Below are 144,179 nucleotides of genomic sequence, written 5' to 3'. Positions count from 1 at the left end.
TCCGGACTGCACAATCGGAACTGACTACCACGTCAGAGGTTTTCTTTAATGTTTCAAAGCACATAGGTAAGAGCGGAACGGCTCTTGTTGAAACAAAGGCAAGAGAGGAACTCAGAGTCCCACAGGCCCAGCATTCCTCCCACAGTGAAGTCTCTCATGGAATAGCAGGGTTTTAGAATCCCTAACCTAGAACTGCTCAAGATTTATCAGCTCTAGAACCCTATGATTGTACCATGCCTAAATAAATCTAAGGTCAAAACTGTTTCTAAAATCATTAACAAAGGTAAATATGATTTTTTGGCGGATGAAAAATTATTAACATTTCCATGTGATATTTTCGTTTCTTAAAAAGGATCCACAGAAAAGGAAATGCTACAATGCTTGTTCCAAAGCTCAATCCGTATGCTTATTAGCATTCCTGCCCCATCTCAAGGTAACATTTTCTTTTCAAATTATATTTATGTTTTTAATCTCCATTTACTAATTAACCATGTTTAGGTGGTAAATTATTTCACAACTTTTTTTGGGGGGGGCTGTTACTCAGTGACCTGTAGACAGGACAGGGGACACTGGTTAGGCAACTGATTCTGCTTCAGATTCTTGTTCTGGTTTCTGGCTGCAGACAAGCTTTTGTGCTGGGGAAGGAATGAGCTGGGGGAAATCTGAAGGGCAGAAGACCCACTGAGCCTGGCACTGTTCGCAGATACCAGATTCTGAGAAGGAAACTGCTGAGTCATGGGACCACATTCTGGATCATTGCCAAGAGGAACTGCAGTCTTAGGTCCCGACATGCAGTTTTCTTTACCATGATGCCTGTGGGCTCCCGCCTCCACCTGAGGCCGCCAAGTCCCCCCCCCCCCGACCCCCCAGAGCTCTCAAAACTTTTTAATAGGAAAGAATACAAAAGGTTCTCTGGAATCACAGTTTTCATCTACTGCTGATCACAGAGATTTTCTGGCGGACTGGTGGTAGCCATTCAATTTTAGGAAGGAAATGCAGTTACTACTTCTTCCACTGGCATCTCACTTGAGCAGCATGAGTGATGGTGCCCATACAGTGGCAGGGTCCAGGAAAAATATAAACACTGGTGATAGAAACAGAAGTTTCCCCCCAGTGATGCATTGCCATATACACTATGTGTTATGGGCTGAATTGTGTCCCCCAAATTTATATGTTGAAGCCCTAACCCCCAGTACCTCAGAATGTGCTGGTATTTGGAGATACAGCCTATAAGATGTGATTAAGTTAAATTTAGACTATTAGGGAGGGCCCTGATCCAATCTGACAGGTGTCTTTTTAAGAAAACTTGGACACAAAAAGAGACACCAGGGATTCGAGCACACATAGGAAATACCAGGTCAGGTCACAGTGAGAAGATGGTCATCTGCTAGCCAAGGAGAAGAAACCAAACATGCTGACACCTTGATCTTAGACTTCCAGCCTCCAGAACTGTGAGAAAATAAGTTTCTGTTATTTAAGGCACCCAGTCTGTGGTATTTTGTTAAGGCAGCCCTGGAAAACTAATGCACTATGTTTACATGTACATATATACACATACACTATAGAAAAGGACATGTCTAGCTATCCATTCACACACACACACACACACACACCCTCAGAGATTATTACCTTCAATTTAAAGCTTCTTAACATATCATTCGCAAACAGCGAGAATGCCACCTCATCAAGTTATTTAGGAATTTAGTGCATTATGATGTATGAATGGATGTTTTCATCTTATAGTAAAATGTGTAAGTTGAACTGGGAAAATATCCTATTTGTTTTTAAAATCACGTCATGAGATACAAGCCCCTTCTTGTCTATCCAGTTTGCTAAGAAAATTCAAATACTGTTTCCTGCTATGTAGGATGATATAAAGATGATGAGATTGCTAACAATTGAACAGAAAAAATCAGGAGATATAAATTTAATTCTATGATTAGATACCTTCTCCTTTGAGATCAGTGTTGCTGGATTGTCTTATGTTCAAGAGAATCACTGAAACAAGATTAAGAACTCTCCCTCTCTCTCTTTTTATTTTTTTGCCAAGGATTTTGGAAGCTCTGCTTTGTATTATGTGATGATAGTAATAAATAAATAATTCCTCTGGTATTAATGATATTAACATTTCATGTAACTCATTCATTAAGTTCTCAAGTGGAGACCCAAAGCTATTATAATTCAGTACATAGTCACTTAGTATGAAACATATGCCTTCTCAAGCACTATATCCATTTTAAAATTGGTAGTACCATCAGGTCTACAAGGTCCCAAGAAGAATTTCATTTGCCCACTCGTCTAAAGTGATTGTTCGATGTTCCCTGACCTTCAAAAGCTTTTCATCATTTTTCTGTCATGTAGCTTAGAGGTTCTTTCCTCCATCCATTTCATTTAAATATGTGCTGTGGGTAAATCCAATAAACTAAGTAGCCATTTAGTTAAAACCCTCATGGGGTCAGAGCTCTAGGGAACATTTCAAGGCACCGATGTCCCTTCTTCAACTCTGATTTCCTAGATCATTGATCATCTTCTACCAGCTCTTTGAAATAGATCCTCTTGCCAAGTGCCCCTTAATCCCCTGTGTTGAAAGCAATGCTTGGTCTGATACCTAGCAGCTGGTGGTCCCCTTGGGGATGGATGAAAGGAGAGGAAAGTCCTCCTCTTCATGATTAATAATCTAAAACTCTCCTAAAGAGAAGTAAGAGACCCTGAAGGTGGGTGGGGAGAGCTCTGTTTATTGCCTCATTCCCTAGGGCACATCCAACAGGGAGGTGTTGCTGATAAACAATTCTCTCCTCTCCCTTTCAATGATAAATCACCTTGTCAAAGGTGCCTGTAGGGTTGTTACAACATTTTTCTTACTATTAGCGCTTCCCTGACTGGAGAGTACATGGATGAGGTTGTAGAGGAAGGTCAAGTGAAACCTAGGACCTTGTAAACAGTAGGTGCTTAATACTGTGGAATAAAAATGAAGCAATGAGGATAAAGCTGTCACTTTTTTTAAAATGTCAACTCAAAGTACAGAATTACACTATATCCATGTTCTCTATTGCAGGTTTTAGGTTCACTAGTTCTACAATAAATGAAATAATTGGTTTTGACATGAAAACAGAATCCCTGAGTGAAATAAATCTGGTAAATGCTGGGTTAAACGAGAAGGGCTTTTTTTTTTTTACATCTTTATTGGAGTATAATTGCTTTACAATGGTGTGTTAGTTTCTGCTTTATAACAAAGGGAATCAGTTATACATATACATATGTTCCCGTATCTCTTCCCTCTTGCGTCTCCCTCCCTCCCACCCTCCCTATCCCACCCCTCTAGGTGGTCACAAAGCACAGAGCTGATCTCCCTGTGCTGTGTGGCTGCTTCCCACTAGCTATCTATTTTACCTTTGGTAGTGTATATATATCCATGCCACTCTCTCGCTTTGTCACATCTTACCCTTCCCCCTCCCCATATCCTCAAGTCCATTCTCTAGTAGGTCTGTGTCTTTATTCCTGTCTTACCCCTAGGTTCTTCACGACATTTTTTCCCCTTAAATTCCATATATATGTGTTAGCATACGGTATTTGTCTTTCTCTTTCTGACTTACTTCACTCTGTATGAGAGACTCTAGGTCTATCCACCTCATTACAAATAGCTCAATTTCGTTTCTTTTTATGGCTGAGTAATATTCCATTGTATATATGTGCCACATCTTCTTTATCCATTCATCTGTTGATGGGCACTTAGGTTGCTTCCATGTCCTGGCTGTTGTAAACAGAGCTGCAATGAACATTGTGGTACATGACTCTTTTTGAATTATGGTTTTCTCAGGGTATATGCCCAGTAGTGGGATTGCTGGGTCGTATGGTAGTTCTATTTGTAGTTTTTTAAGGAACCTCCGTACTGTTCTCCATAGTGGCTGTATCAGTTTACATTCCCACCAGCAGTGCAGGAGGGTTCAAGAAGGGCTTTTTTTTATGTCACTGTAGGGACCGCTCACAACTTGGATCTCTGCGAGATGACGATAGTATTCAGTGATTCCCAAGCTTGTTATTGGCAGAATCTGCTTCTTCTGTAAGATATCTGAGAAGGGTTGCACTAAAAAGCTTCCAACTCACAGAAGGAATTAACTGTCTGTTGCCTTAAACTGATGGACACAGGATTTTAGATCTTCTCATTCATGTTGGTGGGACCAGGCCAGTAGCACTACCCCAGGAAAGAGCGCCCAGCTACCTGGCTGGCGTAGGCTCCACCTTTAATTTTCCACGAGAACAATTCGTGTATGTATGGCAGAAAAATCAATGCCAAGTTTACCTCCAAATTTTTTCACATTAAAAATATATTTTTTGGACTGTAACTATTTAGTATGCTGTTTAATAGTGGAGAAAGATTCTGTAAGGGAAAGGCAAAGAAGATAGGGTACTATAGTGGAGTTTCAAAAAGGGAGGGGAAACAAAAATAAAATGTGAGATAGAAAAAGCCTCCTTCTTTACTCCTCAGCTGGTAACAGAGCCTGACAGATGAAAATGCAATTCATATCAATCCAACATGAGTAGCAGGTGCCGTGGGAACGTGAAGCAAGATGCTTGCTTATGCTAAACTACCTGACGGGGAGAGGGCTGGTTGTGGTATCCTGGCTGCAGGATGTTCATTTTGTTACTTAGTAAATGCAGTACATTTTCCAGTAACAACTGCTTCTCATTTAAATATGCATCTTAAAAGGCCTGGTTATGTCTACCTATACGTTCAACAACAAAGAAATGATGAATGCATTAATCCACTCAGGGTTGCCACTAAAGAAATGGTTATGAATACTAGTTGCAATCCAGAAAAACTTAAGTTATAGTGTTATTGGAAAATATAGAGACAAGCGTATATACTTTGATCACACCTATCAAACACTATAAAAAATAAGAGAAATTAAAGTGTGAATAGTGATTAGAGAGACAGGTAATTTTTTTTCCTCCTTTCAAAAAATTTTAACATCGTTCCACAACTTATATTCTTTAAAAATGTATATGTTTTTAATGATCTAGCTTCGTTCTTATGTGTGATTTTGTTATATAGGGGCCAATATTTTTTCTTCAGCTAAGACAGCAGAAGAGGTGATTTATTGTACATGTTGTACATGCAGCCACAACTCAGTACAGAACTGGCCCAGAAAGTCACAGGTCCAAGGCAAAGGACCAAAGGGACCATTCTGATATGAGCAAGGTGGGTCTCTCAAAGGTGGTGGAGGCAATGGATGTTCTAGATCCACTGAGACAAGTTCTAGACAGTCGGCATGCAGTCCAACACTTGGTGCCAGCATCCCCGGCCTCTGGCTTTCCTTGTTTCTGCTCCTGTGACTTCCAACAGTACACAAGCCGGCAGTCTCCTGGGACCTCTGCCTCATCTTTCTGTTTCTGCACTTTAGCCTGTGCATTCGTTTCTTCCTCCACTCGGCTCTTATTGGCGGGGAGGTTTCTCAGAAGATGGCGCTAAGGCCGTGAGCTAGGGGTGATTTTTTTTAACTTGAGTTAGTCATTTCAAGTTTTATAATGAAGACAAAGAGAAAAAAAAATAGAGATTGATGTATACACTTTTGAAAAATTATATTCAAATTTCCAGGAGATCTCTACTCTGTTGATTACTAGATGACTAAAGACAATAAAGGCTGCTCATGCTGAGTTATGGCAGATGGCTTTGTTATAAACAGGGTATCCATGTTAAATTGACTTCCAGTAGCAGTTTTCCTCTATCTTCAAAAGGATGTAAAACATTCACTTTCTGAAACTGCTAACAGTTCTGCACAAGATTGTTTTCTTTTGTTTTGTTTTCCATGAAGGCTGGCATTCCAATTTTCACCAATCCTGGAAGAAATCTCAAAGAATAATGTTTCTTACATCTATCTCCAATTGTAGATATAACAAGACAACCTGCCACCACACGATAAGGATGTTTTTCCTTTTGTAGTCAGTGATAGGAATCATGTGCAGTATCAGAACGCAAATTTAATATATTATAAAAGCATCTCCTAAAACACAGACCTAGGACTCAACTTACTCGCTACAGTCACAGTCAAGTTTATCAACAGTTTGAAAAATGAGTGATGACACAACTGCTGCAACCCCTCCTCCAAACAAGCTCCAGGTTTTATCATTAAGAACCAACCCAAGAAATCAATGCCCAGTTTTTTAAAGATACCAGATTTGACACTTTGGCTTTTTATACTGTACCTTCAACGTAGAATCTATTTTGTCAAACAATTAAAAAGCAAACATATGTTATGCTGTTAGAAAATGATGACAACATACTAATCAGGTCTCTAAGCTCATAGCTTAGTATGATGACCATTTATTTCCAGGTGATTCTGGGTCATCCTCAGCCTGACCTGCTCACCAGTGCATCCCATGCTTAGTCACCCCAGGTGACTTCATAAATTATTTGTGTGATTATGGTCCCTCAATGTATAAAACAGACATCATTTCTTTCTTTCTTTCTGTTTTTTTCTTTTCAATTTTCAGGAAAGAGACCTGTGGCTAAAAATCTAGAACTGAAATTACAGATTTTCCTATTTATGCCATTATGGAAGTAGAAATTTGCAGCAAATCAGAGTCCAAATTAGAAGAGTCCAGATTCTATTAACCACTTTCTTTGGTTTATACTATCACTGGAATGTGAATTTCACTTCTTGGTATTTGTAATGGTTAATTTCACATGTCAATTTGGCCACAAGATGCCCAGATTAAACATTATTTCTGGATATGCCTGTGAGGGTGTTTCTGGATAAGATGAGCGTTTGAACCAGTAGACTCCATAAAGTTGGTTGCCCTCCCCAATGTGAGTAAACAGCATCCAATGTGTTGAAGGCCTGAGCAGAAAAGAGGAAAGAAGAAGAGGAAAGAAGAATTCGCACCTTTTTTTTTTTTTTTTTTTTTTTTTTTTTTTTTTTTTTTACGAGGGCCTCTCACTGTTGTGGCCTCTCCCGTTGCAGAGCACAGGCTCCGGACGCGCAGGCTCAGCGGCCATGGCTCACAGGCCCAGCCGCTCCACAGCATGTGGGATCTTCCCGGACCGGGGCACGAACCCGTGTCCCCTGCATCGGCAAGCGGACTCTCAACAGCTGCGCCAGCAGGGAAGCCCCGCACCTTTTTTTTTTTCCTGCCTCACTACTACTTGAGCTGGGACGTCTCATTTCCTCTTCTCCTGCTCTTGGACTGGAATTTCACCTTTGGCCACCGCGGTTCTTAGGCCTTCAGTCTGGGACTGAATTACACCACTGGTCTCCAGCTTGCAGAGAGCAGATTGTGGCACTTCCTGGCTTCCATCATCACATGAGCCAATTCCTCATAATAAAGCTCCACGTATATCCTATTGGGTCTGTTTCTCTGGAGAACCCTGACTCATACAGTGTTCATTTCTTCTTTCACAGCCTCTGGACAATCTTGTTGTTGAAGTATTGAAAGATCACTTGCTGAAAGCTTTGTAAACACAATACATTTTCTTTCTTTCCTTTTTTTTTTTTTTTTTTGTTGTGCTGCGCAGCATGTGGGATCTTAGTTCCCCAACCAGGGATCGGAACTATGCCCCCTGCATTGGAAGCATGGAGTCTTAACCACTGGACCACCAGGGAATTCCCCACAACGTATTTTCTTAATTCATTTCAGATCACTAATTCATGTAGTTTCTCTGATATTTTCCTCTTAATAATATACTCTAGTGATCTTTATCCAAAGAAGCAAAGAGTATTAGTGCCAGGTGCTCTGTGCTCACAAGCAAAGCAAAATGCATTTACATTTGTAAATATCCACTCCTGGAATGTCATTGCTCCTTCTTTCTTTCTTTTTTTTTTCACATTTCTATTTACAGAGCCATCAACCATCCCAGAGCAATCTGTCTTGCTTGTCTGTGCTCAACTGTGAAAATGCATCTTGATCTCCTCCTTATTCCCCAAAGTCATGACTCTAGCATAAAAGCAGACCTTTATTGCTAATTGCCCTGGTATTTTCTTGTCCCCAAAGCACATGATGCTCAGACCACAGTTCTCAAGAAAGAAAAACAGTAATTGAATATTTCCGTTAAATGCAAAATTACACTTTCCATTCTTCTCCCAGCTAAGGTAGGACTAGGATTTCTGAAAGGCCAGAATATCCAGAGGTCTTCTAATAACTCAGAGCAGAGGAAACATGGTGCTTTTATTCCTTTGTTCTAACTAAATGATGCAGTCAAATTCATATTTTTTATTTCCATTTCCATATTTTCCAAATATATTCTCCATGGGATACTGCTACTGTATTCCATTTAGAATATTATTTCTTGGAGTTCATAATTTGTAATTGATTAATAATGCCCTTTTTGGTCAGCTTATGAGATGAGCTAGATCTTTTTATGCTTTAAACTTTGTGTACTATGTATAATTGCCCAGTAGTTTAAGATCACTTTCTTTTGCCCCATTAAAATATTAGAAAACAAACAAATCTAACCGAATGGTTTTCCCTAAGCTATTTATACTAAGTTAATAATCTATTAATAATATGCAATAGGAGTTAACACTGAAATAGAAAAACACACATTATTTTGACAAATTACCCTCAGGGTCTGATAAGGCTTAACTAATTATTTATGTACAGGGAAGAGCAATCTCGTAAACAAGTACACTCAGCCTTGCTAAACATGCTCAAATTTGGTTCCAATTCATCTCACACCTTCTAGGAATGACCAGCAAAACAACACACTGGCTTACACAAAATTCCACCGGGTGCTGATTTCTCTGAGGTTGGGAGAAGGTGCTGACATTTGATTAAACAATCAGTAGGACAAAAAAAAAAAAAAAAAAAAAGATACAACATTAAAATGTCATAAGATTGTTGCATGATTTTCTTCTACTTTAGATCATTTACTTTGAGATCAAGGCCAGTTTTTCTGAAATATTTCAACTCTTAAAAAAAGATCACGGGGCCTCTGTTTAGGACCTGCCTGAAAGTGGATAGGTAACATGTCCAAGGAGGGCCTCTAGAGTGTGGAGTTCTGTAGTTTGGAGGCCTTCCCTGCAGCTTCCTTTGGCTGAGCTTGAAGAGAACCAGGACCTCCCTCAAAAAAGACCATGCGGCTGACACGGTCTTGGTGCTCCAGGCGGGTGTCAGGCCTGTGCCTCTGAGGTGGGAGAGCTGAATTCAGGACATTTGTCCACCAGAGACCTCCTGGCTCCATGTAATATCAAATGGTGAAAGCTCTCCTGGAGATCTCCATCTCAATGCTAAGACCCAGCTCTACTCAATGACCAGCAAGCTACAGTGCTGGACACCCTATGCCAAACAACTAGCAAGACAGGTACACAAACCCACCCACTAGCAGAGAGGCTGCCTAAAATCATAATAAGGTCACAAACACCCCAAAACACACCACTGGACGTGGTCCTGCCCACCAGAAAGAAAAGATCCAGCCTCATCCACCAGAACACAGGCAACAGTCCCCTCCACCAGGAAGCCTACACAACCCACTGAACCAACATTAGCCACTGGGGGCAAACACCAGAAACAACAGGAACTACGAACCTGCAGCCTGCGAAAAGGAGGCCAAAAACAGAGTAGGTTAAGGAAAATGAAAAGACAGAGAAACACACAGCAGATGAAGGAGCAAGGTAAAACCCCACCAGACCAAACAAATTAAGAGGAAATAGGTACTCTACCTGAAAAAGAATTCAGAATAATGATAGTAAACATGATCCAAAATCTTGGAAATAGAATGGAGACAATACAAGAAATGTTTAACAAGGACCTAGAAGAACTAAAGAGCAAACAAACAATAATGAACAACACAATAAGTGAAATTAAAAATTCTCTAGAAGGAATCAATAGCAGAATAACTGAGGCAGAAGAACAGATAAGTGACCTGGAAGATAAAATAGTGGAAAAAACTACTGCCGAGCAGAATAAAGAAAAAAGAATGAAAAGAATTGAGGACAATTTCAGAGACCTCTGGGACAACATTAAACACACCAACATTCGAATTATAGGGGTCCCAGAAGAAGAAGAGAAAAAGAAAGGGACTGAGAAAATATTTGAAGAGATTATAGTTGAAAACTTCCCTAATATGGGAAAGGAAATAGTCAGTCAAGTCCAGGAAGCACAGAGAGTCCCATACAGAATAAATCCAAGGAGAAACATGTCAAGATACACATCACACTATTAAAAATTAAATACAAAGAAAAAATATTAAAAGCAGCAAGGGAAAAACAACAAATAACATACAAGGGAATCCCCATAAGGTTAACAGCTTAACTTCCAGCAGGAACTCTGCAAGCCAGAAGGGAGTGGCAGGACATACTGAAAGTGATGAAAGGGAAAAACCTACAACCAAGATTACTCTAGCCAGCAAGGATCTCATTCAGATTCGACAGAGAAATTAAAACTTTTACAGAGAAGCAAAGGATAAGAGAATTCAACACCACAAAACCAGCTTTACAACAAATGCTAAAGGAACATCTCTAGGCAGGAAACACAAGAGAAGGAAAAGATCTACAATAACAAATCCAAAACAATTAAGAAAATGGTAATAGGAACATACATATCGATAACTACCTTAAAGGTAATGGATTAAATGCTCCAACCAAAAGACATACACTGGCTGAATGGATACAAAAAAAAGACCCATATATACGCTGTCTTCAAGAGGCCCACTTCAGACCTAGGGACACATACAGACTGAAAGTGAGAGGATGGAAAAAGATATTCCATGAAAATGGAAATCAAAAGAAAGCTGGAGTAGCAATTCTCATATCAGACAAAATAAACTTTAAAATAAAGACTATTATAAGAGACAAAGAAGGACACTACATAAAGATCAAGGGATCAACCCAAGAAGAAGATATAACAATTGTAAATATTTATTCACCCAACACAGGAGCACCTCAATACATAAGGCAAATGCTAACAGCCATAAAAGGAGAAATTGACAGTAATGCAATCATAGTAGGGGACTTTGACACCCCACTTTCACCAATGGACGGATCATCCAAAATGAAAATAAATAAGGAAACACAAGCTTTAAATGATACATTAAACTAGATGGGCTTAACTGAAATTTATAGAACATTCCATCCAAAAACAACAGAATACACTTTCTTCTCAAGGACTCATGGAACATTCTCCAGGACAGATCATATCTTGGGTCACAAAGCAAGCCTTGGTAAACTTAAGAAAACTGAAATCGTATCAAGTATCTTTTCCAACCACAACACTATGAGACTAGATATCAGTTACAGGAAAAAATCTGTAAAAGATACAAACACATGGAGGCTAAACAATACACTGCTAAATAACCAGGAGATCACTGAAGAAATAAAAGAGGAAATAAAAAAATACCTAGAAACAAATGACAATGAAAGCACAATGACTGAAACCTATGAGATGCAGCAAAAGCAGTTCTAAGAGGGAAGTTTATAGCAATACAATCCTACCTCAAGAAACAAGAAACATCTCAAATAAACAACCTAACCTTACACCTAAAGTAATTAGAGAAAGAAGAACAAAAAACCCCCAAAGGTAGCATAAGGAAAGAAATCATAAAGATCAGATCAGAAATAAATGAAAAAGAAATGAAGGAAACAATAGCAAAGATCAATAATACTAAAAGCTGGTTCTTTCAGAAGATAAAAAAAACTGATAAACTGTTAGCCAGACTCATCAAGAAACAAAGGGAGAAGACTCAAATCAATAGAATTGGAAATGAAAAAGGAGAAGTAACAACAGACACTGCAGAAAGACAAAGGATCATGAGAGATTACTACAAGCAACTATATGCCAATAAATTGGACAACCTGGAAGAAGTGGACAAATTCTTAGAAAACCACAATTTTCCGAGACTGAACCAGGAAGAAATAGAAAATATAAACAGACCAATCAGAAGCACAGAAATTGAGACTGTGATTAAAAACCTTCCAACAACAAAAGCCCAGGATCAGATGGCTTCACAGGCAAATTCTATCAAACAATTAGAGAAGAGCTAACACCTATCATTCTCAAACTCTTCCAAAATATAGTAGAGGGAGGAACACCCTCAGACTCATTCTATGAGGCCACCATCACCATGATATCAAAACCAGACAAAGATGTCACAAAGAAAGAAAACTACAGGCCAATATCACTGATGAACATAGATGCAAAAATCCTCAACAAAATACTACCAAACAGAATCCAACAACACATTAAAAGGATCATAAACCATGATCAAGTGGGGTGTATCCCAGGAATGCAAGCATTCTTCAATATATACAAATCAACCAATGTGATACACCATATTAACAAATTGAAGGAGAAAAACCAGGTGATCATCTCAATAGATGCAGAAAAGCTCTTGACAAAATTCAATGCCAATTTATGATAAAAGTCCTCCAGAAAGTAGGCATAGAGGGAATTTACCTCAACATAATAAAGGTCATATATGACAAACCCACAGCCAACATCATTCTCAATGGTGAAAAACTGAAACCATTTCCTCTAAGATCAGGAACAAGACAAGGTTGTCCACTGTCACCACTATTATTCAACATAGTTTTGGACGTTTTAGCCACAGCAATGAGAGAAGAAAAAGAAATAGAAGGAATCCAAATTGGAAAAGCAGAAGTAAAGCTTACCTCTTTTGGTTTGGTTAGATGACATGATACTATAGATAGAGAATCCTAAAGATGTTACCAGAAAAATACTAGAGCTAATCAATGAATTTGGTAAAGTATCAGGATACAAAATTAATGGACAGAAATCTCTTGCATTTCTATACGCTAATGATGAAAAATCTGAAAGAAAAATTAAGGAAACACTCCCATTTACCATTGCAACAAAAAGAATAAAATAACTAGGAATAAACCTACCTAAGGAGACAAAAGGCCTGTAGGCCGAAAACTATGACACTGATGAAAGAAAATAAAGATGATACAAACAGATGGAGAGATATACCATGTTCTTGGATTGGAAGAATCAACACTGTGAAAATGACTATACTACCCAAAGCAATCTACATATTCAATGCAATCCCTATCAAACCACCAATGCCATTTTTCACAGAACTAGAACAAAAAATTTCACAATTTGTATGGAAACACAAAAGACCCCGAATAGCCAAACCAATCTTGAGGGAAAAAACGGAGCTGGGGGAATCAGGCTCCCAGACTTCAGACTATACTACCAAGCTACAGTAATCAAGACAGTATGGTACTGGCACATAAAGAGAAATATTGATCAATGGAACAGGATAGAAAGCCCAGAGATAAACCCACGCACATATGGTCACCTTATCTTTGATAAAGGAGGCAAGAATATACAATGGAGGATAGACAGCCTCTTCAATAAGTGGTGCTGGGAAAACTGGACAGCTACATGTAAAAGAATGAAATTAGGACACTCCCTAACACCATACACAAAAACAAACTCAAAATGGATTAAAGACCTAAATATAAGGCCAGAGACTCTAAAACTCCTAGAGGAAAACATAGGCAGAACACTCTATGACATAAATCACAGCAAGATCCTTTTTGACGCACCTCCTAGAGAAGTGAAAATAAAAACAAAAATAAACAAATGGGACCTAATGAAACTTAAAAGCTTTTTCACAGCAAAGGAAACTATAAACAAGACGAAAAGACAACCCTCAGAATGGGAGAAAATATTTTCAAATGAAGCAACTGACAAAGGATTAATCTCAAAAATTTACAAGAAGCTCATGCAGCTCAACATCAAGAAAACAAACAACCCAATCCAAAAATGGGAAGAAGACCTAAATAGACATTTTTCCAAAGAAGATATACAGATTGTCAACAAACACTTGAAAGGATGCTCCACATCACTAATCATTAGAGAAATGCAAATCAAAACTACAATGAGGTATCACCTCACACCAGTCAGAATGGCCATCACCAAAAAATCTACAATCAATGCTGCAGAGGGTGTGGAGAAAAGGGAACCCTCTTGCACTGCTGGTGGGAACGTAAACTGATACAGCCACTATGGAGAACAGTATGGAGGTTCCTTAAAAAACTAAAAATAGAATTACCATACGACCCAGTGATCCCACTACTGGGCATATACCCTGAGACAACCATAATTCAAAAAGAGTCATGTACCACAATGTTCATTGAAGCTCTGTTTACAACAGCCAGGACATGGAAGCAACCTAAGTGCCCATCAACAGATGAATGGATAAAGAAGATGTGGCACATATATACAATGGAATATTACTCAACCTTAAAAAGAAATGAAACTGAGTTATTTGTAGTGAGGTGGATGGACCTAGAGTCTGTCATAGAGTGAAGTAAGTCAGAAAGAGGAAAACAAATACTATATGCTAACACATATATATGGAATCTAAAAAATTTAAAAAATGGTTCTGAAGAACCTAGGGGCAGGACAGGAATAAAGACACAGATGTAGAGAATGGACTTGAGGACACGGGGAGGGGGAAGCGTAAGCTGGGCAAAGTAAGAGAGTGGCATGGACATATATCCACTACCAAATGTAAAATAGACAGCTAGTGGGAAGCAGCTGCATAGCACAGGGAGATCAGCTCAGTGCTTTGTGACCACCTAGAGGGGTGGGATAGGGTGGGTGGGAGGGAGACGCAGGAGGGAGGAGATATGGGGATATATATATTTGTATAGCTGATTCACTCTATTATAAAGCAGAAACTAACACATCATTATAAAGCAATTATACTCCAATAAAGCTGTTAAAAAGAAAATTAAAACCTCCATACTGTTCTCCATAGTGGCTGTATCAATTTACATTCCCACCAACAATGCAAGAGGGTTCCCTTTACTCCACACCCTCTGCAGCATTGATTGTTTGTAGATTTTTTGATGATGGCCATTCTGACTGGTGTGAGGTGATACCTCATTGTAGTTTTGATTTGCATTTATCTAATGATTAGTGATGTGGAGCATCCTTTCATGTGTTTGTTGGCAATCTGTATGTCTTCTTTGGAGAAATGTTTATTTAGGTCTTCTGCCCATTTTTGGATTGGGTTGTTTGTTTTTCTGATATTGAGTGGCAATCAAGGACATTGATTTAGGTAATTTAGGATAATCCCATCTGAACCCTTTATTTTACCTATGAGAAAACTGGTGACCTAAAAGGTTGATTACCTGTGCAAGGTCACCTTGATGTCAGGTTACCAGGCCAAGGCTCTTTCTACCCAAGTATGCTGCCAATGGCACTGAATTAAGGAAGAGGCCACCAGTTCTAATGGGGCAGCAATGCCCCAACCATACTGCAGATTACTCTTGATGACTCAAAAGATCTTCAGACTTTAGAAAAATCTTTTTCTGATTTCTAATGTCCTAGCCTACTTCAAATTGGGTTTGGGGATCTATAAACACTTGATTGATAATCTATATTGATATCCTTGGACAGAATTTATCTAAGTGTGTCTATAAAACATGTCTTTTTGATTCATCCTCCAAAAAAAGCCATCTTCAGTCAAAAAACTTGGGGAATCATTTTATGCAACGTACCTCTTTTAGAAATGAAAGTTTCTCTTTGAGAAAAAGACTTTTTAATGTATTTGTCCACAGAAACTTATTAGCCAGTAGTGGTTATTTTAATAGCCACTACTCACGTGTTCCAGAGCACCTAGTATGCTGTCTTGCATTCAGCTGGTGCTCAATAATTGCCTGGGAATTTGAATTGGTAAACATTAGCTCTGTCTGAATTCCTCTAATATACTCCTTATGTATATACCTTACCAGGTTTCTCTGTGGTCTCACAATGATTTGCTCCCAAAGACTATTCCTAAAAGGATTAATTTTCAGTAAATCTTTGAATTTTTGCCATTCAGGGAAGAATACATGGTTTTATTTTTTCTCAGTGCTGCCCCATTTAGATACTATCTCTAGCTCAGCAAGGACTTGTAGTGGGAGCATGGTTTAAAAGGGGGGAATTAAGTCATCATTCCTTTGAAGCTTCTAGAAAGTATTTCTAATGAAAACCACTTTGGGGGACTGAGGAGGTGCACATAGGCGGGGTTGGCATGAATCTAGTTCTTGAACGGGTAGCAGTCACACAGGTATTTGCTTTCAAGTTTTCCTTAACATTTGACAAATATATTTTATACATTCTTCTAAATGTGCATTTTATGATTTAAAAAGAGAAAAGGAAACACCATCTAACTCTATGCCTGATTACATCCCTCCCTACCTACCCAAAGGTGAGAGTGAGACCACTGGCCATGGTTACACTGTTGAAAGTCAGCTCAACCATCTTGGTCTTCTCTACCAGACACAGGAGCAAAGGGGCAGGGGCTGGAAGCTGTGTACTTTTTCCAGCTTCTAAGTTAATTCCTTTTTTCTTTAAACTGAAGTATAGTTGATTTACAATATTGTGTTAGTTTCAGGTGTACAGTAAACTGATTTGGTTACACATATATACGTATATATCTATATTTTTCTTAAAAATTCTTTTCCATTATAGCTTATTATAAGATACTGAATATAGTTCCCTTTGCTATACAGTAAATCCTTGTTGTTTATCTATTTTATATATGGTAGTGTGCATCTGTTAATCCCATACTCCCAGTTTATCCCCTACGCCTTCCTCTTTGGTAACCATAAGTTTGTTTTCTATGTCTGTGAGTCTGTTTCTGTTTTGTAAATAAGTTCATTTGTACTATTTTTTATATTCCACATATAAGTGATAATCATATGATATTTGTCTTTCTCTGCCTGACTTACTTCACTTAGTATGATAATCTCTAGGTCCACCCATGTTGCTGCAAATGGCATTATTTCATTCTTCTTTATGGCTGAGTAATATTCCATCATATATATATATCTTCTTTATCTACTTTTTTTACCCATTCATCTGTTGGTGGACACTTTGGTTGCTTCCATGTCTTGGCTGTTGTAAATAGTGCTGCTATGAACATTGGGGTGTGTGTATCTTTTTGAATTCGAGTTTTCATCTTTTCTGGATATATACCCAGAAGTGGGACTGTTGGATCATACGGCAGTTCTATTTTTAGTTTTTTGAGGAACATCCATACTGTCTTCCATAGTGGCTGCAGCAATTTACATTCCCACCAACAGTGTAGGAAGGTACCTTTTCTCCACACCCTCTCCAGCATTTATTATTTGTAGACTTTTTGATGATGATCATTCTGACCGGTGTGAGGTGATACCTCATTGTATTTTTGATCTGCATTTCTCTAATAATTAGCAATGTTGAGCATCTTATCATGTGCCTGTTGGCCACCTGTATGTCTGGGAAGATGTTTGCCAACAGTGTGACTGACAAGAGCTTAATTTCCAAAATATACAAACAGCTCATACAACCCAACAGAAAAACGGGCAGAAGACCTAAGTAGACATTTCTCGAAGTTAATTCTTCATAGTATGGCATCATTACTTTATATTGTTATTTTACTTGAAGTGGTAGTGAATTTCAGTCACATTCTGGCAGTCGCATTCTGGCTTAAATCTAAGCATTAGATTTCTCTAAGCAGAGAAATTTGGAAATTCAGTTGCATTAACCAAACTTCTGTTTCCTGCTCTGGAAATGGCCAACAACATAGAGTATTCTCACATTTACTCCCTATGGGCTACTATATTTTAGCTTCTATTTATGAGTGACCATACAGTATCAGCCTCTCTGTTTGTCAGATAAGTTTTTATTAGTGTTATTGTTCAGGTACTTCATGGTCCACTATTGTCAAAACCTGATCTATAACACTTTTTAGAAATAAAAGACACTATGGCTTTTTGTTTTCGCATTTTAGCCTTCTTGAAAAGAGTTCTCCTTGTTCTTGTCAAAGAGGTAGTTAAAGCAGTAATCCTCTGAAATATTTTAACAAACCAAAGTAGAAAATGACTGAATATTTCCAAGTTCCTATCTCAGCCCACAGGCTCAGGAATATGAATTAGGTGCACTGATGTAAATGTTGAATCTTTAATATTTCACACCAAAAGAAATGCCTCCAGGTAGCTTTTAGCATACTGCTGTAATCTTGGGTAATGAATTAATCATACTCGTCCTTAACATGGAATGTTAAGGTGGAATTCATACCGAAGAGGACAGATCAGATAAGCAAGCACTTTTGCTCCGGAAAACTATTTCACCAGTACATTAGCGTTCAGAGCATTGACTAATCTCTACAGACTAGGATCTAAAATTAATATAGATCCCAAAGCCCCAGTCTCAGAACAGCGCCAGATAAAAATCCCAAATCAGACTGCTAGAAGTGCTTCCAAGGAGCACCCAGGGAACCAGTAATATTAATTCAATAAATAGGAATTTATCCCACTTCCCTTTGTTCTGAGGCCTTTTCTAATTAGCAACGTCTACAAGTCGCTTGTGGAGGGCTGGTTCCCTTAACTAAAGAGGGTGTGTCTGCATGTACACTAATACTCCTTAGACCAAATTTCTGCCTAGCTGGGTGACACAGAGTTAATATCGAGGTTGACTGGAAATTTACAGGCCCATGGCAGTCAAAATGAGGCACAGGCCGACTCACAGGCCATTCTGACACACAGTGGGGGAGGTTTTGGCTCACATAATTTTGATTATATAGAATTATTTCGCCCTTTATAGGTGAAAGCTGTCTTATGTTTTGTTATCCACACCTCCAGTGAGCTCCCTGTCATTTTATGGCTCTAGTCATTTCTTACAAGTAATATTTTGGAGCCTAGGAAAAGCAGCATGAGGTTCACCCTAAATTTAGTTACATGCATGGAGCTGGACTTGGGAAGAAGGGGGACTAGGCTGACAGTCTCCTTGCTCATAACCTTGACCTGCTGAAGGGCAGGCCAGGGGTGAGCACACCACCTCACTGAAAATCAGCAGGAAGGCATCTTCTGAGAGAGGAGAACACATACAAATGTGTATTTCATGGTCCTGTGTCAGTAAATTTCGTATTCGTTTTAGAGGACCATTGCTTTCATCCATCCATCCATTCAATCGTTCAGTAATTCTTTTAACGAATTTGTGTTCCGGATCTGTAACATTTAAGGTACTCTCCTGGAACTGCAGATTAGACAAAATATGATGTGGCTTCTGTCCTTCAGTTTGTGCATGAAAAAGGGAAGAGAGGGTGGGGAGGGAGCGGTGGAGAGAGTGCATGTCATGGTCGAAAGGCTGATCATAAACTTAACCTAAATTATTTCTAGTTTTATGAATTCCGTAAGATGAATTAATCCAATCCTCATTATGCACGTTTCCTAATTTTAAATATAAACTTTATTCAGAAAGTATCACTCCTTTTTTTATATCATTATTTGGTAGCATAGAAATCCTACACCTCAGCCCCTTAAAATATAAAGGAAATTGACCTACGTGAATATCTATAATACAAGGTCAAGTGAGATGAGTACTATCAAAAAAGTACTATGTGCTGTGAGAATTTACTTAAATCAGAGATTGCTCTGATCTGGAGGGAGCACAGAGTGAAGGTTCCAGAAAAGGACTATCTTTCAAACAAGCTCCAAAGAGCCTGCAAGATTTCAAGGGACCAAAGAATCTAACAGTTCAAATGCCACATAGGAAGGACCTTGAGTGCTTGAAAACTGACTGGAGGGTGGCAGGGAGGGGCGCAGGATGGCTGGGAAGTGTCGGTGTGAGTGGGAGTTCTGGTATCTGGGGAGTGGGGCTGGTGACCCATTGACAGACACGAGGAAGGTGGGTGGGGGAGGGGCAGGGGCAGGTTGGGGTTTGGGAGCATAAGGGTAGGATGCACTAAGTTCAAAGGCTGGGGCGAGAAAAAGTCCAATAGAGAGTTTGAAACACAGCCTGCAGCCTTTTGAACATCTTTTAGTGCCTACATATTGGAGAGAGCTGATGTTGAAAGTATATATGTGATTTCGTGGGAATGACGGTTGAGAAGAAAAGGGAAAAGGATAGAGACTTAGAGAATGTCCACGTTCAGGGGCAGAGAGGAAGAAGAACAACTGAAATAGAAAACTGCAGCTTGTGAAATCAAGGAAGAGAATATACCAAGGGTTGTGAGAACACTTAAAAAATACAACTACTTGGAGTTTAAAAATTCACAGTATTTACTCAAATACATCTTATATGGACTAAAGACTTTTTAAAAAAGGAAACGAACCTTTAAAAACTAAAAGAAGAAACTACAGATGAATATTTACCTGGTATTTTAATGAAACAGAACTTTCCAAGAGTAAAAGCAATGTGAGACACGGCAACATAAAAATTGAAAATTTATGTAACCAGGACAATATTTTGCCAAGATCAAACAGAAGCATTCTAATTTCCCCCTTACTCTGTGTCCCATCTGCAGCCTGGCCCTTCCAGGGTAGAGCCACCAGACTGGCCTGCCCAGAGCAGGGGAGGAAGAGATTGTGCTCTCTCAAGCCAGGCTGGAAAGTCTAGAGGGTGAGGGATTGCTAAATGCCCCCATCTGTTTAGCCATAATTTTACATATCAGCGGGTGGGCATGGCTGATCAGATCTTACAGTTCTCCCAGAGTAAGGAAAAGACACCACTTCTGCCCCTGAATCTGAGGCCAGGAGGCTTGCTGCTCTGTGCTGGAAAAATGTTTGGCACAAGGGAAGTTAGAAATCAAAAGCCAGAGGGATTGTGCAAGGAAGAGGGAAGTGAGAAGGTAGAAAAAAAGAACCGGTCCGGAGTGTGTGTCCTGGCTGAGACCCTATGATCTGGGGGACTTGGAAGCAGGAAGGATCTCTGTTTCCGACTCCATTTAGTCCTTTAGAAAGAGAGAGCCTCTCAGGCTACACTTTACCAACCCAGGGGCAGCCACACTGGGGGAAACGGCTGGTGCGCTTGGTTAGGCCCAGGGAGGACTGGAAGTGGAGCTTTTCTGGTTACTTCTTGGTCCCCATGTGGTGTGTCTGGGATCTGCCCCGTCCAAGGTCTTGGACCTGAATTGAGAGCCTGCAAGCCTGGCACCGGGGTGAAGGTGAGAGACCTCTCAGCAGAGGCTAGGGGTGGATTCCCTGTGCCCAGAAGAATGTGGCAGAGTGCGTTACGACAACCAGCCTAGGGAAGCCCAGCCAGCCAGGCAGCAACGCAGAGAGACAGAGAGTAGGTGGTACCATGTGGATCCGAATTGCTCTTCAGTCCCCCACAAACAGGTGACCAGTACACTCAACTCCATCTTGGATCAGAGCTGGGGAATTGGGTTCAGCAATAAGAGAGCTTACCCAGTTATCTCAACAAACCAAAAACTGCCTAAAAGGGCTAAACAATTAGCTCAGACACAATTCAAAAAATTTTAAAAGCCCTAAAAGTGGCTTCCCTGGTGGCGCAGTGGTTGAGAGTCCGCCTGCCGATGCAGGGGACACGGGTTCGTGCCCCGGTCTGGGAAGATCCCACATGCCGCGGAGTGGCTGGGCCCGTGAGCCACAACTACTGAGCCTGCGCATCTGGAGCCTGTGCTCCGCAACAAGAAAGGCCGTGACAGTGAGAGGCCCATGCACCGGGATGAAGAGTGGCTCCCGCTCGCCACACCTAGAGAAAGCCCTCGCACAGAAACGAAGACCCAACACAGCCAAATAAATAAACTAAATTTAATTTAATTTAAAAAAAAGCCCTAAAAGTTAATTTCTACCTACCTATCCAATGGCTGAGAGTTTGTAGGGAAGACAAGCCAAGTCACAGATAAACACATTGTAATTATCTACATACTGAAGCACTGTATTGAGTGAATTTGTAATTGGGGCACATTCTCATATGTCAAAACAACATTAATACGACTAAATGTCAAATATCAAATAAGGGGAAAATGCCAGAGATGAAAAAAGAAAGGGTTAATATGTTTTACCGACACAGAACTCGTTCGAATAAATAAGAAAAATGCTAAGATCTCAGGAGAGGAATGGGCAAGAACAAAGACCAAAAAAATCCCCAAATAACCAGTCAATTTATAAACCAAGAAATACAAATAGCTGATAAACATAAATATCTGAGAAGCTAACCAAGAAATAAAAAGTAAAATGACATTCGTACCATTCTCACTTTTCAGAAAAGGGAATATTGATACGAGTTTTCTGAAAATTGGTTTAGCAATACACATTAAGGACATTCAAAATGCTTATATCTTTTAATCTATTAATTCCACTTTTAGAAAATTATCCTTAAGAAATCGTCAGAAGTATGCATACATTTAACAATGAAATTCAACACTGTTCAAGAGGTATGGAAAGATCAGAGAATGTAAATTAAATCTTCCCCAAGCTCATGGCTCACAAACAGGTAACTTGCACCGGTTCTCATTTTAAAGATAGCCTAGAAGAGACTCCAGCTCCATAACTTTTCTATTTCAGTCTTGCATCAACTTTGCAGTAAAGCCACCCTTCCTTATGTCCAACTGAAACACATCCTGCTTTACTTTAAGCCTATGTTTGGTCTCGTGTGGGCACAATGAATAAAATTTTAAAAATTAAATTCATTAAATTAAAAAAATCCTTCCTGGCCCAAATTTTTCTTTCTTCTTTCAATGAGCACTCACTTCTGGGACTAATGCTGCTTCTGACTCTCTCCTGGCTCTCGGCACCCACCTGGCCCAGGTCCTTGAGGTCTCTTCGCTCCCTTAGCCCCTGGATGAGAAATGGCCATGCAGAGAGACAAGCACACAGCTGCAATATGGTGTGAAAAGAGCTCAGATTGATGGCTGTACAGGGGGCATGGGTGCATAGAGAAATCTGGGTCAGACCAGGGGAGTCACATGTCAAAGAGAAGGAAACCTGGATGCTGACGGCTGAACAGAATTCCCTAAGTGGAAAAGGGCAGTGGTGAGGTGGGGGGCAAGGGGGTGGCCCGGGGGGTGTGAGTGTGGAGACATGGCCAAAGGTACACCAGGAGAGAGTGTGGCTTCACAGAACGAAAGCTGTTCTGTGTGGCTATGAGTGGAGCGTGTCAAGCGGGATATATGGGCATGAATGAGAGTTTGGGGGCTCGCCTTTGCAAGCCACGTTAAAGACTTTGAATTTCAGTCTATAAACATTATGGAGTCAGTGAATAATTTAAGTTGGTGAAACACAATCAGATTTTGGTGTTGACCAAGGACACACAGACACTGTGGATGGTAGGTTGGAGACACAAGTACCACATGTATTGAATTAGGGCACCCAAAGAGCAAAAGAGGGGATGGAACAGAGGAGAAGGGTACAGGAGAGAGCATACAGAATCAACACTACTCAGGAACCTGCTGGATGTGGGGCAGGGTGAGGGAAAATGAGGAGACATCTCCTCAGTTTCTGGTTCCCTAAAAACCTTACCTTATAAAAAAATTTCACCTACAAGTAGTTCTCATACTCAAATGTGCAGGGAATCACTGGGATCCTTGTTAAAAATATAGATCGCTGGGCCTCCCCTCCAGATTGGCAAAGTGGGGGAGGACCAAAAATGCATTTTTAAGGAGCCCACCGCAATTTGCATAGAGGTCCACTTTGAAAAATACCTCAAAGTGTTTTTCTTTTAATTTTTGCTTTTAAATAATTTGCAAACTGCGACTCCTAATTAATAACTAGTAGATAATCATGCACAGTGAAGAGAATAAAAACGTGGCAGAGTATAAATGGTACACTATAGTGACACTATGTATCTGCAAATGTGGAATATGGGGGAGTTGGGGCAGAGAGAAGATGGGCATGATGCCTATGAAAGCATAACAGCATTTAAAGGGCTGTGAACTAATAAAATATATATACATATATATGTATATATATAATATATATATATACATATATGTCTATATATACATAATATATACATATTATGTTCCTGCTAATATTTGCCCTTTGACCCTGGTTGTGACACAGAGAACTTAAGTCCCTTGGAATTTCCTGGGTGATGGGAAAAGATAGCATCTTTTGTTCTAAGAGGTGACTCTTGGCAGGCTCCTGGATTGGGGCTGGTCACCAGGAAGACCAAGCACGATTAGAAGCTTGGAACTTTCAGCCCTACCTCCATCCTCTGGGGAGGGGAGAGGGGCTGGAGATTGAGTTAATGATTGATCATGTCTACATGATGAGGCTTCCCTAAACACCCCTGAATTACTAGTTTGGAGGGCTTCCTCATTGGTGAACACATCCAGACACCAGGAGGGTGATGCACCCCAATGCTATCAGGATGGAAGTTCCTGTGCTTGTTCATTTCCATCGTTTAAAGTATGCTTTGTAATGAATCAGCAATGGTAAGTAAACTGTTTTCCTGGGTTCTGTGAACCACTCAAGCAAATTATCAGCCCTGAGGAGGGAGGGTCATGGGAACCTCGTCTTTGTAGCCAAGTCATATAGAAGTTGTGGGTAACCTTGAGACACACTACTTGAGATTAGCATCTGAAGTCTTGAGGGACTGAGCCCTTAACCAGTGAGGTCTGTGTTAACTCTGACTAGTGTCAGAATTGAGTTGAATTGTAGGTCACCCAGCTGGTGTCATAGAATTGTTAGTGTGGAAAAACACCCACACATCTGGGAAGTATTGTGAGTGTGAAAATAAAGGGAAACACAGTGAATATTTCCTAGACAAGTCAACATGGGAAGAGAAATTAGTGACGATGGAAAGGAGTGACCCGAGCTGAGGAGAATGGCGGCCAGATGGGTGCGTCCGAAGGAGAGTGATCCAGAGGTGCAAGTGAAACAGTTGAGGACAAGAAAGAAAAGTGGAAACAGGTGACCCTGGATTTGGTCATTAGGGGGTCTCTGGAAAGCTGAGAACTAGAAGAATGGAAGGTAGCTGTGGAGGGAAGGAAAGGTGAGGAAGCAGAGACTATAACAGTAGGAAGTAACTCGGGAAGTTCTGCTAGTGAGACAGGAGGGACGGGGGCAGGGCACAACCATTAAAAGAATGACACAGCTGTTGAGGATACGACAAAAACTGGTCAGAACCAACTAGGCCCAAGATGGCAGAAGATTCGATTTCTAGTCACCTTTAGCCTCATTATGCACTCATTGTAATACATTAGCATATGCTAAATGACACACCCACGGGTGCCATGACAGTTCTGAGGGTGACCATACAGGGCCAAAATTTGGGCAGTGGCCCCATTCCTGGAAATCTCTGCCCCTTCTCCAAGATAGTTAGAATATTCCTCCCACTTGTTGGTGTATGAAATTACCCAGGCCATAAAAACTAACCACCCCTGCCCCAATGGATTGCATTCTGTCTACGGAATGTGTATCTCTCTAAATAAACCTGCTTCCACTTACTATGACTCACTCTTGAATTCCTTCCTGCACGAAGCAGGAAGGAATCCCAGTAGGGTAAGGTAAGTCAAAATTTGGAACCTGGCATGGGGTTAGTGATGTTTGGGCCTGGCTCGAAGGTCCCTGAGTTTGACCCACCTGAAGTCTTTTCCCAGACCCTCACTTAGCAGTCCATCCTAGGGACTTGCTCGAGACCTGGGACATGACCATCCTCTCGTGCCCCATTCTGCAACACTAGGAAGGGCATGAGAGAGCTATCATAGCAAGAGTGATAAGTAACAGGGTCTGCCCTTTCAGAGCATAACATTCTCTTCATGTATTTACCTATTTAAAAATATAAAATACATCATTCCTGAATGACACAAGGAAACAAAATCCGAATTTCCCAATACCGTGACATCTTCACAGGTTTAACCACTAAGTCTAATTTGTACAAACATAAAGGTGTGCAGTGTGGGGCTGCTACTGATAAGTGTATTTAAACATTATTTGTATTGTTAGTTTAAGCCATCAATGTATTGAAAAGGTCTCTGATATACTTTTATGAAAAGTACAGGCTTCTATATTTATAAATGAACATTAAAAAAAAAAAGATTAAAACCCTTCTCCAAGCTGCATCAATAAATCTGTCACAGTTACACAAATCTTAGAAGGCAGGCAGTTTGGAAACAGCTCACTAATTTCCTTCTTGAGCAAGTTCTCATTAGCAAGAGTCTGAAGACAGCTAGTGTATGAGTCTGCAAACGCATCTGGGAGTTTGTGTTCCTATTTGTTGATATCAGATGCATTATCCCAGAGGCAACTTTGTGAGAAAACCAATGAGACTGAAGTGGGCTGAGGAAACCTTTGAGAGATCAAAGCTTCTTTAAAGGTTTCTGGAAAATTTAGGTACCATCTATCTCATGTGAAACAAAACTAGAGTTAAAAATAATTCCACCCCCATTCCACCCCTAATCCCCATTGGGTACTCATTAAAATTTACTTCCAAGTTCTATTCAATGAGTTCTCAAATGAATGTGGGTGGATTCAGAGACTGACATCTCTTTGTGGGTCACATGGAGGCAAAAACCAATTCTTGGGTTTCAGAACTTTAGTAAAGTGTAGTCTGAATTAGAACAGTCCACCACCCTTGTTTCCTAGGGATGCTGGTTTCACTTTCCCTGTGGTTGGAGAGTAGGTTTGAGATTAACTGTAAATAGGTCGCCTCCAATACCAGCCCCTGGTTTAAAAATCCCAGTAGGGGAACGTAAGTCAAAATTTGGAACCTGGCATGTGGTTAGTGATGTTTGGGCCTGGCCGGAAGGTCCCTGAGTTTGACCCACCTGCAGTCTTTTCCCAGACCTGGTATCTTGGTTTTTCTCTCTTCCTTCCTTCTCCTTCTCCTACTCTTTCTCTGCCTCCACCTTTTCTTCTTCCTCCTCCACAGATCCCATCTTGGATTGTAATCTGACCCTGCCGTCTGCCCTCCAGACAGGGGCCAAACTTTAGGACCTTGACTCTGAGTTATTATTTCTGAGTCTGATGTACCCGCTACTACTGACAGATAGGAGTTTGAATAGAGTTTCATATATATTTGCAATTACATATCATAACTACATATATTTAATAATACACTTGTTTTATATATAAAGAAAACATCAATAAAACCTATTATATAATATATATTACATATATATGATTAAAAATCATGTTACCGTATAAAAGCATTTGGCCTGTCAGTGGCTCTTATACTTGAATGTGCATGACGATCACTTATTAAAAATATAGATTCGTGGGCCCCATCCTCAGATTTGTGAAGTTGGGGAGGGGAATGAAGAAAAGATTTGCTCCTGGCAATTCTTATTTAGGTCCACTTTGAAAAACAGAGTTAAGAGCTTTCCTTTTCCTTTTAAATAATATATAAATCAGTGCCCCCAATGAAACATTAGTAGATACCATGAACAAGTGAAGAGAACGACAACAAAAAAAAACTACACGGTATAAATGGTTGCAGATATTTTTTCTCTGTGCCTCCTTCAGCTACTATATTAGCACAGGCAATGGACAAAGCCTTTTAGGGCATCTGAGAAAAATCAGAAGTTTTCCAATGGGAATGATTAATGCAATGAAAAGAGAAAACAATTTTTTTTTTTTTTTTGCCCTGGTACCTATGTTTGACTAGGTATTGCTAAAATAAGCAGAGATTTGGTATTTTGTACGAAATATAGTTTTCTGATTACCTAGAATTTGTTCTCTTAGAGATAGAGCACCACGGAGGCAAGGTCTTATCTGCGGTGAAGAATGTATTCTGACTACAAACAGCAAATGAAATTCAAAGTTGTCTCCTAGCTACTGATCTTAGCTGGCATCTGAGAAATTCTGTAAACGACACTGACCCCCATGAGCTGACCCTGACACCCTAGCTTGCAGAACAGCAAATGGATGCATGCACACAGGAAATGGGAAAAAATTTTTTAAAAAAAACCCTATCCCCACACCCTGCTCCAAAACCCCACCAAACCCTAAGGGAATTTCTGTTTTTGAAAAAACAACTATGACAAAAAGCCTATAAGGTTATGTAAAACTAGGGTCATAGAAAAAATGGGGGAAAACAATCCCAGATTTTCCTAATTTCAAAGAACGACTTTATTCATGCTAAACATATAGCCTATGGGTTCTGGCTTCTGTCACCTTCCAAATAAAGTGAGAAACAGATTTTCTTACATTTCTTTTTGTTCTTGGCTGCTAAAGCTCAGCTTGTTAAGTAGATTTCTGAGCGCAGGAGAAAGATAAAAGCCTTTTTCATGTGGGGTGCAGGGGAAAGTGGTAGGGAAGCACTGAGAACTGTTATCACTAATAAACTGCCAGATTAGGTAAGCATGGGGGGTGAACCAAAAGATCTGATAATTATTGTTTTCTAAGTAAAAATTTAATGGTGGAAAAGAGAAGGGGCAATGAATTGAATGGGCTGTGAGTCTAGCTCCTAACTCTAAGCACTTAAGAAATGTTTCATAATGACGGTGTTTGCCCATGTGCTTGTCCGCCCATTGCTAGAATGAAAGTGAACGAAATCCCTTAGAAGACCTCTGATCAGGAACTATCCCCTGACAGGAGTCAGCCTGTACCAAAAAGGCAGTACTCCATCCTGTCATGGGTGGGAGATCACTACTACCACTCAATTAGACAAAAGGTGACACCCTGGGGTTTATAATTCTTGAGGAGCCCCAATTAATCTATGCACCTGCTAGTGTGTGCCAAGCTGAGTTTAAGATTTTTTTTTTACATTTTTATATACTTTCTCTCAAAAATATTCATATTTATTAATGTTGGCTTACTAATGTTATTCCCCTGCAGAGAAAAGGAAACGTGTTCATCTCAGCATTCTTGCCTACTTCCTCTCCCTTTCCTCCTTGTTTTAATTAACAATTGCTCAGTGCCCTGAGGGCTGTCATTAATTAAAAGATTAAAAAAAAATCCTTCAGGAATAAGTAGAAATGATATTTTCCTCTTTTTAAACCTGAATGTGGTTTTAAGATTTATTTTGCAGTGTTTTTTTTTTTTTTATGGTCCTCTCCTTATGATTAAATTTATTTCTGAAAGATTCGGTTGTTGATTTTATGCAAATGTAAGATTTTTCAAAATAGGAAATAAAACTCTTGATGTTTTATTAATTCATGCTCTCCTTAGAGTTTGGTAAAAGAGCTTTCGCAACATGGGAATTATGCTTTAATAGACAAAAAGTACAAACATTAGTGACTCTTGTAATTCGGAAAATGTACATTTTGGTAATTCCTTTTTTCCATTGTTTAAGAAGAAGGTAAAGATGTGTTTGGGAGTTAAAAGAATTCACTGATTAAGGCAGATGGGGGAGATAACTAGTAAGTACATGTGCCTTCAAGCCATTAGGCTGTGACTTATACTATCTAATTACTATTTTGACCACTGATAGAATTTTTTCTCCCTCTAGTCCATGAAAAAACAGATTAAATAAGAGACTATAAAGGGACCAAAATGATTCCAAAGGTGGCTTAATGAAAAAAAATGTTCTGCAGTTTTATGGAAGGTTATAAACCTTATGAAGTGAACCATTTTCTGATGATAAAATGCTCTGAAAAGGCAGCCCAGAACCTTCTCTGACACAGGACAGCAACGTCTTCTCCAAAGTCATTGGGAGAGGCTCACAAGTATTTTATCATGGCTCAAGTTCCTTTTGTTGCAGTTTCTAAACTTCATTTCCCATGTTAAAATATCACAATGCAAACCATAAGAATTAACTTAAAAAAATCGCATGTGTTTGTGTGGAGTTATAAAAGCCAGTTTGTCTTTACTGAAGGCTGCTTGGTGGGAAATGTTCAGTGAGCAAAGAGCCAGGTCTGCATTCAGCCTCTTTTCTCCTTGGCCTCTTTCAGGGGGTGATACTCTGAAGCTCCACTGTCTCTCAGCCCCACCAGCACAAACACACTTTTCAGTGCATTCTTCTCTACTAAATCCTCTATCAACTCTACAACCACCTCCCTCTCCTCCAAATGCAGGAACACTCTATGGCTCCCTCTTGGCCCACTCTGATCTCCCTTCTCTATACTCTCTTTCTCAAAGACTTTGGCCACTGGGGTTAAAACTCTGGCAAATAATCCTTAAAATAAATCATCATTCCTGAGTCTGTGTGCTTCTAACTACTTCTTGACCTTCTGATGTAAAGTATCTTTAAAATCATAAAAGCAATACAAACGCATTATGAGAAATTGAGCAATTAGAAAGGGAAGAATCACCAAAAATTCCATCATTTTGAAAGCTCCATATTATTTTGGTGTACTTCATATCTACATTTTAAAATAATAATCATAGTTAATATCTCAGATTACATTCTACTTTTTCATTTAATATTAACTCAAAGACGTTTGCACATTGCTGTCTAGTCATATATCAAATTAGAATACAGCTGAGGCGCATTTATCAAGCGGACAGGCCAGCGTTTATTTTATCATTTCTTTGGATGTTTGATAGTTTCTAGTATTGTAATTAAGAATAACGCTGTCTCAAATAATGCATAGTATTATTCCTTCAGGAGAGAGACTCAGAGTGGAATTATTGGGTTCCAGTCTGCGAATACTTACATGTATCTTAAGATACGTACATCTTATATATCTTACATATATCTTAGGACATATTGACAGTGTCCAATTTTGGTCCCCCAAAATGAGGTTACATATTTGTTTATTTTCTGCTTTTTAGTTTAAAACAATTTTGAATTTACAGAAAATTACAAGAGTAGTCCAAAGAATTCTTTTATACCCTTTGTCCAAAGACCCCAATCAAATTTTGCCAATTGTCCCAATCATGTCCTTTATAGCAAAAGCACCATTCCAGTATCCTGTGTTGCACCTGACTGCCATGTCTCTCTAATCTCCTTCAATCTGGAGCAGTTCTGCAATCTCTCCTTCACCTTCATTCTGAAGATCACATAAAAGATGTCAATTTTAACGTCTCATCATCATCTGAAACGCAACAAAGCTAAAACTGATCTCAACACCTTCCTCTCAAAATCCGCTCTATCACTGAATTCCTACTTTCTGTCATCTTTCTTCCAGTAACCTAGGCTTAAAACACTTCCTCTCCCTTAGTCCACATGTGATTACCAAATTGTTAAATACTATTCTCCAATTGTCACTCAATACCTTTATGTGCATTTTCCATTAGCACCTCAAACGCAACATGTCCATCCCTCAACTCATCAGCTTCTTTTCAAAACCTCCTCCTCGGCCTCCTATCGCTCTAAACGGCACCAACGTTGGCCAAATGGGCCAAGTTAGCACGAGGTAAGAAAGGCAACAGGAGAGCATAAGTGTTTCCATCCAGTGACAACATGGTCTTGTGTGCTAAAAGAGTGAGCAGGAATGGGAGGGCAGAGTAGCGTGAGAATAAGCCTTAAAGGCTGTGCTGAATAATTCAGTTTCATTCAGTCCTTCTTTCTGGACTAAGATATAAGCATTTAATGGCTCTAGCTTTTTTTTTTTTAATTAATTTATTTATTTTTGGCTGCATTGGGTCTTCATTGTTGGGTCTTCGTTGCTGCGCATGGGCTTTCTCTAGTTGTGGCGAGCGGGGGCCACTCTTCCTTGTGGTGCGTGGGCTTCTCATTGCGGTGGCTTCTCTCGTTGTGGAGCATGGGCTCTAGGTAGGCAGGTTTCAGTAGTTGTGGCACGCGGGGTCAGTAGTTGTGGCTCATGGGCTTAGTTGCTCCACTGCATGTGGGATCTCCCTGGATCAGGGCTCGAACCCGTGTCCCCTGCATTGGCAGGTGGATTCTCAACCACTGCGCCATCAGAGAAGCCCTCTTGCTATTTTTTCAAACTGACTTATAATCTTAGCACTAGCTAGCTCTTTCTATACAGAGAGAGCTAAATAAAAGTTTGTTCATAAACTTGATAAACTACACTGGAACTTAGAGGCTTTGGGAGTGTACCCTCCACTACAAATTACTTTCCTCTCTAAATGTGGCAAGATTATTTCTAACTATAATCATCTGATTTGAAAAACATGGGCTCTCATCTTAACTTTCTTCTAAATAGCAGTGGCAGAACTGGGTACACTAATTTAGCAAATACTAATTGCAAAAAAAAGTATTTAGCAAATACTTATTGAGGGCCTACTTTATTTATGTGAACTTAAATTGGTGCCTTACTTAACTTGAGAAGTAAAAGTATGAAAACTTAGAACTTTAAGTGGTCTATCTTAACAAAAAAATAAGCATATTGATTTCATTTTCAAAGAAGCTTTTTTTAAATTAGACTTGCAGTTTTTGTAAGTAAATGAGGTCTGTGCTTACAGGAGAAGAGAGAGAGACAATAAAAAGCACATGTCATGCTGTGTATTTAAGAGACAAGGTTATAGCAAATAAATGCACACATCAAAAAAGGAACATCTCAAGGAACTAGAAAAAGAAAAACAAACTAGGCCAAAGTTAGCAGAATGAAAGAAATAATAAATATTACAGCGGAAATAAATAAAATAGAGAATAGAAAACAAATAGAAAAAAAATAAACAGGGCTTCCCTGGTGGCGCAGTGGTTGAGAGTCCACCTGCCAAGGCAGGGGACGCGGGTTCGTGCCCCAGTTCGGGAAGATCCCACATGCCACGGAGCGGCTGGGCCCATGAGCCATGGCCGCTGGACCTGCGCGTCCAGAACCTGTGCTCCGCAACGGGAGAGGCCACGGCAGTGAGAGGCCCGCATATCGCAAAAAAAAAAACCAAAAAAAACTAAGAGTTCACAAACCCTTAGCTATAGAATGAAGGAAAAAAGAGAGAAGACCCAAATAAATAAAATCAGAAATGAAAAGGAGATATTACAACTGATGCCTCAGGGGAAAAAGACTCTTATGAACTATTATGAACAATTATATAGCACCAAATTGGATAGCCTAGAAGAACTCGAAAAGTTCCTAGAAACATACAAACTTCCAAGGCTGAATCAAGAAGAAATAGAAAATTTAAACAGACCAATAACTAATAAGGAGATAGAATCAGTAATCAAAAACCTTCCAACAGAGAAAAGCCCAGGACCTTCATGGGTGAACTCTATCAAACATTCAAAGAAGATATCAATCCTCCTTAAACTCTTCCAAGAAAGATAAGAAGAAACATTTCCAAATTCATTTTATGAGGCCAGCATCACTCTGATACCAAAGCCAGACAAAGACACCACAAGAAAAGAAAACTACAGGCCAACGTTCTTAATGAACATAGATGCAAAAATCCTCCATAAAATGTGAGCAAACCAAATTCAACAGCACATTAAAAGGATTACACACCGTGAACACGTGGGATTTATTTCTGGGATGCAAGGATTGTTAAACATACAAAATCAATCAATGGTAAGTTTACATCACATTAACAGAATGAAAGATAAAATTTTGGCAAAATTCACCATCCGTTCATGATAAAAACTCTCAAATAGATACGTGTAGAAAAACTTACCTCAACACAATTAAGGCTATATATAAAAAGCCCACAGCTAATATGAGAATCCATGAGGAAAAACTGAAAGATTTTTCTCTAAAACTAAATATAAAGCCAGGATGTCCACTCTCACTATTTCTATCCGACATAGTATTACAAGTTCTAGCCAGAACAATTAGACAAGGAAAATAAATAAAAAGCATCCCAATTGGAAAGAAAGAAGTAAAATTATCTCTGCAGATGACATGATCATATATGTAGAAAAACCTAAAGACTTGACAAAAGAACTGTTAGAACTAATAAACAAATTCAGTAAAATTGTAGGATACAAAATCAGTAAACATAGTCTGTGGTGTTTCTATACACTAACAACAAAGTATCTGAAAAGGAAATTAAGAAAACTATCTCACAATAACATCAAAAAGAATAAAATACTTTTGAATAAACTTAACCAAAGAGGTGAAAGACTTGTGCACTGGAAATTATAAAATACTGATGAAGGAAATTAAAGAAGACAGAGATAAATGGAAAGACATCCCATATTCATGGACTGGAAGAATTAATATTGTTAAAATGTCCATACTACCGAAAGTGATCAACAGATTCAGTGTAATTGCTTTCAAAATTCCAATGGCATTCTTAATGAAATTTTAAAAAAATCCTAAAATTCATATGCAACTGCAAAAGGCTCCAACTAACCAAAGCAATCTTGAGCAGGAAGAGCAAAGCTGGAGGCATGCCACTTACTAATTTCAAAAAATTTACAAAGCTACAATAATGAAAATAATATGGTTACTAGCATAAAAACAGACACATAGACCAATGGAATAGAATGGAGAGTACAGAAATAAATCCACACATTTATGGTCAACTGATCTTCGACAAGGGTGCCAAGAATATACATGGGGAAAGGACAGTCTCTTCAATAAACAGTAATGGGAAAATTGGATATATATACACAGAAGAATGAAATTGAACCTTACCTCAAACCATATTAAAAAGTCAACTCAAAATTGATTAAAGACTTATATATAAGATCTGAAATTGTAAAACTACTAGGAAAAAAACATAGGTAAAAAGCTTCTTGGCAATGATTTTTTTGGAAATCAAAAATGATGAAAAAAGTACAGGCAATAAAAGCAAAAACAGAGATGTGTAATTGTGTCAAACTAAAAAGCTTTTGCGCAGCAAAGGCAACAATTACCAGAATAAAAAGGCAACTTATGGAATGGGAGAAAATACTTGTAAACCATATGTCTAATAAGGGATTAATATCCAAAATATATAAGAAACTCCTAAAACTCAGTAGCAAAAAACCCCAAATAACCTGATTTTAAAAATGGGCAAAGAACCTAAATAGATATTTCTCAAAAGAAGACATACAAATGACCCACAGATACGTAAAAAGGTGCTCAACATCATTAATCATAAGGAAATGCAAATCAAAACCACAATGATGTATCACCTCACACCTGTTAGGATGACTATTATCCAAAAGACAAAAGATAACAAGTATTGGCAAGGTTGTAGAGAAAAGAGAACCCTTGCACATTGTTGGTGGGAATGTTAATTGGTGCAGCCATTATGGGAAGCAATATAGGTTCCTCAAGAAATTAAAAGTAGAACTACCATATGATCCAGCAATTCAAATTCTGAGTATATATCCAAAGGAAATGAAATTAGTATCTTGAACAGATATTTGTACTTCCATGTTCATTGCACCATTATTCACAATGGCTAAGCTATGGAAACAACCTAAATGTCCACTGATGGATGAATGGATAGAGAAGTTTATATATATACACACACACATATATATCTGTGTGTATATGTATATATATATACACTTAGGCCTTGAAAAAGAAAGAAATCTTATCATTTGTGACAACGTGGATAAACCTGGAGGACCTTATGCTACATGAAATACATGGAAAGACAAATATTTCATGATCTCATGCATGAAATCTAACGTAGTCAAACTCATAGAAGCAGAAAGTAGTATGAGGCTGTTAGGGCAAGGGGGAAAGGGAAATAGGAAGATGTTGATAAAGGGTACAAACTTTCAGTTATGCAAGATAAGTTCTGGAGAGCTAATGTGCAGCATGGTTACTAGAAAGCTGCTAAATCAGAATCAATCTAAAAAGAATTTTTTTTTTCTGGGAGTGATTGAAAGGGGGCATAAAGGGATGTCAGGCTGACAGATGGATTACTGCTATTTGCAACCAGAAAACAAGGCCAGGCTGTGGATCTTGGTGTGAAATTGCAAGTCTTCTATCTATTTCAGGAGATCACACTGGAATAGCTTATTTTATTTCCCAGTCCTCCCCCTCTTTTCCTACATACACAGCAGCTGTTATACCTGATGAGATCTTCAAGGACAGTGCCAGAGATATATTCCTTGAAACTTTCCTTTTCTAAGACATTTTTTTTTTTTATTTTTGGTGTGGAACAATTTATAAAAGCTGAAAAGCTTATAGATATATGTTGCTCTACGGTAAAGAGGCAATCCCTAATATCAGATTATATACTGAAAGGTAAAACACTGACTGTCTTTAGCACAGTCCAACATCTCCTTCTAAGGTCATTTCCTCTGGGTGATCTCACTTCTCATATGACCTACACACTGCTGTTCATCATTGCTGCTTGACTCAGACTGCCTGCCTCAAGCATTTATTTTTTCATTTTTCTGACCATTTCCATGAGCCTCCTCCTATCAAAGTTTATCTTCTTTATTTTCTGACACCAATAAAAAGAGACATGCCAAGTCTAGGCTCACACTGGGTTTAATATTTGAGAGTCTACTCTATGTATGTCTACTCCAGTTATTTTCATTTAAACAAATGGCTACTGAAATGCATTGTCTTAATCTAATTTAATGCATATGGAAGAGTAGAAATTTGGACAGTGAGGCAAGATGGTACTGTCCCATCTCAAATTGCACTACAAAGGTGACTATTACCCCTCTATATAAATAGGGCTTTATGCTTGGATCTTCAAAAATAACAATCAACTTCTACTGTAGTTGAATCATTTACTATTCAAATGCCACAGTCTGACATTATTTTTTCCTGGATATTATATTTTCTTACCTTGACACTTAGATAATTTAAAATATTTTGAATATCCTTCGTATTAATAGTCTGGTTTTTGGATATGAAACATTCTGAGTGTTCCATCATGAAACAATGAATTTAACAGCAAATTCCCATAATCTACTAACAAAATGGTTCTAGACTTTCAACAGCAGTACTGTCTTCCTTCATTTTCTGAAATCAACTAACTTAAAGGCCATCAATTATGATGTGGCATCTTGTATTCCCTTATCATCAAAGGGAAGTCAAGAGAGCATGGCTCTAGTTCCTATTTTTTCACCAGTTAGTGGTATGTCATTGAGAAAATGACGTCATTGCTCTGGGCCTCTACACGTTGAGACTGGATTCAGTGATCTTGAAATTTTTCAGACTGCAGATTCCTTAAGAATTGGATGAAAACTGGTCCATCTCTCTATCACATACACAGATATATACCATTTTTTTGCATACATTATTATTCTATTTGTTATAATATCATGGTTAACGGAGCCAGTTCTGGCCCAAGTTTGAATTCCACTTTCACCACTTACTAGGTTCTGCAACCTCGGGAAGGTCACTAAATCTCCCTAACTTCAGTTCCTTACCCATTAAATAGGGAAAATAACTCCTACTTCCTAGGACTATTGCCAATTTAAATATATATAAAAGTACTTAACTCATGTCTGGCCCATAGCAGGCCCTCAGTAAACGACAGGTAAAAAAAGAAATTGATGGGGGACTTCCCTGGTGGCGCAGTGGTTGGGAGTCCGCCTGCCAGTGCAGGGGGCACGGGGTCGATCCCTGGTCCGGGAAGATCCCACGTGCTGTGGAGCAACTGAGCCTGTGCGCCACAGCTACTGAGCCTGAGCTCTAAAGCTCACGAGCCACAACTACTGAGCCCATGTGCCACAACTACTGAGCCCATGTGCCACAACTACTGAAGCCCGCGCGCCGCGAGTCCGTGCTCCACAAGAGAAGCCACCACAACGAGAAGCCTGCGCACCATGACACAGAGTAGCCCCCGCTTGCCGCAACTAGAGAAAGCCCGCGTGCAGCGATGAAGACCCAACGCAGCCAAAACAATAAATAAATAAATAAATAAATAAATTTATTTTAAAAAATTGATGAAGCCAAAAACAAAACAAAACAAAAAAACAAACCCAAACCAAATAACTCACTGGATTAGATTATTTCTAAAATTTTACTCTATGTATTTTTTAAAAATAATTTTATTTTTTAGAGCAGTTTTAGGTTCACAGCAAAACTGAGTGAAGGCACGGAGATTTCCCATATGCCCCCGTCCCCACGCATGTCTTGCTTCCCTGCTATCAACATCCCCCACCAGAGTGGTACATTTGTTACAACTAATCAACATACACTGCCACATCATTATCAAAGTCCATAGTTTACATTAGGGTTCACTTGGCGTTGTACGTTATATGAATTTGGACAAATGTATAATGACATGCATCCCATTACAGTATACAGAGTAGTTTCACTGCCCTAAAAATCCTCTGTGCTCTACCTATTCATCACTTCCTCCCTCCAAGCCCTGGTAACCACTGCCTTTTATTTTTTTTTGCGGTATGCGGACCTCTCACTGCTGTGGTCTCTCCCGTTGCGGAGCACAGGCTCCGGACGTGCAGGCTCAGCGGCCATGGCTCATGGGCCCAGCCGCTCCGCAGCATGTGGGATCTTCCTGGACCAGGGCACGAACCTGTGTCCCCTGCATTGGCAGGCGGACTCTCAACCACTGCGCCACCAGAGAAGCCCACCACTGCCTTTTTTTACTGTCTCAATAGTTGTGCCTTTTCCAGAGTATCTTATAGTTGAAATCATATACTGTAGTGTGTAGTCTTTTCAGATTGGCTTCTACCACTTAGTAACGGGCATTTTCTCTCCATGGCTTGACATGGCTTGATGGCTCATTTCTTTTTAGTGCTGGATAATATTCCATTGTATGAATGTACCACAGTTTATTTATCCATTCACCTACTGAAGGACATCTCAGTTGCTTCTAAGTTTTGGCAGTTATGAATAAAGCTGCTATAAACATCCATGTGTAGGGTTTTGGTGTGGACATGTTTTGAACTCTTTTTGGGTAAACGTCAAGGAGCGCAATTACTGTATTGTATGGTAAGGGTATGTTTAGTTTTGTAAGAAACTGCCGAACTGTCTTTCGAAGCAGCTATGCTATTTTTTGTTCTTACCAGCAATGAATGAGAGTTCTTCTTGTTCCACAAAAGCTCCAGAATTTGGTGTTTTCAGTGTTCTGGATTTTGGCCATTCTAATAGGTGTGTAGCGATATTTAATTGTTGTTTTAAGTTGCATTCTCCAGTGACATAGGATGTGGAGCCTCTTTTCATATGCTTATTTGCTGTGTATCTTCTTTGGTGAGGTATCTGTTAAGATCTTTGGCCCATTTTTAAAATTGAGTTCTCTGTTTTCTAATCACCGAGTTTTAAGGTTTCTTTTTATATTTTGGATAACAGCCCTCTATCAGATATGTCTTTTGCTAATATTTTCTCCTAATCTGTGGCTTGTATTTTCATTCACTTTACATCATCTTTCACAGGGCAGAAAATTTCTATCTTAGTGGAGTCCAGCTTGTCACTTCTTCCTTTCATGGATCATGTACTTCGGTGTTTTACCTCAAACATCACTGCCAAGCCCAAGATCATCTAGATTTTCTCCTCAGTCACCTTTTGGGAGTTTTATAGTTTTGCATTTTACCTTTACGTTTTTGATCCATTTTGAGTTAATTTTTGTGGAGCGCAATCTCTGTCTGGATTAATTTTTTTTCATGTGGGTGTTCCAGTTGGTGTTTAACTTTATAAAGAAGTAGTATTTATTGATTACTACAGCACAGTGTTTAAGTCTGCATTTACCAAGCAAGCATCACAGAGTGTTGTTTTTCAAAATATTCTCTGGGGGCAAGTTAGACGGTTGGATGCAGGGGAGGTGTTCCGTCTAACAAGTAGGGGGAGGCCCTGCATCCAGCTCTCCCTTTTTAAGATTTACAGCATTCGTAGCATAGTAAAAGCTCTGATGAGTCCTAAAATAAAGACAATCTGCTCACAGCTTATCTCTGTGTTTCCCAAACTGGTTCGCTCACTTTTTGCCCCCAATCCTATTAATTTCTCCAAGAATTAATGTTCCTGAACACACTTCCAGAAATGCTTTTTTGGTCTGGTATTCTTTTTCCTCCTTTAAATCTCATCCTCATCAAGGAATTGCGTTCTTACTTATTTAGAGGACATTATGTACAGTGGACATCAGTATTGCTGGAATATTAAGTACATATAAAAATAGCTATACAGGATGGATGAACTCAGTGATATATTTTGTCTATGTCCACAACACCTAAAACATGCCCAACCAATCAATGAAAATTCTTCGCACACTAAACACCAACAGCTAATTATACTTGCAGTCAAATGCAGCGAGAGACTCCCTGTTAAAACTACAGTCGCAACACTCACACCCTACAAATATTGAATACGATAGTACTTCACGTAGTTCTTCATCCACAGAGACACATGGCTGACATCTGTTTAGTTATTTCATCAAAGTATTCAACTGAGAGCTGTGGAAAATAATTTGGAAGCTATAAATAGTCACTGAATTGATATATGTGAGAGCATCATGCTGGCATTGGCTCCTCTAAATGTTTGATGTCGAAATTTGGGTTATCACATCAGACTTGGGATACCGATTTGATACCAAATATCCATTAACTAGACTAAAATCTATCAAACACTCAGAAAATATCAATCCCTTCTCTTTTAGTCCAACCAGATCTTCCAAAAATCTTGCTAGTTTCCTCTTTGCCTCTTTATCTGGACATAGATGGTATATCTGCACTAGTGATCTTAACTGTTACCAGAAACTTGGATTACAGAGGCAGGAAATGAAATATTGAAAAAAAAGTGAGAAAGAAACCTCATGAAGAAAACCAACAAAAAGATTAAAAAGAAGATTAAAAAAAAATGAGGGGAAAGAAGTTTAGCTTCTGGGGTTGAAAACATTGAGTGGAAAACACAGTAATGTGTTTTTAACATTCATAGGAATTATTATACATATTTTATGGGGGAAAAACTTAAAACAGAGAAGAGACTCCAAAATTCTGTCATATGCAAACAACATACACTGGAAATAAATAACTCCATCTTGCATCTGAGCAAAATAACTGGATGAAAGTTCTTGTTTTCCAAGAATTCTGAATAACCCACAGGGTTTCTATTTTTTTTTAGCACATGCTTATGTTTTACAGGCAGTTTCAGGACTGGATTTCCAATAAGTGCTTTCTATGGATAAAACTTTTATATTAAAAAAATGTACAATAAGGCAGAGGCTTATTTCTAGCCCCTTATAAGCCTCAGAATTCTGCAGACACCAGTTTAAACTGGTATTGCATTTTTACCAGTTGCTTAACAGGACTTCGCTCCATCAAGCAGGCAAAGAAATTTAAAAAAATATTTGAAGTGACACACTACATCATAGCTGGAAACAACGAGACATTTAAAAGGTCTTTTGTATAACATGTTGCGAGTTGCCAGCTGTTTTTCTAATCCATAGAGCAAATCCTGCACTGAAAGACTGCTACCCAGAAGGCATGCACCGACATTGATTTCAATCCACCAGCTCTCCCGGTGGATCAGATGGCATCTCAGCACTGGAATCAGCATTGCTATCACATACTCATCTGTCGCCTCGTGGGACAAGAGCTGCAAGAAATATGAAGGGAAATTGCTCCCGTTAGGGGACAGCTACATTTTTCTGTAAAAAAAAAAAAAAAAAAAAAAAAAAAGCCACCACCTATAGTGTGCATGTTAAAATGATGCTTAACTAAAAAAGAATCCACCCTTTTCTGCCCAAATATTAACACACTCAGCAGAATAATACATTATTTCTGCTTCCCAGCCCTATTCTTAGCCTTCCTTGGAGGTGAGCTAACCAAGTTCTTTTCAAGGCCGTTGTGGAAGTGATTTGTCTCAGAAACTCACACCCGAAGTCACTTCAGAAAAACGTCTGAAGTGGCTGCCGTTTTGCCTTCGTGTCCATTTCCATCCTTGTGCGCATACCCACCAAAGGAAGGACTCTTTCACTCGGTGAAGCGGATTCAGGGATGTTTCTGCATTTTTATTTATTCTCCAATTTCAGGGTGGCCCGTTAGATTGAAGGACTGCAACCATTTGGGGGAAAGCAATTTCAAATTTTAACTTATTTTCTAAGCCAAAAATAAAGTGGCTTCACTTGATGGAAAGAAGGGTCATCCTCCTAAGAGTTCACTAGCTCTCGAAGCTTTCACTTTCTCACATGGACAGCAGGACACTGACTCCCAGTAAATGTTTGTGAAGCTCAGTAATTCCAAAGAGTCTGACTTAAGGCTAGGCTCACAGAAAAAATAGCCCCTAGCCCCAAACCACATACTTATATCCATCCATCCATCCATCCACCCACCCATCCATCTATCCATCTACTCATCCAACACATATTTACTAAATACCCACCCATTATGTACCTGAAAATACAGCCATGGATAAACAGACAAGTCTTCTGCTGTCATAGGACTCACCATGTAGGAGGGAGGTGCAATTGTTCATAGGATGTGTTACCCTTAAAACACTGTGATGCAATCATGGTTGTTATTTTCAAAAGCTTTACCTTAATTCTATGCTTTTCTCAGTGCATTCTGTGCAGGAAAATGTTCAGGACAACATCTTCAGTTTAAGAATATAAAATATATTTAGAAGAGCAAAGATGACACTTAGCCTCTAAGATACAGCCCGTCAAATATTCTAAGACAGATAAGAATCTTAACAGAAGAACTCATAAATACATTTATTATATAATACTAAACATAGTGATGGAAGCATAAATGGTGTCTGCATGATGAATTGCTGACCAAGTATTTCATTCAGAAAAAGGTAAAAGAAATTCTTGTGAGTTTCAGACCATAAAGAAAGCTATCATTAAATACAAAGCTTGTTTAGCAAAAATAAATTCAATAGTCACAGTAGCAAGAGCCTCTTGGGAATAACAAGGTCATTAGAAGCTTTTAAGATTCTCATAACAGATGACATTCCCTTAGGTCCTTTTCAATCCCAACTTGGCCCTAGTCATTCTCTTTCTTGGGCTGTTTTTTAAGTCAGTAGGCTGCAGTATAATATATCTTGACATCATAATCTAAAATATAAGATCCGCTCAATTGTTATGTAAGTAATACTGCTTTTGCAAATGACTGCTGGGAGACGGGATGCTATTGAGTGAAGGGGAAAATGTGTGTCATGTCCACTCCCTGCTGCCTGTGGCTTAATCTGAAATAACATCTGTGAAGGAACATGTGACATTTCGATCCAGCAATGCATTTGATGGGCAAAAAAGTTTATCTGTAATAAAATTTCTAGTACAAGGGAATCAGGACATTGCAGCTTTTGCCTCTGCCTGCCTCTACTCTTACCACCCCACTCTGCCCAACTCCCTCAGGAAAGGGGGCTGGCGGGAATCAGCTCGCTATGGAAAGCAGCATCGTATAGCGTTCTCCCAGATCAGGATTCCAAGAGCAGCCATGGTTTCCTCCTTTGGCGGCAAAAGTTGAAACCCTCTTAGAATCTCAAGAAGGCTACCAACAAAATGTTCTCTGTGCAACCCTAATTCAAAAAAGGATTCAATTCAAAAAGTTATATTTTGTAATTAGTATCTATGAGTATTGATACTCATGAGGTGTAATCGTTTTTTCTTTCTTTTTTATAAATTCTTTTTGGGCATCAAGTAGTGTATTTAATGAGACTTGCAGATAATCACAGGAGTTATTGGGCAACTTATTCATGCTGAGAGATAAAATGCAGATGAAAGAATGGCAGAGGGACAGATTCTGGGAAATATCTCCTGGATGTACATACACAGAGCATGCCTGTGTCTGCTTTTAAGGATCTTCTTAGGATAAAAACACTGGAAAAAACCTATATGCATATATGGATGCAAAAATATCAGGAGAATTCCTTGGAAGTTTCTCATATTTCCCCCATTCCTCCGCATGCACTGCCATGCCTTTGGGCTTCATAATGTGTCTGTTATCAGTAACCACTCCTTGTATATTAATAAGAAGATCCAGGCTGCCTAAATGCTGAATGAGGCTTAAATTAGTTACAGCCTCAACTTAGTTATAAGCTTACATTTTTCTACTTATCACAGCATAAGGTTTCAGAAGCACCCGGTGCAGGGTGGGCACCCAATAAAAATGATCATCATTTTTGAAAGGAAAAGGATAGAAAGTGGGGCCTAATGCACAGTGCTTTACGCACAGCCATTGCAGGAGGTATTACTGAAGCACCAGAAGAATCATGTCTAACTCTGTAGTGTCTTTCCAGGTGTGGCAGTGGTCTACCGCGTCCCCAGTCATAATCAGTTTAATATAAGGGCCTGTGGGCGAGCTTCTTGAGAGGCTGTATCCCCAAGTCCTGTCTCAGGGAATGAATGAAAGGAATGCATGAATGATCGATATCATTGTGGCAGGCACCGCTCGTAATTACAGCTAGCAAAATGTGGAGGATAGTGAGAGGGGTCTTAGGGGTTAGTACATCCCTTCTGCTCACGTTCCTTTGGCCAGATCTCAGGCACATGGGATCGTAGTCTTTGTGCCCAGCAGGAAGTGAAAAAGGGTTCAGTGAATAGTCAGTCTTTGTCACAAGGGGTAAGGACTCAAACATCTAGCCACTCTTTCTCCTATGGCCACAGCTCTCCGTAGGCTTGCCACCTCTTGAGCATCTGCTGCCTTCCTTGTACCTCCAACCCTTCAGAGCATCTGTGCAGGGTCTTGTCCCCTGGAAGACCAGAGATCCCATCCAGCAGAGTCCTGTCCAGTTAGTCTCAGGGCAGAGTTCTTCCCAGTCTACTGCATTCTTGTCTCTCACTCTACTAGGGCACGCTCAGCTCATCTTCCTGGCTCTAGATCCTCGTTCTAATTTCATTCCCAGTGGCAGGGTCCCTGTCCTGCTCATGTGCCTAAATCCAGACATTAGTTCCCACCTGGTCAGGTCTGACCAGTCAGGGGCCCATCAGGAAACAAAAAGCACATTTAAACCAGGCAATGTGAAGAGTTCAAGACAGGACCATTTACAAAGGTACAGGAAAGGCACAGAGAAAATGTTAAGAAATAGTGAAGCTTCTCGGACTAGGTCAGAAGGGAGAATAGGAAGGAGTGGTGACAGGAACCAGTAGGCAAGGCTACGTTATGGGAGACTGAGAGCTGCAGGGAGTTCAGGGAAAGCTCACAGGGAGGGAGGTGGGGGAGTAAACACTCCCAGCTTCATCCTCTGACTTCCTGCTCGTGGTTCCCATTGGCAAAAGGCAACAGCAAAAAAGAGAAAGGGGGTCTTCTGATCCTGTCCATGCAGGTCAGCTTCCAGGAGCCCAGAGCAGATTGAGGAATGGTGGAGAGCAGATCTGGAGGAACAAATGGAAGCCGTACAACATAGCAACCCTGGGTTGCTATGAAGCAACCAGGTCCTCCTGGTTGCATTGAGGTCCTCCTCCTGCAGCCCAGTCTCCATGGCTGAGTTCCCACTACCTGGGACCAGACCTTGGACACAGCACTGCCGACCTGCTGGGACTCCCAACAGTTGCTTCCAGACATCCCTCCCAAAGACCACCTGCCTATTTAATTGGGACTCCTCCTGTGCCCCGGTTAGAAGAACACAGTTCATGCAAGACAAGTCCATTTAATTTCTAAGGAAGCATGATGCAGTGCAAAAATCATGGACTCTGAGGCCACAGAGACCTGGGTTCTACCCACCTGTCATCTTTAGCCATATGAAATTGACAAAGTTAGACTCTCAGAATCTCAACTGTAAAGTAGGGCTAATAAAACCAAATTGTCAGAATAAGTGAGAAGTCTGATGACAGCAGAAGTCTGGGCGACAGCATTTTATAAACGTTGCAATGTTACACAAAATCAGAGGGGGTGTATCATGTAGACACTGAGGATGTGGCAGCAGCCATGGAGATCAAATCATGCATAGATGCAACATACTTTTAAAGAGCATATTGATTTTATAGAGGAAATTTACTAGTTTCTTTTCATTATTATACTAACATCCATAATCTTATAAACCATGACTGACTGCACTGTGTATTTTCCAGGGTTTTGTTAGTTTGTCATTCCTAAATTTCCTATCTAAACAGTTACACTAACTGTTGTTCCAAACAGCATAATCAGAGTGTTATGAAAACAGGTCTTTCAAGGAAATATCCTGAACCATCAACGGTAACATATATCACAATTATTAATTGGTACCCCAAGCTTAAACCATTGTGTGGCTTTTCCTAGGACTACAGCTCTGTGGGACAGCCTTAGGGTCAGAAGCTACTGAGAGAGAATCCAGGGTTCTATTACACAATACTGTTTGTCTCCAGCAAGGAGAGCTTTCTTCCCTTAATTGCCTGAGACCCATCTCACATATCAGCCACAAGGGATGAGAAATGGTATGATGGCCTCTCCCCCTCAAGTTAGAAGGACACTCAAATGTGAAAGCTGAGTTGGGAGACTTGAATGACAACAAAGAAAGAGGGAGATCAGAAATTCCTATGGAGGGTGTTTTCATTGCATTCAGTGTGTGTTCAGACATGACGAGAGCATTAAGTTTTCAATTTAAATTCTTTCTGAAACGGAAGAACGTTATTATGAAGAGACAGTTTTTAGAAAGCCAAGTGCCTTCAAACTATCACCTTGTTTTTCAAAGCATTCCCGCTCAGCATTTCTGCATCCCAGGAACTGAGCAGAAGAAGGTCTGGACGATTATTCTGCTCATCACCTGCCAATCCAGGCCTAGAATATTCTTAAATTCTCACCCAATCTTGTTTTACTGAGATGACTGATATTTTTTTTAGCAGTTCTTTTGAGAATGTATGACTATACTAGGGACACCTCCACCTGCTCCACCAGTCTGTCAACTGTCTTAGTTTCTTTATCTTGTGTTCTTTTCAACTTTACAACACCATTGCCTGATCTTTTAGTAAAATTCTCTCCTCATAAGCCTCCTTGGGAAACTCGAACACTGCATCCTGGTCATATTTGACCACTCTGCTTTGGTCTGTAACACAAATAACTTGCCTCTCTTCTCCCCTTGGGCGTCACTGTCATTCTCTTTCCTGCTCTTTCTTTTCTGACTGTTCTCAGAATGCTCTTACCTTCCGCCTCCCACATGGAATGAATCTCAGGAGCCTCAATTCTTGTCCCTCTGCATTTTCCTCCCATGTTTCCTACCACAGAATGTCAAGCACCACAGTCACCACCTTCATTTGCCATCTCCTATTTCTCTATCTCCACTGCTCGCTGATCACCTGCACTGCAGGGGCACTGGCCGCCCCAACTGGGGGTCCTGCGTATGCAGTGTTCTCCAAATTGGAGAAGGTCAGTACCATCCTCTGGGACGCCTGTATTGATATTTCTTTATCTAGAATTGGAAAAAATGAAAACTTATTATACTTAATGTATGATTTGATAGTACTACTTTTCTATAATGGTTTATAAGTATATAAAACTCATCTATTGAACAAGGTGGTCTTGATATAGATGAAACTAAACAAGAACTGGATGGTTTTTTACACCACTGTATTCCAGCAAGCTCTTTGAATGACTCTTCTTGGCACCCAGTTGAAATCTTAACTGGGTATGATGCTTAATTTTATGTTTCAATTGGCCTGGGCAAAGGGATGCCCAGATAGCTGGGAAAACACTATTTCTGGGTGTGCCTGTGCGGTGTTTCCGGAAGAGGTTAGCATTTGATTCAGGAGACTGAGTAAGGAAGATCTGCCTTTATCCATGTGGGCAGGCATCATCACTGTGGTGGCCCAAGTGGAACAAAAACGTGGAGGAAGGGCAAATCATCTTTGTCGTCTTCAGCTGGGGCATCCATCTCTTCCTTCCCGTGGACATTGGATATCCTGGTTCTCGGGCCTTTGGACTCTAGGACTTGCACTAGTGGCTCCTTGGGTTCTCGGGATTTTGACTTTGGACTGGGAGTTAGTCCAGCAGCCCCTCTGGTTCTCAAGCCTTCAGACTTGGACTGAATTATGCCACCTGCTTCTCCAGCTTGCAGATGGCAGAGCCTCCATTACTGTGTGAGCCAATTCCTACAGGAAATCTCCTCCTATACATCTCTGTCTCTGTCTCTATCTATATCCATATCCATAACCATATCTATCCTATTGGTTCCATTTCTCTGGAAAACCCTGACTAATACACCAGGTCCCTTACCTTTCCTGGGCACCTTTCTGGCATTAATTAAAGGCTCCATCTAACCATCTAGCCACCTAACCTCCCTCCCAGCTCAGGCTGACTGCGGCTTAGCAGACCACAGCGGGGAGGAGGCGTGGTGAGGGTGTTCACTGTTTCTCCCCTGTGCTCTCCCGCTCCCTTCCTAGAGCTCCCTCTGCCTCTTCACGCTTGGATGGGGAGAGAGGAGGGAAAGGGGCCCGAGAGGTTCCTCCTTGACACAGCAGGAGGGTGGCCCCGGTGAAGGTTAAGTTGGATCACGTCAAGCTCTCTGCTGTCCAGATCCGCAGTGGTTTCCCATCACACTCAAGGGAAACAGCACCGTCTTCACAGTGGCCGACCAGGCCTTCTGTGATCTGTCCCCACTCACCCTCTGACCTCATCTTCCAGCACCCTTCCTCCCCCAGCTCGCTCTTATCCAGCCATGTAGGTTTCCTAGCTGTTCCTCAAACACACCAGGAACCCTCCCGCTTTAGGGACTTCGCGTGCCTCGTCCGCCTGCCTGGAATACCCTTCCCACAGGCATCCACACGACCTTCACGAGCTCAAGCGCCATGTCGCCTCCTCAGAGGGGCCTTTCCTGAAGACTTTATTTAAAATTGCACCTTCTCGTCATTCTCAACCCAGCACTTTCTATTTTGCTCCACAGTCCCTTTCACCTTCTAACGCACCATATCATTAACATTAATTTTGCTTATCTTTCATTCCTACATATTGAAGAGGACAGTGTGGTTTGATGCATAAGTTCCAACATCTTATTGCCTAGAAGTGAACTAAGATAATACATTTAAACAAAATTTGCAATGATATAAGCAAAGTTGGGCCATTTATAAACATGGTATAAATAAGCCAGACCATTTATCTTTTTTAAAAAGACTTTTTATTTTACATTGGGATATAGCTGATTAACAAATGTTGTGATAGTTTCAGGTGGACAGCAAAGTGACTCAGCCATATATATACATGTACCCATTCTCCCCCAGACTCTCCTTCCAACCAGGCTGCCACATAACACTGAGCATTTATCTTTGCCCTAAAACCCACTTTTGGCCAAAGACACAGACCTACTGGAGAATGGACTTGAGGATATGGGGAGGGGGAAGGGTAAGCTGTGACAAAGCGAGAGAGAGGCATGGACATATATACACTACCAAACGTAAAATAGATAGCTAGTGGGAAGCAGCGTCATAGCATAGGGAGATCAGCTCGGTGCTTTGTGACCACCTAGAGGGGTGGGATAGGGAGGGTGGGAGGGAGGGAGACGCAAGAGGGAAGAGATATGGGAACATATGTATATGTATAACTGATTCACTTTGTTATAAAGCAGAAACTAACACACCACTGTAAAGCAATTATACTCCAATAAAGATGTAAAAAAAAAAAAAAATTCTTTCCCCTCTACCTACCACATCCATTCTCCTCTCCAGTGCCATGCACTGACTCAAGCACATTATAAGTAACCCTCTTCTTTAGTCCTTTTCTCATACTGTTTTTCTCTCCTAAAATGTCTTTACTCTTTCTCTCTGCCTATCCAAATACTACTTCACTTTTTTTGTAGGCCTTCTCAAGGCTCCCCTTTCCATGAAACAACGAAAGTGAACAAATATTCATGAAGCACATACTATATACCAACAAAAATAATGGCACATTGTTTTAATTCTCTCAACACTCCTGTGATCTAAGTATTACTAGCTCATTAAGTGCTCACTGCCCTCAAGCAACTTGCCCAGGGAGGGTCCTATGACTATCAGAGCTAGGATCCAAATGCAATCTGAAAACTCCAAATGCCACATGTATTCTGTACGGCCATGATGCTTCCAGAACTACTCCAATCGATACTCTTCACTTATTCTTCCTCTGAACCATGTTTCGTATCACATATCTCTACTTCACTATGGTTCAATTTATGATTTTTCGACTTTATGATGGTGTGAAAGTGATACGCGTTCAGCAGAAACAGTACTTCAAATTTGGAATTTTGATCTTTTCACAGGCAGCAAGCCACAGCTCCCAGCCAGCCACACCATCAGGTGTGTAAACCACTGATACACTTACAACCATTCTGGACCCAGACAACCACTCTGTTTTTCACTTTCAGTACAGTGTTCAATACATCACATGAGATATTCAACACTTTATTATAAAAGTGGCTTTGTGTTAGATGATTTTGACCAATTGTAGGCTAATGTAAGTGTTCTGAGAACGTTTAAGGTAGGCTAGGCTAAGCTATGATGTTTGGTAGGTTAAGTGTATTAAATGCATTCCTTGTGAATTGAGGAAGATCTGTATTCTCTTGAGCTTGTCCCTCTCCTCGTTGTTTAACTTTGTATGTGCACATGTCTTGCAGAGCTCACGACTGTGATGCTTCCTGTTTCCATGGAACTAATGCCGTGCTCCTTTTTAACACTTATAGGATGGCCAGAGCCCATGAAGAAAGCAGAGGAGGAGTGGCTAGTGAGCTGTAAGGAGAACTTGAAGCATTGAACTTTGAAAAAATAGAGAGGTTTACAATGGAGGAAATTATCCCTAAGTCTAAACGAGGCAGAGGAGAGCCATAAGATAAGAAATCAGAACCATCAACTGGATTTCCTCATTTGGAGTAATAGTATTTGTACTTTTAGTGAGAGAGACTTCAGTAGGCTGCTGGAGGTAGAAACCAGATTCCTGCGAACTCAGGAGTGAATAAGAGGTGAGGAAATGGAAACAGCAAGAATAGAATACTCTTTCCAGAGTACTTATCTTTGAGAAGTGGAAAGAACTGCATAGCATCTGAAGGGAGAAGGCTTTAAGGATAGGGGACATAAGAAGAAAGAGGGAAGGGAAGGAAGGAAGGAAAGAAGGAAGGAAATAAGGAAGGAAGGAAGGAAGGAAGGGAGATGAATAGCCTGCAGTAGTATTTATGATAATGGGATTTTTTTGCTTATGTTACTAGAATTCCATGAGATGTTTGCCTTGAGGCTAACATGATTTAGAGTAGTGTTGAATATGTGACCTTTCGGTAGTTAATGGGCTCCCAAATCCCTCTGCCCAACCTCTACAAGTAAAAAGACCTGAATTATTTAAATTTTCCTAAAAACATTGTATATAATAGAGTTTTCTTTTGTATGTTTGGTTTTTTGCTTTTGCCTTTCATACACCTGGAAAAGAGGAATTCTGACACGGTGAAGCAGCTGACTTTGGTAACCAAGTGCTTCCCCAGGACTCAGGAAAAAGGTCACCAGTCCACAGGCCCTCGGAGAGAGCAAGTTCAATATCTTGGACCATTCCGAGTAGTGCCAAGGAGTAGGCAGTCTTTCCTTTGAATGCCAAACACTGTTAGAGGAACCTGAAGAGGTGAGGTGTAGCAGCGGATCATCCATGATGGGTGATTTACCAGTTGCCTTGTTTTTAAAGTAATAGAGGCAAGAAACCAGCAGTGCATATTGTAAGCCTGTGGTCTATAACCTGGCATCCACACAGTGTATTTATGGGTCCTTGAGGGATGGAAGCCAAATTCTGACATCATTACTTCTTCAATACGGCAAAGGTTAAAGTACTACACCTAATGTAGCTTTACAGTTTTATATGACAAAGATGTTCGGGGCATGTTAGTTAACGATCACGCTTTGATTTAAAGATACTAGCAGTATGCTTAGGACCCTGCCTTGGTCTCCAGCAGCGGGAGCTGCAGCAGTAAAACACGGGCAGTGACAGATGGTTATTAGCTCAAGGAAACTTCCTAAAAGGCTCGAACAATCTCAGAAGGTCCACAAATTGAACCAGAATCAGTGAATTCCCCAAGTTTAGAGGGAACACCAGAGGGCGAGGGGATTAATGGGAGACAATCAGGGAACAAAGGTCAAAAAACTGCAGGCAACACAGTCCCAATTTATTAAACAGCCTCTAATTAGGATTGGTCTGGCGCAAGTGTACACAGGCATAACTCAGTCAATAGCTCACACTGGAATTCTGTTTTTTAAAAAAAGTGGAAGCAAAATAACAAAAAGAAAAGATGAAAAAAAGGCCCCAGCCTAGAAACCCTCAAACGTCTGGAAACCGCACCACCCCCCGGCCCCGGCAAAAAAAAACCCTACCAGTGGTGGTAGGGCGTAATTTTTTTGGCCAGTTCAATTCAGCTGTTTTTATGAAATCACAATTTTTCTCAGACTTCCAGCTTCTTGGACATTTCTGATGTAAATAATGCTGACAAATTTTTTAATTTTAATAATTTAGTTATTTAAATTTAATAATTTAAATAATGCTGACAAATTTTTTAATTTTAAAAAATTAAGAGAGAAAAACAGGCCATGGGCGTGTCCCCAACATTCCCCTACTGGTCGTTATTCTAAAGTAAGACAGAACAGAGCAACAGGGACCAGAACATAGTTCTATTCCAAGTGATCCTAAATGCAGTCTGTTTAACATGTATGCATTCATGGTATTTATATATAAACACACACAGATACACAGACACAGACACACACACACACACACATACACACACACAGAGTTTCCTCTGATTGCAACTTAAGAACACTAGGTCCCAAGAAGAAAACTACAGTAGAAATTAGGGATATAAATTATTCTTGAATCAAAATGCTCACACAGGAATCAAACAAGTACCAAGAAAAGCAAGCCTTTCACCATTAATCTACTTTCTTACCACAGGAAGGCAGGGAGTATCTTTTAATACTAGGACAGGTGCCAGGTGATTAATTAGAAAAGGCCTTGGAGAAATTGTAGAATAATGTCTAATAAAAAATACTTTTTATCTGCAAAGAAATAAAAGTGAGAGTGCCTCATGCTTTGAACACCAGAGCTGGGCAGCTGGTGGAGAGAAACTTCAGATGTTACCTAGAGTCAGGCGGAAACAGTTAAGAAGACACAGGGGAAGTTTATTATTGTTACTTCCTTTATATTTAAGGGGATGGGAAGGAGGCTGGGGTTGAGTCACAAAGGAAAACACTGTAGCACAAAACAGTGTCTTCAGACTTTAAACAGGTATAGTACAAATAGCAATGGAACAGGAAAAAAAAAAAAGGAACAAAAATTGCTGTTAAACAATTAAGGCCAAACAGTAAACAGAATACATAAATACAATGTCAATTATTTTCCGTAAGAGTAGTATAAGCTCAATACTGTAAGAAGGAATGTGTCTTTCTTTTAAATATAATTTGTAGGAGGCAAAGTTTTAAGAGGAAATCCCACAACTTAAAATGTTTTCTTAATGGCCTGAATTCCAGTTACCAAAATTTGCCACCAGCCCTGTCATCAACCAGAAGGTCTGGAAATAGAGGTGTCTTTTCAAGGGCCTCAAACAATCTAAACTTTCAGAGATCTAGAGCTTTCTGGTCACATGTCCAAGAATTTTGGTGGTGGTAGATATACAAACTGTTCCGACTTTTGTGGATTTGGAAGCTCCAGCTGGATCAAGCCTCTATGTTGTTATATCTTATATCTTCTTGAGGTGACAGAAAAGGAGAGGTCCCGAGAGGCCCAGCGCCCCAAGGACCACCAGCAAAACAAGACAACTTACAATAGATTGAATGAATCTGCTCACTGGTGGCAGTTACCAGGGTATTTCAGAGCATGTCAAAAAAACTTGGCTGGTCAGTATTAAAAAGGAACTACATGCTGGAGAGGGTGTGGAGAACAGGGGATCCTCTTGCACTGTTGGTGGGAATGTAAATTGATACAGCCACTATGGAGAACAGTATGGAAGTTCCTTAAAAAACTAAACGTAGAACTACCATATGACCCAGCAATCCCACTACCGGGCATATACCCTGAGAAAACCATAATTCAAAAAGAGTCATGTACCACAATATTCATTGCAGCTCTCTTTACAATAGCCAGGTCATGGAAGCAACCTAAGTGTCCACTGACAGATGAATGGATAAAGAAGATGTGGCACATATATACAATGGAATATTACTCAGCCGTAAAAAGAAATGAAATTGAGTTATTTGTAGTGAGGTGGATGGACCTAGAGTCTGTCATACAGAGTGAAGTAAGTAAGAAAGAGAAAAACAAATACTATATGCTAACACATATATATGGAATCTAAAAAAACAAAAAATGGTTCTGACGAACCTAGGGGCAGGACAGGAATAAAGACACAGACATAGAGAATGGACTTGAAGACATGGGGAGGGGGAAGGGTAAGCTGGGACGAAGTGAGAGAGTGGCATGGACACATATATACTACCAGATGTAAAACAGCTAGTGGGAAGCAGCCACATAGCACAGGGAGATCAGCTCGGTGCTTTGTGTCCACCTAGAGGGGTGGGATAGGGAGGGTGGGAGGGAGATGCAAGAGGGAGGGGATATGGGGATATATGTGTACGTACAGCTGATTCACTTTGTTATACAGCAGAAACTAACACAACATTGTAAAGCAATTATACTCCAATGAAGATGTTAAAAATAAAAATATATGCCCCTAAAAAAAAAAAAAGTAACTATCTGGAGAATTGCATATAGGTATAAAAATGTCATGGCGCTCTGTTCTTTGCTATATTTTTCTTTAAAATAAGCCCAGAAGAACAATAAACATCCTTAGGTCAGAATTTGAGCACTCTGCATATAGCAGATGCCCAATAACAGTCTTGTTTTTCTTTTTTTTTTTAACTAAAGAAATGAATCTCTTCTTTGAAAAAAACAGAGTTTAGGTCTTTGAAGTCCATGGGAAACTCACTTTAACATACATAGAGGGATACATAGAGGTAGGTGGAGCTGTTTGTAGAGGGAAATTGCTAAATATCACATTGGCAGACAGAAAAAAAAAAATCCGTATATGGGATTTGAAGAATTGGAGACAGGGAAGCATAATTTTGCTCTTCCCTGAGATACAGAGCTTTCCTAACAAAAAGTCCATCTGCTGGGTCTCAGATGTGAACACTGACTACTGCAGAATCTTAGAGAACCTGGAAATGGTAATAACCAGGCTTTCCACTAAAAAAAGGTTTCCTATATGATTTGTCCATGACATTGTTTTAGCTCACACTACAGACAGGCTAGTCCCTAATGACAATCAAATAGGATGGCCCCAAAGCTAGGAAGAACCACAGGAAAAGCAGCTGCTATTGGAAAAATTGGTAGGTGGGTGCATAACCATTGTCTTATTTTACTCTCCTTTTAGGGGCTGGTCAGGAAATACAATCCTAAAACCACTTTTCTCTTCAGCTTAACTAAATTGTATACTTTATTGCCCAGTGACTTAAGCAATACATGTTACTGAAAGGACTAATTTAAGGTCTGCATTTATTTTAATTAGTCTTTGTAGTAATACTGCAGCAGATGTGAGTCTGCTTACATGCCCCCTGGACTGGCTAAGAATCTCAATGAAGACCCAAACATTTTACACTGCTAGAGAAGGCCATTTAAAATAATATGAAAAGAAAGATGAAATCAAAGGAAGATGGGAAAGAAGGAAGCAGGCTTATTTGTTTTTTGGACATGCTCTCTGCACACATGCAGCCAGTTATGGTGGTGTCGTGGCGGTATTAATAACTGACAGCTGTTGTTAACTCCTACGTTAGAGTAGATAACCTTACACGGAATCCATACCCAGATACTGGGCTGCAGAGTAATGAGTCCCCCTGGAATGAGAGCTTTGGCCTTCTTTGTTGTAACTATCGATCTGCTGTAGAGTCCTGATGTGATTTAGATGAGGGAGGAAGAGATAATGGCATTGATTATTCTATTTAGGAAGCAGACTAAGACAGAACTCAGGTACAATACATGAACACGAAAAAACCCCACTCAATCACTCCTTGTCTTTTCTTTGCAGTCCAAGGCAACACAGGTAATCACGGTGACAGGGGAATACATCTTGATAAACACGTAGCTTTGAATTTCAGGGACACTTTGGTGTAACAAAACCATAACTGCTTTTGTGGCTTCGGCTTTTTAAGGACCACGTACCACAGTCCTGACAAAGCCCTGGATGGTGGTTTACCAGTAAAGGGTGAGCTTGAGGGGACAAGTGCTCACCTGGGGAGAAGTCTTCCTCATTTGACATCATACTTTCTAACTTCATTGGGTAAAAATGTCTTTGATACAAAACTGGATTCCGTAATGTAAGGAATGAGGTTTAGCCCACCTGCTCCATTCAGTCTAGTTCCAAAGTGGGATGGGGGATGGGGAATTTGACGCCCAGGGGACATCTGGCAATGTCTGGAGACATTTTGGGCTTTCATGACTGAGAGTGGTGGTGCTACTGGTATATAGTGGGTAAAGACCGGGGATGGTGCCAAACACCCTACAGTTCCCAGGACCGCCTGCCACAGCGAAGAAATATCCAGCCCAAAGTGGAGAGAGTGCCAAGGCTGAGAAACCTCTGTCTAGTTTATTTCACAACAGTATTATCTAGAATTTAAAAAAAAAATTCACCAAAAAGCGCTCAAATGCCAAATAGTTTGCCTTGGGACAAGAGTCCAAGAGAAAAACAAACCTGAAAAGCATTTTGTGTTGTTTTTTTGCATAGGTCTTATCCAGCTCCTATGGCCTGACTCTCAACTACTTGAAACCTGTTTCAACTACAGTAAATCACTGCTGAGCACTCCTGCTAGGCCCAGCAACTGCATTTTGGGGAGAAAATTAAGAGGTAGAATAATGGCCTTGACTTCCACTGGGTTGATAGTCTAGGCTTGAATAAGACTAAATAATAGAATGGGGTAGATTTAGAATATCTTTCACATGACAAGCAGAGAATAGGAGGGAGAGAAGAGGAATTGTGTCATGACATTCTGGAATTCAGAGCGAGAAGGAACCAGGATCTTATGTGTTCCAATAAGCCACCATGTAGTATAGCAGCTATGAACTTGGACCTTTCAGGTGGAGAGACCTGGCTATAGCACGTATTAAGCTGTGTAATTCTGAAGCTCTCTGAATGTGGATTTCCTCACCTGTTAATAATATCTGCCTTATAGAGTTATGAAGACTTTGTACCACACTGAAATTATGTTTGGCTGTCAATAGCCATTTTCCAGATGTGAAAATGGGTAGATTAAAGGTCAAGTGCCCAGTCAAACAGCAAGTTTGGAAAAGTCAGAGGTACAACTGAAATCTGGTCCAAGGCCAGAGCTCCGTCCATAATGTGTGCCACACATCCCCTTCCTTGGATTCTCATCAACATTCCTACTGCATTAACACAATGCACACCTGCATCCACCAGGAGCCAGGTACTATTCTAGGTACTGGGAATACACACACGAGTAAGACAAAAGCACTCCTAGCGTAATCGTATGGATGGATTGTAAAGGGAATATGGGCTGAGGTTACCTGCTTGATCTCATGGGGTCGGGCTAATTTAGAGCTGAGATGGTCTTTGAACTGGGCTCGGAATGGTGAGGAAAGGGGATGGGATGGAGCAGGGAAGTCCCTAGAGTCTCTAGAAACAGCAAAAAGGTAGTGTTTGGGGGTCTTCCCTGATGGCGCGGTGGTTGGGGGTCCGCCTGCCAATGCGGGGGACGCGGAGTCGTGCCCCGGTCCGCGGGGATCCCACGTGCCGCGGAGCGGCTGGGCCCGTGAGCCATGGCCGCTGGGCTTGCGCGTCAGGAGCCTGTGCTCCGCAACGGGAGGGGCCGCGACAGCGAGAGGCCCGCGTACCGCAAAAAAAAAAAAAAGGTAGTGTTTGGGGAGCTGGTAGCTGTTATGTTGATCTAAGACTTCACAGTTTACAAAGCATTCCCACATCCCCTACCATCACTACCACTATATCATGATGAAATGAACATTTGTTGAGTGCTTACTGTGTACCAGGAGCTGTGCTAAGCATTTTACATGAACCAGATCACGTATTATTAACAACAACAACAACAAAAAATCTGTGAGGAAGATAATATTACCATTGTGAAGAAGGAAATTAGTATTTATTAATTAGGAAGCTTAGTGTAAAGGAGATTTAGTGACTTGCCAGAAATTACGTACCACTTAACGGCAAGCTTTGGCTAAAATGGGGATCTTCTGACTCCATGTCCAATGCTCTCATAATTAATTAATAGTTATGTATATATCTTACATCCTTCCCTTTCCTCCTTGTACCTTCATCTCTCTCTAAATTCTCTGAGGGCAAGAACTATTGGTCATCTGTGTCCCCTAAAACCTGGGTCAGAGTGGGAGGTGGGGATGGAGATTTACGTGTCTAGGGCAGAATCAAGGTTTAAGAAATGTTGGTGGAACTTAATAAAGAAAGTTTTTGCACTGGAACTTATTTCAAGGGAGTACTCTCCTTTGAAAAGTATTGATAAAACTGGAATGATCCTGATATGAAAGAATCAGTTCAATTTTAAAAAGAATGGTGGTTGTAGTCTTTATCTAAGGGAGAACTAATGCAGAGTACTCTGAATATTCCCTTATCTGCCCAACCTAGACTATTTTCTCAGGTTTGGGCCACAAGCTTAAATTTCTAAGGAATTTTCATTGAGCACATGTGTCCCCAGGGAAGCTTTGAATAAGTAAAAAGTTTTCTAAGCACTGAGGTTTTTTGCTCGGAAGTAGGAGAAATGATTTCAATAATGCTGCCAGTAGTTTGGTAATAACTGAACTGAAGAGTTCAAGCATCCCCTGGTTTGATGCCCATTGAGTCCAGTGGGCCTCTTGGTATCTGATAACTCACAGAGCAGGTGCCAACAACAGGGATTTTGACTAGGGTTCAAATAAATTTTAATACTCGAAAATCATAAACACTTACAGCTACATATTGACTGTGCTATAATGATCAACATTTGATTTCAAGGACTTGCATCAGGATTTAAATGCAAGAGGTTGGAGTGCTTTCTTTGATATAGGTTTGGTTCATCATGGGTGATTTGAATAAGATATATAGAATACCACTGTGTTAAGGAAACTTCTGTATTGCCAGTCTTCCCAAACTACCTACGTGATTAAGACTTCCTTGGATTTATCCACTACAACATGTCTTTCAAACCTCAAAACAAAAGAAGAAAGATAAATTCCTTTAGTTTCACCATTCCTCTCTGCTATTTCTGATATTTGGACACAAACTATTTAATCTAGAGCTTGGTACTATAGGCTGAGATTTGGGAAAAATATGAATTTTATTTTGGTTTCCATTGATAAATTGCTGAATGATTACAGAGAAGGACTAAGTTCTTAGAGTGAAATTTGGTAGTCCAAACTCAAGACTTATTATAGCCAGGTTTTATGGATACTATCTGTGTGACAAATTGTTTTTTCCAAGATGGCTGCAACAAGATTTCCCATCCCACATGCTTTTCTTACAAAGTGACATTGTTACTTCTCTCATTGAGAAGTGGGGTCTATGTTCCCACCGCTTGAACATAGGTGGGCCTGTGACTACAAAGGAAGAGAAGCTATATAACTTCTGAGAGTAGGTTTTAAAAGGTGATGCAGCTCCCATCTTCTCGCCTGGGATACGTGCTCTTAGAACCCAGCTGCTATGCTATAAGGAAGTAGAGGTCACCTATAGGTGTTCTGGCTGAAAGCCCCAGCTAAGAGCTCAGTGGATAGCCAGTGTCAATTCCAGGTACGTGAGTCCTCTGAGGTGACTCCAGTTCTAGCCACTGTCTGACCACAACTGTATGACAGACTCTAAATGAGAACCCCTAGCTGAACACCATCAACCCCCGGACCATAAGAGAGAATATTGTTTTAGCCACTTAGTTTGGGGATGATGTTTTATACAGCAGTAAATAATTGGAACAACTAGTCCACTTACCTCCTGCACTGTGTTCACTTTTAGAGATTTAATATCTTTTAAGGTTTTGTGTATGTAATACAAATATATTACATATAAGAGGGCAGTGATATAAAAACCTTTAAAAAGTTGCTAATCTCTCCCTCTCTAGATATAGGTAGATAGATAGATATAGATAGATCATCTATCTATACCTATCTATACATAGAAATGGCATCTGAAAGTAAACTTCGGACAGTTCCAAATCCTGCATTATAATTTCTCAAATTTAATTTCAAACTTTGCATTTCTGCTGACATTCTTGTGTCTGTTTTTGCTGAAGTTGGTTTTTAATGATAATCTTACTGCTTGTGGGCATTTGAACTATGAGTTCTGAGATTAGCAGTGGAAGCAGCATTGGAGGAACCTCATCATATTCAGGTAGCTGAATAGCCAAGCAAATCACACTGTGAACTGTCACCCTTGCTGCTGATAAATATCTTTAATCCCATTCAAATATATTCCACTTCCAAGGCTATTCATAACATGGTTTGTCCTCTGTCATCAATTCTATTCATGCAGCTTGCCAAAGCTCCCCACATTATTCTCCCTCCTTTCAATAAATTATCAGAATATAATTACTAATATATCAAAGCTGTACTTGACCCAGGTACCCACCTCCTCGCAATAGAAGCAGATTAAAAAATACCTTTAGGGCTTCACTGGTGGCGCAGTGGTTGAGAGTCTGCCTGCTGATGCGGGGGACACGGGTTCATGCCCCATCCGGGAAGATCCCACATGCCGCGGAGCGGCTGGGCCCGTGAGCCATGGCCGCTGAGCCTGCGCGTCCGGAGCCTGTGCTCCGCAACGGGAGAGGCCACAACAGTGAGAGGCCCGCGTGCCGCAAAAAAAAAAAAGCAAAAACAAAACAAAAAAAAACCCTTTAACTTATATAGTATAAAGACACAGGCAAAGTCTTACACAGGGTCAATAGAAGTCCCATGGATTGGATTCAGAGGAAAGATTTCCCTCCCTGTAAATTGGGCTCTATCACCTAGATGGTAGAGCAAGAGAAAGAGAAATAGCAATAAGGACGTCTGCCCGTCGGCATAAACCTGAGGCCAGTCAATTGAACTTTAGTCTACGGTGCTGGGTCCAGATTGCTGATGACATACAGCATAGCCATAATCTGACTCCTAGAAAGAATTTTCAAAACTCCAATGATGATTTAACCCTGCAAACTTAAGTCCTCAGACACTTCTCTGGCTCCCTGCCTAATTGTTCTTATACTGAAAAAATAACACTCAAGTAAAACGTACCCACACAAGATCTAAATGGCAGTTAAATCTGAGTAGGACATGGGCTGCTAAGTCTTGGAGTTACAATGACATTTGGTTCCTGCTCTCACAAAGCTCACCATACAGATGTATTCTATTGCTATTAATGTGATAGGGTTGCTGTAACAAAGTACCACAAACTGGCTTAAAAACAGAAATATATTGTCTCACAGCTCTATAGGCTAGAAGTTGGAGATCAAGGTATGACCAAATCTGCTGCTTGACCAAACCTTAGTCAGGCTCCTCAACCTTCTCCTAAGTCCATCTGCACACTCCTTGTAAAATCTAGTTTGAGCAAGGACCACGCCAAGTCAGTTTAACCAGAATCCCCCATCCTCGCGTCCCCTACCCTCCAGCACCAACTAGGTGATGTCTGATCACCCTGGCCTGTCTTCAGCAAGAATCCTGCTAGGTTGGTTTAGCCAGAACCCCCTTATCTTTGATGTTCTCTCTTAGTAATACTCCATCCACTGATCGCCACCCTGCTCCTTGGCTATTAATGCCCATGCTGTGTTTGGAGGTGAGTCCAAATTTTCTCCACTGTCTTATAACCCTCTTCTCACTGGATCCAGAGGTGAGGTACCAGTCTTCCCCATTCCTCATTGCTCCTTCTGGATCATTCTTCCTTCTTTTTCTGTTAAAAAAAAACACCTTTGAATTTTTCCTTTAGCCTATACCATCTTGCTGCAGTTATCTACCAACCCTCAGGGCAGCTCCTCTTCTTGAAGATTTAAGCTCCCGGCTCACTCTCTACAAAACTACTCTTATTATAACTCATTATGAGTTTTGTATCCATGTAGGGAATTCTTCCAATACCTCGACCTCTTCTCTTCCAATGGTCTCATCCTCCACCTGCCTCAGCCCCTTACTCCCATGGTCATCATACCTAGAACTTTCATTACCAATACCTGCGGAATCTACCTCCAGCATCCCATTCTATGACCACCACCTGACGCATTTCATGCTCATTCTTCTAGGATCCTCATTCTAATCCTTCAGCCACATCAGCTCATACGATTCATCAATCCCATTTTTCACTGTCTCTTACCTTTGCCCCATGACCTGATCGTCTCCATGTCCTTATTTCCTCATTCAGCTAAAATGTCACAATCCTTGGAATAACTCCCTTACATATATCTTTAATATCCTCACCCTATCTCATTTTGGTACATCAGCAGGACAAAATCTGAACCCTCTCAAATTCACCTCTCCACCTATTACATACCTGTGTGTGGGTGGAAAAGAACAGAGTCCATGTTTAATGGGCTGGCTTCAAATTCATGCCTTTGTATTTCTTTTCTACTCTATCCTCATCCAATTCCCTGGTGGCTTCACTAAGCCTCACAGCAAAATATTTATTGAAAGCTAAGCATTTTGGTACATAATTCCCTTTTCTGATGATATAAAATTTGTTTTACACGCGAAGGGTAAAAGTTCTTTTAAGGGGAAAAAGTTATTCTTCCTTTAAAGACTAAATTTTCCCCAAGAAGTCTTTTATTAGTTAATTCTGCTATTGCAGTTTAAGAAGTAGTTCATCAAAATTCAGAAACTTTAGGCAACCCAACTTTCACTCGAGTTGATGAATCTGAAAGATTCCGTAGTTGATACTCTAACTGGAAATCCAGGACAGGATTCTTCACAAATTAAAGGAAAAACTGTGTTTCCCTCACCTCCCTCCCCAAAATGTGGTTCATCAATCTCTGTTTAAAAGGGAAGGTCACCATTTACCATTCCCTGTCTTTTCCTAGGCAAACTGCTATCCTGCTTTGGACATACTTAATGGGCCAGTCATAGTTACCAAAAATGTACAAATGCAAAATGAGCTGATGATAATGTCTTCCACTTAGCAATATCTTCTCTCCTCTCAAGCACTGAGTGTGAATTTGAGATTTGTGAAAAAACATACAGTCATATACATGTATTCTTTTGGGTTTTTTTGTTTGTTTTTGGATTTTATTTGCTTTTGCTTTTTGAGAGAGTAATTTTCAATTGTAATTTGACTTGCATTACTTGCTTTCTCTTGGGAAACTTAACACTTGGCTTCATTCTAGGCTGCCCATTTGTATACAAAAAAGGACGGAAATAAAACTGTGGTCACCTTCCTTAATCTTAAAACAACTAATTGCTTACTTATCAGTCTTCTCCTCCCCCTTGTGGGTCTACTTCATGATTTCCCAACATTAGAATATTATCTATTTAAATCAAATGCTTTTTTTTTTATAATGGCACTGCAAACTGCTTTTTGGTATTAGCCTGTTGCTGTGAAAAAGACATTGTTGATGAAATGTGTGATCCTCTAGAATTTAATAGGAAAAAGGGTAAAAAAAATCATATTTTGACCAATTTTGTTGATATTAAAGTAACTGACGTTTTTATTTATTTTTTCTGATACGCGGGCCTCTCACTGCTGTGGCCTCTCCCGTTGCAGAGCACAGGCTCCGGGCGCGCAGGCTCAGCGGCCATGGCTCACAGGCCCAGCCGCTCCACGGCATGCGGGATCTTCCTAGACCAGGGCATGAACCCGTGTTCCCTGCATTGGCAGGCGAACTCTCAACCAGTGCGCCACCAGGGAAGCCCTCCCTAGGTAGGTTTATTCCTAGGTATTTTATTCTTTTTGTTGCAATGGTAAATGGGAGTGTTTCCTTAATTCCTCTTTTCAGATTATTCATCATTAGTATATAGGAATGCAAGAGATTTCTGTGCATCAATTTTGTATCCTGCAACTTTACCAAATTCATTCATAAGCTCTAGTAGTTTTGTGGTGGCATCTTTAGCATTCTCTATGTATAGTATCATGTCATCTGCAAACAGTGACGGTTTTTACTTCTTTTCCAATTTGGATTCATTTTATTTCTTTTTCTTCTCTGATTGCCGTGGCTAGGACTTCCAAAACTACGTTGAATAATAGTGGCGAGAGTGGACATCCTTGTCTTGTTGCTGATCTTACAGGAAATGCTTTCAGTTTTTCACCATTGAGAATGATGTTTGCTGTGGGTTTGTCGTATACGGCCTTTATTATGTTGAGGTAGGTACCCTCTATGCCCACTTTCTGGAGAGTTTTTATCATAAACGGGTGTTGAATTTTTGTCAAAAGCTTCTTCTGCATCTATTGAGATGATCATATGGTTTTTATCCTTAAATTTGTTAATAAGGTGTATCACATTGATTTATTTGCCTGTATTGAAGAATCCTTGCATCCCTGGGATAGATCCCACTTGATCATGTTGTATGACCTTTTAATGTGTTCTTGGATTCTGTTTCCTAGTATTTTGTTGAAGATTTTTGCATCTATATTCATCAGTGATATTGGTCTGTAATTTTCTTTTTTTGTAGTATCTTTGCTGGTTTTGGATTCAGGGTGATGGTGGCCTCATAGAATGAGTATGGGAGTGTTCCTTCCTCTGCAATTTTTTGGAAGAGTTTGATAGAATGTTTGATAGAATTCATCTGTGAAGCCATCTGGTCCCGGACTTCTATTTGTTGGAAGATTTTTAATCACAGTTTCAATTTCATTACTTGTGATTGGTCTGTTCATATTTTCTATTTCTTCCTGGTTCAGTCTTGGAAGGTTATACCTTTCTAAGAATTTGTCCATTTCCTCCAGGTTCTCCATTTTATTGGCATAGAGTTGCTTGTAATAGTCTCTTAGGATGCTTTGTATTTCTGCAGTGTCTGTTGTAACTTCTCCTTTTTCATTTCTAACTTTATTGATTTGAGTCCTCTCCCTCTTTTTCTTGATGAGTCTGCCTAATGGTTTATCAATTCTGTTCATCTTCTCAAAGAACCAGCTTTTAGTTTTCTTGATCTTTGCTATTGTTTTCTTTGTTTCTATTTCATTTATTTCTGCTCTGATCTTTATGATTTCTTTCCTTCTGCTAACTTTGGGTTTTGTTTGTTCTTCTTTCTCTAGTTCCTTTAGGTGTAAGGTTAGATTGTTTATTTGAGATGTTTCTTGTTTCTTGAGGTAGGCTTGTGTAGCTATAAAATTCTCTCTTAGAACTGCTTTTGCTGCATCCCATAGGTTTCGGATTGTCATGTTTTTACTGTCATTTGTCTCTAGGTATTTTTTGATTTCCTCTTTGATTTCTTCAGTGATCTCTTGGTTACTTAGTAACATATTGTTTAGCCTCCATGTGTTTGTGTTTTTTACGTTTTTTCCCCTGTAATTCATTTCTAATCTCATAGCTTTGTGGTCAGAAAAGATGCTGGATATGATTTCAATTTTCCTAAATTTACTGAGGCTTGATTTGTGACCCAAGATATGATCTATCCTGGAGAATGTTCCATGTGCACTGGAGAAGAAAGTGTAATCTGCTGTTTTTGGATGGAATGTCCTATAAATATCAATTAAATCTCTCTGGCCTCTTGTGTCATTTAAAGCTTCTGTTTCCTTATTAATTTTCATTTTGGATGATCTGTCCATTGGTTTAAGTGAGGTGTTAAAGTCTCCCACTGTTATTGTGTTACTGTCAATTTCCTCTTTTATAGCTGTTAGCAGTTGCCTTATGTATTGAGGTGCTCCTATGTTGGGTGCATATACATTTATAATTGTTATATCTTCTTCTTGGATTGATCCCTTGATCATTATGTAGTGTCCATCCTTGTCTCTTGTAACATTCTTTATTTTAAAGTCTATTTTACCTGATATGAGTATTACTACTCCAGCTTTCTTTTGATTTTCATTTGCATGGAATATCTTTTTCCATCCCCTCACTTTCAGTCTGAATATGTCCCTAGGTCTGTAGTGGGTCTCCTGTAGAAAGCATATATATGGGTCTTGTTTTTGTATCCATTCAGCAAGATTGTGTTTTTTGGTTGGAGCATTTAATCCATTCACGTTCAAGGTAATTATCGATATGTATGTTCCTATGACCATTTTCTTAATTGTTTTGGGTTTGTTTTTGTAGGTCCTTTTCTTCTCTTGTGTTTCCCACTTAGAGAAGTTCCTTTAGCATTTGTTGTAGAGCTGGTTTGGTGGTGCTGAATTTTTTAGCTTTTGCTTGTCTGTAAAGCTTTTGATTTCTCCATCAAATCTGAATGAGATGCTTGCCGGGTAGAGCAATCTCGCTTGTAGGTTCTTCCCTTTCATCACTTAAAGTATATCATGCCACTCCCTTCTGCCTTGTACAGTTTCTGCTGAGAAATCAGCTGTTAACCTTATGGGAGTTCCCTTGTGTGTTATTTGTCATTTTCCCTTTGCTGCTTTCAATAATTGTTGTCTTTTGCCCATTTGATTACTATGTGTCTCGGCATGTTTCTCCTTGGGTTTATCCTGTATGGAACTCACTGCACTTCCTGGACTTGGGTGGTTATTTCCTTTCCCATGTTAGGGAAGTTTTCTACTATAATATCTTCAAATATTTTCTCACGTCCTTTCTCTCTCTCTCCTCCTTCTGGGACACCTATAATGCGAATGTTGTTGCGTCTAATGTTGTCCCAGAGCTCTCTTAGGCTGTCTTCATTTCTTTTCATCCTTTTTTCTTTATTCTGTTCTGCAGCTGTGAATTCCACCATTCTGTCTTCCAGGTCACTTATCCATTCTTCTGCCTCAGTTATTCTGCTAATGATTCCTTCTAGTGTAGTTTTCATTTCAGTTATTGTATTGTTCATCTGTGTTTGTTTGTTGTTTAATTCTTCTAAGTCTTTGCTAAACATTTCTTGCATCTTCTCGATCTTTGCCTCCATTCTTTTTCTGAGTTCCTGGATCATCTTCACTATCATTATTCTATATTATTTTTCTGGAGGGTTGCCTATCTCCACTGCATCTAGTTGTTTTTCTGGGGTTCTACCTTGTTTCTTCATCTGGTACATAGCCCTCTGCCTTTTCATCTCGTCTGTCTTTCTGTGAATGTGGTTCCTGTTCCACAGGCTGCAGGATTGTAGTTCTTCTTGCTTCTGCTGTCTGCCCTCTGGTGGATTAGGCTATCTAAGAGGCTTGTGCAACTTTCCTGATGGGAGGGACTGGTGGTGGGTAGAGCTGACTGTTGCTCTGGTGGGCAGAGCTCAGTAAAACTTTAATCCCTTTGACTGCTGATGGGTGGAGCTGGGTACCCTCTCTGTTGGTTGTTTGGCCTGAGGCAACCCAACACTGGAGCCTACCTGGACTCTTTGTTGGGGCTAATGGTAGACTCTGGGAGGGCTCACGCCAAGGAGTACTTCCCAGAACTTCTGCTGCCAGTGTCCTTTGTCCCCATGGTGAGACACAGCCACCCCCGCCTCTGCAGCAGACCCTCCAACACTAGCAGGTAGGTCGGGTTCAGTCTCCCCTGGGGTCACTCCTCCTTCTCCTGGGTCCCGATGTGCACACTACTTTGTGTGTGCCCTCTAAAAGTGGAGTCTCTGTTTCCCCCAGTCCTTTCGAAGTCCTGCCGTCAAATCCTACTGGCCTTCAAAGTCTGATTCTCTACGAGTTTCTCCTCCCGTTGCTGGACCCCCAGGTTGGGAAGCCTGACGTGGGGCTCAGAACCTTCACTCCAGTGCGTGGACTTCTGTGGTATAAGTGTCCTCCAGTGTGTGAGTCACCCACCCAGCAGTTATGGGATTTGATTTTACTGTGATTGCGCCCCTTCTACAGTCTCATTTTGGCTTCTCCTTTGTCTTTGGATGTGGGGTATCTTTTTTGGTGAGTTCCAGTGTCTTCCTGTCGATGACTGTCCAGCAGCTAGCTGTGATTCTGGTGTTCTCGCGAGAGGGAGTGAGAGCATGTCCTTCTACTCCACCATCTGGGTTAGGATCCTACAGTTTTTAAAGTAATTAATATATTTGTATTTATTTCTAATCCTATCATCTATTTTTGTGTATTTTCACTCCTTTTCTATTTGTTTATTACTCTCCTTCCTTGCCTTCTTTTAGGTTGAGTGTTTTTCTCATTACATTTTCCCCCTTCTACTAGTTTAGCAGTTGTGCACACTGTTTTATTGTTTATTCTCTGTCTTTTTATTGTTATCCTAGGCATGTTTTACATGCACACTTAACTGATCAATATTCAAAAATAATAAGTACACATTCTATCCCTAGAATATACGAGAATATACTAGATAATACGAGAATCTTCTATTTTCCCTCTATGATACCATTGCTTTTGACATATAATTAGATATTTTAGTATCTTTAGTCTACTTTTACAACATAAGACATTATTGCTATTGTTTTATATAGTTATTTAAAAAACGGTTTACCCCCTTCCGGGCTCATTATTCCTTTGGGTGTCTCAGGCCTTCCACTTGGAATCACCTTCCTCTGCCTTGCAGTGCATCCTTTTGAATTTCTTTAATGAAGGTATATAGATAGAAACTTCTCTCAACCTTTGTTTAACAATATCTTTATTTTGACTTCTGTCTTAAAAATATTTTCATAGAGTGTACAACTGTTGGTTGGTTTATTCTCTTTTAACACTTTGAGGATACTGTTCCATTGTTTCTGGGTTCCTTTGTTTCTACTCAGAGATCAGCTGTCAGTATAACTGTCATTCCTTTGTTGTAACTGGCCTTTTTCTCTGTGTCTATAATCTCTTTGTCTTTGATGTTTTGTAGCTTCACTATGACCCTTCTAATAGTGAATTTCTTTGTATTTATTGTTTTGGATTTGCAGGGCTTCCTGATTCTAAGGATTAGGATTTCCTCCATTTTTTGCGTTCTCTCCTGCTTGGGCTTTGATTATACTAATGTTAGTCCTTCTTATGCTATCCTCTCTGTTTCTCAACTTGTCCTTTATATTTTCCATCTTCTTGCCTCTCTGTGCTGTAATCTGAAATTTTTCTTTTAATCTATTTTTCAGTTTTTTAGTTCCCTCTTCAGTTGGGTCTAATCCTCTGTTGATTTCAGTTTCACTCAACAATTCTTTTTCATTTCCAGAAGTTCTATTTAGTTCTTTTTCAAATATCCTTGGTCAATTTTTAAATAGTCTCTTGTTTCTGGCACATATTTCAAGTCCATATTTTATTTTTAAACTTATTAAACACACTCATTTTTATGTTTCTGATAATCTTCGTATCTAAAGTCTTGCTTATGAAGACTTGTTTGCTTATATGTTTAGGTTCTCCACTGTAAGCTCATTATTCCTTTACACTGTCTATGACATTTCCCAAGCCTAGACTGCAGGTGGGTTTCCACAGAGGATTTGCCATTTGCCTCTGCAAAGTTACTGATGAATCTTCAAACCCAGGACTACCGTAAAGTACATTCCCAACTTGAAGTTTATAAATGATTGAAAAGTGGGAATTTGGTTTGTGAACTCATTTGATGTCTGATGTTATTACAGAGATTCAGGGGAAATATTTTCCTCTAGGTGTGAATTTTCTTGTTTTACCCAGACAGGTAATTTTCCTTGGCTTTGGATGGATGTTGAAGGGCTACATTATTTCTAGTTTGCCTTTATACTTTATGCTAGGAGATATTACTATTCGATTCACCATCCTGGGAGAGACCCCCTCAGTCTATAACTGTCATTCGCCTCGAGCCCATAAAGCTCAAGATCAACTTAAGCAAACACCCTCAGGGTAGATGTTGGCTTTAGTCATCAGCTCTCCTCTCTGGTTTCTTCTTCAAGTAGTTTTTGGTACCTGTGAATTTTTAACATTCCTACTATCTCATGTAAGCCTTTAAAGCTTTTCAAAAACTCAATTATTTTAAGTTCTCCTCAGAGTATGTCATCTATGATCATCTATGATTTTGCCTAAAACAAAACTTGGAGTCCTTTTGAAAGCTGGGAAAACGATATTTGGATTTGATGTAGTTTAGCTGAGTCGCCATATTAAAATAATTACAACTTTCAGAAACAGTAAAGTATACATTTCCTGCTAACGTCATTCTGTGGCTTGGGTCTTAATTACATGAGAATGGCAATTTTCATATGTATAAGAATAGGAAATAATGATTATTTGATCCTGTTAGTTCTTTGGACTTTTAATAAGTAAGACTTCATTGTATAACTTGTTTTCAAAAGCCAAACCGGGACTTCCTTGGCGGTCCAGTGGTTAAGACTCCACACTTCCACTGCAGGGGGCACGGGTTCAATCCCTGGTTGGGAAACAAAGATCCTGCATGCTGCGTGGGACGGCCAAAAAAAAAAAACCTAAACCAAGCAAGGTTTTAAACACATTGCTTATGTTTAATCTGAGACATAGAGAAATTTTAAAAATAGGGGAAAAATGCTAGAAATTAAAAAAAGGTTTTATATCTTTTAAAATAAATTATTTTTTCTTTCTTGGTACATGAAAATGAGTTTTCTGTGTTTGAAATTTAGAAGTTTTCATAAACATTCCTTTTCCACATGTTGACATAAGAATAAAATAAATAAAGAGCAATAGTAATCTCCCAAGGGATCATAGTTCCAGCATGAAAATGGGAAATAAAACTTCCAGTCTAACATTTCAGAGGCTCAGGTTCCACATTAAGGACTTGAGTCTTTGGAGAGTTTTTCACTGAGAAAATGCCTGTCTTGGGGCAGGGTGCGGGGCGGGGGCTTTGGTGTGAAAGATCACAAGACATCATTTCTTCAGTTTAATAATCCATTTAATACCATCTTTCAATCCCATTTCATGCTCAGTAGAGCAAGAATAAGTGAACCTTTTGCTGACAGTGGTTTTGTTGAAGAGCTTTTGTTTATAAAGCAGTGGCGACATGATCTTATCATGTTCCATCATTATTGGTTTGCTTCTGTCCCCCATCCAAGTAATGCCTTCCTCTGATGTATGCAGGTTTTTCATAGCAGTGACTCCTGTCCTAGGCTGAAGGGGTTTGACAATACTTGCTCACTTTTAAAAGAGAGACATGTCTCAACTTTCTGCCTCAAAAATCTCTTTAAGTGATCACCTTTATTCAGCCATCTCTAAATTTTGAGGAGGAAATATGAATTCAACCGCTTGAACATGAACAAAGGCAAAGGAAGCCCTGGACTGTTGAACTTCTAGGGGCTGCACGGTGGATAATTGATGACTTTACACTGAAACTAAGCTCTTCTGTGAGTCGCGATCACCTAAGAAACATAGACTTATGATTGCGTGAGTGAGCAAAAGAGTCACGTAGAGTCAAACAAAGACAACCCAGCCCTTAGCATTCTGTCTCCCTAAGATCTGTGACTGTTATGTATGGTACCATATCTCTCTATTTTTGCTGTTTGAGATTTACAATAGTTCGAAATTTACAATAGTAATCCAAGGGATAGGAGTTGGCAGGAAAAAATGTTTTCATGGGGTATATTTTAAGAGACGGATTCAGCATTTGCAAAGGAAATACATTATTATGGTTTTCATAAAATATGTATACTAGGGCAATTTTATCTAAAATTTCTATAGCACTTCATGGGCCGCTTCCACATAGTCAGTAACATTAATCTTTGTTTTTCAGATGAAAGAATGGAAATTTAGAGACTGAATGAATGGCCTCAACAAAGTTCTATAATACAGTATTAGCAAAGCCCCTTCTAGAACCCGGGTCTTCCGACTCATAAACCAGTGCTCTCTCTGTCGTGTAACTCAGGCTCGTAGGGCCTCAGGAGTTCCCTGATGCCCCTCGTATTATCCTCCCTCTATCATACTTGGAAGGGCACACAAATTTACAGTAGATCCAGGCCTACATTTCAAATCTAATCTCTGCTTTACCACAAGATAAATCTCCATTTCCAGCACAGCAGCAGCCTATTAAGGGTTCATTAATATAGGCAAATGGACCAAGACACCACTAAACGACTAGAAAGTTTAGAAAAATATCTATAAATAACAGCTCCCGCAAGGGTTTCATACTGACATCACGAAGAAGGATGTATCAAATGAACACTGTGTGTGGAATGCTCACGATAAAAGTTCTTTCCCAGAAGGGCCTGAAGTTAGGTGGAAAGACAGAGTATGTGTCTAAGAGAATATCAGATTACAGCCACCATCATCATAAAGAAGGATGTAGAGCATCTTCATACCTTTTGATATATCTGGAAATATTTGGAGAATAAATAGAGAAAAACCTTAAGCATAAAAGTAGGGAGCTTTGTTTCAGGGAAGAGAGAGCTGGAAACTGAAGTCAGTGGCTTAAGTTAGTCCCTGCACCGCCATAAGAAGCAGGAGTCCCAGGGCAGACTGCCAGACCTCCCTGAGCCTCAGTGTTTTCTGTGAAGGTGGGATGAGGATTCATATCATAAAGTGGTTTAGAGGAGTTAAATGTGAAAGTGCTTTGTAGATCATAAAGCAAGGTATAAAAGAAGAGACTGTGAAGGACAGGTTGTTACCTATGACTGTAATACTTGGCTGTGTATTTTTTTAAAGCTATTTTAAAAATTTTAAATTATTATTATTTAAAAAAATTTTTGGCCATGCCCCACAGCCTGCAGGATCCTAGTTCCCTGACCAGGGATCGAACCTGTGCCCCCTGCAGTGGAAGCTCGGAATCCTAACCATTGGACTGCCAGGGGAGTCCCTGGCTGTGGATTTTGTCCTGATGATGCCAACCCTCCAGTAATGGAGTCACCCCCCTAAACTGCCTTGGATGCCTTACACACCCTCCAACCTCCGCCCCAGCTGCTCTCTGACTTGATGCACCAGTTCACGTAGCCATGTGGCACTTGGCAAATGGTGAGGTATGTTCCTGTGTCTCTACAGCACTACTGCGTACACTTTGGGTAATCCCACAGCAGCCTGCTGCTAAGAGCTGTGTTGAATGACCACCATCCCCACTTGAGACGCTATGCTTTGATTTCTGAACATCACAGAAAGAATATAAGACAGCATATAATTATTTCTTTTCCTCTCCAGGCTCTTTGTTTTCTTTTCTGAATTCTTAGAGCTGGATATTACATCCTATGAAATTATCACGCCATCCATGATCGGCTTCAATTTGCTTAGCTATGTCGGCCTAGATTGTGGGCAAAAAAAAGATAGAGGATGGACTTCTACAGCATTCAGCTTTCCAGTCTCCATCAGTAATACTGTCACAGCAAGCCTAGGTAAAATTTCAAGTTATCTGTGGGGTCAACCAGAAATCCAAAGGCATTAAAAACAGAGTCAGTTTGTATTTGACTGTGGGGTCAGCAGAAAAGAAAATAGAAGAAAGATTTCCTGTATCTAAGAGTTCAGAGTTATATGCCTGAAATTAATCACACTCCCATGAAATTAATGTTGTGCACGTGTTTTTTTTCTGTATATATATATATATATATATATATATATATATATATATATATATATAAAAACATCTTTATTGGAGTATAATTGCTTTACAATGTTGTGTTAGTTTCTGCTGTAAAACAAAGTGAATCAGCTATACATGGACATATATCCCCATATCTCCTCCCTCTTGCGTCTCCCTCTCACCCTCCCTATCCCACCCCTCTAGGTGGTCACAAAGCACTGAGCTGATCTCCCTGTGCTATGCAGCTGCTTCCCACTAGCTATCTATTTTACATTTGGTAGTATATATATGTCAATGCCATTCTCTCACTTCGTCCCAGCTTACCCTTCCCCCTCCCTGTGTCCTCAAGTCCCTTCTCTACGTCTGCATCTTTATTTCTGTCCTGTCCCTAGGTTCGTCAGAACCTTTTTTTTTTTTTTTTAGATTCCATATACATGTGTTAGCATACGGTATCTGTTTTTCTCTTTCTTTCTTACTTCACTCTGTATGACAGACTCTAGGTCCATCCACCTCACTACAAATAACTCAATTTCATTTCTTTTTATGGCTGAGTAATATTCCATTGTATATATGTGCCACATCTTCTTTACCCATTTATCTGTTGATGAACACTTAGGTTGCTTCCATGTCCTGGCTATTGTAAATAGTGCTGCAGTGAATATCGTGGTACATGACTCTTTTTGAGTTATGGTTTTCTCAGGGTATATGCCCAGTAGTGGGATTGCTGGGCCATATGGTAGTTCTATTTGTAGTTTTTTAAGGAACCTCCACACTGTTCTCCATAGTGGCTGTATCAATTTACATTCCCACCCACAGTGCAAGAGGGTTCCCCTTTCTCCACACCCTCTCCAGCATTTATTGTTTGTAGATTTTTTGATGATGGCCATTCTGACCATTGTGAGGTGATACCTCATTGTAGTTTTGATTTGCATTTCTCTGTGTGCATGTGTTTTGACAGGCAGCTGGTGCTAACTAGAAATCACCTTAAAACCTATTCAAGATCTTTTTTTTTTTTAATTTCAGCATTGCATTTTATAAAGCCTAACGTAAGTGCATGTGTATAAGATGTAGAGACAGGCTGGAAAGAAGCCATATTAGGTATTAACAACTATGTGAAATGGTGTAGATTTGGGGGTTACGATAAGACTGTCTCTGGTCAACTTTTATCAGTACCTGGGATGGAGATAGAGAAGGATGCTGATCAAATGTACACATGAAACAAAGATGGACAGGATAATGAACAAGCATGACAGAATCAAAATACAAACGGATTTGGAGGCTTAAACACCAGACAAAAACAAGCTGAATCTTAACAGGAAAAAATCTGGCATTCAGAGTAGATTTATAATAGGTCATAAGCAAGAACCAAAGGTCATCTAACAAAGAGCCAAAGCTTTAATTTTCACCAAAGGTGAGATGGTTGTGCTAAACAACAGCAAAAGAAATCCCCCATAAAATTAGTCGATGCTAACAGAAGGAAATGTTGAAAGATAATTTTTGCATCTAACGAAGGAGTCAGTCATTCCCTGAAGCCTGCACATTAGAATCACTGAAAAAGATTTAAAGTAAATTCAGATTTCCTGGACTTTCTGCAACTTTTTTGCCTTTCTTTTCTAGAACTCTCTCAGCTACCTGTTCTAGTATAGGATATGATTGTTACAATTTCTTTTAGTTCTAAAGTCGTTTATTCTATCCTATGATATTTTTGTATATCTGAGTCAGTTTCTTCAAAAATTAACTTCTACCTTTTGCTGAGATTACCTCAATTCTGTCAGCAAGAGCTGGTAGGGCTTGGCTTTATCCAGTATTGGCACTGCTGCAGAACGTGAATGTTCTTGGCATAATTCCTCACAACTGCCTTCCTGAGTAGTTTCTCTCGTATTTTATGATTTGGTTGAAAACCCAATATGGTTAAGGAAAAAGATGTGCATAAGTGAAGCATAATTATATCGATTCATGTTCTGCTGATAAAGATTTACTTGTCCTCAAGGCATAATAATGGCCAAGACTGCCCATGATCAATAACTCTTGAACCAATAAATCTTAATATTGGCAACAAAAGCCAATATCTACTTAAACTTTTTTCAAAGTGTTATAATATATGCTGATGACATGAAACATTTGAGCACATAAAACACAATCTCTTGAGCTTCATGTTGACACTAAGTTTGTATTCTCCAAGAGTTAATATTCTAGATTCCAGTGACATACGAGCAACTGGCTGATCAAGGGGAAAGTTAATAATGGGGACTGATGGTTAATAATATATTTTTTTGACTGAAACAACAAATATTTATTTCTTACAGTTTTGGAGGCTGGGAAGTCCAGGATTAAGGTGCTGGCAGATCCAGTGTCAGGGGCTCTTCCTGGCTTGGAGATGGCCATCTTCTCACTCTTTCCTCACATGGCAATGAGAGAGATCTCAAGTCTCTTACTCTTTCTCTAAGGGCTTTAGTCCCTTCACGAGGACCCCACCCTCCTGTCCTAATCTAACCTTAATTATTTCCCAAAGGCCCCATCTCCAAATACCATGACGTTGGGTATTAGGGCTTCAACATATAAATTTTAGGTGCACACAAACATTCAGTCCAAAGCAAATGGGAACAAGAGTGATGCCAGATTGAACACAATCTGGCATGGTTCACACTTGATAACATATTTATTTAGAAGAGCATATAAGATTAGTGTACGTGGAACCACTTTGTTAAAATCCAAACCGTTATGGAAATGTAAAGTATAACAGAGTTTGTCTACAGATTCTAAGCGCTGTACAACATACTGGCAGAAGAAAAACAGCTTTTTGTAAAAGCAGAAATAGAAACAAGATACGAGAAGAAATGAAGCAAAAGTACACGAAGGAAGCAAGAAAGGGAAGGCATGATGACAAGATTTTACTGGGTACCCAGCATGTGCCAGGAGCTAGGGGAATTATTTGACGTGTATTGTTACATTTAATTCTCACGATTCTATTAGGTACAAGCCAAACCTCAAGCACAACTCTGATTCCTGCAGAACCAAGGTTTAGGCTAAGGAACCAGTTCTACAGTTTTCAGTAGCAGAGCTTGAATTTGCATCCATGTCTGTGTGAATCCAAAGATCATATTCTTTCTAGGTTACTATAGACAAACCTCAGTGGTTACCTTTACGGAGTCATTTCGGAATGGTTAATAGTGTGGAGAAGTATTTTTCTTACATTGGTAACAGGCCTGTGCTTCATCCCAGCATTATTTTCTGTGCAACACAAACAGGCCTCAGACCAGTCTATGCAATGAAACTAAATACTGGTGGCTGATAATCAGGAAAAGCCAGATAATGTAGTTTGTTCCTTGGTAGGGTGAAAAAGATTTTATGGGACAGAAAGATGCTGGAATGTCTTTGACTTTTGGGAAGACAAGTGCCTTCCCACCAGGGTGTTAGTCTGCTCAGCTGTCATTACAAGATACCATATTCTGAGTGGCTTAAACAACAGGAGTTTAGTTTTTCATAGCTCTCAAGGCTGAGAAGTTCAAGATCAAGATGCCAACTGATTTGGTTCCTGATAAGAGCCCTCTTCCTAGCTTGTGGATCTCCACTGTGTCCTTACACGGCAGAGAGAGAGAGAGAGAGAGAGAGAGAGAGAGAGAGAGAGAGAGAGAGAGAGAATGCTCTCTGATTTCTCTTCCAGGAGAAACCAGGTCTATGGGATCAGGGCTTCACACTTCCGGCCTCATTTAACCTTAATCACCTCCTTAAACACCCTATCTCCTATACAGTCACTCGGGGGTTAAGGCTCCAACATATGAATTTTGGGGAGATACATTCAGTCCACAGCAACCAGTGCAGCACTTTGGACCTGTACCCAAAGACGTGCTCAGGAGTTCCCATTTAGTTCTATCACCTACAGCCCTGTGAACTTGGGCAAATTTCTTATAAGCCTTCTTGAGCTTCAGTATTATCCCCTGACTGATAACAGGGACATGATTATGCTTGCCCAGTGAACACTACTGGGCTGTGAGGAGGATGAAATTTCACAGTGTGTAGGCAGCCCTGTGTTTCTGTGCATGAAGCTTTCCTGAGAATGTCTAAGAAGGACTAACATCCCAAAGATAGACTGCAGTGCTCGAAGGAGCTTCTATTTCCTGAGCTTTGAAAAATATTCTAAAATCTCTAATTAAATATCACCTTTTAGATGGAAATTTTGCCAATACGTTTCAAGCTTTTTATACATGTTCTTTTGGTCATTTACTTGTTAACCGTTTTTTAAATTATCCAATTAATAAACAAATATATTGCAAAAATACAAATGATACTGAAATAAGAAGTAAAAGTCTATCTTTCTCTTTTTTTCATCAGTCCCACTCGCAGGTAACTGCCGCTATCCATCTGGTGTGTGCCATTCTATGCATTTACAAGACTGCATGTATATTTCTATACACGTGTGTGTAAACATGTACAAGCACACAATTTTGTGGAAAGTTTTTTAAGATGAAGATATCATGCTTCAATCTTTATTCTTTTTTTTTTTTTTTTTTTTTTTTTTTGCGGTACACGGGCCTCTCACTGTTGTGGCCTCTCCCATTGCAGAGCACAGGCTCTGGACGCGCAGGCTCAGCGGCCATGGCTCACAGGCCCAGCCACTCTGCAGCACGTGGGATCCTCCCAGACCGGGGCACGAACCCGTGTCCCCTGCATCGGCAGGCAGACTCTCAACCACTGCGCCACCAGGGAAGCCCCCAATCTTTATTCTTTTCTTTCTCTTTGAATACATATTTGTCTGGCTTAAGTTTAACAATTATCTTGTTGAGCTGAAGACTTGCTACTTTCAGTACGTGTTGAGATTGCTGCCCTTACCTGGGCTGTAGGCTTAAGTGACTATGCTTTTTGCAGTATCAAACCATCATTTTCTCTAACTTCCTACTAATTTTTAGAAAACAATGAAGCAAAACATGCAATTATTTTGATATCTTGGTGCAAACAAACACTGCTGTGCAGACAAAGCGGGAAACACAGCTGAAACAGAATCACCAGCTACCAGTCAGTTTAAAATATATGTTCATTAGTGATGTCTAGCTCCAGCAGAGTAAAGGTAGTTTAATGATATAAGTGTATAATGCATAAAAATGCAAGTTGTTTTAAATTCAACCCTCTAAAATTTGAGTTTACACGTGACAGTAATTTATGAAACCATAGAAGTATGTTTGTGCAAAGGAAGAAAGGTCTCATTTCGATAAAAGGCACTTTTTCAAAAAGTACTTATGAATTTTTCCACATTCATCCAGTGTGTGTGTGTGTGTGTGTGTGTGTGGTTTTGTAATCTGCCTGAAAGTCTTTTGTCTCTCATGCATTTAATAAACAGGTCTTATTTTACAATTCATTACAATTTCACGTAGTCTGCATGTGCCTCAGATTACTCTCATCTTTCTAAAGCAGCTTGTGCATTTACTCTTAGAAAAGATAATAGGCTTAACAATGAATTTTCTTTAAAAGTCACCAACAAAACACTGAAGCTATTCAAACCCAGCTGACAATTTAACTCTGTCCTACTTACCCTGAGCAATACTATCCAGTGAAAGGCAATGTCCTGATGGATCATTCACGGAAAACTAAAGTAATTACCATCATTCTAATATTCCTATTTAAATGCATGAAAAACTGATTAGCTGAAGGCAGACCTATATATAGCAGAAACGGCATCTTCTTAATATTTATGCTAATGTAACAGACATTTTACACAAAGGTTAGAGGTGACATGTGGGTAAGAAATGATCTTAACATACACGTTTGTTTACTTACGATAATGTATGACATGACTGTTACTCTTTGAGAGAGATTTAATTGGCACAGAGGACAAGGTATAGAGCAGATCAATGTGAAAATATATATACATATACATTCATAGGCACAAATATATATGTATATACAAATATGCATATATACACATATATATACAAAAATACATATATATATACATTATATACTCATATATATAAAATACATTCATGTAGAATCACTAACCACTGACAGAGAAGTGGAACACTCCTAACACCCGTACCTAGTTTTACATGTAGATTTCAGTTCACTTTCAGCCTGAGGTTGTCACATTTTTTCAGTCCAAAGAGAATTTTGATGGAAATTAGAAAAGGTTTAATAATATAGCTGACTCTGAGCATTATATACCTCCTATGTAAAGAAACAAAAAAATGTTAAAGTGATGCCATTTCAAATTGCAGTTACTATCCTAAGCAAGGAATGCAGAACTGGGCTTATAATTCAATTTGATTTTCACACTGTCATTTCCACATGGCTAACTCACAGACTGAATTCTGTTTTCTGCCAGCTTTCTAAGCACACTCCAAGGTGAGGCTCCCCAGAAATGGTGCATAACAATGAGCACATCACGGAAGCCGTGCACGAAGAACAAATAAAACATGAAATTACACATGAACTCAAGACTCACATAAGCAGGTGAGGAATGGGTTACTGTCAATAACGGATTTCAAATAAGCCTCGAATTTAATGACAAGTGAAAGCCAGAGTCTGATTGAGGGCAATCAAATGCTTCTCTTTTTATCTGCTTCTAACTCAATTTTTACATGAAAAGAAAAACCGTGCCATTACACCATCAGCAATATCAGGCTACACAAAATCTGTAAGTACAAAGGCTATTTGCACGAGCAATTATAATACATTGTGCACCCGCACCTAAAGTATGGTCAAGTGAACGTGTAACCAAGAGCAACTTCTAACTCAGCATATTGGTAGAAGTTCGCTGGAAAGAGTGTTTGCTTTTCACTTTAGTATTCTAATTGTGATTGTCACTGTCAGCGCAACTGTGATGGAAAAGAAATATGGCTTTCAGGTTTAAAAACTCAATAAACAACCAGGTGACTCACCCAGGGGGAAATGAGGCCACACTCAAAACGACCCTGAGTTAGGTCTCTAAGAGAGATGCATCTTTTTAGTGTTTACAGGAGAGATTACCCTGGTTTCTCTTCCAAATTATACACTCTGGAATTCCAGCCCCTAGGACATACTACCTCAACCAATTTTTTTTTTGCACCCGAGTGTATTCTGTTTAGCATTTCACTATTCATTATTTAGTATTGTTTTCTGGGTTTTCAGGTTTGTTTCTGGGATGCTTTCAAGTCTTTCCACCAAAGTACTGTAAGTTCTTTCCAGGGAGGCCCTGGTAAGATAAATTCTTGTTGAATTAATATTTCACCAAAAATGGGAAGTAAGATAAGTTAGTGACAAGGGTCAAAAGACATTAATTTCTAGACAAGCGATGATCTAATCGCATGTGGAAGCTTTGGAAAACTTTTTCCCCCTTTCATATAGATTTGGACATTTTAACTCTGTGCCCTCTATACTACATTGTAGGGGCTGTGTTGGCATTTTAGAAAATCCCTTGCTGTCAGATAATATGAGTTGCAAATGGAGAAAAGTGGACGATGCAATTGAAGGCAGTGTGTGTGAGTGCTTCATATGACTACAGAAGCCTGATCCGCACTCATCTACTTCCAACTTGCCTGGGAACACCTGCTTCTGTCCAGTCCACTTCATAATCGGTAGCGAAAGTCAAAGTAAAGAAACTCATCCACCTTTTGTGCATGCCAGTTCCTACAAGGCAAGGGAGCAACACGATCTTGTTGCCTCTGACCCTTGGTGATATCCTGAAGGCAGATCCAAGTCCCCCTGCCCCTTTCCTCCGAGTGCAGAGAACTCCTGCTTCAAGGTAAAGAATATACATTTGCAAGCAAAACATCAAGAATTCTATTTCCTTGGTAACTCTATGCAGGGAAAGAGAATTTGAGATGATGAGAAATATTCATTCTGACCAGGTATATACATCCATTCTCCTCCTCATTCCTGAGGTTTTATCTGCAGCACAAGGCAGGGTCCCAAGTTGCTCCAAGGAGAGATACATTTAATGTTAAATGGAAACTGAAGTCTGCCGCTAAGTTTAGCTCTCCTGCTGAGATCCTTGGGAGATTATTACTTCCTTCTGGCTACATCAGGCCTACCTTTTCCCATACCTATCAAATGGCTTTGAAGTTTCACTTCATTTGAAATACTGTACAGTAAATGTACACCGTGTGCTAATGGGCTGCATGGATATAGAGCAAATAGTTGCTTAAATTAAATTTAAAAGTAGTTCAGATAAAGACCTAGAGAGTTAGTACTGGGGTTAAGGATGGAAACTACTGAGGGAGGCCTGGCTGGAGGGGAAAATTACAGGGAGGGGCTGCTTCTCCCTTCCCCCTCCGCCTCCCACTAGGAGGGAATTTTGTCTAGTGCCTTTGTGCAGTCAAAGGGGATCCTGGTTGAAGGTTGAGTACGTATGAGTTACTCTCAGAGGAATCAGGGGTAGCCCTAACAGGTACATGAGCACAGCCACGGCTGCCCTCTGCTCTCCATTCTCTGTTGTCAGGCAAGTATTGGTAGCGTAGAACAGCCAGTGTACTTTTATTACAGATGAAGAAAAATGTTTTGTGAAAGCTATAACACGGATCTAGGGAAAAGCTTCAAATTCTGTGCCGCACACAGATGTGTCTGTCAACTGCTCTTTACTCAGCCCTGTCAGTGGATTTCAGTGACCCACCTGCACCTCATTACCCTTTTTACAACACTCTGCAGTGAATTCTTATTCATAATCAGACATCTTATCCAATTCTAGGTCGCATAAATCACTTAAGCAGTCATAATGAATCCGGCATCCTCTGGATTTGCATTTAGTAAAAATTCAAAGTAAAATATTCCTAAAGAGAGACGGCTAAGCTCACACTCCCATCCAAAATGCAAGCCTATAAAGTCATAGTGGAGATGATGGGGTCGCATCTTGTCTTTTTTCTCCACTCTTCTTCTTTTGTGTTTCCTTTAGATGCCCAGAATGGTCCTAGGAAAATCGGGTTTCCCCTCTGTATGTCATAGTTAGAAATGAAGTCTGAAGTATCCTGAGCCATCTTCCATCATAGTTACCAGCAGAACAAGAATGAATCTAAAATCTAAATCTCGTTTAGTAGAATTTAGAATCTAACAAAGAAGGATACACGGTAAAAGTAAAGCAGAATCCTAAGGATGCTTGATATATGGAACTCTATATATACATGCAGAAAGGAAGAGGACAGAGAGGTAAGTTCTCTTCTTAAGAAACAAGGAGAAATAAGCTTTTCCTTCTGTTTCTATAGAACCCATCATTGCTTTGCTTCTACTCCCAACTAAGGAGGTAAGCCTGTGAACAGATAAAGGCTCGAAAAGGGAACAACTCACTCTCCCTTCTTCTAGGTGAACTGGAAGCAGGTTATATGCTGAAACACAACGAATCCACTAGAAGGAAACAGAAGAAGATGCTTCTAGACACTTGTGTTGAGGAGATTCCCAAAGAGCTATCATTGTTAAGTAATCCTCACAGAGCTGCATATTCCTTATTTTGGTTTGTTTTCTACAAAGAAAATGAAACAAACAAACCAACCATACAACATAATTCAGAAAGACACATTTTTCTTGGACTGTACCCAAGCAGAGCAATATTACGCAGCCCTTATTAATGGGTATGTGTGTGTGTGTCAGAAGAGCATGGGCTTTGCTTGGGTCCCCTCTTGAAATCCAGAATCTAGAGCAGTGCCCAGCACATAGTAGGTACTCACTAAATGTTTGTTGAGTTGAGGACCTTCAAATTGAGTTTTATAAAAGAGACAGACATTTTAATTGGACAATTTTCATATGGAGAAATAGATCATTCCTTGTAACAGCAAGAACCACAGGATAACTTATTATTTCTATTTGATTGATTAAGGAAGATTACAACTATGGAATAAAAAAACCCAAATTGGACCCTGTTGATTTTGATTTTCTGTTATTTCTGTGGCTTACTAATAAGCCAATCAATAATATGAATAAATCCCTGCAGTCATTAGCAAGTCTCTTTGGTGAATTTACCAATTTCTTCCTAAGGAAGGCAATTACAGAGTTTAAAATCCATTCAGTCTCCCACTATTCTTCTTTACTATACTGAAACTCTAAATGGCCAATGCAAGTACAGGTGACTGCATTTTGAGTGGAGTCAGTGGAATTTTTTACATTAAAATTTTATTTTCAGATAATTGTAGGTTTACATGCATTTGTGAGAAATAATATGGAGAAATCTTGGGTATCCTTTATGCAGTTTTTCCCAATGGTAACATCTTGTAAAACCACAGGTAGTACAATATCCCAATCTGGATACTGACATTGATGCAGGCAAGATACAGAACATTTCTATCACCACAAAGACCCCTCATGGTGTTTTATAGCCATGCCCTCTTCCCTCCCACCTCCATCCCACCTTCACTCCTGGAATACACTACTGTGTTTCTCCATTTCTATCATTTTGCCATTTCAATAATGTTACAGAAACAGAATCCGTAGTACGTAATGTTTTAGGATTTGAGTTTTTTCATTCAGCCTAATTCTCTGGAGATTCACTCATGTTATCATTTGTATCAATAGTTTTTTCCTTTTGGTTTTAAGAAGTATTTCATGGCATGGATGAACAGCAGTTTGTTTAACCATTCACCTCTTGGTGGACATTTTGTTTGCTTCCAGTTTTTCGTTGTTATAAATAAAGTTCTTAAAATCACTCATGTACAAGTATTTGTGTGAATGTTAAGTTTGCATTTCTCTGGAATAAATGCCCAGGAGGGCAATTACTGGATGGAAGAGTAGCTGTATGTTCAGCTTTTTAAAAATTAATTAATTAATTAATTTATGGCTGCGTTGGGTCTTCGTTGCTGTGCGTGGGCTTTCTCTAGTTGCAGCGAGCAGGGGCTGCTCTTCATTGCAGTGCAGGGGCTCTAGGTGTGTGGGCTTCAGTACTGTGGCATGCGGGCTCAGCAGTTGTGGCTCACGGGCTCTAGAGTGCAGGCTCAGTAGTTGTGGTGCACGGGCTTAGTTGCTCCGCGGCATGTGGGATCTTCCTGGATGCGGGTTCAAACCCGTGCCCCCTGCATTGGCAGGCGGATTCCTAACCACTGTGCCACCAGGGAAGTCCCTATGTTCAACTTTTTAAGACACTTGTCAAACCATTTTTCATAGTGGCTGTATTACTATACCTGTTCGGTCCAGCAGTTTATGAGTGATACAATTTGCATCCTTGTCAGCTTTTGGTGTTTTCACTATTTTGGTGTTATCAATACACATCTATCAGAATGGCTATCTCAATGTTGTTTTAATTTTCATTTCCCTTATGATGTTGAACATCATGTCATGTGCTTATTAGTCATCTGTATCGGTGAAACGTCTCTTCACATCTTTGTCCATTATCTAATTACACTGTTTGTTTTTTAACGTTGATTTTTGAGAGTTCTTTGTATATTCTAGGTACTAATCCTTTGTTGGATATGTGGTTTGTAAATATTTTCCTTCACTCTGTAGTTTATTTTTTCATCTTACTAGCAGGGTCTTTCACAGAGCAAAAGTTTTCAATTTTCAGGAAGTCCTGTTGATCAATTTTTCCTGTTTTAATGTTCTGCCAGCAACCACAGTTTCTTACGTAAGAATTTTATCTCCCTGCTCTTTTGGGGCTTGTGGAACAGAGCAGGTTTCTTCTTAAGGTAAAGTCAGCTGAAATCTATTTTTCCACCCAAGAAATGAGAGAAAATTGTGAACATTTCTGCCTGGCAATATGCTTTTTTTTTTTTTTAAGGGTCAGTATCCTTTCTCCTGCAGCTTTATTGAGATATAATTGACATATGACATTGTGTAAGTTTAAAGTGTACAACATGTTGATTTGACACACACACATATTATGAAATGATTACCAAAATAAGGATAGTAAACATTTCCATCACCTCAAATAATTACCAATTTTTTAATAGTGAGACATTTAAGATCTACTCATTTAGCAACTTTCAAGTATATAAAACAATATTGTTAACTACAGTCACCGTACAGTACATTACATCCCCAGAACTTATTAATTTTATAACTGGAAGTTTGTACCCTTTGATCAACATCTCATTTCCAGGTGATGGCCTGGCAACCACCATTCTACTCTCTCTCTCCTCCATCTATCTATCTATGTATCTATCTATCTACCTGGATATAGATATAACACAGTTAATTTTTTCCTTATCTAATCATCTGTTCATGGACACTTAGGTTGTCTCCATATCTTGGCTATTGTAAATAATCCTGTAATAAAGATGGGGGTGCAGATATTTCTTTGAGATACTGATTTCATTTTCTTTGGCTACATACCAAGAATTGGAAAGCTGGGTCATATGGTAGTTCTATGTTTAATTTTCTGAGGAATCTCCATACTGTTTTCCATAGTGGCTGTACCAGTTTACATTCCCACTAATAGTGCACGAGGATTCCCTTTTCTCTGTAATCTTGTCAGCACTTGCTATCACTTGTCTTTTCGATTATGGCCATCCTAACAGGTGTGGGGTGATAGCTCAGCGTGGTTCTGATTTGCATTTCCCAGAAGATTAGTGATGTTGAGCACCTTTTCATGTACCTGTTGGCCACTTGTATGTCTTCTTTGGAAATATGTCTATTCAAGCCCCCTGCTCATTTTTTAATTGTGTTATTTGTTTTGTTTTGTTTTTGCTCTAGAGTTGTATGGTTTTTTTATATATTTTGGATATTAGTCTCTTATCAGATATATGGTTTGCAAATATTTTCTCCTATTCTGTAGGTTGCCTTCTCCTTTTGGTGGTGTTTCTTTGGCTGTGCAGTAGTTTTTTAGTTTGATGTGGTCCCACCTGTTTAATTTTGCTTTTGTTGCTTGTGCTTTTGGTGTCATATCAGAAAATTGCTGCCAAGACCAACGTTAAGGAGATTTTTTCCCCTATGTTCTCTTCTAGGAGTTTTATGGTTTTAAGTCTTACATTTGAGTCTTTAATCCATTTTCAGTGAATTTTTGTGAGTTGTATAAGAGAGGGGTCCAATTTCATTCTTTTGCATTTGATTACCTTGTTTTCCCAGCACCATTTATCAGAGAGACTATCCTTTCCCCACTGAGTATTCTTGACTCCCTTGTCAAATATTACTTGACTGTATACGTGTGGGTTTATTTCGGGGTCTGTGATTCTGTTCATTGCTGTATGTGTCTGATTTTATGCCAGTATCATACTGCTTTGATTCCTATAGCTTTGTAATAAGAGTTCAAATCAGTAAGTCTGATGGCTCTAGCTTTGTTCTTATTTCTCAGGATTGCTTTGGCTTTTCAGGGTCTTTTGTTCTATATAAATTTTAGGATTGCTTGTTCTATTTCATTAAAAATGCAATTGGAATTTTGATAGGAATTGCATTGAATCTATAGATGGCTTTGGGTAGAATGGACATTTTAATATTATCAATTCTTCCAATCCATGAACACAGATATCTTTCCATATATTTGTATCTTCTTCAATTTCTTATAATTTTATTATATTAATATAATTTTCAGTGTACACATGCTTCATCTTCTTAAATCATTCCTAAGTATTTTATTGTTTTGATGTTACTGTAAATGGGACTGTTTTCTTTATTTCTTTTTCAGATAGTTTATTGTTAGTATATGGAAACACAACTGATTTCTGTATATTGATTTTTGTATCCTGCAATTTTACTGAATTTGTATATTAATTCTAACAGAGTTCTGCTGGAATCTTTAGGATTTTCTATACATAAGATCATAATTTGCAAACAGAGACGATTTTACTTCTTTTTCAATTTTGATGCCTTCTATTTCTTTTTGTTGCCTAATTGCACTGGCTGAACTTCCAGCACTATGTTGAATAGGGATGGTAGGAGTGGGCACCCTTATCTTATTACTAATCTCAGAGGGAAAACTTGCAACATTTCACTGTTGAATATGATGCTAGCTGTGAGTTTGTTATATAAAATCTTTGCTATTTTGACATACGTTCCTTCTATACTCAATTTGTTGAGAGGTTTGTTTTGTTTTGTTTTGTTTTGAACATCTTTATTGGAGTATAATTGCTTTACAATGGTGTGTTAGTTTCTGCTTTATAACAAAGTGAATCAGTTATACATATACATATGTTCCCATATCTCTTCCCTCTTGCATTTCCCTCCCTCCCACCCTCCCTTTCCCACCCCTCTAGGTGGTAACAAAGCACTGAGCTGATCTCCCTGTGCTATGCAGCTACTTCCCACTAGCTATCTATTTTATGTTTGGTAGTGTATATATGTCCATGCCACTCCCTCACTTTGTCACAGCTTACCCTTCCCCCTCCCCATATGAGAGGTTTATTTTTTTTAAACCATGTTGTATGTTGAATTTTGTCGAATGCCTTTTCTGTATCTATTGAGATGATTATATGATTTTTATCTTTCATTCTATTTAAGTGGTATAGCACATTTATTGATTTGTGTATGTTGAACCACTCTTGTGTCCCAGGGAAAAATCCCACTTGTTCATAGTTTATGATTCTTTTAATGTGCTGTTGAATTTGGTTTGCTAGTATTTTGTTGAGAATTTTTGCATCTATATTCATTAGGGATATTGTCTTGTAGTTTTCTTCTCTTGTGGTGTAATTATTTGGCCTTGTATCAGGGTAATAATGGCCTCATAAATAAGTTTGGGAGTGTTCCTTACTCTTAAATTTTTTTGAAGAGTTTGAGAAGTATTGGCATTAATTCTTATTTAAAAATTTGGTAGAATTCATCAGTGAAAAGTGCTGAATTTTAATTCGGTCCTCAAGGAACTAGAAACAGAAGAACAAACTAAGCCCAAAGTTAGTACAAAATAACAAAGATCAGAGGAGAAGTAAGTAAAATAGAGACTAAAAAGACAATAGAAATCATCAATGAAATTAAGAGTTGTTTTTTTGAAAAGATAAACAAAAAAGCAAGCCCTTAGCTAGACTCACCAAGAAAAAAAAGAGAGGGGACTCAAATGAATAAAATTAGAAATGAAAAGAGAAAACATTACAGCCGATACCACAGAAGTATTATGAACAACTATACGCCAACAAACTGGACAACCTAGAAGTCCTCAAGTGGCCAGGTATGGTGCCTGGGTCCAGGGTGGATATGCCTGGAGCTTGAATCTGTGGTAATGGGCCTGGAACCTGGGTCCACATGGTCGGGGCTAGATCCTGGGCTTTTGGGGGTCAACCAGGTTCTGGGGACAACTGGCATGGGCCTGGCATCTGGGTCTTCAGGGGCTGGCTCAGTGCTAGAGCAGGCTAGAAGCCTGGGCTCACAGGAGCCAGCCTGGAGGCTGGGATGACTGAGGCCATTTTGATGTTGGAGGAAACTTAGAGCCTGGGGTCATGGGAGTTGCCCTGGAACTTAGGGCCTCTGGGGCAGCCTGGAGGTTGGATTTGTGAGAACCAGCCTGGAGACTTTGGGAGCCAGCCTGGCATTGGGACAGGCCAACAGCCTGGGTCTGTGGGATCCTGCCTAGAGCCTGGGGCTGTGGGAGCCATCTGGGAGGCTAGGTTCATGTGGGCCAGCCTGGCGCTGGGGCAGACTAAGAGCCTGAGTCCCTGGGAACTGAGGTCTATGAAGACTGGCCTGGCACTGGGATGGGCCAGGAGTCTGAGTCTGTGGGAGCCTGCCGGCACTGGTGTGGGCCTGGTTCTTTGGTCCATGGTGAAGTTGGGTGTTCATTTCACTCTCCTTCCTCCACAGGAGGGTGACTATCTCTTGCTGGGCTGTGTGGGCTTGCAGGGATGATGAGGGTAACGTTCAAATGTCTTTCCTGCCTTCTCCATGTCTTTTCTTATTTCTATGCTCCACCCACATGCTGTAATCTCTCACTTAGAATCCTTAGCTCTTGTGAAGGTATTTTCAGGCATGGATAGTTAGTTGTTCAAATTGATGTTTCTCAGAGGAGACAAGTGTTAAAAATGCTGCTACCATCATCTTGCTGAAGTCACTCTTCCCAATTTTCCCTTTTACAGATTGTACTTTTGGTGAAAATCTAAGAATTCTTTGCCTAGTCCTAGATGTCAAAGATACTTTCTCCCATTTTTTTCTTAAAAATTTAGAGTTTTACATTTTATATTGGTTTGTAATCCATTTTGAGTTAATCTCTTATAAGGTATGAGTCTTAAATCTAGGTTCAGTTTAGTTGCCTATGGATGCCCACTTACCCAGCACCATTTGTTAAAAAAGCTATCCTTCCTGCACTGAATTGTTTTTGCACCTTTGTCAAAAGGTGCTGGGCAAATTTGTGTGAGTCCTATTTCTGGATTTTCGATTCTCATCCATTGATCTATGTGTCTATGAATAGACATTCTTGCCTTGTTCCTGATTTTAGGAGGAAAATACTCACTTTTTCACCATTAAGTAAAATTTTGTCAGTAAGGTTTTTAAAGATGTTCTTTTTCAGTTGAAGAAACTGAGGAAATTCCCTTCTATTCCTGGTTTTTCCAAGATAATATTTTCTAGTAAAGAAAGGGTGTTGAATTTTGTCAAATGCTTTTTCTGCATCAAATGTAGTTTTTCTTCTCATGTAATTTTTCTTCTTTAGCCTGCTATTATGGTGGATTATATTGAACTGGTTTTATATCTCTGGATTAAGCCCTAACTGCTCATGGTGTATAATGATTTTTATATTGTTAAATTCTATTCGTTAATATTTTGTTAAGAATTTTTACATCTATATTCATGAGAAATATTGGTCCATAGTTTTCTATTATCTTGGTATCAGGATATTACTAGGTTCATAAAATGATTGGGGAAGTGGTCTTTTACATTTTCTGGAAGAGATTGTATAGAATTGGTGTCTAGTGTAAGTTTCTATTAAACCACCTGGGCCTGCAGAATTGGGCTTTAAAAAAAAAATTCAATTTTCTAAATAGTTGTGGGGCATTCAAATGATTTCTTTTTTTATATTGGGTAAATTGTGGTAGATGGTGTTTTTTGGAGAGTTGGCCTATTTTATCTAAATTGTCAATTTTCTGTGTATAGAGTTCTTTGAAACACTTCCCTGTTCTCAGTTTTTTGTTTGCACAGTGTTATGGGTTGAATTGTCCCACAAAATTCATATGTTGAAGTCCTAACCCCCAGTATCTTAAAATGTGACCTTATTTGGAGATATGGTCTTTACAGGGTAATCAAGTTAAGGTGAAGTCATTAGGGTGAACCCTAATCCAATATGACTGGTGTCCTTATAAAGAGGGAAAATTTGAAGACAGAGATGAACACAGAAGAAAAATAAGAAGACAGCCATCTATAAGCCAAGGAGAGAGACCTGAAACAGATCCTTTCCTCAAATCCCTTGAAAGGAACCAACCCTGCCAAAACCTTGATTTTGGACTTGTGGTCTCCAACACTGTAAGACTGTTGATTAAGACACCCAGTCTGTGGTACTTTGTTACAGTAGCCCCCGCAAACTTACACACAAGGTCTGTGGTGTTATCTACATTTTCATTCCTGATATTAATCACTTGTGCCTTCTCTTTTTTTTCCTCGTCAGTCTCTATCAATTTTATCTTTTCAAAGAACTCTTTTTTTTTTTTTTTTGCGGTACACGGGCCTCTCACTGCCGTGGCCTCTCCCATTGCGGAGCACAGGCTCCGGACGCGCAGGCTCAGCGGCCACAGCCCACGGACCCAGCCGCTCCATGGCATGTGGGATCCTCCCGGATGGGGGCACGAACCTGCGTCCCCTGCATCGGCAGGCGGACTCTCAACCACTGCGCCACCAGGGAAGCCCAAAGAACTCTTTTATTTTGTTGAGTTTCTCATCTCACTTTCTGCTTTCAATTTCACTGGTTTCTGGCCTTCAAAAACAGGCTTTCACTTCCTTTCTTCTGCTTGCTTTCAGTTTATTTTGCTCTTCTTTTTCTAGGTCATCAAGGAGGGAGCTTAGAATACCGATTTGAAATTTTTCCTCCTTTGTAATGTGTGCATTTAGTGCTATAAGTTTGACTCACAGTACCGCTGTAGCTGCTTTCCACAAATTTTGATATATTTTAATTTCATTTTCATTCAGTTCAATGTATTTTTTGGATTTCCCTGAGGTTTCTTCTTTGACCTATAGATTATTTAGTAGTGTACTGTTTAGTTTCCAAGTGTCTGGAGATTCCCTGCTTTCTTTACGTTATTGTCTTCCAGTTTCATTCCATTGTGGTCAGAGAAAACATTCTGTATAATTTTAGTTCTTTTACGTTTGTTGAGGTTTGTTTAATGGCCATGATATTGCATCTTGATATAGGTTCTGTGGATACTTGAAAAGAATGGGTATTCTGCTGTTGTTGAGTGAAATGTCCTATAAATACCAACTAGATCCTTTTGGTTGATGGTATTTTGAGTTCTTTTAATTTTAAGCTAATTTTCTTTCTAGTTATCCTAGCGACTGTTGAGAGAATAATGTTAAAGTCTCCAACTGTAACTGTACATTTGTCTATTTCTCCTTTCAGTTCCATCAGTTTTATCTTCTCATATTTTACATCTTGCAGATCTTTCAGCTGGAGGCCACTGCTATACTGGAGCCCTGTTGGTGTGGTATTAAGGCATGGGGGACGAGAAGTCTTCTATAATCTTACAATTAAATTTGAGTCTTTCAGTGGACCTGTGTTCTTAGCTCCCCTCTTCCCCAAGCCTCAGAGGACACAAGTAGGAGCCAAGGCTGGCATTCTCTGATGAGTCCAAAAGTAGAGTAGAGCAATTAATGTCTAAAAGTCTTTTGTCCTTCTCTTGGTCCTTATATGGAAAAGTATATCCACTCCATCTTTCCATCACTGAAGTCCTCCTGTTATTGAAATTTTAAAAAATCCTAAACATCCATGCTCTGGTTGAAATCAGATTTGATATCTCTTTTGGTACTATAATATTATTATGAAGAGTCTGTCTAGAAATTTAAAATTTTGAAACTTATTTTATTACTCAATAATATCATTGCCCTCCTAATTGATCTGTTTATTTAGATAGCCTATTCTCCTAAAATGAGGTACACTTACACTGTATAGTAATTCTCTACCCCTTAACATTTAAGTTAATCCAAACTTGACCATTCCCCTCTCAAAAAAATTGATGGTACTACACACAGTTCAAATATCATTATATTTTATAATGCACTAATACACAAATTTGGAAAGGTATTTGTCCAATGAGCATCTGATTTTGAGCCTAAGGAATAAGGAAATACATAAAATATAGAAAAGGTAGTTCTAGAACTTACTGCATAGACTGTGTCTAGTACAGTGCCTGGCATGCAATATACACTGAATAAGTATTTGCAAATGAACAAATAAGTAAATGAAGATGGCATTGGGAATTTCATGAAGATATTTTTCCTCTGAAATAGAATTTTTGTAACTAAGATGCATACATGAAATCTGAAAGCCTCTAATGGAAATTTATAGTTAGATGCAGATGTGTAGTATATGCATTTATACATAAAGTGTTTTTGGTTCTAAGTCTCACATTTATTCTTGTGTACGGTAGACACACAGAGATTCTTAAAATTTTTTAAATCAAAAAATCTTTTCCTCTTTTGATATGCAAAACATGAGAAAATCAACAATCACAAAGCTAGCCCTCCTCTACCTACAATAAAAGTTAGTTAATGGTTAAACCTCCTGAGCTTATTGAGAATTCTTTTCTTTTGAAAGATGTTCAAGAGTATGGTCATTGTCAGAAAGTGGCTTCTTTTTCAAGTAAACAAATGACTTCTCTACTGTTCTGTGCTTTCCAGGTCTCAGAATAAAATGTTGCCAAGTGGTAGAGATCTCTCAAGCTGTAATTCATCTGAGCCCTGTAGACTAAGCCTAACTGATGGGCAGAGAATAAATAAAAAAGTGGGCCCTGGCTCCGCTGACACAAATCCAGTTTTCCCTGCCCAGCTCTCAAATGCTGGCTAAGTCTATCTACATTTTTCATGGGCAGAGTTATAGTGCTCTAATCACTTACATCTAGATGTGCAACATAAAAGAAACCCTTCTGATTGCCGCAAATACTTTGGGTAAAAGAAAGAACTCTGACGTCAGGATGTTCAACTGGTTGACTACAATCGGTCCTCTGTATCCGTGAGTTCTGTATTCATTCTATATAAGATACTTGAGCATCAGCAGATTTTGGTATCCCTGGGGGTCCTGAACCAATCCCCTGCAGATACTGATGGACAACTGTCCTCGCAGAAGATGAAGGAGAGATGTATGGAGAATCTCAGCTTTCTTCCACTGTCATGAAGGAAATGGACTGCATGGCTCTCAACCACCTAAGGTCTTTACTTATATGTCACCTTTTCTGTGATATCTTTTCTGGCTACACTGCTCACAATTTTACCCTTTCCCCCTCATCACAAAAATATAAATTTATTCTCAATTTCCTTTCCTTATTTTACTTCAAAACACTTATCATTATCATCATCTTGCATTCTACATGCTCTGCTCATTTATGCTGTTTATCATAGGTCTCACTCCACTAGAAAGCTGCCTCAATGAAGGCAGGGCTCTGTTTTCTGTGTTTACTGCTGTATCCTCGACAGTCCTGGTCTGTGGTAGGTGCTCAATCAATATCATAGAATAACGGTTGAATGAATTCTCACGGAAAGAGACAATTGTCACAAATAGTTTAACCATCAAGATGGTGACTGCCAGTTGTACAATTCAGTTGGTTTTCATCACAAAGGGAGCTTAGACAGAGGGGGGAAGCAGTAGTCTGGGAATAAGGCAAATCTGCACTGCCCCTCTGTTATCTGACAAGTTCGCTTGGTCTCTATGAGTTTCGGTTTCTCATCCTTATTTTTTAAATTAATTTTTATTGGAGTATAGTTGCTTCACAATGTTGTGTTAGTTTCTGCTGTACAGCAAAGTGAATCAGTTATATGTATACATATATCCCCTCTTTTTCAGATTTCCTTCCCATTTAGGTCACCACAAAGCATTGGGTAGAGTTCCCTGTGCTATACAGTAGGTTCTCATTAGTTATCTATTGTAGACATAGTAGTGTATATATGTCAGCCCCAGTCTCCCAATTCACCCCACACCTCTTCCCCGCCTTGGTATCCATAAGTTTGTTCTCTACATCTGTGTTTCTATTTCTGCTTTGCAAATAAGTTCATCTGTACCATTTTTCTTGATTCCACATATAAGCAATATTATACGATATTTGTTTTTCTCTTTCCGACTTTTAGTTTCTCATCTTTAAACGAGGCGACTCGGGTAGGAAATCTCTAAAGTGTCCCCCCACCCTCTCTGCAACTCCATCATCTGAGCATTCATTTGTTTATTATTTCATGATCTATGAGAGACTCTTAAGTCCACATTCTCAGTGAAAATAAAGATGGTTTTATTTATTATGGTATTTTATACCTATTGTATACCTTATAGTACTGGTGACACAAGTTAGATTACAATAGAGGCCCAAAAAAGTATAAGGTAGTTTAAAATAGAGTGAAAAATAAAGTAGAGGGACAGAATAGAGCAAAGAAAAAAAATAAATAAAAGTGGGAGTGGGGACTACTCCATTGCATAAAAGGAACCACACAGAAAGGACCAAATCATCATGAGAGATGAATTTCTAACACCGTATGCTGATCACAATCACATAATGAATCATGATTTATAACACAATTTTTGCAAATAGAGTTGGTGCATTTAATTGTTCTAACAGGTCACGTTTTTAAATGACTTCTGAATCTTCAATAATAATAAAAAAAACCTTAACATGTGGACCTTGAGATTACTGCCTTGCCATAAAACAAGGTGATTTCACTTCCTTAAAATGAATTATTCTCTGTGAGCCGCTGCAGGGCATGTGAAGCACTATTCTCATTGATTCTCTTTCTTTACACACTTTTTGCTCTTCTCCAATCATAAGTCATTGCACCAATAGAACTTCCACTTGCATATGAAGTGACTGGTGCCATGCACGTATTTACTGTCACTTTTTATAAAAAGACAATACATTTTCAGCCATGACAAGAGACCAGCTGGCTAATTTAGAGTGCCTGCTGAACATGTGAGGAAAAGTAATCATTTTATTTTTCACTGGTGTATTTGGAAGGCGCATGCTGAATATGAGTGATTATAAATATAATTATACAGATGTATGATGGGGGTATCCAAATGTTTTCACAGGAAATGCACAGAAATCATCTTTACAACTCTGGTATTTTTGAGTAAAGCAATTCAGAAATGCTTATTTTTTAAGCAACAAATAAAGGTTGGTCAAAACTGATTATGGTATTACATTTTTAAAGGACAGTTTTACTGTCAACAATTCATTGTATCTTTACAAAAAAATTTATTAGTTGATATGAAATTTTATTAATTGATATGGGTTCTAAATATAATAATCTAATTATTGGTAAACACGTTCCCTCTATTGATTATTTAGCAATCCAGTGTGTGGAAGTTCATTATTATAGCGCTTAATTTCAGAATCCAGTTTGAAAATTAGGAATCCTATATTATGTCTCCAAGAACAAAATCATAATATGATTTGAGTATAAGATGAAAATATTACAAGTTTTATTTAGATTTATTTCATTTTTTCAATTTCTATTTTGAATGTTATAAATAAAAAAACTTGGTACTGCAATGATGCATGCATATAATATGTAAATAAACAAATATACGTACATTGGAGAGAGTGTATGACCAAAAATATACAACAGCCAAAAAGGCAAGTCCACTGCACTGCTCTAGAAAATAGTAAGTCTAAAACACTGTCATTTATATTTGCTGTCAGTCACCAGAACACATTTAATTTACCAAGTACTTTTTATGTGACTGGCATTATGCTAGGCACAGCGTGTAGAATTGCTAATAGTAAAATAGATGGTCTAGGATTTAACAAACTATCCACCATAAAATGAACTCAAATATAATAATATAGTAGAGGAATTAGCATGTCACTTCTCCAGAGGTCCTATTATGTGATCATCTGAAATACATGAGACTCTTAAAGCCAGCAAAATCAGGCTCCAGTGTTGCCGAAATAGATGCCTGAAATCCCCATGCACTTTAAAATAATTGTTTCTCAACTATTTCAGTTTTATAGGTTTTGGTTCATCTTCCAGTGAGTTTGATTGTCTAGTTTCATAGAACAGTAGAAACAACAAGTCCGAAAGGGTAGAGAGTATAAAAAAATTGGGAAGAAGTAATAAGAGGAAGTAGTGACAGCTGAAAGGTAAATGAGAAAATTTAAAAATAAACCCCAAATGTTATCTCACATCATATTTAAAAAATGAACTAGAAGTGAATCATATCTACATGTGAAATCTAAAATTATAAAAGCTCTAGAATAGAAACATAAGATAAAATTGTTGCAACCTTGGGATAAGCAAGTATTTTTGAGATGTGACACAGAAAGCATGAACCATAAAAGAAAACTTTGGTAAGTTAGACTTAATCAAAATTTAAAACTTTGCTCTTTGAAAGATACCATCAAGAAAATTAAAAAAAGCAAAGCACAGAATGGGAGAAAATATTCACAATACATATATCTGACAAGGAAGTAAAAAACAGAGGTTATTAAAAAAAGTTTACAGCTCAATAAGAAGAAAAAAACTCCAATTAAAATGACACAAGATTTGAAAAGACATTTCACAATAGAAGATATAGGAATGGGCAAAAAGTACATGAAAAGATGCTCAATATCATTAGCTATCAAGGGAGTACAAATGAAAACGGCCATGATACATTAAGGTACATCCTTAGAATAGCTAGACTTTTAAAAAAGACGAACCACACCAAGTGTTGGTGAGGGTGTGGAGCAATTGACAGTCTCATCACTGCTAGTGGGGGTGCAAAATGGTACACCTATATTAACAAAAGTTGAACATACAATTACCAGACAATCCAGCAATTCCACTCCCAGATATCTGCCCAAAAGAAATGAACATACATCCATTTCCAGATCAATTAGAAGTTCCACGAGGCAAGGTGTATCATGAATAGCCAATGCCTTGCACATTACCTAACACCAAGAAGATGCTGATAGGTAGGTGTTAACTGAATGAATGGATGATAGCTAATTAATGGTATGCTCTAAGATTGAGCGTGCAAGTGTGTAATATATTACAGTGACACATTTTGTTTTTGTTTTTAAGCTGTAAACCCCATTCATCAATAGAAACCTTATAAGAAATCCCAACAGCTAAAACAGATAAACCAAGCTCTGCTCTGTCAGCCCATCCCACCTGTCTCCAGTGGCAACCAATGAAAAATCTTCGCAACATGGAGTTGGCAGGACCTGCAAGGAGTTGGGAATGATTGGCAGGACTCTCGTAAGAGCAAGTGGAAGGACTGATTATTGTAGGAATTACATATAGAGTGATGGGGCAAAGAGCCTGGGTAGACGAGATGGGGTTTGGTTGTAAAGTGTTTTTCAAATATACTCCTTCACTTCCTGCTTCATCTTTAAGTCTCTTCTACTTCCCAAAGTCTAAAAATTCCCAGTACCACTTGTCTGGGCCTTCCCACCATACCAAGAGGAGGAAATGTAGGCCAACTTTATGCTTTCATGACACTACTGTCCTTCATCAAAGCAAAAGATGCCACGGATTATAAGACTGACCATTATCTTCTGCACCACTAAAAAAAATGTTGCCAGTTAAAGTATGGCATAGAGCTCTCTTATCACTTAGAATTCTTATTTTAACTTACCTAATGAGCTCTTCCAGGATCATTTCAACTTAGAAGACATATAACTGGAGATCATGATCTCGACCTCTTTAATACCATTAGCATTGACAACTTATTTCAGAAAAAACAGGGTTTAAGTAGCATAACCTTGTAGTTTCATTCTTTCCCCCCGCCCCCCCGGATCAAATCACATGTTGCTGGAAGATAGATAACTTCTGTTCAAAGTCAGCAGGAAGTTCAATGAAAGTTCAATGCTTTAATGCTAAGTCCTGCACAATGAATGAATCGGTAATGCCTGCCTCTTGTTCCGTTGACATTTCTTTCATCTGGTGACAGACTGTATTTTCCAAATACGGCTGCAACAGTATCTCCCAGCCCATATGCTCTTGTAGGAGCTTGCTGCTTCCCCATCAAGAGAGGAAGTTAATTCTTTTCCCCTTGAATCTGGGCAGGCTTCTGACTTGCTTGTCACCAACAGGATGCAGCAGAAGTGAGGCTGCATAACTTCCGAAGCTACATTGTGAAAGGTGATTCAGTTTCCACCTTGCCCACTGGACTACTCACTCTTAAAACCTTCAGCTGCCATGTAAGCAGTCCAGCTGCCCTGGGGCTGCCAAGACATTTCAAAGCCCAAAGGAGCCCGTGCAGGGAGAGGGACCACAGGGAGAGGCTATGAGACTACATAAGGGAGGGAGAAGGATGCTCAACCAGCCTCCATGTGCTTCACCTTCCTGCTGTCACAGCTTTAGTCTCTTCTGACTGCAACTGCATGAGAGACCTTGAGCCAGAGCCACCCAGGCAAGCCCTTCCCAAATTCCTGTCCCACAGAGACTGTGAGAGATAATAAAATGATCAGTATTTGTCTAAGCCACGTAGTTTGGGGAGTGATTTGTTACACAGCAAGAGATAACTAGAATACAACTAGTCCTAGGCATCCGGCAATTTCTCGTACCTTTAGCTGAGTTGCTTGATTTGTACTAGGCAATCCTTTCTCAGATATCTCAGTAACAAAACATAACTAGCTGCATCACCTTGTGGGCATAGGTCAGGTAAAGCATTTGCCTTGCTGCTTCATAAAAAATATGAACTTGTGTTTACATTTACTTCATTAATATAAATATTTGCTTCACATATCATATATGCCTCTCAGCACTATTTCCATGCCTCTATGTGTACAATTATTTTTTCAATGCAAAATCATAGAGTACTTTTTAAGAAGACACTTTAAATGGCATATGCAAATCAGTACCTGTAGTATCCACAATGAACACAACCCAACTGGAGTGAAGGCAATGCGAACATCCATGACCAAGTTCAAGAATGTGCAGACAATCACAACTAAGTCATGAGAGCTACCTAGTCATTGGTAAAGAAAGATGCTACCCATTTTAAGATGCATCCCAATTTTGAGGTGTTAAAATGTGAAATTTTTGAATTAGAGTTAATGAAGTATGACATTCTCTATTCCTCTCTCATGGCACTTATCAAATATAATTTCTCGCCTTGTATTCTAGGTGTTCGTGGACACCAGTGTTATAAGTGGTGGTTGGACCAGTCTATTTACTTCTGTATCTCCAGTGGTTCCACACTGCATGCCATGCACACTGCCTTCCTATCAGGAGTCGATTAATCACCCAGACTGACTCCATTTTAATATCACACTTTGCAATCTCAAATCCTCAGACTGACGGGGCAATTCTTAGTTTACTGCTGTCTGGCTGTGAGTTTCATTTCCCCCAGTGACTATTCCAGACGTGTGCTGTTCTTAATTTCCCAAGCTCATGCCCACCAATTTGAGAATTGAGAAGTAACATGGCACAGGGGAAAGAACCAAGATATGGTGGCAGACAGTGTTGAGTTCCTAGACTGTGTGGCCTTTGGTAAACAACTTAACTTCTCAAATCCTCAGATGCTTTTTTTTTTTTTTGGTCAAATGGGAGTAATATTACCTTCCTGGAAGGGTTATAGTAAGCAGTAGGTAAATGCTTTATGTAAAGTGTCTAATATCAGTGTGCCAAGCTCTAATAACATTCAAGTTTTAGTTGCCTTTCATCACCTTCTCCTATTGCCTCCTACTTTATGGAGAAGATAAAGATAATCCTTTCAATTTCTCCTTTCCATCTAAAACTTTACCTTTATCTTTACCCCACCTATCTTTATTAATTCTTGTCTCATATACCTATTCCTTCATAATAGTATCATAGTGTCTTAGTTTCTTCATAGATAGATGAGGAATAATGAAAATAGCCACCAACAGGGTTGTTTATTAGGATTTAGTCAATTAATACATCTTAAAACCTTAGGGCATTTCCCCGGCACATAGTAAGTGATAAATAAATGTTAACAAATAGTCTTAGCATCTTGACTTTCTCATACTTTGCCTCTGGCAGTGAACAGGCTCTGCTTGGTGTTAAACCTAAATGACCTGAGGCGGGGATTAGGAAGAGGGATGATGAGCTAAGGTTTGAGTTTGTGTAGTTTAGAAAGAAGAACTAGAAATGGTTGTGAAAAGAGGCTAAAATGACTCTGTCACCGAATAAAGCCAGATCTCTTTTCTTCAGGTTGCTAGTCTGATTGTTGTTTTTCTTGTCTATCTCTATTTTGTAAAACCTAATGAAAAGTGTGCCTTGAATGAACACTCAACAAATATTTGGTGATTGAATATAACTCTTGTTTTCAAATAAGAGTCAATGGAAAAATGGAGTTCATAAAGAAAATTTCACTTTAATCAACTTTCAAGGGCACATTTTGTCAATTTACAGAGCCTACTCCATAAATACCAGACCTTGGCCCAGGCTCCCAAATGTCTCGCATCTTTATGTACATCCGTCGGCCTAGGAACACCTAACAACACTTGCTGGTTAATCCTACAGCAAACCATCAGCCCTTCCAGCTTGAATGATCATGTATTAGGTACTCTGCTTTCAATGCATCACCTTCACCTCTAAGTATATAACAAAATGCAAAAGTTAGATTTAATTTTCCTCCAAATAATGATTACTTTTATAAAAAGTTTTTCAAAAAGATATTTCAGGGCTTCCCTGCTGGCGCAGTGGCTGAGAGACCGCCTGCCGATGCAGGGCACATGGGTTCGTGCCCTGGTCCGGGAAGATCCCACATGCCGCGGAGCGGCTGGGCCCGTGAGCCATGGCCGCTGAGCCTGCGCGTCCGGAGCCTGTGCTCGGAAACGGGAGAGGCCACAACAGTGAGAGGCCCACGTACCGCCAAAGAAAAAAAAAAAAAAAAAAAAAGCTATTTCATTATTCATTGAATTTTCCAATTTGTTAGTGTAAGGCCAACTGGCCCGAGGCAGGGGAACACAATTAGATTCACAGGTTGCATCAGAACGAAATTCTCCGGACCACCCAGTTCCAGAAACTACCCTGGCGACATTCCGGACCACCCAGTTCCAGGAACTGACCTGGGGACTTTGAAACCAGCCCAGTCTTCCCGCCTTTCGAGGGGCGGGACTAACGGTCCCCCAGGATACCCAAAAAGACCACCAAATAAGGAATACCCTGCGCCCTCCCAGATTCACCACACCCCTTTCCCTTCTTCCCCTATAAAATCTTGCCCAACCCTCGCCCGGGCGCGACTTCTCTGGCCCCTTTCTCTCGGACCAGTGAACCTCGCCCGGGAGCGCTCCCTAATAAAGCTCACTTGAAGCTTTCCTCTGTTTCGCGGTGCCGTTTGTTAAGATGCGACCTTACAGTTAGCATTGCTTGCTTATTCATTTTTTCACTGTAACTTTGGACTTGACTAACATGGTTTTAAATCCATTTTTACTACCTTGTGCAAGTTTATTTTACTTTACTGTAGAAGTGTTTTCTTTCATATATAAGATATTATTTAGGAGGTAGGTTTTTTTTTTTTTAGGAGGTAGTTTTGAAGATTACCTGAGATAAGATTGAAATCAGGTAAAAGGGTAACTGGAATATAATAGGTGACTTAACAAAGCTTAATTTCATGGCAAGCTTCCCCAATTCCTCTCGATCTTTTTTTTTCTTTTAGTATGTGGTCAGGACTATAAGGAGAATTTTAGAATGCTATCAACAGTGCAATTTTATCTTCTTAGTCAAACAACAAAAAGAAAGCTGACATTTCTGGAATTTCATTTAAAGCTCCTATCTATGTAACCTTTAACAATCCGTATATGTGTATAAATATTTCTCTCTCCTTTTCTTTTTAGATCAGAATTTTACTCAGATTATCCTACATGAAGAGATATGCTTTGGATTATCTTTTTTTGAGACAGGATAGAAACCTTATCCAAGCCTATATAAACTTGATTAGCAAAGTCTTTGAGATTACTATAAAGTACTTTCTAAATGTCTATACTAAACTAAGGCATTATCTATGTTTATTTTAACTAAAAATGTTTCTGGGTTTATGTAAGGAAAATCAGTGTGATTATTAACAAAACACAATCCAAGGCCTCTAAGATGACAGCGGAGAGATACTCTCCATGTGGTAAAGACCAAGGGCAGTGGAGACCATGGTCCCAATTGTTAGGTCCAAAATTTACCAGTGCCTTGATTGTCTCTCCTTGAAAACTCTTGTCACTTTCTGCTGATTTCCAGGTGTGGAACTCTGCATCTCATCTAAAATGCTAGTGCAGGAGAGGTCAGTAGTACCACAGTACCTTCTTTAATGCATCATGGCTCAGCTCAGACCTTTACCTAGACCGTATCAGAACTGTAGAATAACGAAAAGCTACACACTAAACACGCACACATACACACACACATGAACAGGGTAAATATCTGAAATATCAATCTCTTTATGACAGATGTACCACCCAGGAACAAACTTAAGGCTCTTCAACTTCCTGAGTTCTAGATCTAAGAAGAAGGGCAGGAGGAGAGTAACAAACTCCTTCATCTCTTCTACATAAGGCCTATTTTCTCTGTTCCCATTTCATTCAGGTGTGCCTACCTCTTCTCTACCATTGACATTAGAACCTCTCTTCCCTATGTCCTTGTGAACTTCACTATGCTTTATTCAGCAAATATTTGAGTATCTACTATGTTTCCGGAATAAGTTAAGAACACGGTCTATGACCTTTACCTTCTTGAGTCACATTTCTTCCTGTTCTAGTCTATTCTGCGGCTCAGGAATTATCTAACTCCATGGTTCATATGTTTAAGAACTTACTTACATGGTTCATATGTTTAAGAACTTACTTATGCTTATCATATTCTTACAGATAGTATTCAGCTTTAACAACTGAGCTACTGGGACACCCCTCAGCATACAAGAAGAGTAAAGAATTTGTCTTTAAACACAGAAAATGTGATTTGAATAAGAGGCTTGAAATCAAGGTAGGTGCAACAATAGACAAGTTGCCTATGACACCAAAAAAGCACTGACTTCAAGCACTGGCCTTGCCACTAAGTGGTCAAGAGGCTTGGAATCACGTGACCTCGCTAGACTTCAATTGTTTTACGTGTAACATGACAGGTTTGTTAGATCACCTCTCTGGACTTCACTCTAAAATTTGATTCTGTCATGTGTCTTATTGCTAAATATGTTTTGGTATTTCATTTGACATGTAAAATAAGAGACAATATTTGTAGAGAAGGCTATCGGCTGTTGAACCAGTTAGTTACATTTATCAGTCCCACTCTATGTGCTCCACATAAAACTTGGCACATAGAACTTAGCATGTGCCTTAGTTTGGGTTTTTCAGAGGAAGACTCCAAGTAAGGATTTGTGCTCAAGTCATTTTTTGAAGGAATTGCTCCCAGGAGAAACTGGGAAGCATGTTGGTTATGTTGGATAAGGAATGGAAGAAGCGCAGCAAAGGTACATGTCCCACAGGGGGCTCACGGTTTGTTCAACTCTAGGTAGGGATGCTGGGTTTCATGCTTGTGTACTGGGAGGCTAAGGTCTCGCAGTACTGGCTAAGGTCTGCTCTAGGGAGGATGTGAAGGTACTTCTAGCTCTGAGCAAACAAGCAAAGCAGCTCTAGTGGCCTGAAAGTCGTCCTCAGAGGAGTGCCATAGGTACAGACCATTGGAAGCAGAAGAAATGGGGGAAAAATAGAAAAAGGAATCCAGGGGAATCTTGGTAGAGCACTGACTATGTCCACGAAAGGGCCTATCAGTTAGAATGCTTTCAGTTACATGCAAGAGAAAACCTAATTCCCACTGTCCTAACCAACAGAATGAATTTGCTGGCTCCATTCAGAGGTTGGGTAGGTTTCAGCTATGGTATATTCTGGGCTCTTAACACCCTTTTCCTGCAGTTATCCAGGGTCTCGTATTCTCTGGGAGTTAATTTTGTCCAGAAACAATCAATATTCATACTCTTCCTTCATATTTTGTCTGTCCTGACCATAAAGCAAAAGTCCAGAGCTTTACTCTAATTGGGACATATTAGGTCAAGTGTCTTCTCCTGAATCAATACCTGCAGTAAGACCCATGTATTCCTATGATCCGCTAAAGTTAGGCCGGGGTCAATCGAGAGCATGGCTGGTACCCAAAAGGAGAGGAGTGAAATGACTTGAGGAGTAAGCACAGAGATCCACTGCAATCTTTGCAAAACCAACAACCACACACAGCCTCCTCTCCATATCCAAGTTCCCCAGTCCCCACCCCTAAATGGAAGCAGTGGTTCTCAACTAGGCTGCATGCAGAGATCACTTGACGTCTGGGTCCCTCCCCCAGAGATTCTAATTTAATTCATCTGCGTGAAACCTGGTCATCGGAATTTTAAAAAAATTCCCAGGTGGTTCTGCATAGCAACCAAAGTTGAGAACCACCAGTTCAAAGGGAGACGATCAAGTCTCTTCCAGTTACTAGCAACTCAAGTGCAGGATTTCTAGGTGAAGTCCTTTTATTATTTTTAAATCAAATTCCGATATAACTCTCAAAGGTCGGCCACAAGTTGACAAATGATAAGTTACCATCACTTGCCCTCCTCCAACATACAATGGTGGAGAGAGGATGGTAAGCTACTATACAAATTTTATGTGTAAAAAGGAGAATAGGAAGCAACATGGAGTGGTCATTCATCCATAGCACATTTCATATCCAGCTGGACAGAACACTGAGTGGTCCCTGCCTTGCATGAGGAGTGAATGATTTAGTTGGGCAATCTTGCTGACCTTAGTCCTATTGTTCAGGACTATCTTCCCTATCCTTTGTTTTGTAGAGTTATGCCAAAGATGGACATTGGGGAGAATTCTTTTTCCCGGCCCACATCACTTTGGGGGTCTAGCTATGAGATTATAAGAGCCTGGAGATTACCCTAGGGATGAACAAGAGCCTAACCCTTGGCTTGGGGTTTCTTGGGGGAATTCCAGTTACTGGGAGAGGAGTAAGGATTAGGTTCTCCCCAGATATAGCTTTACCTCCTGTTATAGCCCCTGTCTCCTGCTTTTGCTCTAACTGACCTAATCTTGGGGCAGAGAATTTGATTTTTCAACCAGTCAGTCTCCAGATAACCAGACCTTTTACCCATTTAGGAAGGAAAGTCACTTGTAGAGAGGGCTTCTCTTAGAAAAGCCATATTACTTTTTTTCTTTTCTTTCAGATTGATTAGTTTCAGGCCAATCTTGTCTCTCTCGAAGGACTTTAGTGAAAGCTGAAAATTTTCCTACTAAATCACTGAATAGTACAATCTTGGCTAGCACTTGAAATCTATTGTAAGGTACAGCAGGAAATCGTTTAACTAGTTATTTTGTGACTATATAATAAGATTTGTCAACTTCCAACCATAGAAAAATTGCTCTGCTTGCCTAGATACAGTTAGTTCAATATTTTGGGATCTGTGATGAGCAAAATACTGCTCTTACCACCAAATTCTGTACCTGGTAGGATGCCTTTTGGTTACAAAAAATAATAGAACATCATTACAATCTAGCTTAAATCATGAAGGAATTAATTGGCTCATGTAACTGAGAGTGAAGAGGTGGGCCTTTGGGTGCAGCTCAGTTAGAGGTTTAGTTCCATTTTCCACAGGTTCTTCCTGCTCTTCCATATTTTATAGACTAGCTTCATCTGCAGGTCGGTTTCCCTTGATAAGGTGACTGCAGTTAGAACTCAGCATGTATACTTTTCTCCCCAGACCTTGTACAGTGAAATTGGAGGGGTAGTGGGCAGATTTCTCTCTTTATCATTAAACAAAAATCCAGAGTTTCACTCTAATTGGATAAAGTTGGATCACGTAACTACCTCTGGGCAGTAACTCTGGTATGAAGGATGGGACTCCCTTTATAAATGTAGGCCAATGGCTTCTTATCACGTAGAGCTAGAGGAGGGTCAGCCCCAATGGACAGTACCCGGCTGCTTGTCAATGCCTGGAGACACAGCCATTAAGAACCAGATTACAGAAATAGGAAAAAAACCAAAAAACCAAAAAAAACCCAAATGGCATCTGCTCATATTTTAGATGTAGATGAACAGACACGGAGACACGTGTAAATGAAGAACTCTCCTATTTTCAAGAGTTTCCAAGTGAAAAGATGTATGAAAATGATGAAATAATCCCTTTGTGGTCTTAGTATTTTTGTTTAAGAAAGTTTTAATATTGAAATTTGTGAATCTGATTTTTTTGAGCTTCTCTGATCTCCAGTAGGTAAGAAAATAATACTTTAAACTTACGAATGTTGCTATTTAACAGGTTTTATACTTTTTAAAATATCCATAAAAGCAATGAATACACACAACTGCTAAGTCCCTAAATCCTTAGCAAGCACTTTATGATTGTATTATTATATTAGTGCCAATGCTATGATAATAACTCATGTCAAAACCCCAGGAACCAAAAGGTTAACTCTGGGGAATTCAAGTGCGTTGACAACTCTGCATTCACGAGAGTGATCCTGGGTTATCATTTGCAACTTCTTTTTATTCCTCAGTGATACAGCCTCAACATGATCATCTACATAAAGCACACCCATAATCATATTAAGATTAAGGAAAATATGTATGAAACATTTTATTTATGCTTAGTGACGGTGAGCAAGGGGGAAATAGGCAGAAGAATTTTTGTGACAGTTTATATTCCAACAAATAATCACATGGTGTAAAGCGTACTCCCAAAGCAGATTATACATTTTCTGCATTTAATTATAATCATACTTTCCTCTTATCTGATATGAATATCCTCAATTTAAATATCAGTTTAATTGATGCCTATCATTTAATAATCCTCCTATGATCCAAGCCAGTTATAACAATTCTTTCTTATAAAACTACATTTGTTAGAAGAATGCCGAGTAGGAAAATGTTTAAATCCTGACATAAAAATATCTGTGATAAAACCAGGAGCTTTGAATTTCATGGTCCTTTAATATTGCCTTTGAAGTAATGAAAAAGCCATTTTCCACCACTTGCTTCAAGGACTTCACTAATAACATCTTCCACAAAGGACGGATCTTTTTTTTTTTTTTGCGGTACGCGGGCCTCTCACCGCTGCGGCCTCTCCCGCCGAGGAGCACAGGCTCCGGACGCGCAGGCCCAGCGGCCAAGGCTCACGGGCCCAGCCGCTCCGCAGCATGGGGGATCCTCCCGGACGGGGGCACGAACCCGCGTCCCCTGCATCGGCAGGCGGACTCCCAACCACTGCGCCACTAGGGAAGCCCAGGACGGATCTTTTTTTAAGCAGGATACTGTGACGTTATTCTAAAGCATTTAAAATTATATAACAAACGTTTACTGGAATTTCTCAGTTTACCTTTTTTATTCTCCCTAATGAAATACTTGTTAAACAGGTTACATCATCTTAACCTTATGGAAATGCCTGTGATATGGTATCCATTATTTAATTCTGTTCCAGAAAAAAAGGATAACAAGTTGGGGGTGGTAAGGAAGAAGGATGTTATAAATCGTGTAAAGAACTAAGAAAATAGGCTTTCTTTTGGTCTAGGCTTCAGGTTCACCTTAGGTGGCAGAAAAATTAGTAATTTGATAGCCTTGGACCTGTCGCTCATGGATACTTGCCTCCACACTAAATTTGCCTTTAGTATGACTGCTGTCCACTTAGGAAGGACCTGACAACAAGGAAATCACCAGGGCTTAAACATGTCAGTAGAACTGGCCAGGGCTTAAACAGGTCAACAGAACTGTGATGCTCTGTGACCATCTCTGTGTGCCCCAAACAGAGTCAGCTACATCAAGAAACAGAATTTCAGAAATTCCTGGCTTAGGGCTGTCTAATTAAAAAATGGTGCAAGATAAAGTTTCCCAGGAGCACAGAAATCTGAGGAGGAAATTAGTTTCTTCTTTCACTTCATATGGGATCTCCAGCTAGGAAACTGCAAAGGGGAATTCTGTAAAATACACGTGAGGATGTCCCAGACACTCTGTACTGAGGAAAAGAGGACTTGTGGTAATAATCCCAGGTTTTGTGTTGGTACCGCTCCGTTTTCCTGGGAGGATCAGGTACTAGAATGAAGAGTGATTCTAGGAAGTAACCAATGAGGAATTAGAGGGTAGCTCTATCAGTCAGTGCTAAAAAGTAAAAAAAAAAAAAAATGAATAAAGGAATTAAGGAACAATTCTTTTTCAAAGAAAACATGCAGATGGCCAACAGGCACATGAATAAATCCTCAACATTGCTAATCATCAGAGAAATGTAAATTAAAACCACAGTGAGATATCACCTCACACCTGTTAAAACAGCTATCATCAAAAGGTCTACAAATAACAAATGTTGACAAGGATATGGAAAAAAGGGAACCCTAGAATACTGTTTGTAAGAGTGTAAATTGGTGCAGCCACTATGGAAAACTGTATGGCGGGTCCTCAAAAAACTAAAAATAGAATTACAATATGACCCCGCAATTCCACTCCTGCAGATATATTCAAAGGAAATGAAAGCACAAATTTGAAAAGGTACATGCACCCCAACGTTCACAGCGGCACTGTTTACAATAGACAAGATATGGAAGCAACCCAAGTGTCCTCAACAGATGAATGGATAAAAAAGATGTAGTATATATTTAAACTGGAATACTACTCAGCCATAAAAACAAATGAAATTCTGTTATTTGTAACAATGTGGATGGACCTAGCAAGTATTATGCTTAGCGAAATAAGTCAGACAGAGAAAGCAAATATGCTATGTTATCACTTATATGTAAAATCTAAAAAAGAAAACAAATGTATACAACACAACAGCAACAAACTCACAGAAATAGAGAACAAACTAGTGTTACCAGTGGGGAGAGGGAATGGGGATGGGGCACATTAGGGATATGGGATTAAGAGGTACAAACTACTATGTATAAAATAAATTAGCAACAAGGACGTATTGTACAGCACAAGGAAATATAGCCATTATTTTGTATTTTATTATTAATTAATTTATTTTTGGCTGCGCCACACAGCTCGTGGGATCTCAGTTCCCCAACCAGGGACTGAACCCGGGCCACAGCAGTGAAAGCCCTGAATACTAACCACTAGGCCACCAGGGAACTCCCTGTAATAACTTTAAATGGAGTGTAATCTATAAAAATATTAAATCATTATGTTGCATACCTGAAACTAATATAACATTTTAAATCAGCTATACTTCAAAAAAATAAATAAATAAAGACCTTCCTATGATAATGGTGGAGGGCACAGCTGCTTTTCCCTTCATTACACATACTGTTCCGTTCCTTTTCATGGGAAGGATAATAGTACCCAGCTTAGAACCATTGTCAGAATTTCTGAACAGTGCCTGGCACATTCTTAGATTAGCTATTCTTATGACTGGGTTGGCCAAAATGTTTGTTCGGGTTTTTGCATAAGAAAAACCCGTTTCCATTTTTTTTAAATGGAAAAACTTGAATGAACGTTTTGGTCAACCCAATATAATAACTTGATTTAATCCATTTATAGATGCTGATGGTGAGTATCTCTTAGAAAGAATGGCCAAATGAATGAGCTGGCACAGTATTCATATCAATGAAAGTGTTAAAAAAAAAAAACAGTTTCCATAAGCATTTTATAATTTTATTGGAAATTATAATAATTTTATTGGATTAAATAATTGAATAATTTTATTGGAATCATTATATTCTAATAAAATATTGGATATTCAATAATTAAATAATATTCAATAATTAAGTAATTGAATAATTTTATTGGAATCATTATATTCCACAAGATTGCCTAGGTCAGACCAGGTGATTTGATATAATATAGACTTTTACTTTCTAGACCAAACTAGATGAAACTTCATCTTGAACCATTTAAAATTAGATAGCCTCATTCCAGGAGTTTCCACAACAAATAACTTCATAGGAGCTATTTGAAGATGTCTCAAATCTCTTCAAGTTGGGAATGTCTTTTAAATGCCATTCTCTTCTGCTGAATTTGAGTTGATTTCTTCTTCTTCTCTTCCTTTCACTAGATTTAAAAAAGTTGATCCATCTATAAAATATTTTCAATGCTTCCGATTGGGAATGAGGGAAAGGTTACATCTGAGTTAGCAGTTGGGATCATATAAAAGACGAGATGGCCAGTTTATCTCATAAAACACAAAGTCATAAAATTTTAAGGCTGAAATGGACCTCAGAGAGCCTCTAACCCAAGCAGTTCATTTAAAAAGAGGAAAAAAGTCAACTAGGCTGAATGCTTAGTGAATTAGAAATGTGGTTATGAACATAACGTAATAATGGATACTAAATATAGTGCTCTCTCTATATATGTATATATTGCTAACATAATATATAGCTTATTTATAATATATATAGCTAAAATAATGGACACTATTTTAGTAACGATGATGCATAAAAGGCATTAAATTAGTAATCTTGACTGACTTCCTGTTAAATTAGAGCCAGAATTAGAATCATCATGATTTCCACAGTTGTGGCCAGTCTACTCACAAAAGTATCAAGGATCTAACATTATTGACAATCACCATATTTAATTTTAAGAAGACGGTATTCATAAAATAATTTTTTAAGTTAGAGAATTTATTTGAAATTATATTTAAAACATAATTTCTTAAAAGGAAGACTGATTATAGTGCTAAGAGTAATAATTGATATCCCCAAACTTTTCCTAAATTGGAACCCAAAAATATATTTAGCTGTCTTACTTTTGTCTGAGAATACAAATGGTAGAGGAAGCCTAAGTTTACCTCTATAATATTTGGGGCTAAGTAGAAATGCTCTGTGTAATGTAGTTGGCTAAGTTTTCATGACTGGGCTCTGAGGTGATGACTGGAAAGGTTACAGGGATCCCCATATGTATTGAATATTTTAATCAAGACAGATGATGTGCAGTTTAAGAAACACTGTTTGCTTTATTCACACTTGCCTATGTCTTCAACAGTCTAAAAGAGAAAAGATGGACAGTCTGCATCCTTTTAAGCTCTTTTGGGCACAGAGTTTTGAATGAAGGAGATAGCTGATTAAAGCGATTTGGCAATAAATGCTATAACTGAGGGCAACAAGGACATAGATGTCTAGACAAAATAACGTCATAAAATATGTAGGAAAAAAAAGCATAGCTTTGACTGAGGTTCTGCATAATCAATGCAGCATTTCACACTTCGAACCCTGAATTTTCCACAGTGGTGAGTAGGCAGTTACATTCATTAAAGTGAATAAAAGTTGTCTGGCTAAATCCTTAAACAACAATGAAATTTCAGACATATTGTCTTGACATAACATCCCGGAAGCTGGCTGTATATTTGTAGGTGATTTATAGCTCTTGCTTTCATAAAGTTCCAACAAGAGTGCTAACCTTTCTTTTCTATATACCCCACAGAGAATATTCAAAGATACAGGTTACCAGGGGAAAAAATCTGGACTAAATAATAATAATAACCAATTAAGGGTCTGTGTACAACCTCAAGCCTAAAATTCTTATTGTGTACTTCTTGCTGAAACAAGAACTTTACAATAACCAGCTCTTGAGCTCTTACTAGAACCTGTTTTGTCAGGTTGCAGTAGAACAGGCAACCAGACTTTCAAATATTCAGCATGTGGACACAAATACAACCCTTTGACGACAAATCACAGCAGCACTGGGTTTCAGGAAGTAAAGGTTTCAGGAACTAGAAGAGGAATAAGCTAGTAAGACTAGAAAAGAAACACTTTTTAACCCATTAAGGGCATACATTTCTTGGAGGTTCTTTTTGGCTTCTAACGTTGGCTATAGAAAGATCATGCAAAGCTACCTGAGACTACGTGGTTCCTAATTTGTTTTCCCTCACCTTATGGCTTGGATGAGTCCTCAGGGAATTAGGTCCAATAATCAATGCCCAAGTGTCTTGGAGAAGATACTCATATGGGTCTGCAGTGGTCCAGACACAGCAGGGGGTGCACCTTCCCTGGTGAGAAGCAGGGGGTCCCATGCTGGTCCATCAGCACTTTAATTCATGCACTGCTTCTAGAGATACACTGTCAAGAATTCTCAGTTATCTAGATCGTCTGATGGCAGGGGATATGAATGGTCAGATCACTCGAGGAATCAGTTTCAACTGATTTGATACCGGAGTTAACTTTCCTTTGGAATCAGTTTTCAGTATCCTGGAGTTAGAAAGCAAAGCCCAGAGTAACCCTCTACAGTGTGAGTAGAAAATGGTGTATTTGTGTGGATCTGCAGACATTCCCATGCACGCCATCTTTAGTTCTCCTACTATTTCTGGAGAAATGGTGTCTACTGGGCCATGATGACCTTATGGATTAGAAGTTGCTCATTCTGTGACAGGGAGTGATGTAACCTAAGTATCTTTTAAAATCACAGGAACATCAAAAAGGTTTAGGCCAATACATTCTTCAAGGGCCACAATGAGATCTCCGCACACAGGCTGGTCCTGCGGTACAGCCTCCAGTAAAACCTCTAGGTTTCTCCATTTGAAAAAGATGAAAGGTATGAAGAAAAATCTTAGCAGGCTATTCATGCCATTTGTGAAATTTAAATCGATGAATAAAAATGGATGCTGAATAAAGGAGCATCAAAAGAAACAGCATAGATCCACCAAATACCTTGTCTTAGAAGGACCTGGAGCAGAGTGAGGTCCCACAAACCATGAAGAATCTGGTGGACAAGGCCTTTTGTTTTATTTAGACTCAATTATATATATATATATATTTTTTTCTCCTAATGTTGTGTATATGTATGTATAAATTATATACATTTTGTGTGTGTGTGTATATATATATAAAAATTCTAGGAAACAGTCCTAGGACGTCAATCTGCCCTCAGGTACAGGATATGCTCAGGCATCAAACAGGCAGAAATTTCACCTGTTTATTTGTGATATCTATGACCACTAGCTTTACTGCTGACTACTATTTTCTTTCCTTCTTTCCACTCCTCCCTTCTGTTTCTTCTGCTATCCTTTCCCTTCTACTCTCCCTCCCTCCCCTCCTTCTTTCCTTTCTTTCACAAGAGATGATCCTCATCAGCAGGAGAGAGATTGTGTTAGAAGAAACATGGTACTTCCCTGGTGGTCCCGTGGTTAAGACTCTGCACTTCCACTGCAGGGGGCACAGGTTTGATCCCTGGTCAGGGAACTAAGATCCCACATGCTGCATGGCCAAAAAACAAAACCAAACAAAAAAAATCAAAAAGGGCAAGGAACCAACATTGCACTTACCAAAAAAAGGAGTCCTTTATGGCCACAAAATTACTCTGAGATAACTCCATCCTATTTCTACAATAAACAACTTCAAGATTTTGTAAAGAAACAGTCAAGACAACCTAGCTCAAGTCCCTCATTTGGGGAAAACTGAGAGCCAGGGAGATAAAATTGACTTGCTGAGGTCACACTATTAGACTAATGAAGACAATTTCCTGATCAACTTAGTAGATGTTTTTGAAAGGCCTCCAAGAACATTTACTCAACTACAGAAAGAAAGTTTCAGGAAAGATTCTACACTCAACAGTCATCGTCATCCTCAAATTACACTTAAGAGCCTTGAATGAAAACAAGCAGGGACAAAATATAGATGGAGTTTATACTTTGTCGCTGCCTATAGATAGTTTCTTGAGGCTTCCTATGAAAAGGCCAAAGGAACTGCCTTCATATTTTGCATTAAAAAAACAATAAGAACAAGAAAAAGCTTAACATTTTTCAGTGTGTGGAAAAAGTGTGTGAGCTGTGGCGAGCAGTTTTTCCCTTTCTCTCAAGAACAGGCCAGATGTGGCACAGACAACTTGGATTAAGAGCTCTGAAAGATTTCTGTTGAAAGATTTCAAGCCCTGGAACACAAAACTGCCAAGGGAAGCTGTGAGATTTCTTTTTCTTGCAACATTTAAGGTGATATCTTTCAGGGTTGGTTTATACGTAATGTGACTGTGACTCTGCATTACCCTTCAAAGCTTCTGAGAGGCTACAATGATCTAGTTTAGGGTCTGACTTTAAAGCTTGTACAATTGTGATTATGGTCTATTAAATTCAACAGTTTGGAAAGAATTAAGCATTATCCAAGTGTTGGATATAATGACACCAGTTTGGATTGAGAAATCAGCCTCAAGATTGTTTTGCTTTATATTCAGCATGTCCAGGTGGAAGAAAGGTTCTGCTTGCTTTTTGGAGGGGAGGAAAGAGAGACAAAAGCAGGACAGTGACTTAGTAAGGTCACCTCTGAATCCCAGGCAGAGGTGGCCTTCAAGGAGCCCCGGTCCCCCAATGTGCACACATAGTTTATCTGTCTTACTTCTTAAGGTATCAGGACTGTAGTCACATCCCTTTATTACAAAAATAAATTATACAGGAAAACAAGATTCCCATTTATATATTTTGTAAAACTGAGTTTTATTCTTTTAAGTTTTATATCTTTTTTTAAAATCGTATTTTTTAATAGTGTTTTTCTGGGGATCACCAAAATCAGAATTTCTTGGGATGCTTGTTAGAAAGGTAGACTCCTAGGCTCCATTCATGGTATAACGATTAGAATCCTGCGGGAACACCACCCTCCAAATCTGCATTTTAAACAATTCCCCCCAGGTGATTCTTACCCATTGCTCTAATTCTTAGGCGTTACTTAAATCAATTCTATAACCTTGGTTGAAAAGAACTATTTAATTACTTCCAAAGGACAACAACAAAAAATGTATAGGCTGTAATTCTACAATAAAAACATATCATTACACAAATGACACGGTAAGAGGACCTAAATAAATATGCAGACAAGATTTGTCTAAAATCTTGCTCCCAGTGTATAAATTCTCTCTTTGCTTCATTTTCACAGGTCACATTTATATATAGGATTCTGTATGCAATTTCATACCAAATTAAGAGTAATTATCTGCCTCCTTTCTCCGACTCAGTTTTTATGGGATTGACCCTGTATAGACTCAATATCCTTCATACCATTAGGCCCAAATCCACAAGGAAAATCAACATAAAAGCTCTGTGAAAGACCTTCATTGTAACCAAATGAACAACCTGAACCACCAGAAGAATCCATCAATGTCTGAGAAAAGTTCTGATAAGGTCAGTAGCCCCACATCCCAATTTCCCAACTTTCACTCAGAAAAAGGGCTTTCAAGCAACTGCCACTCCCTTGCAATTTTCAAGTGTTAACTTAAATTGGAGCCGCTCTTTGGCATTAAAGCCCTTGCTTCTCTTTGCAATAGAACTTACAAACTGAACAGCCTTGATGACAGAAGTTTGCAAACAGGAGTGTTATGAATGGGCTTCAATTCCGAGCTGATGAAGTTGTACACAGTGCAACTGACAGATGTTAGCTTGTGAGAGTTATGTGTGCTTAAAATACCGTTCCATTCATAGTGAGAAAGAAATAGCCATTTCAAATATGTACTAGCTGGTATGTTGCCCCCTGGCCAAAAGCTTTTTATATAGAAATGCCATTCTGCACAGTGTAACGTCAAAAGCAGGAACAGTAAGGCAGAAGGATTTAACCAGGGACAGCAAGAGATCTAATGAACAAAAATCCTGTGTCCTATTAAGTGAAAACACATTTAAAACCATGCCAGGAAGCCAACCGCCTGTTTATAAGATCAGTCTTTCAATGTTATCTGCTAGAAACCACATTGCTGGATTCCCATGTGACCAAATCCTAGCAGAATAAGTGTCAAAAAAACCATATCCCTTACTAATTCTCATTGGTTACAGAGAACTCGCTATGAGTCATCACTAGTGGGTCTGTGGACAAGCAGAATAACTCAAGGAGATAACAATAGGAAAATCATCTGTTCATTTGTTGCAGCAATGTTATTTAGTTCTACTTCATTATAAAAATGCCACAGGCTACTAGTCGCCATGTGATGGTTGGGGCTTTGTCAAACCAAAAATGTGTCAACAATTTAAGACTGAGTGAACTGATGAGGATGATTATAATTTTTGTGACTTTCTGTTTGAATAAAAAAAATTTTTTTTTTAAATAATAATTTAAGAAACTGCATTGCCAAAGCAATCTTGAGGGAAAAAAATGGAGCTGGAAGAATCAGACTCCCTGACTTCAGAGTATACTACAAAGCTACAGTAATCAAGAGAATGTGGTACTGTCACAAAAACAGAAATATAGATCAATGGAACAGGATAGAAAGCCCAGAGATAAACCCACGCACCTATGGTCAACTAATCTATGACAAAAGAGGCAAGGATATACAATGAAGACAGCCTCCTCAATAAGCGGTGCTGGGAAAACTGGACAGCTACAGGTAAAAGAATGAAATCAGAACACTCCCTAACACCATACACAAAAATAAACTCAAAATGGATTAAAGACCTAAATGTAAGACTGGACACTATAAAACTCTTATAGGAAAACACAGGCAGAACACTCTTTAACATAAATCACAGCAAGATCTTTTTTGACCCACCTCCTAGAGTAATGGAAATAAAAACGAAAATAAACAAATGGGACCTAATGAAACTTAAAAGCTTTTGCACAGCAAAGGAAACTATAAAGAAGATGAAAAGACAACCCTCAGAATGGGAGAAAATATTGGCAAATGATCAACAGACAAAGGATTAATCTCCAAAATATATAAACAGCACGTGCAACTCAATATTAAAAAAATAAACAACCCAATCAAAAAATGAGCAGAAGACCTAAATAGACTTTTCTCCAAAGAAGACATACAGATGGCCAAGAGGCACATGAAAAGCTGCTCAACATCACTAATTATTAGAGAAATGCAAACCAAAACTACAATGAGGTATCACCTCACACCGGTTAGAATGGGCATCATCAGAAAATCTACAAACAACAAATGCTGGAGAGGGTGTGAAGAAAGGGGAACCCTCTTGCACTATTGGTGGGAATGTAAATTGATACAGCCACTATGGAGAACAGTATGGAGGTTCCTTAAAAAACTAAAAATAGAATTACCATATGACCCAGCAATCCCACTACTGGGCACATACCCAGAGAAAACCGTAATTCAAAAAGACACATGCACCCTGGTGTTCATTGTGGCACTATTTACAATAGCCAGGTCATTGAAGCAACCTAAATGTCCATTGACAGATGAATGGATAAAGAAGATGTAGTATGTATATATGATATAATATTACTCAGCCATAAAAAAGAACGAAATTGGGTCATTTGTAGAGATGTGGTTGGAACTAGGGACTGTCATACAGAGTGAAGTAAGTCAGAAAGAGAAAAACAAATATCGTATATTAATGCATATATGTGGAATCTAGAAAAATGGTACAGATGAACCAGTTTGCGAGGCAGAAATAGAGACACAGATGTAGAGAACAAATGTATGGACACCAAGGGGGGAAAGTGGGGGGTGGTGGTGTGATGAATTGGGAGACTGGGATTGACATATATACACTAATATGTATAAAACTGATAACTAATAGGAACCTGCTGTATAAAAAAAATAAAGCCAATGATGTCAAAAAAATAATTTAAGAAACTGCATTAATACTACAATATTAAATTTTTGCAAATAAATGAAAGGGGATGGAAGCCTATATTATGTAAGATCTTTAAGTAGGTATAATATTGAGAGTGCTGTAGAACACCTTTTATCAATTTTAGACTAGGGAAGGAGACTGATACAAAATCTGGTGCAATAATTTTTTTATTAGAAATTAACCAGAATATGTCACCATTAAAAAGCCAACCTCCATCCCTGAAGTTCCTTGGGCCACTGGTGGAAGGTAAATTGACACAACTTCTCCAGAAGCCAGTGGGGGCAGGATATATTGACCTTATCAATATGCATGCCCTCTGACCTCACAACTTAACTTCTGGGAATTTATTCTATGCAGATGATTAAAGATATTAAGTAAAGACGAACTATAGGAACATTCAAGATGGCTCAGTTTGTAAGAGCAAAGAGTTAGAAGCAACATGAGTGTGCTAGAAATGAAACAGTGGTCAAACTACAGCACGACCATTCAATGGATAACACACATTTGCAAAGACAATATTGCATGGAAAATTTTCAAGTTATATTATTTAATTATTTCTATTACTTAACGCTCTGGAGATACTATTTAACAAAAAAGCAGTCTAACTAAATATTATAATTGGTAGAATCCAAGTGTCTGTGTGTCTCACTAATTTTTGGTGAATTTCTCAGACTTAGGGTTTGTCTTAAGAATGCACCTGGAATGAAAGTTGGGTCTGAGTGTTGCAAGGTAGTAAAGATTGTACAGAATAGAAAATGTCTTTATGTGCCCAACAAAGATTATATACAAACTCCACTCTACAGGGGCATTAAATCCCACTGCTTTCCCCTCTGCCAGCACCCCAGCCACAGAAAGCACTAGAGCAGGGTCAGAAGTGAGTGATAGCCCTGGTATTGCTACTATTGATTCTTTATATTTCTCCTTCAGTGACAAGGGGCATATTAGATTAAGTCAGTGATTTTCTAGCTTTTCATTTTAAGTATTTTTTTAATGCAATAATATATGAAATTTATCAAGTTGTTTAAAATATGTACAGGGGACTTCTAGAAGTTTCCAGCAGTATAGTGGACCAAATACCTTGATTGACCCACTTGCTGAAAACAACTAAAAATTTCTAAATAAAAAACTAAAAGTAGTTAATGAGTGAAAGGCTAAAACCTAGTGAAACCGGGAAGCTATAGAGATATGTCACACACCGAAGACAAGCTTGGCTTGGAGGGCATTTGCCATCAGAATGAACTTGAGCATTGGCTTTCATGATCTTATGAAACATACTGGGCAAGAGACAATGAAAGCCAGAGTCCACCCAAGGTCACTAATGTGAGATCCCACAAAAGGAGGCATCTGAATGGCCTATATGCCCAGTGTAAGGGAGAAACAGAAATTACCTTTCCCTCGTAAGACTGAAAGAAAATAAAACCACAAAATGGAGAGCACCAAGAGCACAGTGCTCAGAAAGGACAGGCGGTCAAATTAGACTTGCAACGTTTTCAGGTAATGTGTCAAGCACAGTATATAAATAATTATGTTTAGTATGTATGTAAAATCCAGCAAGTTTGAAAACATGAGTAAAATGAGAGACAAATAAAGGACCAAACATTTGAAAAATAACTAAAATAGAACTTCCAGAAATTATATAAAGTGCTTTTGGAATTAAAAACTCAGTTGCTAAGAGTTTTTATATATAGCTTAGAGAGAATTAGTGAATTTGAACCTAGATCTGAAAAATTACCCAGAACAAAACACAGGGAGACAAAGAGATGGGAAGTATGAAAGATAAGTCAAGTAGCGTAGATAACAGAGTGAGAAGATCAAATATATTTCTTATTGCAAATCCAGTGGGAGAAGAGAAAATGGGGTAGAAGCAACATTTGAAGAATTAATAGCTAAGAACTGCCTCAGTTTTATACTACTTATAGTATAATTACTGTTTTATACATTTTATATTGAATAGTATAAATAAACAAACCTAACACATGGTTGCAAATTGCGCAACACCAAAGACAAAAATAATGTGTTAAAAACAAGAGGGGTGGATCAAATTACCTACAAAAATTAACAATTTGATTGAGCATTTACTTCTCCAAATTAACAACAGAAAAGCAACAACAATGAATGTCTTCAATGTGCAGAAAGAAAGATACATGTCAACCTAAATTGGTAGGTTTTGTAACAACATCTTTCAAAAACAAAGGCAAGTAAAGATATTTTCAGTTAAAGAAAACCTGGAGTCAGCCATTTCTCAGCAGAGCCATGGTTCCTTTTCGTGAGGCATGGAATTAGAACCTAAGACCAGGGTGCTAGGGGTGCTCATAGCTATGGGAGTGTCTTTGCTTCTTTTCAGTGACTTTTCAGTGACTAGAGCTAGAAATATCTGCATATACATACACACCCAGGCAAACAAACACCTATGTGCACACATACACGTATGATCACACACATATTACATGCATTACCCATATGTATGCATATGGTAGAAATCATGAATTTGCACTGGTGGCTCCATTCCAATCCATCCCCATGTAGTTCCCTCTTGCCCTGTCTCACTCCATATCTGCATGTCCCTTCTTTTATAGTGACAGACCTATCTCCCATGAACACATTCACACACTTGTTGGATCCTATCATACATCTAAATTGTTTCAGAAATGTTTTATCTATGCCACTACAAAAAAACAGACTCAACTAAAAAGATTTCCAGATGTGTTTGCAGTTTTTGTTCCACAATCTTGCCCAGGACAAAGAGTATACAGTTAAATACTGTGTTCCGAAATTACCTGAATTGAGAGTTTTTTGATGTTCTTTCAGTGTGCTTATGGAATTCATTTAAAATACAATTAAGTTGGTTTGTTTCAGTTTGCTTTCAGTTTTAGTTTTTCCTCTGTTCCCAATGATGTTGATTTAGTTTTATTTTTTTGAATATGTAGAACATGAACATGCTTCCAAAAGTAAAACTTTTTAAAAAAAGAGGTATATTTGGAGAAATGTCACTACTTCCCAAATTTCTTCTTCTCTGCTTCCCACTACGACTAATAGGTTAAAAACTTTGTTGAAATCAAACATTGTTGATTTACCTTTCCTGTGTTTCTTTTTGAAATGAATAGCAGATATATGAACACTTTCTTACTTCCTCTTCTTACACAAGAGGCATTTTGCTTCTAAAAAACTCAAGGGTTCAGGAAGAAATGGTAAAAATCAGAAAATATTTAGGACAAAATTATAATGATGATACTGAATTATCAAAACATATGGATGCAGCTAAAGTAATACTTAATGAATGCACTAAGCATCCATCTTGAGAAGTCAGTACAAGAGCATCAGAATAAAAGCAAACAAAACAGAAGGAAGAAAATGAGAACAGACGAGTAGAATAAAAACCACACAACACAGAGGGTTGAGACAGACAAAAGTTATTCTTGAACAGCAAATAAAATTTACAAAACTGTTTTAGAAGCAAATAGAAAAAAGAGAAAAGATAATTAAGTTATAATCCAAAAGAATGGATGAATTAAACTCAGATGCAGCAAAATATTAGAAGTATAGTAAGAGTTTATTTTTAATAACTTTATGCTAATAGACACATTACTTCTAAAACTACACCAAAAATCCACTCAAGAATAAATAGAAAGACTAAATAGTACAATATCTATTGAACATTTGGAATCACTAAATAAAATTATTTCTGGAAGAAAACACCAGGTGGTATTTATTACCTATAAGTTCAACCAATTTTTTTTAAGTTATGAATTTACCCAAATTATACTGAAGAGCAGGAAACCAGAGAATATTTACCAAGCTCACTTTTTTGGGCAGTGGGGGGAGAAACTAACATGATCTTGATGTCAAAATCTGAGACAGGACTGTACAAAAAAGAAAATTATAGTTCATTCTTTCTCATGACCATATGTATTGGAAAATGTTAACTATCCACCTACTTTTGTTTCTTTTAGTAACAGAAATTCACATGGAACTCCATATAACTTGGGCTCATGGCTACCCAGCCAGAGAAAATATTTTTCTGCTTCCCTTGCATCTGTATATAGTCATGGAATTAACTTTGGGTGAATGAGATGTGAATGGGTCTGAGGAGGGCAATTTTCTGGTCATCTTTTTAAGAACGCTGTTCAGCAAAAATAGACTCACAGACATAAACTAGGAGTTTGGGATTAACACAGACACACTGCTATATATAAAATAGATAAACAAAAGGACCTACTGATAGGACAGGGAACTGTATTCAATATCTTGTAATAACCTATAATGGAAAAGAATCTGAAAAAGAATAGAATATATATATATATATATATATATATATATATATATATATATATAAAACGGAATCACTTTGCTGTACACCTGAAACTAACATAACTTTGTAAATCAACTATACTGCAATAAAAAAAATAGTACTTATTTTTAAAAAGGACAAAAAAAAAAAAAAAGGAACTGTGTTCAGGACTCTCTGTCCCTCTTTTAACTGGCTGAGAAGTGATAGGACTTGGAAGCCAAGTACTCAATACACAAAGCTGCCCTGCCAGCCATGAACAACTTACTGACTCTAGACCATTACCAGTGAGAAAAGTAAATGCCTATCTTATGCATGCTACTCTATGTTGGGTGTCTTTGTTATAGCAGCTTAGTTTCTAGCCTAGTTAATACAAAACAGACACAAAAATCTTAAACATATTTTGCAAACTGAATCCAGCAAAGAATATAAAAGATGGCCAAGCTGTGTTTATCTCAGGAGTGCAAGGGTAGTTTAACATAAAACAATCTATTACTGTATTTTATCACATTAGCAGCTCAAAGAAGAAAAATAACAGAGCAATTTCAATAATTTCATTTAAAAACCTGGGTAACATTCAAATGCTTGACAAAATAAGAAAGTCTAGCTACCAAAAAAAAAAATTAAAGACTATACTCAATAGGCTACATAAACAGATTCCCTTTAAGTTAAGAACATCACAAACTGCCCACATTAACTTCTATTAAGAAAGTTTAGTGAATTTTCTGGATAACTTGTGTTCCTTAGAGTAGTCTAGAAACACCAACTGCATTTCTTCTATACATCAGGGAATTTAATTTTAAAAGATACTATTTATAACAGTATCAAAAATATAAATTTCCCCAAAATAAATCCAGCTGCTTTTCTACTTTATGTAGAAAATGTTAAAATTTGACTGAAAAATTTTGAAGACCCCCCCCTACTCCCCACCAAGAGATATATTCTGTTCAGAGACAGAATGACTCAAAATCATTATGAGGCTAATTCTTAACAAACTGATCTATTCATTCAATTTCAATCAAAATTCTAATCCAATCTCTAACAGGGATTCCCTCTGTGTGTGTGTGTGTGTGTGTGTGTGTGTGTGTGTGTGTGTGTGTAATAAAATAAGCAGATTCTAACGTGTGTATGCAGGAATAAAGGGTCAAGAATAGTTAATATAGTTTTTAAAATGAGAAAACAGAGTAGGGAATTAAGTTTATGAGAACTCAGGGATTATTATGAAATATATTATTAAGATATGGTGGCTGGGAGCACACATCTGCAAGATCTGACTTATTTCAGAGCTGGTGCAACTGATTAGTGGGCAGAGCAAGACTTTTCAATAAAAAAATTAGGCATTTAAAAAATGGAATTAGATCCTTACCTCACACCATAAACACAAATCAATTTCAGGTGGACTAAAGACTTAAAGTGGAACGTAGAATTACAGAACTTTTAAAAGATGACATAGGAACTATCTTTACGACCTGGATTGGGGCAGGGCTTTTTATTCAATACTGTAACAAATCTCTAGAGACACACTGGGAGTCACTGAAAAGGTAACATTTTAGGGCTCTGTTCCTGCAATTAACCAAAAAGAAGAGACACCCCACATAGGGCAAAAAGGATGTCCCAAATCTAATTTTGGCAAATTCGTGTTTCCGGAAAGCATTGAAGATAAACCAGTTTCTCATACAGGACTCTTTTTTATATTCATACCCCAGTAGGGCTGACTACCATGTCCTTCAACAGACAGATAGTCTTAGGAAGGCAAAGCAATGAAAAATACCATTGACATACACTGACAGGAAATGGAGTTCACTGAATTATCTTGCATAAGCAATAAAATAAATATTAAAGGTTAATATTGAGTCACAGAGGACATACCTTCCTATCAATGCTAACAGACATAGTACATTAGCACCTGAAAGCTACATTTAACATTTTCGTCTGTAAAATAGATAGAAAGAAGTAATTCCTAGAGCATATAAAAATGATATATAGCCAAAGACATCTGCCATGAACTATCCCCCATAATTATTTGGTTATAAGACAATGAATCATGGAAGCACCATTAAAAGCTGAGGCTAGAGAACATACGAATTTTTCCTCTAGGCTTGTCTTCACTAGCTGGTGACCCCACAGTCATGGTCATAAATGTTTTAACCCCTGTGTTCCCTCCTACGAGTTATGTGCTCATAAGAGATCAATAAAATCCAGGTTACTGTAAGAATGTCTTCTCCTTCTGCTTCTCTCCTCCCCCTTCCCTTTCTCCATCCCCTTTCTCCCCCTCCTCCCCCTCTTCCTCCTTTTCCTTCTCCCTTCTTATTGTGCAGAAACAAAAATTACTAACAACTGGAGATAATTGTAGAAAAATTCTTTACTTTATAAAGAAGAGGGAGAGGAGTATAAACTTTGAATTTGGAGCATATTTTAAACTGATTTTAATAAATGAAAACTATAACCCTAATGTGTTTCCAATATCAGGTGCTTATTATATTTTCAGGAGTCTAGGACAATCTTCCTCTGTAGGCTGGAAAGAGAAGAAAGCCCTATTTCCCTTATCTAAATAATTTCAGGCACATATCAGATCAATAAACTACAGCTGGCATAAAACAATGATTATTTCATAAGGACAAGTCCTTGTGAAATAATCATAAATGTCTAGACTTGTAGCTGTGACCCCTTTTATAATGACAGCAGATCTGAAACATGAATTACTTTCTTTCCAACAAAAACAACTTGGTAATGCTGGAGAGAATGCTGAAAAAGTAATTTTAATAACTGTCCGGAGAACACATTGGCCTCCACTTTCTAATTTACGTACTCAATTCAAGTGAAAGAATGTGGATATTGTGCTGAGTTTCCTGGCTATCTGAGTCTCAAACTCACTTGGTTCAGTGCCATCACAGCAGCTGAGGGCACCCTGTCCTGCCAGTTAGTGATTTCTGAAGACACAGGCCAAGGTCATCAGCCAACAGTAAGGTTAAATGGCCTTTCAGTACTAGAAAGCATCAAGGTTAATTAGGTGTCAGAGCTGCTTAGAGTCACTCTAATCCTGGCCATTTAAACATATACGTTGCTAAAAAATGATGTCAAAGACTTTTATAAACTTCCTTCCCATTCTGACTCCCCTTCCCTCCGGTGTCCTGTGGACTTCTGATTCCTGTGGCTCTGTCCTTCCATTCTTTTGCTGGGCTGTTCCTTCAGGAATGAGGACAGAGCTTAGTGCGCTTGGTCTGATTTCTAAGGTGCCCTATGCAAGGCTCACACTGCTCTCAGTAGCCCCTGGAACTGCCTGGGGCCCGCTGTGGCCTCTTCTGCAGGGATTATGCAAGTTTTGGACAAGGGCTGTAGGGAAATGGATCTATATCACCAGTTTTGCCTGCAAAGGTACAGCAGTCTCTCTGTTGAAACCTTGCACAGTCCTCATCTGATCCCCACCTCAGCATGTGGACCTTTACATTTTACATCTCCTTGCTTATTTCTTCAGGGTTTTTCCCTTTAACTGGGGTTGAAAAGGTGCTACAACAATAGTAGTGTGACTGGTCACTGTTTTGAGATATTAAATTTGTGGATAGTCAGAATTTTGGATGCCATGACCTCCACCCTCTGACGACACACCATGTTATGTTACGTTACATGACAAAAGGGACTTTGCAGATATCATTAAGGTTATGGGCCTTAAAACACGGAGATTATCGTGGATTATTGGACGAGCCTAGTCTAATCAACTGAGCCCTTGAAAGCAGAGGACTTTCTCTATTTGCAAGCAAAGAAAGATGTAACAGAAGAGGAAGAGAAAGAGCGCAAAATGTACACAGGACTTGACCCACTACTGCTGGCTTTGAAGATGAAGGGGGCCATGAGCTAGGGAACACAGTGGCCTCTAGAAGCTGAGAAGAACATCGGGCTGACAGCCAGGAAGGAAAGGGCAGCCACGTGGGACTGATCTGTGCAAACAACATGAGTGAGCCTAAAAGCATGATTCCCCACCCCCATCCAAGCCCAGGGCCTCCAGATAGGAGCCCACAATGGCAGACACCTTGATTTTGTTTTCATGGGACCTTGAGCAGAGGAACCAGCTGGACCCATCAGGGCTCCTCACCTACGAATCTGTGAGATACATCCGTATTGTTTTAAGCCCTTTAGTTGATGGTAATTGGTTACAGCAGCAATAGAAAACCAACGTAAGTTATTTTTCTTTTATAATTTCCTATCTCTCTTTTCTCCTTTCAGACAGAAAGCTGGCTCTGTGTTCTAGTCATGGGGAGCCATGCGGTAGGTAGTGTGCCCAGAACCAGTCTACACATTTTCCTAGTCTTTGTTGAAGGAAATCTTAGGCCAGAGGGAAAAGGGATTCCTGAGCTTAGGTAGAATGTCTAGATGAGAAGAAACCAGAAGGAGGAAAGGGGGATAGTTTCTTCCAAACCTGAGCTATCCCCCCGTTTGTGGGCAGGAGACTGGGAGGGAAGAAGGACCAGAGGGGCCCTCAGGAATTGGTACCCAAGAAGGGATTCCTGCCTGGAACGAGCTGGGTGGCTGGTCCAGGTGAAGGACCACCCCTGGGAGCGTTGTCTGAAAGACCAAGAGCAATGTGAAGCCCGCACCATTGCTCCTACACTAATCCTACATTGTATGCGCCTCTCCAGTCCCCCGGGGGGCCTGATGGAAGGAGCGTGAGGGCTCCTGAGCCAGGACAGGTGTGGCCCACAGTCCTACCACCTTACTACAGCGAAAGCATGGTTCTCTGCCTCCACCCAGTTCCCCATGACATCTGGGGGTTTGCAGGGCTCACCGTCCATGTTCTCCCAAGCACTGGCCTTTCAGTCCCCTCCCCTCATCCGGCCACAGCCTTTCTCATCGGCTCCCGTTCTGCTGAGTGTGGGGATGCTCCTGGCGCTGGCCCCTGCACAGTCCTTCCCTGTGCTCCCAGTCGTAACTGCTCTAGTTCTCACTCAGCTCGCTGTTTCGGGGATCACCAGCCACCTGGGCGGGGAGGGGTCCTCAATCCACCCCCAGGTGCCATATGGTTACACACTCTACAAAGTGACACCACCTCCTGGCCGTCTTCAACCTACAGAGATATCACCACAAAGCATGTGACCACATACTTCATTATCAAAACCAGGACACTCACAGTGAAAGGAGAAGTGACTGAAAGGTTAGCCACGACAGCAGGCATGTAAAGCCAGGTGATCCCAGCCAAACCAGGGGGGTGTGGTCACTCTAGCAAAAAGGCTCTTTTCTTTGTTTTGCTTTTCTGGTCGGTTTCTGCTGTCCGATGTGCTGTGACAGGGGACCCAGGGTGCGCTGGAGGGATTTGTATGTGTGGGAGTGGGGACGTGCTCTAATGGATACACTGTGCTGGGTTCGAGACTTCCCTTCCCCCCCTTGCTGACCCTTCGCTCTTTGGACCCTGCTGGGTTGCCTCATTTTCCCTTCTTGTAGGTTGAGGTCTTTGCTGGAAGGTTTCTGTCCCTCAGGCAGATCAGTTCATGTCAGATTACCCCTACATCCTTCAGGCAGACCTGGGCAGGCCTGGACTTGAGGGTACACAGCTCATGCTGTGAAGCTGTCTACTTTACGTTACTGAGTTGTGGTCACACAACTGGAAGCTTTTTGAGCCAGAACTAGAATCCAAGTCTTTTAAATTCCGTTCCTGCGTTTTTTCTTCAACATCATGAAATTCCTGGTGGCCAGAGCACAGCCTCTTTGCTGGTGATGCCTGTAATTCTTGGCTAGGCCAGAACTAGGTTCTAAAACTTCCATCAGTCACTTCATGCCTCACATATCCCAGGGGAATCTGATGACTGAGACCATATGATTTTCCAAAAGGAATACTTCGTCTATCTAGAAAAATAAAATTGCCACTATAGAAGTGACTGGGAACCAGAAGCATAGAAGGAATATTTAACCTAAGCTAAAGTTCATTAAATGAGAAACTTCAATTTAATAGCTACTAAGCCTGAATACTCATGTCATTGGTCACAGAGGAGGCAACATTTCCTTAATGGCAGCTGGGAGAAAAGAGCTTGGAACTTGGACCTTAAGAACCCTTTGTCTCCACAGTTGTATTTCGGGAGAGCCTTATTTGACTCTTACTACATGGTCTGAGGATGCCGATGTCTGTGTACCCTTCAGAGGGAGTCACACAGTTCGAATCTCTTGCTATAAAATGATCAGGTATAATTTTGTAAGGTAAGGTCAGAAGATATTGCAGCTTCTCTGGTTCCCCCTTTTAGAGCTAGTTTATTAAGTTTAAAAAAGGAAGAAATGGGCTTTCAAACAAACACACTAAATTAGACCTTTCAAAACACTTGTCATTAAAAGATGGTTTGTTGAAACTTCAGACAGGTTAAATGTATGCCAGAATTTGAGTGAAAAAAATTAGCTTTCCAGGGTTACAATTACAATCCTACTTAGTTGCCATGGTGATCGCACAGCATATGGATTTTGTCAGACAAAGACATCAGGGGTGGTGAGAAGGGACAGTGTATTTTTTGAATCACCACATGCCAAGTGTCAACTCTTTTGCAGCTCTCTTGCAAAAAACAATTTTTTTTTTTAAGGAAAAAAATGCATCTGGACTCAGAGGTGGGTGTTGGGAAGAGGAACAAGACTTTGGAAGAATAAAAAAAGGGGAGATCACTAGGAATGTCTGAAGAAAATCTGAATTTAAAATAACTTGAGGGCTTCTCTGGTGGCACAGTGGTTGAGAGTCTGCCTGCCGATGCAGGGGACACGGGTTCGTGCCCCGGTCTGGGAGGATCCCACATGCCACGGAGCTGCTGGGCCCGTGAGCCATGGTCGCTGAGCCTGCACGTCCGGAGCCTGTGCTCCACAACTGGAGAGGCCACAGCAGTGAGAGGCCCGCGTACCGCAAAAAAAACCAAAACAAACAAAAAAAACCTTGAATATTAATGCCAAATTGTGTAATAAGGGAGCCTTGGGGTTTGTGCGTTAGAAGCACCTACTATCTAACAAACATGTTCAGGTAACAGGTGGCCAATCTGTTCCATTCCTCCCCTATTTTAACTGTATGTGCATCTAGGGTTAATCGATCTGCTGGGTCAGCATAAAAACTACAATGTAGAATAAGAACGTCCCTGGGCTGAAGACACAGGACTCTAAGATGGGAAATGATCCGAAATGAATTTCTTCCTATAACAAGAAGAAAGATAAAAGGACTAAATGCCCTGTGAATGCAAATGAAACTCGGAATTCTCAATTTACAGTTACTTTCATTTATCATTCAGAATGTACACACTCATAACAATGACATCTGTTCTGCCAGCACGAAAGTGAAACTGAAAGATTGGGCCACATCTCTGTCCACTGTGGTGTGGCAGAGAGAGTCTCAGAGTCGTGGAGCCAGTGGCCTAACTGGCTGTAAGATATAGGTGGTGGCTACAACCCATCAGCCACGATAGCAACCATAAGCTCCTGACCATATGGACTTATTTACTTTAGTGGAGGAAAAAGAACAATCAACACACAAATAATACATAAGGTATTTGCAGAGTATAATGAGGACTGAGAAACAGGGAGGCTGTGGTCTTGTAACGCAAAGTCCATCGTGGGGGAAGAGGAACGTGGGTGGTGCGTCAGCGGCCCGCTCCAGATGGAGTGTCCTGAGAAGACCACTCAAGGAGGTGATCTGTGAGCTGGGGGGATCTGAGGGATGAGACACAGGCGGCCAAGCAAAGATCTGGGGAAAAACCAGAGCAAAACAACAACACGAAGACTCAGAGCGGTCAAGAGTCTGGCTGAAGCAGCATGGGGAGCCGAAGAGGGATGAGAAGCTTCCGACAGCGGAGACATGAAGGGTCTGGTGGTTCAGGATACAGACTTGGATTTAGTCTGTTTCCTCTATAGAAATTACAGAATTATATAAAATTACTCCAGAATTTATGAAAATGTAAGTATTAGATATCTTGGGAGGATTGCCTGCAAAAAAGAAACACATGGGGTTGGATGGAGTGCTTTCAGGATATTTTGCAGAAGTCCCAGCCAGTGTCTGGGGCTGACTTCATTGATGAAGGGATGCAATTCCCTCTTCCTGGCCCCCCACTCCTCCCAAGATTTAGTGATTCGGCATTGGTACCCAAGCCTTGATGCTCATCAGAATAACTGGTGGAGCTTGTTAAAAATTCAGGTTCCTGGCCCCTCTCCCAGGCTGGCTTAATCAAAATCATAGAGTAGGGGCCAGAGCACCTCTCTTTCTGTTAAATCCTCCTGGATGAGTCAGACCATCAGCCATGTCGGGACACCCGGCGGTGCAGGGCAGAGGAGCAGGCCAATTCTACCGATGCCAGCGAGACCCAGGCAATGGGAGGGGCAGGTGTAACACTCCTCACTTTCACAAATGGGGGTTGGAGGGGGTGTCAGGAGGGGCTAAAGTCTCTCCTGTTGTTTATGAAACAGGTCCCCTCTGGTGAGTCTGAATGCCCCTTACAGTCCCAAACTGCCAGTCTGTTGATTCATTTACTCCTTCTCATGCTAAAATGGAGATGACTTCTCAGAACTGCAAACTTGTCTGGGTATGTTAATAGTGCGTCTGTCTTTAAATAGAAAGGCATTAGGGAATATTAGCCCAGGCTAATTATACACATCAGTTATAGCTAATAATTAAAATCTGCCTCAGGCTTTGAGGGAAGGTCGCTCTTGGGGACTAAGGGCTGGTTCTCCCTCCCTCCTTGTTTTACATATTTACAAATTAACTTAGATGCGATAATCTGCAACATTGATAATTATAAATGCTTAACTAAATAGAAATGTGTTAGCCTTGCGATAGGCTCCTTATAAGATGACTAGGACACAACCACTGATCTAAGCAATCTCGCTACAGTACACTCCATTGCAGTTGTAGAGGGGGCTCTCCACACGAGTGGGAAAAACAAAAGCAGAACCAAAAAGCCTCTCCAGTCTCAATCAGCCTAGTTTCTTGGAAGTCAGTGGGGCTCAGAAATGTCCACAGCATAGACATCTATTTGAAGCTGGACCCAGATCAACATCCAATTTAATACAGGTCAGCGAACAAGTGTTAAAAAGCAAGGTCTCTTGCCTGCGTCCAATCTATACTGGATTAAAAACAATGATTTAGAGGTGAAAGGATCTGTGTACCCTGTCGTGATCTCAGGGCCACTCAGCACTTTGGCTATTCTCCAGCGCAGAAATCCGTGGCACCATATTTTCCCGAGGTCATCTTCCTCAGATAAGACGCTGCTTGGTCTCATCCTGCCAGAGAATTTATTATATCGATTTGGGGAATAAGGTTAATTGAAATGAACTTTGGGTTTTAAAGGTGGGTTTGGTGACAGCCTTAACAATTAAAATGGAATTCTTCTCCTTTAAATGACTTGCGCTCATTTGACTGAGTGGACAGTGCTGTTTAGAACAGAAGCAGGCGTAATTTTACAACGTGCAATGCTCATTTACTTTTCTCTTGTTGCTATAACAACTCACTTTTGAGCCAGACATGGTGATAGAAAGCCTTGGCTTCCGGATGAATTTCACATTGGTTTTGTTTAGATTTTCAGTCAGTTCACTTGGAACTGGAGCTGCAAGTGCAGGAATAGATTTTACTCTTTCCTTTTTTTAGAAACCTTGCTTAGGACTGAATTTTTGCGTTTCCATCTTGTCTCAAGGGTTACATCCCATGCACAGTTTGTGATTTCCCTGGCATAAATCACATTTCAAACTCAGATTTTGTGCTGTTCTTTCCCTTAAAGGTAACACCAGGGTTTTTGCTGCTCCTGACAGAGAACTACTCCCATGAAGTCATTCTGTTTTTCAATCTTCTGTTCAAATGTTACCAACAAGACCTGTATCTCTGCAGGATTTGGGGATCCATAAACCTCAGAGTCATGGTAAGCTTCAAACAGCACAGCAACATGCATTGTTTCTTAATGACTCTGAGGGAACAACAAGTAGATTTGGCAAAGGTAGAAACAAACATTTTAAGAGAAACACAAAAGAGTAATTGAACACCTGACAAGATGCCAATTCTGCTTTCGTCCATTTCTTCACACACACACCCCCCCCCCCCCCCACACACACCAATAACAGATGCTAAGGAGGACCTACAACAGATGCCCTTGCTTTTGGAGGGTGACTGCAGAATTAGAATTGAATTGAAAAATGGACTCAAATATTTGGCGTGAAACAAATGTTTTCTAGTCAACATTTATATCTTCCCTTTTTGGGAAGCTAAACTACAGAATAGTTTTCAAGGCTTGATAAAATTTTTTAAAGTCATAGAATTCTGGAGGCAAAGAAATAAGATGTGAAAAACAATTCCAGAAAATATAACTCCCCTCACCACTGCCATCTTTAGCAAGATAAGGAGTGGCCATTAGCCCGTGCTGGCCCTTTGGACACTGTTACCTCTTTTTGCCCATAAGTCTTAGGAAAAAGAGCCAGGACTGAACTATGAATTGTAAATCAGTAGCCCCTATTCCTTAAATATTAAGATAAATACCTAGATATATACATGGTGAAAGCATTGAAAATGCCAAGGTGTCATATGAATGGCAATGAGACAATGCAACATGTACTGGTGCCCGCATTTTGGTCCTTTTCTGATGTGCTGTTTTTCTTGACTGTTCACGTAATTCTATCACCCATAATCACAAACATGGTTAGAAGCTATGCTTTGTGGCAGAATATAGTCAACACATTTGTTCCCTATGGCATTACAAAACATGTGATCTATTTGGCGACATAATAATGATGACCTTTAGGTGAGGATATTCGTTTTCAATTCTGATGAATCTATTAAAAGTAATTTTCAAGCACAGAATTGAAAGGGACAAACCTAGTAATGAGCTTGACTCTCTTATCTCCCCCCCACTTCTCGCTATCTCTCTGTTCATCTATCTATCAATAGAGAGAGAAATGTCAAATGCAAGCCACAACATGAATGTGAATTTCTGTTATGCAGAAGCAGCGTGGGCCCCGGGGTGCAGCTCAGCCTCTTGGCCAGGCAGGCTCTCTGGAGTCTTTGCTCCATAACCAGCTATTCAGGAATGTAAATTTGGAGTCCTCCAAACTCGCAGTTTCTAGTTAACTTTGTAAACAAAGTGTGGAAGAAGGAGAATCAATATTTGAGCACCTCTAAATGTTAGCCGTGAGTTTTGTTTAAATAAATCACATCCTAAGCAGTTTTCTAATCACATGTGTGAAAAATGGGTCAAATCAATTGAATGTCTACTAATCGCCAGTCCTGCTTTTCATCTCTGGCTTAATAAACAAGCCATTTAAAATGTATTTTTATAATTTATAATTTATTTATTTATTCTTTTTTTCAGGGAGTCAAAGCTTTTATTACCTGATAATCCCTAGTGTGGTGCCAGAGATACCACTGTGGTCCCTCTACTCGCCATGGTGGGATGTAGGTGGTACGAGAAGGTGGGCAAGGGTGGAAAGGGGAGAGATTATTTACAGAGCATGGAGGGGAGAGCGGTCTGAACTGGGGGCACTGGGACAACCAATTTCCTCAAGAGCTCTGATAACTCTGTGCTTTTTTTCTTAGTTAATGCCTAGCTACCTGGAATGAGTTTTGTGTTTCTTCTTTAGGAAAAGATGTATAAACCAAAGAACAATTGAGTCCAATTTCCAGGCAGAGGATTTCATGATATCAATCCAAACATCACACTATTTAATTCCCCAATAAAACACTGGAAAAAGGACTATCAGTGCTAACACATTTACATATTAAATCTCCACCTAATAGGTAACAGAAGCCTATGTACCAATTTCTAAAACAGTTGTAAGATATATACACACTTTTGGGTATATACATCCTGTCCACGGGGCCTCATAGCTTCTCACTTATGAGAGGAGTATAGGATATATTATTATAACATTATTATAACATCATCAAGAATTTTCACTCTTTCTCAAGAATTTCTTTATAATTTAGGACATATCTTAACTACTTCCCAAAAGCATTGAAGAAGGCATGTTTTCCCTTTTCATGATGTACAGTAAGTCCCCTACATACGAACGAGTTCCATTATAAGAGCACGTTCGTGAGTCCAATTTGTTTGTAAGTCCAACAAAGTTAGACTACGTACCCAACTAACACGATTGGCTACATACTGCTGGTTTTATGCTTGCTTTCGGACATGCTGGGCTTGAAATAAAGATATTGTACTACTGTACTCTATACAGTACTGTACAGTAAAGTACACAAAAGCACAACCACTTGTAGAGGATGCATGCACATGACAGTGTATGCCAGACACTTGAACTAACTCACATGACTGGACCTGCGAACACATGTTCAAATCTTTGAAAGTTCGCAACTTGAAGGTTCATATGTAGGGGACTTACGTACATCATGATGTTACTTTTTCATAGATTAAAAATCATCCGGACAGGGCTTCCCTGGTGGCGCAGTGGTTAAGAATCCGTCTGCCAATGCAGGGTACACGGGTTCGAGTCGGGAAGATCCCACATGCCGTGGAGCAGCTAAGCCCGTGCGCCACAACTACTGAGCCTATGCTCTAGAGCCCATGAGCCATAACTACTGAGCCTGCGAGCCACAACTACTGAAGCCCGCGCACCTAGAGCCCGTGCTCCTCAACAAGAGAAGCCACGACAATGAGAAGCCCGTGCACCGCAACGAAGAGTAGCCCTCTCTCTCCACAACTAGAGAAAGCCCATGCGCAGCAACGAAGACCCAACGCAGCCAAAAATAAATAAACAAATAAATAAATTTATTAAAAATATCATCCGGGCACATTCACAGCTAAGAGTGACACAGTTCATGGAAGAAACTATTCGAAAATATGGTTAATATTTCAATAGCAACCAAGGAGGACATAGTAGGAGCTGGCACTGAGCTCTCTGCAGTCTCCCTTAGTGACCTAGATGAATAAGGCAAACGAAGCCTCTTCCTCTGCAGGACTTGGGCAAGATTCCATATCACCCTGACAACTGGAGAAGTCGTCACAGCCACTTGCCCAGAGTGTGGTGGCCCCAGATCTTGAGCCCTTGACACCAGGCCCATGTTCCAAACTACCAGGAACACTGCCTTGTAAAATAGCTTTGCTCAGAGGTGAGCAGAGAAACAAAGAACATTTTGACAGGGGAAATAGCAAGAACAAATACAAGATGTTTTGAAAGAACTACCCGGCCGATGCACGGACCCTGAAAAGGACCTTGAATTAAAGTGCACCTCCTGTCAAATACTGGGTAGGCCAAAAAGTTCATTCAGGTTTTTCCATACGATGTTAGGGAAAAATAAACTTTTTGGCCAACCCAATGCGACATAAAACGGCAAGAAAAAGTGCTGGATAGAAATGAGACCACAATAGGGTGAAGACATTCGTCCATTCACTCAATCCTTTTTTAAAAAATGTACTTTGGGGTTTCCCTGGTGGCGCAGTGGTTGAGAATCTGCCTGCCAATGCAGGGTCATGGGTTCGAGCCCTGGTCTGGGAAGATCCCACATGCCACGGAGCAACTGGGCCCGTGAGCCATGGCCACTGAGCCTGCGCGTCTGGAGCCCGTGCTCCGCAAAAAGAGAGGCCGCGATAGTGAGAGGCCCGCGCACCGCGATGAAGAGTGGACCCCGCTCGCCGCAACTAGAGAAAGCCCTCGCACAGAAACGAAGACACAACACAGCCAAAAATAAATAAATAAATTTATTTTTTTTAAAAATGTACTTTGAGGGTTTAATCCACACCAGTCTCTGTGCTAATTGCTTGGGAAACAAGGGTAAGTTGCAGTCTTTGCCCTCAAGTAGCTGAAAGTCTAATGAGCCTCGATGCAAATAAACCGCCACAGCGTGACACTAAATGCCGACATAGTGCATTGGCAGCGAGCTGAGCAGGGCAGCGCAAAGAGGATGACCTGAGAACCAGGTCTCGAATGAAAGACAGAACTGCCAGATATAGATCAGGGATGGGAATGGAGATAGAAAAGAGGTGGAATCCAGAGCTGGAATTCTGTATACGAGGTGTGTGAAAGGCCTTTAAAGTCAAGGTCAAGATTTGAGGCTCTACCTCCTCACTGCAGGATTTTTTCAAGCAGGACAGTGATGTGATTAGGTCTGTGTTTTGGGAAGAGTTCTCACGGCAGTGCAGTGAATGGACTGGGGATGGAGAAACACAGAGGTGGGTCAGCTTCTTAGGAGGCAATGGAAGCGTCCAGGCAGTTGCTGCCAAGACCTAAATGAAGTCAGGGCCCCCAGTCCGGAAAGCTTATTCTCAGCACGCTGAACTGCATCACAGTTTGCTGAGTAGAGTTCTGCACGGTTGTATGGTAGAAGGAAAAACTGCCAGAGGAAGAGATTTCAGTTTTCAGATTATATGCATAGTTTTAATGCAGTTCAGAGAAGCACGCATTTCTTCTTGCCTTTGTAATGTATTTCTCTGAGCTCAGTTCCTCATCTGCAAAATGATGGTAATCACAACACCTCCTCATGAGAAAGAAACAGGATAATGCCTTCAGGGGCTGAAGTGCTTAGCACTGTGGAAGGCGCACCTTAGTCACTCAATAAACGTCAGCTCTGAGTATGTTATCTGCACATTTACTTTAACTGGCTCATGTGTGTGCATGTGTGTGGTGGGTATGAGTGTGTGTGTGTGTGTGTGTGTGCCTATGTGCCTGTGTAAACATATTTGTGTGCTGGGTGTGAGTACTGTGATGTGTGCGTGTGTGTACATGAATGTGTGGCATTCAAATGTTCCTTTCTTAACTCCACCACTTTCTTTATTTTTAAAAATTCCCTAGAAGTTCCTTTATTGGACTACTTCAGGTAGCCAAGCCACTTAAAGCATGAAACCTTTATGTACCGCAAGACCAATTTTTTTTAATTGCAAGGCCCAAATTTAAAAACAAAATAAAGAACAACTAGAAAAAGGGAAGAATACCATATTCTAATGGCACTGAAGAATCATTTTGTCCTTAACTCAGATCCTCCTTTGTCAGTAGTACTGATTGCTAAACTGAATGTACATTCTTGCCATCATTAAAAAAAACCCTGCTATAGCCATAAATACTTTCTATATTTAGGAGAAATAATTTCAATCAACCACCCACAAAGAAACAGAAAGAAGTTAACTGTCAAAGGGTCCTGTGAAAGAAAAATGACTTTCAATGCTTGATGAGGAAATTTTGTGATAACACTAAACTTTTTCTCACTATTTTTGAAAGGTATTTCTGGAAGCAATAGTGAAATTCCTCTACTGTTCAATTTGTTTATCAAGATATCTCTTACTTCTGTTTAAAATGTGGGGAATGAACGATAAGCATCCTGTTAATCCTATCTCCCTTGAGCATCTTATTCCATTAAAAGGATTTATTTAACTCGAAATAAGGCAGCAGTTATATAGGTAGACTGAGCGTGCTACTGGAAATCCCCTCTGCAAAGTGGTGTTGCTGCGTATTCATGGTGGGCCTCCTTTTACCACTCGCTCATTTTCTACTAAAGTGGCACTGAATCACAGAGAGAGAGGGAGTTCTGGGGTCAGGGAGATCCAGGTTCAAATTGCAGCTTTGCCACTTAGTAGGTGTTTGATCCTGGAGAAATGATTTTATTCACACTGTAAAATGTAGAAATATTACTTAGCTTTTAAGCTACTTTAGGAGGTTCAAAAATGCATATATAAAACATCTATCATGTTACCTGGTACAGCAGAGGCTCTGTAATCATAGCCATTACTAATCCTCTCTATCTTGTCCATAATTCACATGGTAGAAAGACTGCCTATTCAGGAGTTCACATAGCTTATAGATTGTATATATGGTGATAGGCAGTTGATGACCAATTCTTTATTTTATTGCTAGTGCAATTCACAAGGTGCCGCCCACCAACCTTGGTTCACTGGAATTCTTAATGACACACCAAACAAGAAATCGGAAACATTCCTTCCCACAGCATCACGTAGGTGGGACATACAATAGCAACCTCAGCTATGCCATTTGAACACTACAGGGCGTTATGCAGAAATGAGAATTAGAGGTCCACACAGACCTTTATTCAGCAGAGGAGTTCATAGAATTAGAAAACCATAGCCACCTTCAAACAACATAAAAATAAACAACGGCAAAATTCACTCCAACCAACATGCTATTTGCCTTATTCAGGCAACACCCAGAGGGAAGCCCCCTAGCCCTTGCAATTGAATTCTCAGAAAGGTGCCAGGAGCTTTTGATCATAACGCTGACATTTCTTTAGTGAAAGGCACTTGACTTTGGAAATGATTCTCTCCCAGGCAGGAAGGACAATCCATGTGTGATTGGAGCCAGCACAGAGAAAGGCCAGGGTTTCACCACCAGCTAGTCTTTCTGTTTTGGTTTATGCTTTGATCTAACGGCTGCTGAAGTTCGTTGATCCCTTCTGAGCAGTACCTGGGGCGGTATTCGGACCGGCCAGCATGCTTTCTATATATCACTGCTTAAAAAACTAGAGATCACAGATTAAAAAAAGAAAAATCACAGACCAAAGAATAAAATAAATACAACTACATAATAAACCTACCATAAGCTTAGTTCAGGGTAGATCAGAAGGGGAGAAAAAAGGAAAGTTTAACTAAGACCTTTAGTTCAGGGCAGAGCACCAGGCATCCCCCAGCCAGCCTGGTGGCTGCAGGAGGCCGAGGGCCTTGGGTTTTCTGAATGCTTACTCCAAACAAACAAGAATGGTCTAATCTTCCCATGGAGCCAGGAGGCTCAGCAAGCAACAAAAGCAAACTGAGATGAAGACATTCTTCGGGCTACCTCTCTTAGCCCTATAATCCCCAAATCAAACACTTCTTTCTTACGTGTGCTTCCCCAGATAGCTGTAAAGACTGTGGACAGAGCCCCAGGACTCCTTCCAAGGTCACTGCAGGATACTGGGCAAAGCTGGTCTCCTGGAGAATCTAAACCATCCTGAGCTGACTATGTTAATGAACTTTCCCTGGCCTGCATCACCTAAACACCCGTGCTGATATCAAGATGTCTAATTTGTAAAAATCAATCAGCTGCTTCCCTGATGGTAGACAAAACTGGTACCTACAACTCCCATTTGGGATGGGTTTGCCTCACAAAGGAGCGAGCACCCCCTTCTCATCTACGGCTGAAGATATTCTTAGGCTGGGGACAGGGCAAGTTGTTCCCATCATTTGGATCCATCTTTGCCTACAGCCTCAAACACTGTTCTTTCTTTGCAGCTTCTGCTCTTCGGGCAGGAAGGCTACTAGCATTACCCTTGGGCCCCTCTCTGCTGATTTCTAGGCAGTCACTTGAAAGAGGTCTCATCTTAATTAAGTCAAAACCCCTTCATCAATGTAGTTGTCCTTGAGCAGGCCAGCCCAAAGCACACGATTAGGCTAGGTAGCCCGTTATTGTAAACTGTGTCTTAAAAGGGAAGCCTCCTCGATGTACGAAGGACTGCCTTCTCTGTCTCTAACACTGACCTGTTGTTTTGATGCAGAGCAGAATGAGAGTGCAGATCTGTAGGAATCATACAACAACGTGCCATTTGGAAAAAGTTGGACAGCCTTTAAAGCTGGACAGTGTTGATGTGTTGAAGAAAACAGATTAGGTGCAAATATTTAAAGAGCATTTCCAGTTTCTAAGTGATTTGTCGTTCTTAGACATCCTATGAATTATGATTTCCATTTTCTAAATGAAGAACTTGAAGAGGCCCACTAAATCTGCTCTTATGTTGGCAGTGCTGGGTTGGGAACAGGCCCATTGCTACTGTGGGAAGAGTGGTAGCTGCCACCTGGATCTGGTAGCGGCTCAGCAAGACTCAGCCCTGGGGCTTCAGTTCCACTCTCGGGTTGGCTACAGAGTTATTAACTGAGGCTCCCTCTCCCTTCTCACAGCACAGGTTTTCAGGGAAATCTGATACCCAATCCAGAGGACCATCCCTATGGTGGCAAATCAAACCTTTAGATGCCACAATTTGAGCCACTGGGATAAAAGTCAATCAATAATTTCCAGGGATTTTTTTGAACCGTTTAACATCAGATTGGTAACTTAAAATTGGCCACCAGGAGAGTATGTACATCATGAAGATCAACAAATACTACAAATTAGAGCCCCTCTCATACCCCAAAAGCCCATTATTCAATAGTTAACCACTGGACAGATATATATCAAGTGAGATAAGAAAGGCCAAAGAGGGAAATTCACCCTCCTGAGATTCTCAGTACCATCCCTGCTTAAGGGAAAACCAGGAAGTTCCTTTAAAACACAACAAACAATAAAGATCTAACCAGATTGGTCCACTTTTTACTCTTGGTATCATCATACATTTTAGGCTTATTTATTTTTACATAAGTTACAAATGAATATATTCTCATTGCAAACAAATGAAATAATACCATATTATTATACTGAAATATAATACATGGACTAAAAAAAGACGCCTTTCATTCACCCATTTTCTCTTCACCTTTCTCTTAAGTTAAATACTCATAGTTTTGTGGACGCTTTTACTCTTCCTTCTCTGCACAGACACACATATATGAATATAAACATATTTTCACACACACATATGTGTTCATACGTACTCTTCTGCATTTAATATTTTTATAAAATCTAGTCGGGTCATGATATTCAGAGACTGTTCAAATCTAGATCACCAGACCTCTTACCATTAACTGAAGCTCATTCTCATCAGAGCAGAGATGATTTCTCCTCACTTTACATTTATCCTACTACCATTAATGCTGCAGGACATGCCGGAAAAAAATTGTAATTTATGTTAACTACAAACTGGCATATTTTGAGTCGCACCATAAAATGCCTACTGCAATGCTGTTGATAAACCTCCTCATCTTTCTGATCGTAAATTAGAAACAAATAACTTGAAGAAAATATAATGATAAAGATGATAGACTTCACATGTAAGAATCAATTATTTTGAAATATGTGGTGCCTATTTTATATAAATAGATCATAAAATTAGATTTGTTTATTGATGTTTCAGGAAAACAGTTGTGTATTCTAAATGTTGATTATATTGTTGAAAGATATAATTAATTACCTAGATTAAAGTAGGATATTATCACACATGATATAATTCATGGAAAGTACTGTAAAAGCTGTAATGTGCTATATAGACAGTACCTACTGATGTCATGCATAAAAAGAGAAATTTGTTTTTTCTTCTTAGCATAAACATATTATTAAATGGACTATGTATCAAGCATGCTTTCTTTATGCTTTAACACGTTTCATATGATTTTCTCCATGTAAATGTTCATTCCTAACTCACTGAGCAATTGTTATTCATTGTGCATAAGCCTTCAACTTTCAGTATTCAGGTAATTTAGAATTTCTATATATAATTTAAACTCCCTACACATAAATGACTATCAACATATTTCAGTTAAATATCGCCAATTCTCAGGTTATTCAAGATGGCAAGGAATCGACTTGGCAAGAACAATCCAGAATGACTGATAATTCTCAGGACATAAATACTTTGCAGGACATGCCACGTCCTTCCATTATGAATCTGATTAATCAAGCATTATGTTAACACTGATTATCTCCTTAGTGGCCATGTGCGGTCCCCTGGCAGGCACATGTCTCCATTTCCTTTCAGACTCTGCTGTGTTTGGCATAATACAACCCACTAAACATTATTAAATGAATAGTTGCAAAGGTAATGAAAACAATAACCAAACCATTAAATGTACCGAAGTCTATTCAAACATGTAGGTGCTCTTGACATTTCTTTTATTCAAAGGCTATTTCCTAATGTCCTAATGACGACTGAGCATGTGTTACACACCAGCACGTCGCTAGCGGCATCCACAATTAATTTCAAAATAGCCACTTCTTAATCTTCAAACAGTGTGGCAGGCGTAGCTGCAAATCTCACAGCCTTAGGAGATTGAGGCAAGCGTCGAGTTGATAGACTGAAGTTTATGCTTTTTCCTTTTTTAAATAAGCTCACTCTTTTGGTAGCAAGCACTTAGGGGACTCCCAAAATATTTGCAAACATTTCTGTCAGATAGCATTACCGTCACCATATGATTTAAACAAGCACGTATTCATCACACTTAAACCAGATGTCATCTGAGTAGATGAGAAATGAATCACTCGCTCCTGACAGCTTGTTTATTTCTGGCAACACTTTCCAGCGGGATTGTCTAAATGCACAACACACTTTCTTCATATCTAGACACAAGAATGAAAGTCCAAATGCTAAAGGAAAAATTATCTCTTCAAGACGATGCTTCTTAAAAACAGACCCCCTTTTCCCTCAGATCTAGGGGTGTGTGGCAAGAAAAGAGATGAAGTCTTGGAGGACCAAGCTCTCTATGAGGCTTAAGAATGCTAATTCTTTTACTGTTACCACCTCCAACTCCAACCGGAAGCATCGTTCCCATTAATTAAAGGGTAGTTCCCATTAACTACAATGTGCTAGGAATAGTGCTAAGCATTTTGCTAACATGATCTCATTTAATCCTCACAATAACCTGAGACACAGGTATCTTCTCTCCATGTTATGGCTGAGAGAACCAAGGTACAGAGAGGTACTGAGTAAACTGTTCATGGACTCCCAGGGATTAAGTAAGAGCCAAATCAGTGATTCACACCAGGCCTTTTGACTCCAAAGTCCATGCTAGACTAATGGCATCTCAGGTTCTGGGCTGATGAACTTAAGTTTTCTGAATCTCCTCCTCCTTATTTGTGAGATTAGGGAGTTGGGCAATGGAACAACTAAGGGTCTTTCAGTTTTAGATTTCTAAAAATTGTAAGCACTTCCCAACACCTATAAAACAATTCCTACAATATTTTTGATCATTTGCAAACATCTATACCCTCCATATTGTAAATGGGCAGGAAGTTAGTGTCTCAGTATATAAAATACATCCTGATGGTTTTCTGGTTTGTTTACAATTCGTAAGTAAGAAAACAAATTGCAGAAGCCTTAAGAATAAATGACATGTGTTGAACTTATTTACAAAACAGAAACAGGCTCACAGACTTAGAGAATCAGCTTACGGTTACCAGGGAGGAAGGGTGGGGGGAAGGGATAGTTAGGGAGTTTGCGACTGACATGTACACACCGCTATATTTAAAATGGATAACCAGCAAGGACCTACTGCAGAGCACAGGGAACTCTGCTCAATATTACATAACAACCTAAATGGGAAAAGAGTTTGAAAAAGAATAGATACATGAATCTATAAGTTACATGATTAAGATACATGATTCTATAACTGAATCACTTTGCTGTACACCTGAAACTATCACAGCATTGTTAATCAACTATACTCCAATATAAAATAAAAAGTTTATAAAAAGAATAAAAGACATTTGCAAATGTCATTTTGGGGGCAGTTTAGGCCAAATGATCAGAGAAAGATTATGTGTATATGTGTGTGTGTGTGTGTGTGTGTGTGTGTGTGTGTGTGTGTGCGCGCGCGTGCATGCTACAGAGAATTATCACTAGGGTCACTATACAGTTCCTGAGGCAACTGAACGGCTTAAAAGAATGACTCTTCTAATAATAAAAATAAAGTAGAAAGAGGGAGATGGTGAACAAATGATTGGTGAGCACTGCCTTTTTGCAATGTTAAGGTCTTTTTGATAAATCTTATAGATTCAGGCCAGCTCCCAGGTCGGAAGGTCATGATTCAGACCGCCAGAGGAACTGCTGTGTCAACTTTAAATGATATCTCTCCTTGCTACAGGCCTAAGAGGAGGTGGCATTGAAAGAAAAATATCAACTATCACTAATGCCCTCTTTGCTTATATCACCTTCTTCTCTCATTTGACGGAAAGGATGTGAAGATGAGAAAATCTAATCTGTACACAGTTTGCTGGTGAATGAGAAGACCTTCCAAGGGCTACACCACAGATAAGGGAGATGTGTGCCTCTTTAGGGGTTATTGCAATCAAATTCATGTCCATCCTCCTGTTGTGTCATAGGTGTTAGAGCCCCTCCTTTTTTACAGTCAACCAGGAATATACCCACCTCCCCACTTTGTGGGGGGGGATATCCGCTTATGGGAATAAATTGCTGAGGATCAGAAACAATTTTCTAAGTGTAAAAGTTAATATTATAGGGTGTCTATGGACAGAGACTGGGGAAGTAGCATTTGTGTTAGGATGTTGAAATTATGAGACAATTTGTTTTGATATTTTATATTTCCATTGATATGGCTATAATATCGTTTTAACCATATATGCAGAAATGGGGGGGCTAATTTGGTATAAGATAAATTGATTTGCAACAGCTTAACTTCCACACATTGCTCTCCATAAGCAAAAGTAAGTCCCTACTCTACGTGTTTTCTGGGATCACCCACGGGAACGATCTGCATTTCTGACAGTCTTAAACGTGACAGCAGCCTTTTAGCATGGAGACGAGTACAGTAATTTGGCAGCTAACTCAAAACTCATGCTCACGAGACTGGTAGATCGGAAATAAATCACAGATGTCACACACATGCTCTCTTAGAAGGGAGAGAATTGATAAGGTGCCAAAGCCTATCACACCCACACCGTTCTTGTTCCAATTGATAGAACCTCTCACCCTTGAAATTCGGACAAGTACTATTAGGGAAAGAGACTCTCACTCATATCTCTTCCTGGCTCTTTATCCATCCTTCTAAACAGTTTCTATCTGAGCTCAGTCTCAGGCTCATTTAATTATGACATCGGAATCAATACTCCATACAAGGCCCAGCCTGTACCAGCTTGCTGGGGCAGCCTCCAAAATCCATGACACCCTTTCTCAAAACCGTCATCTTCTCATTTTGAAAAGAAGGTATCTGGCTTAACATTAGGTATCTTTATTCATTTTTAATTCTTGAAATCAGTTGTTACTTACAGGCCTAACAAGATTTAACACATATTTTCCCCCAAAATATATTGCATATTCTGAATTCAGATTCATTTTCTGTCTCTGAAATGCTAAGCTACCGACTAAAAAAATGGAAATGAAGCCAATAGCAATTTAAATAAATTACAAGCTGACAACAACCTGCCTTGGTGATGTTTTAAATGAAACATATTAATTGCAAAAATATCAGAATGCTATAGAATATCTTAAGAGACCCCATTTTGATACTGTGGTAGATCTGTAGGTATCTGCTTGTAAAGGAACATAGCATGAGGGGAG

The sequence above is a fragment of the Stenella coeruleoalba genome (genome assembly GCF_951394435.1).
Source record: "Stenella coeruleoalba genome assembly, chromosome: 12".
Lineage (NCBI taxonomy): Eukaryota > Metazoa > Chordata > Mammalia > Artiodactyla > Delphinidae > Stenella > Stenella coeruleoalba.
This window is presented reverse-complemented; position numbering follows the sequence as displayed.